At 36.7% G+C, this 103,090-nt stretch overlaps 2 protein-coding genes and 1 long non-coding RNA gene across 4 annotated transcripts; 2 read left to right on the plus strand and 1 right to left on the minus strand.

The window, feature by feature from the left end:
• The first annotated feature begins 1,217 nt into the window (after positions 1 to 1,217).
• Positions 1,218 to 60,463, plus strand: grk6 (G protein-coupled receptor kinase 6). Its single transcript, XM_014971588.2, has 16 exons — positions 1,218 to 1,407; positions 13,902 to 13,997; positions 26,884 to 26,996; positions 30,835 to 30,912; positions 33,128 to 33,228; positions 36,667 to 36,759; positions 42,130 to 42,193; positions 42,932 to 43,072; positions 44,833 to 45,023; positions 45,116 to 45,153; positions 45,995 to 46,084; positions 48,106 to 48,314; positions 48,496 to 48,633; positions 52,130 to 52,267; positions 53,761 to 53,895; positions 58,666 to 60,463. The coding sequence occupies exons 1-16, from the start codon at positions 1,356 to 1,358 to the stop codon at positions 58,714 to 58,716; spliced, it is 1,728 nt and encodes a 575-aa protein (XP_014827074.1). The 5' UTR covers positions 1,218 to 1,355; the 3' UTR covers positions 58,717 to 60,463.
• A 4,890-nt stretch (positions 60,464 to 65,353) lies between these two features.
• LOC106913315 (uncharacterized) lies at positions 65,354 to 66,968 on the minus strand. 2 transcript variants are annotated; one of them, XR_015765283.1, is made up of 4 exons: positions 66,708 to 66,968; positions 66,207 to 66,407; positions 65,945 to 66,084; positions 65,354 to 65,836 (listed from the first exon to the last, which is right to left on the minus strand). It is a non-coding gene; the product is annotated as an uncharacterized LOC106913315 (long non-coding RNA). The 2 variants fall into 2 exon arrangements; XR_001417200.2 differs by having other exon boundaries at positions 66,267 to 66,407; positions 66,708 to 66,966.
• A 6,397-nt stretch (positions 66,969 to 73,365) lies between these two features.
• Positions 73,366 to 102,088, plus strand: prr7 (proline rich 7 (synaptic)). Its single transcript, XM_088012346.1, has 3 exons — positions 73,366 to 73,817; positions 81,425 to 82,965; positions 100,335 to 102,088. The coding sequence occupies exons 2-3, from the start codon at positions 82,632 to 82,634 to the stop codon at positions 100,892 to 100,894; spliced, it is 894 nt and encodes a 297-aa protein (XP_087868472.1). The 5' UTR covers positions 73,366 to 73,817; positions 81,425 to 82,631; the 3' UTR covers positions 100,895 to 102,088.
• The last annotated feature ends 1,002 nt before the right edge of the window (positions 102,089 to 103,090 follow it).

Genomic DNA, 103,090 nt, shown 5'->3' on the forward strand with positions numbered 1-103,090 from the left:
TATTATTTTTTGCTTAGTTCAACCCCTTTAATGAGCAAGGAGGGATAATTATAGAAGCCAATCAATAATTTTCAACTCTCTGACCTATCTGTACTATTATCAAAATGAATCACAAAACCATGAATGGCATTCCTAATGCACCTTTAATACACTGTGATCCTGACTTTATTGACTGGGGCAGGAAAATCCACTTCCTGTAGGATGAGTGATGAACCTCAAAGAGATTCAGCTTCACAAACAAACCTTTTTGATGATTTAATATACCTGATTATTCAATGAAATTCATGATGGTGATAGTTTTCTAGTTAAAGGATATATTGTTATAGAATAATAAGAGAACCTAGCAGTGGGAACAGTTTGGAAACTGATTATTCCTTTACAACACTGTATTTTTGCTTTTACTTGAGTAATATATTTATAAAGTATCACTGCTCTTACTTGAGTAAAATGTCTGGATGCTAACTTTCTTTCTTTCTTTCTTTCTTCATACAGAAAAAAACATATTGTTTTAGAGTTGAACAATATGTCTGTTTCCCCTTTTCCTTTCATAAATAAAAAATATATATTTTCAAAACATTTGAATATAAGAGCAGCCCCAGACGAGAGGAGTGATGGTTTCCTCAGAGTTATGGCAGAATTAACACGTGAAATATAGATATTAGAATATCTATATTTACTATTAACAGGATAATATATGCAAAATCTTTAGACACTTCTCAAATCTTATTACTTATGAAGTATTTTTTCGGTAAAAATCAATATTTTTCCAACAAATATCACTAAAAATATTATCCCTGAAAAATGTAGAAGCTAATATTGCTAATATTGTCTCTTACTATTAGTTATTATTAATTTTTGGGTATCTACCCATCTCTGGTCTAAAGGAGTCGCCGTGTTGAAACTAACTAAGACGCTGTTACGTTGGGTGTTACGTCAAACCCCGAGTTCCCATTTCCCAGGTAACTGGAACGGAGCGTTAGGCAACTTTTAAATTGGGTTTTGAAGATAATAATTTTGAGACAGAAAATGAAAATTGGTCAGAGTAAGAGGTCTGTCGTGACATCTATGTTTTAGTCCAGCGGTAAAAATAGAGAACAGAGTGAGAGCTCTGTGTTTTTGCTCCTCTATGACATCAGCAGCAGGGCGTAGAGGAGGAGGAGAAACGGGAGGAGGAAAAGGAGAGGAGGGGCGCTTCACGGGGGTTGTGGGAAAGCAAAGACAGGTTTTGGGTTTTCCTCGTTGACTGGGCGGTAGGCGGAGGTGGCGGACGGTGTACAGGAACTACAACCTACCCGGAGGGGGGTGGATCACCAGGAGCTGCTGCTGCTGCTGCTGGAAGCCGGCTCAGCATCGACATGGAGCTGGAGAATATTGTCGCCAACACCGTGTTGCTCAAAGCACGGGAAGGTAAGGATGTTAGTGGCAACTCTCTCCGGGTGTCGTTTCGAGACAGCCCCGGTCCTACAGCCGGGTTGATGCCCCAGACTTGGGGGTTAGAGGAGGAGTTGGTGCACTTCCTCATCGCCTTGCTGTCAAAGCTGCTCTAAATATGAAGAGGATATGACTTGTTTTTACTGCCAGATAAACTGAGGGGGTTGTGCTTCAGGAAACTGTCAATAACCGAGTACTAAACACAAAGTAGTTGCAGTAATAATGCTGTGGATAAGTCCGGAAGAAGCTGCAGCTGTGGATTGAATTTGCAGCGGCGCATATTTTCTTTTTCTTTTTTCTCCCTCACGTTGCAGCATCGTCTCTGTAGTTTGCGAAACAGGATGTTGAGGCAGAGAGTGTGGAGCTGCGCCTTTTCGCTTTGTGCGCACATTTGGTTTAATCGCAAGGCGACCCCTTTTTACAGGTGGATTTGAAAGCCATGTAAAAAGTTCAGTGATTCAGTTCAAAAATTTAAACTCGCATATTTGATAGATCCTGGTGGACTTCTTTAACGTAGAAACAGACAAATTATTTTCATCTTAAAAAAATTATAAAAGATTTTGAGATTTAAAAAAATTAATCTCAAACTACTATTGTATTGTGGATGGTAGTACTGTGGGCAGAATGGATTTCCAGTAGTAGTCAGTCTTGCAACGAATCTGTAGAGGCCTCTGACTGAAGACTGTTACTGATGACAGTGTTATGACTGTATTGACATGCTAACAGCTCTATTCCTGTGCAGCAGAGACACAATTTCATAGTAACATGTCCTGAATGACACTATCAGCTGATCCATCTGATCTGCTTTTGCTGCTTCTCAGTTCAAGTATTTGAGCTTTTGAAACGCTAGTTAGCTTCTCCCAGTTGTGAAAACGACTCCATTGTTGACGTGTTTACACATTATTTCAACTGTCCAAAAGTAAAAAGGAGCAAATATACTTATAGGGGTACATCATCCAAAACCAGAGGAAATCAGAGCTAATGTAACAGAACTCCTCCAACATCCTGTCACCACGAGCGGTGCAATTTATTGTATTTGTGTTTTAGATCAGGGTTGGACTGAAGTATTTGTGAACTCTGTAGCTGGTCATAGTCTGGCCAGCTTATCGACAATAGAGAATTTGAATTTTCAGAAGAAATGTATTTTCCTTAAAGACATTATTCAGTTTTGGGGAAAAAGGAAAAGTTCAGTGAGAACTTACAGAAGAAGAGTAACCCTCAGAAGCTTATTGTTCTATTAAATATATTAATAAAAAGTTGAGTGGAAGGTAAAAGGTTTTCATGCAAACTTAATAAGATTTTACAAGGTTTGGACTGTGGCTACAGTCAATGCTTAGAAAACTACCACACACAGACAAATCCATTACATGGGACACAGTTATTGCATCCCATGTATTAAACAAATCCTGAACAGAACACATCAGAGATTACTTATCTGGGCTAAGAAGAAAATGACTTTGTTGTTGTTCAGGCATTCAAAGCCCCTGGACTATTAAATAGTAAATAAACTGAAGATAGATAATGCTTTTCCAGTCATACATCTCTGAAATTTTCCTTCCACTTAACTTTCAATATGCTTATAAACAGCAGTGTGAACAGTGGGTTTCTTCAGAAATTATGTTGCTGACCTTCTATGGGTGGGTTGTCAATGTTTGCTGTCTGGACAAATGCTTATTAATCTATTTTTTACTGGCTTTATGTAATATTCTCATTTTTCTGAGAAGCTTAATTTCAGGTTTTCATTAGCAGTGCTTCACAATTAATAGAAATAAACTCAAAACATTATCATGTGTCTGAAGAATCTATATTCGTTAAATCAACTTTTTAGTGATTTTCTAATTTATTGCAGTCTCTAGGTTGGATAGGGGAAAATGAGCAACATAGTCCTTGTCTGTTTAATCCTTTAAACAGACAGAATATTGGTCCCTGTGACCTCTGACCTTCTTTAAGCATCCCTGAGTTTCACCAGACCTCTTGAGTGTGAGTGCAGTTTTTGATGTGAAGGCAAGTTGTTCAGCTTGTAGAATCTACTCCCATATATTAGCATGCTTTAGTCTATTAAAGGGTGAATCGTCTGGTTTTAAAGCTCAATGAAGTCGTTGTTGTCATGAAGAATTCAGCTTCAGATACCAGAATAGTTTCAGATACCAGAACAGCTGATCTCTAAAGTGGAATCAGACAGTTCTGTGAGATAAGCGCTTCGGCTGCATTGTTCTTCATTGTCACTGTTTTGGTCAGAACCTGAATAAGTTCTCCAAACTAATAGGATTTCAGCTCTAGCAGGGTGATTTCCATGGATCTATCAGATGAAAACCTGGGATTCAGAACATGATCCATTGTTCAGGTCTTTGTTTGATTCCTTTTCCTTTAAGACATTATTCAGTTGCAGTTCAGGTTGATCCTAGTGTATTTCCACTGGACCAACAACTGCTCAGCAATTTCAAATCTGGTCTTTCTAACTCTGGAGTATTTTTGTTGTTTGGACGTTTCTGTTATCTTTGACTGCTCATAGAGTGATTTATTTTCTAGCTACTTGAGTTAAGAAAATTTAATTATAATGTGGCCAACATTATGAAGAAAACATTGTTTGTGACCTTTAAATACTTTCCTGTAATTCTGTTAGCATGTAATTTCCTCTTGATGCATTCCTTTTTCTCTCCATTTTTCCCGGTAATGGATGCTGAGGACTCGAGTGTTGAGTTGAAACGTTTTCTGATTTAGATGTTTTCAGAGTGTCTCCATGAAAAAAAAAAAAAAAAAAAAAAAATATATATATAATATATATATATATATATATATATATATATATATATATATATATATATATATATATATATATATATATATAAATTCCCTTCTCACCCTCCACGGGTGGTCTCTCTTTCATCCTCTGAGCTCGGGTCCTCTACCAGAGGCCTGGGAGCTTGAGGGTTCCTCCAGTATCTTGGCTGTGCCTAGAACTGCACATTTCTGGACTGAGATGTCTGATGTTGTTCCTGGGATCTGTTTGAGCCACTGCTCCAGTTTGGGGGTGACTGCCCCGAGGGCCCCGATGACCACAGGCACCACTGTGGTCTTCACCTTCCAGGCCTTCTCCAGTTCCTCTCTGAGGCCCTGGTATTTCTCCAGTTTCTCGTGCTCCTTTTTCCTTATGTTGTGGTCACTTGGTATTGCTACATCCACCACAACAGCTTTGCTCTGTTCTTTATCCACCACCACAATGTCTGGTTGGTTCGCCATTACCATCTTGTCTGTCTGGATCTGGAAGTCCCACAGGATCTTAGCTCGGTCATTCTCCACCACCTTTGGGGGTGTTCCCCACTTTGAGCTCGGGGTTTCCAGTCCATATTCTGCACAGATGTTCCTGTACACTATGCCCACCACTTGGTTATGTCGTTCCATGTACGCTTTCCCTGCCAGCATCTTGCACCCTGCTGTTATGTGCTGGACTGTCTCAGAGGCCTCCTTGCACAACCTACACCTTGGGTCTTGTCTGGTGTGGTAGATCTGAGCCTCTATTGCTCTGCTATATATATATGTATATATATATATATATATATATATATATATATATATATATATATATATATATATATATATATATATAGTTATATAAACTAACTAAGTGTTAGTTTAATTTTTAAGCTGTTTTCCCATTTGAACATCTTACATTTGAAGAAAGATATAAAATCATTGAAGATAATAAATTAACAAAACTGTGGAAAATCAACTAGGATGGACAGATAAATAGAACTGGTCCAGAGCACTTTCTATAAAGAAAGAGGGAAAAACCCTAATGGCTTCATCAACGACTCCCTTTAGAAAGGAGATGCAACAAACACACAAACCCTGAGCGATGGATAATTTTTACAACTTCTTTCAAGAACGAGTTGCTAAAAAGAGAAGCACGGGGCTAGGGGTATTTTCTATGACAACAAACAAAGATTAACTAATTTAATAACAGTAATATCTCCATCCATGTTTTTTTTTAAAAAGAAAGAGACAATTAAAGAGAATCGCTGAACTATGGGTACCTTCTATGACAAAAGCAAAAAGAATATACAAAAATTGTACCAGCAATAGCTTCAGAGCTATTTAAAAAAAGAGAAGTAAAGGTACGCACTGGCCAGTGGTACTTTCTATTTGAAAGAAAAAGAGAATATACTAATTTAGCACTTAAAGGCTCCATCATTTTTTTTAAACTTCTAAAGAGAAGCACTGTGGCAGAGATGCTTTCTATCACCAAAACTAAACGAGAATATACTAATTTAGTACCAGCAAAAGATATATAAATGTTTTTATAATAAACAAAACTAAGAAGGACTGGGCCAAGGTTACTTTCAATGACAAACAACAACAACAACAAAAGAATATTAAATTAGTACCAGCAATGTCTCTATAAACGTTTTTAAAAGAAACAAAGCTAAGTAAAAGCTCTGGCCCAGGGGTATTTTCTGCAAGAAAGAAAACACAGAGATGACAGGAGCAGTTTTTGCTTGTAATTCATCCTGAAGGGTCAAGAAAAAAATGACAGATCTGAGTTTTACTTAGTTTTTCTGAAAAAAATAAAAAAAATACTGTTTTATTAAAATTAAATAAATACATTTTTGTTTCAAATCCTGTATTTCAGTCATAAACACAGTCAGTGCTCACTAAAATGTATGACAAAAAACTCAGTGGATTGGTCTCATAAAATGGACTACACTCTCATATAGTCCACCACTATATGACCGACTTATAAAAACACCTTATAAATATGGTGTTTTTATAAGGTGTTAAATATTATAGACTTCACAACAAGGAACCAAACAAATACTAAATGCAAATAAAATGCAAATGCTTCTTTTTAGGGTTATGTGCTGCCATCGTCGAGGGCAAAAGCCAATAACTGTTCCTTAATCTAATTTCAAAATGACTCCATCCATCCTTATTAAACACTACTCGTTTAATCAGCTGTTTGTTTTGTAGTTTTTTTTGTCTCTAAAGAGGCACCGTTGACCTTTGATAATGCAGAAACCACACAGGAAGTAAGAAAACTGTTGCAAAGATTTGGCTCTTTACAGCAGCAGATTGCAAATGTGGGAATGTTTCTTATGTGACATGGAAAAAGGGAAATGCGCTCAGCGGTCTGATGAAGCACGCGAACACAAAGGGCAAAATGGGAGGCAAAAACAGAGCTTCTGTCCTTTTTAATGAGGCTGAAAGTCAGAGTTTGTCTGGCCTGAAAACTACCCAGTGTCTTTTGTTTCCTCTCTCCCAGACATGGTTCTCATCTTTGTGCCACTTTGTTAAGATCTTCACCTTGTGCTCAATTATGCAAAAAATATAGCAATTTTTATCAAATTGTTGGAAGAAATTGACTGGATTGTTGGAAGAAATTGACTCTGGAGGATGATTCAATCTAAATCTTTATTCATAGCAGTGTTTTTGGGCAGGAAGCTAAGGCAGCTTCACACCTGAGTCGTCATGGTAGCGTCCATCTATTCTCTGGACATAGTCAGAAGGAGGATTCATCAGAGACAATAACTTTTCACCTATCTTCTGAGCTCCATTTTTTTGAATCCTGAAGATGTTGTCTGTGTTTGACACTTTTCTTGTCCAAATGTTGTTGTCTCAGTTTGTTTACAGATGCACCACTGATGTTTGCAGTGGTGGCAACCTGATTTGGCAGAAGATGGTTCTACCATTTGCTGGATACTCTTGTACATCCTGAAGCCTTCTTCACCTTGAAGCTCTTGATGATCCAGTTAAGCTGTTTTTTCAGCTATAGGTTTAGGTTGCATTCACACCAACCCTGTTTAGTTGATTTTAATCAAACTCCAGTTTGTTTGCCTAGAAAGTCCAGTTCATTTGGAGAGGTGTGAATGCACAAAGTTTGACACAGACCAAAAAAGTTAATTCTGGCCCGAATAAAAAACATAGGTCTGAGTTTGGTTGAAGTGAACTTTGTTGCAGTTTGACTGCATATGTGGATGCCAAGCAGACCGGAGGCCGCTGCAAAAGCAGGAAGTTTACTACATTCTGGGTAACTACAAACAAAACAAATGCATGAGTCTAGAAATGGCTAGTAGTCTTTCAACAAAGTCAAAAGAGACATCCTACAACCGCTAAAATCTAATAGCGTTTTCTTTTGAATATTTTAGATGTCCTCTTCTAAAAAAAATAAAAAAATAGACACATTTTCTGCAAATAATTTGCATTTACTTTGTACAGAAAAATCCATAAATACATGGTATCCACTGTATTTATCCACTGACTGATCTCTATTTTATAATGACCAGTCAGCAATTCAGACATGACTGATTTCTGCTGGACTGATGATGTCACTTCACTGACAAAAAATAGCAGAGCCATTTGGATAAACAGTGAAAATGTTTTTTTTGTCATAAAGTAAAATTTTCATGTTTATAAAACTCTTTCTAATGAATTAGACTGCCATCTGGTCAGTCTGCACAGCTGCAAGCACAAAAAAGTTAGCTTCAAAGTTTGTAAAAACATCATTTGTCACTATAGAACTGTAAATATTGACTGTTCAGATGCCACTGAAAGAACCATTTTTTCACTTGCCTAAAAGTTGCTGATCATTATGTTTGTTCAGAGTTTTTCATCTCCACAGACACAAAGACGCCTGACTTTTTTGGTATTCAACCAAGTAAGTTGAATAGATATTTGTCTCAGGATGTTTCCTACCGGCATCAATTTGTACCCAAATGGAGGACTATGGAAAGCCTGGTCAACTCAAAACTTGTCTTTGCATGTCTTCAATGTGTTGCTCACATAGACCCTTTGTACCAGATGTTGGTCATTTCACTACTTTGCCAAAACAACAATGGCATGAAATGACAGTTCTGCATCTAACTTTGCTGGTATGAAATGTAGCATTCTGCCACCGGAAGTTTCGAACTGACTATGCATCAATTCATACCAACCACAGAGTCTATGGAAAGCAAGGAGGACCAAAAACCTTAGACTTTTCATGTGTCTTAGACACATTGTTTGCATGCCTTTTTATTCATTTTGATAAGAATGCATATACTTCACCTGAACAACAGCTCAAAGATGCATCAAACGTTGTTTTTATATACCATACAGAACATTTTAGGACGTTTGATTGCAATTTCACCATTTTGTACCTGATAAATTGTAATTTAAGTGACATTCTACTTTCTACTTATAGAAAGTAGAAAATTTGATTAAATAAATAAAACTTAGCAAGAAGAGGCCACTTAGAGCTATTTTGGTTGTATCTGGGGAGAAAATAATAGGTTACAGGGCGTAAACTATAGGTGAGGAATAGTCTATTTATTTCCAAAATGTACCAATAACATTATGAATTTACTTGGGTACAAAATGGAAGGAAGAAGGCACAAAATGGTAATGCGTGGGTACGAAATGGGGCTATGAGTAACTTGATTTGACCCAGAATGACCACAAACGTTCACAACGTTTTGAGTTTTCTAAAATGCATGCGAGTTATACCTCCTGTTTCTTACTATTTCCAAACGAGCCACCTTCTCTTTATTCTCTTTATTCATTGTAAAATCGTACAAGGGAGTTATGATTATTGCATTTTTGCCATCTCTGCATAAAATAATATTCATTTCCTGGAGGCTTTTGCCCAAACAAACAGTTGGAGGAAGTGTTTACAGAGAAAGTTACGGGGTTCCCATTTCAGCCAAAAGAAAGTTATTATTAGACACCAAAAACACATTTGTATTTGTTGGACTCGAAAAGTTATGGACTGGAGAGGTCTTGACAGTGTTGTACTTTCTACTGTCTTACCATGCTGCTGACCACATCCTCTTAAATGAGATTGACTTAAAAAAAAAAAGCTCCCTACTGCTGGCAATTCTTTAGATAATGTATCACGTTGAACTGAGACCACAGACACAAAGGAAACCTCTGTTGCGACGGCTCACAGGAAGGCACACATGAAGCCACAACTGAAAACATCAACGCCTTCAGGGTTCGTATCACGCTTCATGATTTCTGGTTACTCACATTTCTGCTCTCTGGCTGTGAAAGCTTTCAATATCAGGGCAAGAAAACACTTAAAAGCATTAGATAACGGCTGCAGATGTTTGACAGTTAAGCACAATCTTCAAGTATTTTAGTTTTGGTAAGAAGAAAAAAAAGGGGCCATTTTTGTATAAAATGAAAGTATAGTCACATGTTAGAAATGGGAATATGTAATAAAGATCTCTTATCCTGATGGGGTAAGTCCAGGGTGAAACTGTTTTACCTTATAGGGTGCAACTATAATTGAACAAACAATGTAAAGAAAAATGTAGATAAGGCCTAAGGTTGTTTACAAAATCAACCATAGGACTCAAAAATATGCAAACATTTTCCTCAAAGAACAGGGGTCAACACCTTTCAATCCAAAAACCAAGTTTGGTCATTAGTACAGCTAAATAAAATTGACCAAATAACCATATAATAATAATAATTTTGGAAATATGTTCCCATTTTTCAGACTTGAGGAACACAATTTGTAAAAACTCTATTTTACATACAAAATAAAAACTACATCACTCAGATAAAGTGTGATGTACCTTGTAACATACAGTGGACCCCCGCCTATTTGTGAGAGTCTCAGGTAATTGTATATTCGTAGATGAGCTACTAATCAGCTAAATCATCCACCTAAACATTTACCAACTCAACATTAGCTGCTAGGATGCTATTGGCAGCTCTTGTAGTTTTTCTCAAAACAAAACATCTTCAAAGAACTCCCTTTGTGTGGATTTAGGGTCTAAACTAAAGCTATTTGCAACACTTTGATAGCTATCAAACACTTGTTGCTGTTTGATAGTTTTCTGCTTTTTGTTTTTGATGGACAATCAGAAAAATCGTTTTTTTTTTTGATAGGGGGATCACTGTGTATACTCTTACATGGTTAACTAACTAAATGCTGTACCAAGGCAACCTATTAAAACTACCATTTCATTACATCTGCAAGATGTTACTTTTTTCAAGCAAAGAGAAAAAGAGAAAAACAAAACATGTTAGGAGAAGATTAGAGCCAAAATGTCATTATATTCTATTCCTTTATGATCCTTTTGTGATCATAGATGGCCATCCTGATAGCTAGTACAATCTTTTTGGTTATCATTAACACTGTGGGACAAGAAGACAAAAAATAGAGGCGCACAATCTATCAGCATCAACATCTGTATCAGTCATTTCCTAACTTATCAGTATTGGTCTGATGAGTAAAACTGGGTTGATATTAATAATCGATGTTTATTTCAATCCTGTTGCCGTTTGTGTTGAGAAATATATTGGTAAGACATATTGGTAAATATTTGACATAATGGCAATATATTCCCATTATACCAGCTCAAAATTTTGTATCTGTGCGTGGTGTCCCTGGCAAAAATAGCAATTATTTGAAACTTCTGATTTCCTTTTTGTGTTTTAACATCTGTGGTCATCAGCTGGAAAGTTGGAAGGCCAATTTATATGACTAAGGTATGCAATTTCTACAAATAATATATTTTAGATCAAACCAATATGACTATATGATGTTAAACAAGTGTTCTGCTACCAAGTGGTAGTAAAAAAGGACAAATCTGTCAAATTAGACTCATGTCAGTTTATTTATACAGTGCCATTTCACAGCAAATGTCATATTAAATAACATTGACCTTAATAAATCAAATTAAAATTGAAGGAATCTATTATAATTATTTAGAAAAGTTTGAAATGAAGTGTGTCTTTATGTTTTCAATGCCTTCTCAGCATGAAAACGAGAAGTCTGTTGGTCACCTACTTATTAAAGTGTGGCAGCAGGGGAACATCACAAAGGCACAAAAGGCAGTGAGTGCATGAGTTAACTTAAACCTGCAGAGAGTTGGGGTTTTGCAAACCATTCGTTTTGTAATTGTTTAGCCATATCGTCCCTGTACTTAATAATATTGATATAATATTGACCAAGCAGACAGCTATACCTCTAATTATTATTTTTGAAACTTTTGTGAAACTTTGTGTTTGTGGCTGATCTCAGTCTTCATGCCAGGCTGACTTTGCCCTCCGTTTGTCTTCATTTACATTGTCACTTGAGCACACAGCAGGCATTATTCATCAATCAGCTTATCTGTGACTGATATTATCTTCTGTTTCCTGGACACATGCACCAAACATCTTGCTTGCAGTGTATCTATGACAATAATTGATTTTCGTAAGCACAGCAGCTGCTTTGTAGTATTTGAATACCCAAATCATGGAGCGTTGCGTTGATTTCTCTCCACATCAGAGAAGTGCTGAAATAAACATGCCTTGAAGTTGCTGCAAAAAAATAAAAAATAAATAAAATTAGTTGAAAATAAGACAGAGAGAATAAAACTAGAAGAGCCTTAAAATGTAAAATCTTGGCTGCTTCCTTTTAATCTCACCGAAACAAAATGAGCCTGCAGAGACTTGAAACCCTCTCAAAACTGAAGTAGCACAGCAAGCGTCATGTCAGCTCATGTCCCGCTTCTTGCTTTGTGGTGAGTGAACTTGCACCAGAAACGCTGTAAAACGAGTCACAGTCAGAACATCAACACAGAAAAGGACAGGAACTTCCTCTGTCTTCTCTGGTTCCCACCGTGTTTCAGGCCATTCATCGCCTGGAGGGCTACCACAGTTTAAACCTCGTCACAAGCTAAGACGCACCGGAAGCCTGAAAGTAACAATTGATCTTGTGACCTAAAAGCTATTAACCAAAAGATAAAAAACACCTCTTTCTGTAAAACTAACATTTATTAAAGATTGAGATTTTAAAAAAAAAAAAAAACGCTACAAATTCATATCTTTATTGTGTTGTGCTTTGGAAATTAATTGTTCAAAACTTCCTTGCCTCCTTAAGGACAAACAGCATTAAGAGGGAGTTATCGTCAACATTTTTGTTCTAAATTATATTAGATTAGATATCACACAAAATATAAAATGCAACTTTTTAAAATGTAATAGTTCAGACACAAGAAACAAAATAAAGGACATTAGAATAAAAATAAAACACTAATTAGAAAATATCAAAACATTTTAAAAATGTACTTTTTAGAATAAAAATTGTAATTTTATTCTCAAATATCAAAAAACAGAATTTTTATTGTGGAATACCAATTCAGTAAATAGCTGAAATCCTCAAATACTTGAGATCTGTCTAAAATGCATGTTGCTGCTTGTTTTAATAGTTCAAGGACCAAATATTCCTTAGTATGCATTGATACAGTGGAAACCTTTTCCACTGTACCTCTGAAGCTATCATCTTCTTTATTGCCGTTAGAGGTTCAGCCATTCAGCACTAAAGAAAATAATTGCCACTCCCAGATTGGCTGCTTTGCAAACTACAGGCAATAGTGTGTCAGGTAGCATTGTAGCTAGGTATTTTAGCTTCTCAAGCTGCATTTTCTTTCAAATATTTTAGATATTCCCCACAAAATTATCTAAAATAATTTGAACTGGTGTTCCACAGAAAAATCTACGAATATTGAAACATGAATATGCGAGAGTTCACTGCACTGTCTTTTTTGTATTTGTTGTTGAAAGTACCCCTGGCCCAGTGCTTCTATTTTTAGCTTTGTCTCTTTCTTGAAAGAAGTAATTGTCAGAGTTATTGTAAATATTAATTTATCTGATGTATTTGTTTTTTTCCTTTTATTGAAAGTATCCCTGGCCGTGTTCTGTTGCTGTGGCGTCTGTTTCTTTACTGCATTTCTTTCCACACTGTGAAAAAAATCATCAAATATTTAGGTTTTCTGAGAACAATTTGGAGTTATGTTAGACAGAAAAAAAAACATGAAATTCACTGTATTTCTGTTCAGTGTATGTTTGGGGTTTTCCAATGCTTTGTGGTGAGTAAAAACGTTTTTATTTACATTGTCACAAAAATGACAGATCATCAAAAATACTTTATACCTTTCTCAACAATCAAAGAGTTCTTCTAATGGCTTACCAGTTCTTTGTATGTTTCTAGCTTCAAGTCTTTAAGATTCAATGACCTCTTTGTCATCACCATACACTTTATCAAATATGTTGATAAAATACAAAATGTGTTTTAAATCTAAGTCTGTATCTACAAAGAGTATGAAAAATGTTGAGTTCAAATGTATGTATATTCATGACAGTTACTCATATTTAATGCCATTATAGCAGATCGGTGTCAGACATGTTTATGTCATTAATCTGTATTGTCATGATGATTTCAGTTTAAAGATTTAGAGGAAATATATAAAAATGAATTAAATTATTTTTCTGACTAATGCAAAGCATATAAATTGAGAAATGAAGTATAATCACTTTTAAGCTACTATTTCTTCAGATTTAATGCCTGAGCTACAAGGATGCTTTTCTTTAACCTAAATACTAGTGCTTGGTGGGAAGCTTAGAAGTGAAAGTGTACTTTTTGTCTCCATTTTCATCATTTTTATTGTGTTCAGTTAAAAAATAACCATTTTTATGTTTTGTTTGTTTTTTCTTCTTAGGAGGTGGGGGCAACAGAAAAGGAAAAAGCAAGAAATGGAAGCAGATGCTGCAGTTCCCCCACATAAGTTTGTGCGAGGAGTTGCGACAGACCACAGGTAAAGCTGGCCTGGTCTTCCCTGTCTGCATCTTACCCTGCAGGGCTCTTCATCTCTGTCCTCCTTATGTGCCAGTTGAGTCGAATGCCTCTGAAACCTGAAAATGACCTTTTATCAGATCCATAACAGGCCTACTGCACCAAAACATCCAACAGTCAATCAAAACAGTCAGTGAAGTCTCAGTAGACAGAATTGCTTGCCGACACATTAGAAAGCACTACCAGGTTGTGGTGTTCCACATTGTTGTTGTTGACTATTGGTTGGTTTGGTTACTGCCTGATAACTCAATTTCTTCACACATAATTCCACAACATGGGACCCCTTGTAGTGGTTCTAGATTCTCCAAATTCTCTGTAATTAAGCAACCAAATGTGATCAATCAGATATGCAACCTATATCTGACTTTTTCATGGCAGTCTGAACAGATATTCAGATATTTTCATCCCCACAAAAATCAGATTTATGACTCGTCCATATGTGGTGTTAAATAGAACAACTCAAAAATATACATTATTGTCCTGCCGCTTTACAGTCATTAACTTCCCTATATTGGTCAATCACACAAAATCTCAGTAAATTAGGTTAAAGTTTGTGGTTGCATTGTGACAAAATGGAAACAACATTCTAGAGGTGTTACTACTTTACAGGCAGCTCTGCTTTATGAATCTGTCAGGCATAAACTCAAATCAAACTTGAAAGCAGTGCAGTCTTAGAGGAACTGAGTCAAACTTTGACAGACAGAAATTAGGATTTTAGCTTTGACAGAGGTTTCAGCTAAAAACTGGTCCTCAACAACCTGCTTCTACGCCAACTTTTGGCCCATTCAGTGATAATCTGCACACCGACACTGAATTCATACTCTAAGACAAGAAAAACGTCTTTAAAAGATACCACAGAGGAAACTGTGGGCACAGCAGAAAGAGGAAGCAGACTGCTGCCTTTGCAAAGTTGCTTTCTTTATAACATACAAAAAAAGCCGGTTACTGCATGTAACCAGCTAACCATCTTAGGCAGGATAGCTGCTTTTTACAGTCCAGCTAATGGCTTTTAAACTAACTGCTACCCAGGGTCCAACTAACGACTCCTAAAACTAGAGGCTTCACTGAAGCTAACAGCTCAGATTCAAGTTATCAGCTCCTGAAGCTAACAGCTAATCTGTCTCAAGCTAATAACTCCTCAAGTTAACAAGAGTTTTTTCCTTACTCACCATCTCGATCACACACTATGAGTTGGCATCAAGCAAGAATGAAGCAGCAGGGTAGCAGAAGAAAGAAATAGCTCAAAACAATTTAGGCATCTGTTGATTTTGAGTGAATTTCTGAAATGTGGAAAACTGGAGGAATAGTCTTTTCCACTCAAACCCATGTCCAGTTGATATTTCAGCTTCTCAAGCTGCATTTTCTTTAACATATTTTAGTTGTGATCTACAAAAACATCCTGAAATATCTTGGCTTTCCGTAAATAATTTGGAGTAACATTCCACAGAATAATTCACTAGAAGGTAAATCTGTGAATGGGCGTGTGTCCTCTGTTAGTTTGGAGTAAACTTTACACTAAACACTGAAATTCTGCCACGTGCTGACAGAAGATTGTATTGACATGCAGGATAAGGTATATCTTAGAGCGTTGTAGTTAGTCTAATCTTCAGACAAGAACACATTTTGTCATAGTAGTTTGTGATGTTAGCAAATATTGATCAAAATATTTACTTCTTAAAATAAACATGTTTTAGCCACAGACGACTTTTCAAAATAATGTATTCTTATATTCCAGTGCAGAAACATGTATGGGACCATTTCTTTTTTTCTTTTTTGGTAATTTGAAGGAACTGCATATAGTCATATATTCCTACAACAAACACTCATTCCAAATAACAATCGTTCCTCTGAGCCTCTGAATGTGGTAGCAGTAATCTATTACATGTAGTAGTAACTAGCGCAGCAGTGAAAAGTCCAGAAAGAGTTTTTTGCTAAGTGGTGAAACATAAAACCAAATAACATTGATCCAAAATAATTTTAATAAGCTTTATCCAGTACAAAGCCCCATAAAAACTGGGAGTGAGGAAAATAAAAAAAAGAAAGCAGAATAAATATTCTGTGTTTTCTGCTGAAAAGCCTCACTTGGTTTGTGTTTGAATTTATGTCATATATGGTAAGTCACTGGCATCAGAAGCTGTTGTTACCCCTGTTCTCTGGAATTCGGTCTTTATGTTCAGGAGGTTTGTTGTTGGTAAAACAAAGAGAGGATTGAGTTTCTTCTGAGGAAGCTGTTGGTTTGAGCTCCTTGGGCTGTTTTTTGAAGAAATAAACATCATCAGGGTCACTTGTTTCTCTATTTCTGTCTCCGGTTCACATTTATTTAAACAGTTCCAGTGATAAACTTGTATACCACATACTGATGGCCTTGTTCCTCTGTTTTTATTTTTAAGCTTGTTCTGAAGAGATTTATTCCTTTAAGTATGCTTGAACTGCAGGATGCTGTAGCTGTAGAAATGAGGTGTAAACAGAGTCTTTGCAATCATTTTCATTTAGCATTTAGTGAGTGTTCACAAAATTATTAACCAGCATTTTTAGATTTACCTCTGCCTTCTGAGATTATGCTGCTGTTCATTGAGGTTTATCTCTAACATGTTAATCCAAACAGTACGTATGGGAATATTTGCCCCATGGTGTGTTGTTACCTCTCCTAAAGAACATATGATGTTAGGATGGTGTGAACTGTGACGCCCATCACAGGAGAGTTCCTCTTCATTTGTTTTCCTAGCTTTGGGGTTTCATTTGGTTTGCCGTATATAACCATACATAACACCTAAAGCAACAGAGCAAACACACAGGACTTATTGTTGGGAGGAAGAAGAAGCAGGAAGGCGAGGCAGATTATGACCTGTGATAAAACTGGTTTGCCTCGAGAATTACTGTGGCGACAGATAGACAATAGTTCAATTAAATCTGGGAGAAAATATTATTTTCTGTACTGTACTTGTTCATCTTCTACACAAACAAGATCTAAAGTCTTTTTTACAAGGCTTACTGAAGGAATTAAAGAACTTCAATAAAGGTCTTAAGGTTTGTAACCAGAAAGCAGGAGCTTTTGTTACATATTAGATACCGCTACATACAGTAAAGCGGGTCTTAGCTTCATTCTGACATGAGCGTAGTCAAAATAACTGAGAAACTGTCAAGTTTTCTAATTATTTTTCTATTTAGTTGAGGAAAAAAACAAAACAAATAAGGCAGACAAGATCCCTTTGCAGCTTTTCCTCCAGAAGGTTTCTATTAATATGCTGCAAGCTCTAATTTGAATGAGTTAACTTGAACTCGTTCTCACAGAGGCAGGAAGTTGTAGCTGTGAAAGAAAAAAAAAAAAACGAAACAAAAACGTGTTTTCGAATGACTAGTCTCGGAGGTAGAAACCAGTCTTTCACATGAAAAGGTTGTGCACAAGTAAATTACCAGAAGTTGTCAATATTTTAAATGCAACAAGAATCAGGTAGATTTGCAGAAAAATGACTTCTTTGTTAATCAGAAACAACTTGTTCTTTTCTGCCATCATCTTGCAATCACAGATTAAAACATATCGGCCTAAAAGCAATAGCCTACTTCTATTTGTTGCACAATGATGTCTTGTTCCTGCTGTGCCAGAGCTTTTCTTCCTTTGTTAAGAAACATCCTGTGGCTCAGATTTTAAACTAGGTTTAAACTAGGAACTTCAGCCACATTTCTAAAAAATTTTTTTAAAAAAACAGGACTGTAACTTTATGAAAACAGATCTTTAGTTTCTTCAGAATGTAATTTGATTATCTTGTGTCAAAACATGGAGTTGATTTTGTTTATAGAGACAGAAAATGAGAGAAAGCCAGATTTTGCTCTGAGATTCAAAACCCGTGCAGGAAATTCACTGCACGTGTGAAACTGCCAAGGAGGAAATAATAAGATCTAGTTTCTTCTGATTTACTAAGTTAGACATGCATGAAGACAATAAAACAAACAATAATTCTACTACTGAAACTAAGAGAGAGTGTTATGAAAAATGTTAAAGGTTTAAGTTTGATCAAAGATCTGCTGGTCTCACTCCTTCCTGAGGGCCTTCCTGAGTTATAGCTAACTGTAACCTGAGGAGAAAAGTTATTGGCCAAAAAACAAAGAAAAACTATTTTGACTTAAAATAAGCAAAGGGTAAAGTAACACAAACAACCATAGGAACTAAAACAGTGGTGTCCAAAGTTGGTCCTCGAGGCCCGGCATCCTGCATGTTTTAGGTCTCTCCCTGGTTTAATGCACCTGGATCAAATGATGGCTCATTAAAGGCCTGAGAGGAACATTGACAAGCTGAAAACGTTGTTACTACCACCAGGGAGAGAACTAAAACATGCAGGATGCCGGCCCTACAGGACCAACTTTGGACACCACTGAGCTGAAATCTTACAAGTTGATCAGGCCTGGTTTTAATCTGTGTCTCATTTGAACTATGATTCTTCACCCCCAAAGCTCCAGGACTGCCACAAATCACCAGTATGATTGATAACATGGACTATTGATATCCTACATTTTTATTAGATGTGTTTTATTTTTCTGAAATTGTTGACCAAATTTTGAGGAAAGCATGCAAACATTAGCATCAGCCTGCTTGGTCAGCAAGCAAACCTCTGTGAACTAAAGTGACACAATTTTAAAATAGTGATTTGGTGATTTTAACAAGACTAAAAGAAACAGAAAATGGAAAAATAATCAGTTTTTTCGTCATGAATATTAACTCCAAAATCCAAACATTAGGTTCAGCTTCCTTGGACGGCTAGTTTGACCAACCTAGTACATATGCTCTGCATTTTTAATGAAGAGAATGGCAAAATGTTAATGTAGTACTTGTCTATTTTACTGCTCTGCTTCACTGCAAAATTTAAGAAGGCTCAAAGTCCATCTGTGGACAGTAGTCTTAGCATACCAACAAAAACATTAGCTTCTGAACAGAGCCGTTGTACGCTACTTCCATTTTAACCAACTTCCCAATGACAGATTTTACTGTTTAATTGGAACCATTTCTAGTGAACTATACAGCATGGGCGTAGGTTTGGGTAGGGACGGTAGGGACATGTCCCGACCAATATTCACGGGATATGAAAAAGTCCCGACCAATTTTTGCCATATTGGCTCAAAGAACGTGGATCTACGATCTTTGATTAGCAGCAACAGGCGGTGCGCGGAACGGAAGCTTCTTAGTTTGACATTTATTATGAGCCTCCGAGACCGTGTCGGAACGGTGCTGTCGGGGGGGAGGGGGGGTCAGTTGAATCGTCGGACGTTCTTTGATTAGCTGCAAAAGGCGGCGGCTAGCTGGGCACACGCGTCTCCTTCTGAGTCTCGAGACCATGTCGCCACCAAAAAAAGAAAAGGACAGACATTAGAAGTTATTTCGCTACGTCGGCTGTAAGTACAGTGAGTGGACCCATAAGTTAGATATCTATCACGCAACGCATTTGTTGTAAAGTCCGGTGTTTAGTAAGGTCAGCACTGAATGTGAGGTAGAATAGGTCTGTTAATTATGTAATATTTTTTCTTTTTTCTTTTATTATTGATTTCTTCTTATCTGCAATTGTGTTTGCTGTATCCAGAGGATATTTCTTTTGATCTTACTTGTAACGTTTGCTGAATTTTGTAAAGGAAAAAGTAAAGTGTTCTTGAACTGATCTGCTGATGACTGTATCTGGTTGTATACACAAGATGTATGATATGGTTATGGTTGGGGGGAGGGGGTTATTAAGCCAATGTGGTTTCCCCCCCTTCTCAAAAATGTTCGGTGCTCTTGGGCATTTCACTGTGCTGCGGGGGGGGGGGGGGGGGTGTCAAGGTCCCCACCAAAACTTAGACCGAACCTACGCCCTTGCTATACAGTATAGTGCAGGGGTGCCCAAACTTTTTGAGATCAAGATCTACTTTTTCTCTCACCAGCCACCTGAGATCTACCTCATGACATAAAGACATAAAAATTACAAATTAAACTCTATTGACTTATTTTGTATGCGAATATACATCAGTTATAGCAGAAATAATAAAGTGACAGAAAACCTAACGCAGTTTCTTCCTCAGTAAGATTCTGACACTGGGAGCAGGTTACTGGTTTCTCAGTCAGAAGCTGGTTGCAAACCTGAGGCCAGCAGGTGTCAGTCAGTCATGGTAGATCTGAAATTTGGTTTGATGACCTCAATATGAGAAACTAACCTAAGAGCCCAGAAAAGCTAAAGGCAAATCTTCTGAAGTCGGGATATAATTAATTTAATTTCACGTAATTATTGCGGTAGAATTTGTTAAAACTTAATGAAATATATTTGTCCTATTTGATGTTTGTTGTGATGTATGCTCACAAACGAACGAGGTAATTAGTCCAAGTTTGTCGTTTATTGAACGTTCAGAAACTACAGCAGGTGTGATGAGCCACAGCAACGTTAGACAAAGGTAAAACAACCTGAAATGACGATCAAATCAAAACCACTCCTACCTTTTTACTTTCTGTCTCTTTGTAGTTTAAGCACACCTGTTGCCGTGGCAACCACCTGCGCCCGCAAGCCGAGCAGAGATTATGCTAAAAACACAACATTCAGGTTTCCAGGCTTGATATTTATTTCTCGATTATGAATAAGCCTCTCATGAACACAGCGGTGGTTGAATAGCTAATTTAAACTCCTGCTCTGCTCGTCAGTCGGTCTTTGAGTCGCCTTTTCTCCCCTTTTTTTTCTGTTAATGGGACCGAAACGCAGTGAATTGCGCAACACCTTGTTCAAACAGTAATTACTGAGATTATTAATTTTAACACGTTTCGTTGATTTTTTTAAAAATAATTATTCTTTTTTAATGAAGCTACAAACATTTAGGATCTTGGTGAATATTTTTGATAAGCCCGTCAGAAGAGGAAGTGCTGCTCTCAGCGTCCTGGTGGCGTTCAGATTGTCATCTGCCGGGATCAACTCAAAACCTTCCGCGTTTGACCGGTCGATCGCGATCGACATATTGGGCACCCCTGGTATAGTGGATTAAAACAAAGTACAGTTCAGTTCTCAAACACCACTACAAAAACCCTGACCTGCTATGTATTTTATTAGGTTCTCTTCTTAAACAACATTTAAACATGTTGGATTGTCTTGGGCGATGGACCAATGAGAACGCAGGCTGTCGAATGTGATGTGTAGCCATCCGGAGACATGGAGGGGAATCCAAAATACAGAAGACAAAACAACTGCCATAGCGCACCAGAAAGTCTGATGGACGTCAGAGATTTTTTGCTGAATATTCATCACGAACCATCACTGTTGCTTCTTTTGTTTAGTTGGAACTTACTTTTGGTCTCTAGAGGTTTTGAGACATTTCCTGTGTGACAGTTGAACGTTTGTGAGTGAAACTGGATTGTGTGTGGTGTGTTGTAATTGCCATGTGACTTGACACCACACAGGACCAAACCTGTTGTAGCAAAGATTTTTTATCACCTCTCACATTTTTTAAAATTGGCTGACTGGTATGAACTAGGCATTAGTTAATTAAGTAAATTTCCCTTAAATTCAAAATGTTGTGCCTTATTTTTAATTTTTAATGAGAAAACTCAAACATGAACATTGTGTCGGCGTTTGCAGGTCATTTGATCGTTGAGGTAAATAAAATAAAATCCACTTCACCCCTAAGAGCTTTTAGCTTCAGTCCTTTGGTCCATTTGAGCTGCAGAAAGCTTTTATGTGCCCAGCAGATTCTCTAAATTGATTTACATAAGAGAGGAACTGCAAAAGCCTTGATCTGATTTCAAACAACTGGCATCATATCATTCACTGTGGAGACCATGAGGCCCTCAGAGCCAACAGGTGCTGGACAGCAGCCTCTTTGTTTGAACTCTGTATTGGTTCTTCCAATTCTGGAGCTTCTTTTTGTGAACATCACACCTCCACTGATCTTTTGAGAAACCACAAACGGCTATCTATTTGTGGTTCTGGAATCCATATTCCAGAACCAATGAATGTCATATTTCATGCATGAGGAGTTAATGTGGGACCGACTGAGCATCTTTATGATGTATACCAAAACTAATTATGAGGAAAAACAACATAGTTTATGGAATTATATAGAGCGAAGTCGACTGTTAACTAAAAATGTTAGAGTTGCACAGATTTTCTGGTTAACCATCCATGTATTCAGCAGTTTTTGGCTTTCTGTTTAATTTCCCGGGTTCTTCTCAGACTGTCATTGTTTCTCTAGCCTTTGCTTCCTTTCTGGTTGACCTTTCAGCTCACTTTGCAACAGGATGAAGGTGGAAGGAATGAGTGATAATTAGAGAAAGGAGAGGAGAACAAAGAGGATGAAGACAACTAGAGCAGAAAACAGTTAGCAGAGAGAGAGAAAACAAGACTTTATTTGGATAAACACAAGTTATAAGATCATTGAGGGAAAATGACTCAGAAGATGCATCAGGAAAGAAATGAAAGTGATTCTCCAGCTGAGTTTTATTTAATGACTGCATCAGGGAGAGAGGGAGAAATGATGTTGCAGATTCCTAACATTTACCCACCGTCAAGCCTTTTCAGTGGCATCTAAGGTTATTTTTATATCATCGACAAGAAAGTTAATTCAATAAAAAACAAGAATTACAAATTCTGAACTGCTTCCATAATGTTTCACATGATAAAAAATTCAAACAACAGTTTCAAAGTCATTTCTCAGCAAGTATGTCTTTAAAGGTTTAATGAACTTTAATTATTGAAGTTTTGGAATGAGCATGTTTGAAGACTTGGGATGGATTATTTATAAGAAAGAAGACCTAGGAAACATGCTGAGTCGCTGGTTGCTATAGCGATTTTCAGGGATAGGCAACATTTCACATTATCAAACTTAACTAATAGACTAAATTTTTTTTTTTTTTTTAAAAGGACGCATAAGCAGGCATTGAACATACTTTACATTCAGACTGTTTTAATTAGTACAATTTTATGTAATATTCTATTTTCAGTTTTTCATTAGCTGTAAGCAGAAGATCATAAGTAACAGAAATAGAGGCTTAACATCAGTCTGTGTGTATTTAATCACATAATGTTTCACTTAGTGTGTGAATATATTTAATAAAACTGACATTCTTAATAAATTCGTAACTTAATTCACTATAAGTTGCAGAAATTTTAGAAGAACTAAAATCTCTGGCAATAAATCTTGGGATAGGATGACGTAAAATGTTTATTAGAGTTTAACTCTAGATTAACTCTAGTGATGTGTGGCATTACAAGATGTACATGTAAAATATAAAAATTGCAAAAACTGAACATTTCAATTGTGTGAAAAACTCGTAAATGTATCAAAATGCCAATTCAGAAGTCCAGCCTTCTGGGGCCTGTTTAAACACTCATCTGAGCTCAGATGAGCAGCAGTGATGACTCTTGTTTCTGTATTTGTTTTACAAATTAAAAAGAAGAAACAAAAACTAAAATGGTGGGAAAGGTTTAGCCAAATATTTGTGATCAGATAAGAATTATGCTAAACATCTTTGCATTCCTTAATTATTTTATGTTAGAACCCTTAATAAAACAGCTGAGTTCCTAGATGCAACTATTCAGGATTTATATGAGTGGTTATCAAGAAGGATTTGAATTTGACTAGATTCATCAAAACCTATTCACAAAATGGAGTCTATGACCAAAGAAGAACAAAAGGTTCTAAATGACTAGAATGAAACAGGTGTGATGATTAACTCATTATGTTCAGACGCGAGAAATCAAATCCAACAAAAACAAGTCATGAAACAGATGTGATACAAGAGAACTGCATAAAATAAAACCAACACAACAAATAATACCAAGACGAACTGAAGAAATCTCAGCTCTGGTCCAGAAATGCAAAGTTATGAAAAACGGAACACCAAAGAACTCATGTACTCAGCATGACTAATTACGTAATTTTTTTCCTTTATAATGTTCATAATGGGGCTTCATTTTAAGATTGCTTTTGAGATTATTGATTCCCCATTGATTTGTAAATTATAGATGGATTTTAAAGACCCTGTATTCAGGTGCGTGTATTTTGTTTAAAAGATAAAATAAACCTGACAGAATTGAGTGTTTTCTTTACTTTATTGTATGGAAAAAGTATTGAAGTAGAGTTTTCTCCCTATTGTTGGATTTTCGTTAGAGCTGTGAGATATGGATTGCAGAGATATATTTAAGCTGCTTTGTGGGAAGGGATGGTCCTCACTGAAACATTTATTTGTGAGTAAAATATGTTTTGCTGCTTTGCATCTGTCTGCATCTCAAATGCAAATCTTTTTCTCCTTGATGTTTAGTCCAACACGCATGAACCAAACAACCTGACTTTCAACAACAAAAATAAAGTTCCTATGAAACAATGTGTGAGATTACAGGTGAATAATTGTGTCTGCTTCAGAGACTAGTTGCAGTTCTTCCTTTATTTTCAAAGGTTTTGCTCCTTGCTTGTCCTCTAAATTTCAAGACTTGACAAGACTTACCAGATTCTATCCAGTTTCCCTTTAAAGGCGATTTAGAGGAGGTTTTGTGCTCCAACCCACAAGACAGGATGTTGGATAATGTTCCTAACAGACTAGTTATAATTCCTATAGACTAGTTGACTAGTTCGTCTATTGAAAACTGAGTATCCTCTGCATAGCAAGGAAGGAAAATCTACAATGTTATGAGATTCAAAGAATTTAGATATTTTGTGAAGATGTGGCAAAGTTCAAAACCTAGTGGAACCCCATAACAAGCTCCAAAGACCTGAAACAAAACTTCTAGTCTAGATTTGTGATATGGAGTTGTGATATAGCTAAGCAATTTAGTATTCCAGATTATCTGTTTACTTTATAAGTGTTGTTGAGTATCATATGTGCATTAAGAAAAAAAACAAAGATCTTATAGCTGAACGTCCACACATCCAGTGCATCATTATTATGATTTCCAGAGGCATGAACGATAACTCTATGTTTAGAACAGTGGTACCAGTTTTGGTTCATCTAAAAGACCCAGGACACTGGCCCTAAAGGACGGGAATCAGAAACCAGGGGTTTAGAAAAATAAGGAGAAATCTATGAGACAAATAGATTCCAGGTACTCCAGTGACTAAAAGACAGTCAAGATTTGTTGTACTTTATCTGATGATTAGCTTTGTTAATTTTATGGATTAGCTTAGATGAGTATCATCTACATAGTAGGTAAATAATTATATGCATTCCACATATATAAATAATAAGAGCAGAACATGCTGGTCCAAACACAAAACCCTGAGGAATTTCATTCATTTGAAATCTAGAAAGACTTAAAAAATCTGGAATTTATTAGACAAATACAACTTAAACTCAATAAAGGATAGTATTTTAGTTCTCCTGTAGATGTATCATTCATCTACAGGAGTTACTGTTATCAATAAGATTTGCAGTGTGCTTAGCTGTCGACATCCAGTTTGTGTTTAAGTTGCAAGACAGTCAACCTTTCTGGGTTGAAACAGGAAATAATAACTAGTTCACCTGTGCAGTGCATCAACCAATATGCTGTTTTGAGGGTGTTGGAGCACAATAAAATGTTTTTCCATATTAAAAAAAATAGCAAAACAAATGGAAAAATTGATCATTATTTGTTTCGTAAACTAAAATGCTATCTTTTTTTGAGTTTAAGTTGTGTTTTTCTAATAAATTCCAGATTTTTTTAATTGATTGGTTTTACAAAATCGACATCTGGTATTTTGGAAGCATTAAGTTCCTTAACAGAGGTTGTTATCTGACACCCAAATGGGTAAAAGAAAATGAGCATAATCCAAACCACCAAACTTGCAATATGTAAAGTCATCAGCATTGTGGTGAAACGGGACTCAGATAGGATCTGCTGTATAACAGATGTGATATATTTGCATAGATCTGTGATAATGTTTGCATACACCTTCGGTCTCACATGCAGGAACATTGAATGCTTGTTAAGTTTAATAAATGGTGGCTTATCGGATGATTTTGAAAAAAAAAAAACATAAGAGGAAAAAGGAAGTCTCGAATGAATGTCATGGAAACTTTTTACATTTTTTTTGTCTTTAGGCTTCAGTGTGGATTTGTGTAGAGAAGGAAATGAGAAAACATGTCAGATACGAAAAAAAAAGGAATGGACAAATGGGCGAACATATGGGACAAACTAACCTATGGTATTTACATCTCTGTTTGGACTACATTTGAAACTTAGAGTCTAAAAATAGCCCTAACTCAAAATAATTTCCTGTGCTAACCAATATCTGGTATTTTTAGATTAGAGAAACACAACATCCTACATGCTTAGGCCGAAAACATTTATTTCTTATGTCACACAGCAGTCTAGTTTCTCCAAAAATCCTAGAAAAACATGTCTGAAATCTACTAGAACTGGACAGAAGACTTAAAATCAGTCAAGGTCTACAAGAAAATAAAATCTAAAGAAACTTCAGAAAGCCAAGAGAACTGTTGATCAACACCACCTTGAGAGATAGTCCAGTTGAGAAAACATGGTTTGAATAGAAACCTTTACAGAGTCACACACAAACTGAGCCACAAGCACCATTTTGCTGACTAAATATGTTTATGTTTTAAAATCACAATGCAATGATTGTTGGGGTTTGAGTCAGTGAACTAATATCACTCGTTGTGACAGGCTCACCAACAACTGGTTTATACCATCTGCAACTACTATCAGCCATAAAGAAATTTCTAGAAAAATCATGAAATGTGAAGTTTCTCTTTGAGTGTCAACAATGCTTTCCATTTATATTTGTATTGATTATGTTGGATTTTTGCTACAGTAAGAAATCCTAGCCATCTAACATTTTCAACAAGATATTGGTGAAAGTGTGCATGATGTGTTCTGAGTTGTTTGTAACCTTCATCCCTTTTTGTGTTTGTGCAGAGAAAGACTACAGCAGCTTGTGTGAGCGGCAGCCCATCGGACGGTTACTGTTCAGACAGTTCTGTGATACCCGACCAGAGCTGAGACGCTGCGTCAAGTTCCTGGACGCTGTGGTGAGACATTTGTATGATTTGTTTGTGTTTGTCCTGTTCGTTAGAAGATTCACACTTTAAGGTTTAACTAGTATTTCAGCTGAGGTCAAGTCGGCTTTACTTCTAGAACAGATCTAAAAACAACTACGGTTAACCAAAGCCCATTACATGATAAAAGATCAACACACTAGCTAAATACAAACACAGATGTCTTACTCACCTGGAAGCTAAATAAAATGTATTTGATTTTAGCAAGTATTTTAATTAGTCTACTGTTTGGTTAGCTCTGATTTCCAGAGGCAGGATGTTCCAAAGCTAGAAGCCACCACAGAAAAGACTCAGTCACCTTCTAAGGTGACTGAGTCACCTTTTTTGCCTGATTTTAGGTCATTGATGTGAGACATTGCATCATAATTCTGCACCAGAAGAAGTCAGACACTGTAAATCCAGATGTAAACAATGGATGGAAATGATGATTATGAGTCCTTGAAATGCCACTCCTGGCTCTCACTAGACATCCTGACAGATTTCTCTACAGAAGTTGAAGTCAGTGCTTCACAAGATGCAGTTACTTAATCTTGTTATAATTTTGAGACAATCCTTGACAATCCCATTATCAGCTGAAAGAGACAAATACTGTTATCTGCAAAACAAAGAATGATTTTTTTAGGGTATTAGGATTTTACGTTAAGGTAATACCCTATGTAAAGGTATTACGGAGTTTGGTGTTTCTTTGGAGAAATCCTCTGTTCATGTTACTGAATTTAAAAAGAGGAGGAAATGAGTGTCCTGGTATTCCTAGCTTGTGTTCCTTTGGTCCAAATTAATAAAATAATCTTTTCCTGAGGCGTTCAGACAAAAAGCTAAAGTTTTCCCCTGGGGCACAGAAAATGTTTAGATCTTTTTGGGGTTGCTTTTATTGCCTGATTTGCATTTCATTCCTTGTATTCTGTTGATTTAAGACTTCTTGTGGCTTTTTATCTATTTGGACATAATTATGTATTTTATTTAATTGGCCTGTTATCACAGTTTATGGTATTTTTATATTGGGTTGACTATTTATAGCTTTTTTGTACAGGGTTACTGAACTAAACATATTTTTCTGTACAAGATGTCAGATTTCTCTATTTATTTCTGCATTTTAATTTGTTTTATGAACAAATAAAACAAAACTACAATTCTCACCTGGATGAATTGTAGTCGAGTCACAGTACGAACAAGTTCTACAATTTTATATCAAATTAAATTTTTATTAATTTTTATTATATTAAAAATGGCTTCTCAGTTTTGGGACTTGGTTACATTCAGCAGCTTTATTTACACTAAATAAGATCCTAAATAGGTTTCAAATTAAGGCAGTTGTTGCACTTGATGTTTTTTAGGGGTATTTGAGTGAAGGGGGACTGAGTAGAATGGCAAACCTTGCGGATTTTCATTTGTAATGGCATAAAGAAAGGTTTTAAAATTATCGATGTGTAAAAGTTTTGTATACCAGGGTGAAGTCTTGCTCACTAAATATCCCAATGAGTGGCATAGACAGGTATCACTGCATGAATAGATGACACATATGTCATTGTAATCCATAGACAAGTAGAACCCAGCATCAGAAGTGTGACTCTGAGAAAATGTGCTTGTTTTATACTTTGTTGAAACATGTAACAGTACGCAGCTGAAAATAAAACCTGGTTCTCATGTTTGCCTCAATGCAAGAAGCTTTAATTATCCTGAAATGCCTGAATGAAGCACTCAAAGCTTGCTGAGAGCCTCAGGAAGTGGAGTTTAATGTGTGTTTAATGAAATACAGGAACCCTTCACTTCTTGGAGCAAACAGGGTCTGTGAGTCAGCGTTCCATACCTCCCATGTTGCAGAAACAAACTATGCATTTAGTTTTCCCTCTAATTCCCAACTCTAACTCAGACGGACTTTGACGTCTTTGCTTTGATGGTTTTTGTTCTTGTTCTCATGGAAAAGTATTGTTTTTACAGCTACTTTGGGGTTTAGTTGATGTCACAGAAAAATGAGAGGAAGCTAGGCTTTTTTCAGAACCATGTCCAATCTGACAACATGCAACGGCTAATGAAGACCTTATCGGTCCCCCTTTCAGCCAGCTCCATTCTGACTCACTGACTCGTCCAAATGGCTTTGCAGCTTTCCAGGGGGCAATTATTTCTACCCATCCAACCGCTTCCAGGCTCTTCTCTAGGAGAACGGCGAGATGGAGAGACAAAGTCGGATCTGAACAGGCTCTGCTGTCACTTAGCATGCATTTACCAGCACTCCCAGTGAGAGGAAGCACTTTGGATGTTTCTATTCAGGCTCATCTTACTGCAGGTCGACAGAGGAGATACGATCCTTTCATGTGTGGAGGAGGAAAATCAAAAGTTTGTGGCAATGACATTCACAGCACAGTAGGAATTGTATCCTAAATATTTGGAAACCGATCAAGATGAACAAAATTGTTGGACGATACTTGGCAGTATGGTTGCGTCAATCCAGGAATGATGCAAATTTGGCCGGTCCAACACAGGTGCTTCATGCACATGGAGACTTTTTGTTTGTAATTGGGGTAAAATTACTAGCATAATTTTCTCACAATGGAGCATGTTAGATACAACACAAAGTATGAAGCTTTTTATAACCAAGCTTTTATAATAAGTGGAACCTTGGGCTGGACAATAAATCCATAATAATGTATATTGCAATAGACATGTAATTAATATCAATAGATATGACTAATAGAATATTCAACAATTTCTCTGAGCTCCGATTCAGAACTGCACTGCATTCTGAGGGACGTAGCAGCTCAACCTTTCACAGCTAAACAAGGCTGGTGTTCTGAACTAACTCACCCACTCTTTGATTACCTAGGAACAACTTGTTGAGTAAGGTGCACAGGAGCGGTTTCAGGTTAACTGTGTCTCATAACTGCATAACTACTTAAAAATAAAAAACAACAGTGTGGAGAGAAAACTGTGGCTAAAACAGGAGAGGTGATGTCATCAGCTTGTCATTATTTCAGATATTTTAAACTAAAACTAATTCATACTTAAAAATATCAACTAACATGAAAAGCTTATATCTGGATCAGTTTTTCAGAAATAACATCTGGAACCAGAAGAAACCCTTTTATCCCATAAAGACCAAATCAGTGTTTAATCCAATAAATGTGGCTACAATATGACGAAATCCTGTAAGTACATTTGTTCTATCGAGCTTAAAAGAATTTAAAAACTTGATGTCTTTCTTTCAATACATCAAACGTACAAAATCTGTTTTAAGTTTTAAACCTACAATGAATAGCATCCTCTTCCTTCTCCATAAATATGACGAGTTGATTTCTTGGAGACATTTTCATAAAAGTAAGAAGTTCTTTAGGTGGATCAAAATATTACTGTCGTCATTCCAGAAATGTAAATTGTGCAAAGTGAAATTATAAAAAAATTTAAGATTTAAAGATGTGAAGTGCTGCCTGAAAATGCATCACCCAACAACTTCCACTGGGCTGGGATTTTAACGGGTTAATTTTTATTAATTAATTATGTAGATTTTACGCATACATTTTTCATAACCTTTGTATTTGCGTGTTTCCAAATGTAACCATATGCGAAAGTTGCATTTAAGGAGGACTGGGCTAATTTTCAGTTTGTTTGTGACTGAACCACAATTACACAAACCACATGAACGTAATAGGACAGCCTGAGCTCTGCAGACCCCATTTAGTGCTGTAATTCTGTGTTTTTGTGCAAATGTTTCCTTAAAAACTAATTTAATCCTGTGAAACTGTCAATCCTTGAAGATCCAGTCCTCATCTTTTATTCCAACATCACTAAATGTCAAACTCATTGCAAATGTTTACAGGCGGAGTACGAGGTGACTCCAGATGAGAAGAGGAAGGAGTGCGGACAGGAACTCATCGACAGATACTTCAACCCAAAGGTATGCCCTTCAGCTTTTGATTCTTTAAATCAAAATGTGACATTTGTAACAGTATAAAAAATCTGTTAATACAAAACAAACCAAGACTCAGTATTTGATTTAGGGCTGTTGTAAACGAATATTTTAGTAATCGAGTAATCTATCGATTATTCTTACGATTAATCGAGTAATCGGATAAAAAAAAATTATAAAATGAAATATTGGTAAATCTGGCATAATACCGGTGTTACTATCAGATATCAATATCAGTCCAATTTTTCATATTTGGCATCCCTAACAGTTGCTTTTTTGTAGTTTAGAAAACTAACCTGTAACAATAATAGCTCACTTTCTAAGTTAACCAGAAGAAAAGTTATAGAAAAATCTCAAATTATATTGAATTTAATAACAAAGAGGCAGGCTCACAAATATGCTTATAAAAAATGTCTACAATCCAGCTTTTAGTTTATGTATTCATCTTCAGTGAGTTTAATAGATTAATTAAACTCACCTTGCCACCTAACCCGTCACGCTTTGGGTTTGAAAATACGGGAAATGCCGCCTGGAGTGGGAGGAGAGGGCGAATGAACGAACGTAAGATGGGGTGGAGGGGAGGAAATAGACCAGCGGACTGACGAACCGTTAGACCGGGGGACGAACACGGGGGGAAGCAATACGGGATATTTACGACACCTTCATTGGTCACACTCAGAAACTCATCTACCAGCCATGTACGATGCGCTCCGCCACCCGTTTCTTCAGACCGGGATATGAAATTTATTGTGCGGTTCGTCGGTAAAGCTACATTTACACGGTAAGCATCAGCTACTCAGCCACCCGCCCTGTTCAGTCTAGCCGCTCACCTCAGCGCTCTTCCCGCCGTTCGCTTTCAACCAGCAGCCCCGGAGGAGAAATGCTGCCGTACTCCAGGCATTCCCCAGTCATTTTAAGGATGCTTATTGGTTCCCCAAAAACGATAAAAAGTCGGGCATTATCATCAATCAATAAAATCCCCACGGGCCAATCTTGAAGATTGGACTTTATGCCGCTGAGACTTAGCTTTTGTCAACAACTCAGAGGCGGAAGTGAGAGCTCCGCGCAACGCAAATGAAGTCCCGGCCGGAACACGGTGCGCTAACTAATAAAACATAAATTAACGAAGCTTCGAGGCAGGTAAATTTTCCTCCAGGAATTTTAGTATTCGAGGTACTCGAATCGTTCGAGGAATCGTTTCAGCCCTAATTTGATTTTAGATGCATCTAAAAATTCATCTCAGATGCATTGCATCTGAGATGAATTACAGTTTTGTAATTAATCTCAGATGCATGTATTTTGCTGTTAATTTGCATGACATTCAGTGATTTTTTTTGGGGGGGGGGAGATTTTTTGGATGTTAAATTAATGATTTTTTTTTAAACAGATTTTTGAACAGATTGTTGGAAAATAATTTTGACTGATTTTCACTAGTTTAAAGTGTCATTTATAATTGGCTTTGAACTTATTTTAACCAAAACTAAATGAATAATTTTTAATATCTGCCTAATTTATCAACTAAATAAATTTTAATATTCAGAAATAGTTTTTATTGACAAATGCTAACTTTTAACATGTGTAATAGTTATTAATTATATTGTCTTATTTAGGCTGACCAAATAACAGTCAGTCTGTTCTTTAATCATTTTAATTGTATTAATTAATATTCAAATTGATTAATTCGAGAAAGTTTAAAAATATAGATTAAAAAGTATATTATTAGCTCAAAATAATTATTAAATAAGATTAATTTAGAAGCGGTAAGCTTAAGTGAAAAGGTAATATGATTTATAAATAGTATTACTAATTATTGGTGTTTAGTTCTTATAATTAAACACCATTCTTCTGACAGGGCTACAGATTAAATGTTTGTCCCGATTTTTTTTAATTGCCTAAAAGCAGAAACAAAATCTGAAATGTGTTGAAGTAAAAATAACTAAACAATCACATCCTCTTTTTTGCTGCCACCACAAACAGCTCTAGTCTGAATTATGGTTGTGAATAAAAAAAGTCATCTAAATAACACATCTGTTGTCATAAACAGAACAACATTTCTCTGCTAACTATGATTTCTTCCTGTTTTTTTTTTATCTTCAGACGAGTCTGAACTTGCAGATGTTTTCAATGTCAATGAGAATCTCCAGCTGGTTCACAGCAATTGTTTTGTTCTAAGTAAATCTAACTTGTTTGTATTTTTCTGCAGTCAGGGAACTATGTTTCTGAGGTGGAGGCAGCCATGATGACTCAGTGTACAGAGAGGCTGCAGCAGGAAGCCTGCAAAGAGCTTTTCAAGGACTGCACCAAGTAAGGTCACAGTGAATGTTGAAGCAACTGGGAATTATTTACTTATTTGAAAAAAAAAATTAACAATTCTTTCATAGAAAAATAATCATGTCTGAAAATATTTTCAGCATCCACTTTCATTACAAAACAAAATCAGGTAACCATTTGGTTTGTGAAATATTAGAAATATTTAAAATTAATCTGGAAAATGTATCTGAGAAACCCTAAAACTATTACTGACATCTGCTCAGACTGATTTTTAGTTTGTTAAACAGAATACTACATATGGCCTGCTCCAGTGTTTAATGAGCAAAATGTACAAATATCTTCTAAATACTTTTGAAAACATTTGTTTGAGAGGTTCAACTCCAACAGTATTTGCTCATGAGTGACGTCAGAGGAAATGATTTGCTTATGCAAAGGCTGATGTCAGCTATGTCAATACAGACTCAAAGAACTTTTTGAAAATAATTTTCTAAATATTTTTGAAACTTTTTTCTGTATCTAAAACCTGAAAACATGAACAATAGTATTAGAGACTTGAATATTAACTTTGTGTTGCAGCATATCACTTATTTTCTGATTGTTTATTGAAATAATGACAAAACTAATTTGACTTGAAAATCAGTGTGTAGCAAGCAGTTTGACCTTTAAGGACAAAAACATTTGAATAAAGATAAATGCACATAAATTTTCAACAGTCTTTAACAAGACATTAATCTATGACCTTTGAATACTTCTGAAATCCTTCATATGGCAGAAGTATTCACAGATTAAATGATACACCAATGTTCAAATGAAAACCTGTTATCAAATTTTGGAAATTGATCCTAAATCATTAAAGAATTCAACAGAGAAAAATAATATTCAGGTTAACTTCAAACACAGCTGTCACAATAACAAGTTTTCTGGATAATAAATTGTCTCCAAAATTATTACCATAAATAATAATATTGTTTTGAGATGTTTTTCATGTAATATTTTGATAACAGCATAATAATGCAAATTGACTCTCTCAAAAATGAATAAACTTTAATTTACTCATCTATCTCACACTGGAAGTGGAAGATATTTTAAATATCCATAATAAAACACGCCAACCAAAAACAACAAAAAAAATTAAATAAAAACCACACATGACCTAAACCATAAAAAACATATGCATTATAAAATAAAATTGCCCTTAAAAATATTTGTTAGAATGGAAATGATCAAACTCATTTTATCTCATTATGTGATTAAATGATTGTTTATTGCAACAGGCTAAACTTCAAACTTATCTTCTTATTTCTTTTATATCAACACACGGCCTTGTAGAAATCAATTTAGAGCATTTATATCAGCAACCAGATAAACAGCCTCCATCCACAAAGACCAAAATAAAAAAACTTCCTGTTTGTAAAGATTCACCCAAACTCCTTCCACTGTGTGTGTGGTCTATAAATTTCATTACATCTGGGAATCCCATGACTCCACATGCCAAGTGAATCACATTTTTTCATTACGACTCAGACCATCAATTACTCATGTTGAATGAAGCTGTCTCACATGAAATGTATTTACAATGTTCATAATTTGATCTCAGTTCCTGGAATTACATCTTATTTAGATGGTTATAATGTCTTTCTACTGTAAAAAAGTTAGATGTTGAACCAGGATCAGCTGGAATGCAGAGGACCGGGAAAAGTTAAAGTTAAGGGATAAGCAGAGAATGAAAAATGGTTGGTCCTGATCGGAGGAAGGTACGGTCATTTACTGAAACCAGTAGAGACACAAAAGTACAAAAAAAATAATAATTGCAACCGGGTTTTGTAAACGATAAATAAATAAATAAATAACTTTGAGAATTTTACAAAAGGCACAAAGTGTATAAAATGATTTTCAATAAAGGAAACCATAAACATTTTACTCAAAATATCTCAATGCAGATTAAATTACATTTATAAGAATAAAAGCTACAATAATTTATGTCTGCTTGCTTGCAGTGTTTTTTTGTTAAGAAAATCACAATTTTTTTGGTTGTTCCATGAACATGGTAAAAAACTGAAGAGGCCCAGGCCCTTCAGTCAGTAGCCTCAAGGCTGTGGAACAGCTTACCTTTGCAGCTCCGTTTTGCTGACTCTGTGGAGGTTTTTAAAAAGCAACTAAAGACATTTTTATTTTCCCAGGCTACTATCTCTTGATTTTATTGTGTTTCTTATGTTGGTTTTATGTTTTGTTTGATTTTAAGCTTGATTTCTATTGTACAGTACTTTGTGATTTTATGTCTGTGAAAAGCACTTTATAAATAAATGTTACTTACTATGTGAAAATGGTTTGGTACAAAATTTTGAACGCTTTAAAAAAATCCCAAAGTCTCCACTGTAAAAAATCTGAAGTTGCTATGGTGATTCCCTCCTTTTCTGCAGGGGAGGAACAACAGAACCCACAGCTATATTTTCTAATCAGATGGCCAAACATGTTTAGAGATTAGACGTCTAGAGATTAAATGTCTTACAGTTTTCATCAAATAGATTCTTGACTCATGAATAGCAGGACTGTCTGGCCTCACATGTAACTTTTATTTTGTCTGTCGTGTTTTATGTATAGGAGACATGATGGGTTAAATAGGCCATTCAATTTCAACTGAAAAAGAAAAGACGAGCTGAAATATTGAGGGTGTGATCTCAGTGCAGTTCTAATAAATTTTATATACAAGCAAATGTCTGATGGCAGTTAGAGACACACTGGGGAAAAGTAGACAGAAATCTCTACAATATAAACTGTACAACAAAGGTATTTAAAATTAAAAAGTTTTCGAATATTTAAAAATTTTAGTGTGTGACAACATCCCTATCTGAACTGAACATTTCATGGAGAAAATATGTAAAATCTAAAACGGTGATGTGTAAAAACTGGTTACCTAATTTAGTCAGGTAAAGATGAACTTCCTGTGACTCACCTAAGTGGCGTTTCTGCTCTAAAGTATTGCTGAATTATGGAGCTCCAAAAAGGCTGGGTTGTTTCACGTCTTCATTAATTGCATAAACAACATTTGACGTTTCACCTCCAATTATCAGATTAATGTAACCAGTCCAGTCAAAATTTGGTGAAATTTTGTTTGAGTTTTTCTAACACTACAGGGAGCAGTAAACCACAAATTGTAAGACAAACTCAAAATTGAGAAGAAATGCGCCAAATATTAAGTAGTGTGAATGAGTGAATTTATATTATCTGACGTTGTATTTAAAGGAACCTAAAAGTAAGAACAGAAAATCAACAAAAGGTAAAATTATCCCAAAGTGTCGCTCATTTCTCGGATGACAATTAACTCTTAATCCAACAGGTTTCATTTCACCTTAATCCATTGTAATCATTTTTACCCTTCAGGAACTTCCTGATTTCAGGCAATTAAATCTAAAACCAGCAACCTAAAGAAACCCCTTATTTTATTTATTTTTTTTATTATTTTTCTTTCAGATTGATACATGACTACCTGAGCGTGGCGCCTTTCGCTGACTACCTTGACAGCATGTACTTCAACAGGTTCCTGCAGTGGAAGTGGCTGGAGAGGTAAGGCTTTCTAACTGTTTTTTTCTTTCCCAAACAGAGTACAAGTAGCAACACGCTCAGAGAAAGTTGCCTCACAGCTTCCTGTTCTCCTCCGGGTTACAACAACACCACCATGACACATTTCAAAAGACAAGTTGGAAATTGCCTAATGGAAAGCATTTACTTTTCTGTTAAACTTTGGCAGTAAGAGTTCCTCCTATTGTTGCAGCAGTCTGAAGGTAATAGAACAACAACTGATGGTTTTCCTTTACTTTTACCAATAATAAAGGGATCCAGCAGGTTGGGTTACTATTCAATTTTATGAATAGTACAACTATTTTAGGTGTCTATGCAAGACACCTAAAGTAGTCCTACTCAATCTGATTTGTAATTGAAAACATTTAAAAAGCAAGTTTAAAACCACAAGCTGCAATTAACTTTAAGGAAAATGGAGAAAAAATATTCCTGAATTTATTTTCCAGTATTTTCCACATATTTCAGTACTAACAATACTGTTAGGTTCAAAGGTCTCCGAAAACATTTTTACAAATAATTTCTGGGCTGAGAGTGCCTTGGGATGGATGGATGGTCCTAGGTTCAGTAGAGTTTTTTTTTTTATTTAATTTGGATAAAATAATGAAATCAGTTGGTGGAATCCCATACTGTAACTTTAAGGAGGTAAAAAAAATAAATAAATAAAAATAAACAAGAAAATGGTAAAATGAGTATTTCTTTCCAGTCAGGGAGTTTTTCTTGGATCCAAATAGATGATTTCATGGTCAACGTTCAGGTCTAAACCTTTTTATCAATTGTGACTGAAGAACACATACAGTGTGAACTGAAAGGAGGAACCTGCAACAGCAAGTATACCAATATATTTTGGATAAACTGGCTGGCCAAGAGCACACATGCAACCACAGCCCACGTTCCTGGCCAAATTCACGCCCACATAGTGAGGAACACACTGCAAACGCAGACACGCCCAACTGGGCTAGAACCGAACCAGACATTATAACTGGCGAGAGCAAGACTTGAGAATGGAGGAGGGGCTTTAAATTTCCTTTCATCTCCACTCAGAGGCTGATTTGCATGATGTCTATGTTGAATCTAGATGCCAAAGTATTGCTGCCACCTGATTGGCTGATTTGGAGGCTATGTTAACAGGTGTACCCAATAAAGTGGTTAGTGAATGTACATTTCCTCCAGTAAGTCCTAGTTCTCTCTGAGGTTCTGCTTCTAGTTGGATGAACCTGGAAAATCTCTAAATATGCTTTGCATCCCCCAATTCACAGCCTAAAAGTGATTCTGAGTCAAGATTCTACTCTAATCTCCTCACCATTTTCTACAAAGGAAGCTTGTTTCAGTGACTTATGTCTCAGGTCGTCTGTTGGTCACAATCCAACAGGGCACCTTATTATTCTGCAGTCTGTTGGTCTGAAGTTAAATACAACACAAATACCTTCTTTCCTTGTGTTATTCCTTTGGAGTTTCCAACTGTGCAGCAATTACTAATGACTCTCGTGGGTTGAAGTACAAACAAATAATTTTTTGTAGAGTTTCAGTTGTTGAGAACAAGAGTTGTAAGAAATCCCAAAAAACTATGACATTGCTGATGTGAAAACAGGTGACTCCAGATACCAAGTGTCTCCTGGAAGCTAACACTCTGGACGGAGGCTATGGGATTTACTGTAATGACAACAATCCAGGAATACTGGATTAGAGTTGTGCCTGACCTCATTGTTGTGTTGGTTTTACCAAGCGTCTCCAGCAAGACCAAACGTGTTTCTGGACTATAACTAAAAGCTGATTCTGGTTGGCAACAGAAAGCTTTAATGCTACAGTTTAAACCTGAAGAGCTTCACAAGTATCAGGATAGAAAACAAAACAAACAGAAAAAACACTTGCTAACAAGCAGCAGTTTCCCAATCCCAGGCTTGACTCATGGTGTTAATGAGTGTAAACTCCAGAGTCCTGTTCATTCACCTTGAATGATCAAACTGGTCCAGAGGGGGATGAAGTGGGAGGCATGATCCCAGGAGAAACCAGATTGGTGGCTGAAGTTGATTAAGATAATTATTTGTCTTCATGAATCCAATCAAGATTCAAACCAAACGTGAGATCTAAATTTTAAAACATACGGACCAAGAGAGTTGTTGGTGCTTTCATATGTTCAGCAATTGGTTTTGATCAACAGCTACCCTTAAGTTTTTATTTGCTCAAGTTTTAGACCAGTGCCTGAACATGTTCAGAGGAATGTCTCATCTTTTACCAAAGATCTCAACCAAAGACAACTTACCCAAAAAAAAAACAAATTAAAATTTGCTCTTTTGGCTCCCTGTTTCCAGCGGCCTCTAAAAAAGACAAGTTTTGTTTCTTTACATCAGAAGCTTTCAATCATCTTATAACAAGTACCACAGAGATGTGAAGATTTCCACTGTAATGGACAACCTGCTTCAGATGACTATGAAATAAGTCTTTTCATCTTCTGCGTTTTTGAAGTTGAATCGTATACTTATTATGTCCAAAAAGTAAACATCACAATTGCTACACAAAGGGTCACGGTTGAGCTCCTTCTGATTGATCCAAAGTTGTTTCCTTTAGAGGGTTACGTGGTTCCTCCACAGTTCTGAGCATTGCAGCATCTCATGAGGAGTAGGACCAACTGTGCCAGTAATAAAATGTCTTAAACATTCCTCTTACTCCAACATTAATTCCTCAGTATTTGGAAGCATGGCCAACACAGAATGGCTATATTTACTTACTCCACTGTCAGTGTTAAAACTACAATGGTAGTGGAGAAGCTTAACAATATTTACAACTTCTTCTATGCTAGTTGGCCTCGATGAGATCCATCCTGAGGAATCGAGTGGAATTGCATAGAAAGGCAATGGCCAGGCTACAGGTAGCAGACATCCGTCTTCTCATCAACACACCCCAGCTTCTCATAAGGGATATATATGATATATATGGCTTTAGAGAGATCTGGAAAACCTTCAAAGGGAGTTCACCTGGCTGCATCCCTGATCTCCAGTACTGATTGCTTCTGATGAGCCAAGCCATCCTACAGAGGAACTTCTTTTTAGCTGCTTGTATCAAGGGTCTTGTTTTTTAGTCATGATTCATATCCCATGACCATAGGTGAAGGTTGGACATAAACAGAACAATAAATCAAGAATTTCACCTTTCAGTTCTTCTAATTCTTTACCACAGAGTAAGGATCGCTCTACTCGAGCCAAACCCCAATTACTTTATCATCTGCTTGTCTCTTGAACAAGATGCCTCCATGAAAAACTGATCCTTGAAGTGGAGAGAAAATCTGACTCTTTCCCTACTGAGATCTATATGATCAGAGTTAGAGGAGTTAAATATCCCACAGAGGACAGAGTTTTTAACACTTTCTCATTATAACTATAACAAAGTGATTCCCAAAGAGCATCTCTCCAATACTGTATCTGGGTTTTTGACATTTGCATTTACAGTAATAAACATTTACAAGTTTAGGTATTGCAGAGAGGTAGGGCTCTGCAGCACCTCATCCACAAAGAAATTCTGATTATAGAGCAAGGCCAGACACAAGAGGATAGCTACCTTGACTTTCATACTGAAGCATGGTCCAAATTCTTTACAGTTTGTCCAATACAGTGCAGTCTGCCTCAACAGTCTGTTCTAAGGCTGGACATTAACATGGACTGCCTGTTTTCTGACTGTTTTTTTCTTTTAGTTTGATTCTGCCTCGTAGCTGAAATAAAACAATATGAATTTAAAGGAGGAAGAGATAGGCTAGAGCCTAGGTTAAACTTAGCTTCAACTGAAAAATAAGAGTTAGAAGGCTAGCCTGTTAGAAACAACAAACACTGTTACAAAGGTAGCCATTGCTTATATTAGAGCAAAAATTTGAATAATTAAATAAAATGATTAAATAAAAATAATTAAATAAAACATCAGTTAAAATTAGTGATGATATACAGTGCCTCATTTGCATATCAAAGTAACAATTAGCAGGTTGACAGCTCTCTATAGCCCACCTTTGTCACAAATGCAACCAGCTCAATATATGTATTCTTAAAGACCTCCTTAGCTGCCCAATAAAGGGTCATAGGTAAAACACCAGTGGTTTACATCAGCATTAAATAAAAACAAATGATGGTACTAAGGATTAGGAGTTTTGTGAAAATTAGGACATCTAAAAAAAAGTTTCTGGTAATTAAAAGAAAAAAAATCAAAGCTAGTAAAAATAAATTACATGACAAAATCAAAGAAAAAAATCAGAAAAAAACTTTTTTAAATTGCAACATTAAATTGCCTGTTCTGCTTTATTAGAAGACACTAATAATTAAAGTTTTTGCTGACGGATGCAGTTCATAAAACCTTAAATAGAATCGCATGTTGTAGCTCAAAAGCTGAATGTTTGATGTGCACACACTGTAGCTGCCTGTGTCCACAAACAATTACCCACAATTACGCTGACTCATGTATCAGCATGTTTTCAGAAATACTTCATCATCACTGAAGGGAAACCACAGCTAAGCAGAGGAGAGACGTTTACCTGTGAGGATTTCTGCCAGAAATAAAAGAATAAAAAACCAAACTCTTAACTGGTTGTAGAGCAACTAAAATCTTCTAAGGCTGATAAAACAGTATGAAAGTCTAAACCTCATCATTTAAGTTTCCAGTTCTGACTTCAGATTTGGTCATGACGGTGATCTTTGCTCTGGATAATTACCGTCCAGGGAAAAGTATCTGAACCCCCCACAGATTTCTCCTGTTTTTGCTAATTTGGTCACACCTAAATGTTTCAGATCACAGAAGGAATTTTATTAGCACACCAACGTAACATACATAAGTACAAGCAACAGTTTTTGTCAACCCTTGGCAGCAACAACCCTAAAGTTTGTTTGACGATCTCAAGCAAAGTGAAAACACTACACAGTGGTACCACAATTCATGGTATTTTCTGTGGTGTGTGACTTCAAGTAATTTCTGGAAAACTTGCCTAGTTGCAGCTTTCTTTTCATAGAGTAAATCTAAAGTATTCACAAGAAAATGAAGCTTGGTGAGCTTGGTGAGTACAATGCTACTCGACATGCTACTGGGTGGCATTTGCAAACCAGCCAATTATTATTATAGTGCCATTTATTTTTCTTGATATTGATTGATTGGCTAAACACCCAGGTAAAATGTGGATGTTGGCTTCTGCTGTAGTGCCATTTTAATGCATTTTACGGTATATTTATTGTTTTAACTATTAAAATAGGCTGTTCTAAACATTTCATAGGGGGTTTCAAGTACCTATTTCTACGTATCGGTGGTCTCTTAACTCCACAAATACCTGGGATCCACTGCTGCGTACTACTTGTGTAATATAAGTAATTGTCTGTCTTTGTCCAACAGGCAGCCGGTGACTAAAAACACGTTCAGACAGTACAGAGTTTTAGGAAAAGGAGGTTTCGGGGAGGTGAGTACTGACTGTTTTCTACTACATTTGGATCAACCATAAAGTGTTTAGCACCACGTTTCCTCCCTGCATGTTGAATTATACAGAAAAGGGAAATGCTGCTTTTTAAGTCCCTAATTTATATATTTATATTCAGTATGACTATGTTATATATTTTAAAAGCAAAGCAGCTAAGATTTTGTCTCTTGCTGGTCCCAAAATGTTTCAAAATGTGCAAGGAGGTGCAGCACTTCTAAACAAATTTTCTCATTGGCATCTGAAAAGAGGAACTCCACCACTGACGTCTGAATCCCATTAGACTCTGATGAATGGCATCTCTGTACAGCATATTTGTGTAATAAGCAGAGGTCTTTTTGATTCCATGCTGGTCCCAGGGTGATAGCAGATTAAATGTAAGAGCATTGGGTCATGAGATAATGAGGGACATGAAAAGACACAGGGGTCAGGGTTATGCTTCTGTGTTGGCTTCTGTGCTACAAATGGTAGCAAATAAATATTTGCTGCCAGGATTTTTGGTGAATCATTCTCCAGTTTCATTACTCAGTTTGGGTCAAGCTAAAGCTGTTAGATGACAACAGTAGCTTCTTTTTGTTCATTGCTGTTGTTTTTCCTGCATGGCATTGTTGTGGTAACACAAATACCTGTAAGCCCCAAAACAACTAATCAAACCTCTGCTTTTAATGCTTTTGATTCTGCTTAGTCTAATAGATTTCTTGCTTTTCTCTCCATTGCTCACAGGTGTGTGCGTGTCAGGTACGGGCCACTGGGAAAATGTATGCCTGCAAAAAGCTGGAAAAGAAGAGGATAAAGAAGAGGAAAGGAGAGTCGATGGCGCTCAACGAGAAGCAGATTCTGGAGAAAGTCAACAGCAGATTTGTTGTAAGTGTCTCTGAACAACCCTGTTTATTTATGCAGTGAAATACTGCCACACTGAGGCAAAATTAAGTTAACACAGAAACAATTATGTTCAAAGACAAAGGGCTGTGAACTGAAAAAATAAACAAAGCATGGCCTAAAAAACGTTTTCTTACTACCTTTTTCTTTCTCTATCCTTTCCATATTATAGATTGAAATACTGTTGTTTTAATTAACAAAAACAACTATAAAAACTTGCTGAGTTGAGTTTTGTTTAAATGTGCAAAAGCTACAAAATCTGAAAGTACACTTATCGCTAAGAGTTGTCTCAATCATCTTTGCTTGCTATTTACTATTTATGAATTCATATTTCAGCTTGTCTACTTAAGCTATATATATATATATATATATATATATATATATATATATATATATATATATATATATATATATATATATATATATATATATATATATATATACACACACACTTCTCTACACTTCTCATTTAACATCCACAGGCTCAGCTTTGAATTAGCAGTCAGTTAGCCATCTATGACATTAGCAGTATGATTAGCAATTTCTAAAGACTTTCACAGTGCGATTAAGTCTCAATTTGTAATTAATCTAATTTTCTTTTCAGTTCCTCTTTAAGTTTTCTGTTACTCCTTCCCTTTTACATTACCCATTTTCAGCTGCAGTCTTTGTAACTTTAGCTTTCCTTTAGATATCTGCACCATTAGTAGCACAATTATAATTTATTGGTATTTTTAGCTTTAGTATTTTGATTATGTGCTTGACTTCTTCTGAAGCTTTGTATTCTGTCTATGTGTTATGTTATTTTTACTTTGTGAGAGATGTTTAGCAAATGCCTTAGCCTCACTGTAATTTTAGGAACGCAGTTAGATGCATTTTAAATGTAGCCTTCAGAGTGCTGCCTACAACTTTTGCTATTTGAGAAGGTATTTATTTAATGATGTAAGAAATGTCATTTTCATTTGTTGGGAAATTTTGTTTTCTGTTTACTTTCTTTTAGCTCTTGTTTCGGCATTAGCCATTCACTACTTTTGCTGTATTGTTAGCTGTCAGTTTGCGTTGAGTTAGCTACCTTTTTTAAAAATTACTTGGGTAATGTCATCAGCAAGTCTGAATGCTTGACTACTTCTTCAGCTACATAGTTTATGTGTTACTTTTGTACTTCTATTTATTACTTTGTGCTGTGCTTTAGCTTTGTTATTACCCAGTGTGACATTAGTATGTAGTTAGCAGTCTTTATAGCTTTAGCTTTCAGTTAACCTACAACCTACCACCTTAGCAGTTTGATTAGAGATATATTAAATGATTTGTCTCCAGGTTAACACTATACCTGTATTGTTTTTAGAGATTGTCGTGTTTTTTGATTGTTGACTGGTATGCTTTAGCTTCGTCTCTAGCCATACCTAACTTTAGCCATACTAACTTTAGCAGAGTCATTTCTTTAGTATATTTAACTTCTTATGACTGTATTGGCTGTATGATGATTTTATATATATATATATATAATATCATTAGTATTATCACTAGATGCTTTGCTAGCATTTAAGCCGTTTAGTTTTTGTTTTTTCATTTTGTGTACTTTATAACTTCAATTTTCAATTTTCTCTGTTTTTTTGTCAACCATGGTCGGAAGATATGATTTTTAAAAATTAAATTCATTGTTAAATTTCGGTTGTCCTCTATGGCCCACTAAACTATGAGAGTCTCCACGTGACATAATCTGTAATACAGAGTTGGTTTCTTTCTAGGTGAGTTTAGCGTATGCCTACGAAACGAAAGATGCGCTGTGTCTCGTGCTGACCTTGATGAACGGCGGAGACCTCAAGTTTCACATCTACCACATGGGAGAGGCAGGCTTTGATGAGAGGAGAGCTGTGTTTTATGCTGCAGAGATCTGCTGTGGTCTGGAGGACCTGCACCGAGAGCGGATCGTCTACAGGTGAGCTCCTTTAAAAACTAAAACCAACTTCATCTTATTCATTCAGTCTCTCTCTGACTCTGTGGATGCATTTTTTTCATTCTGTCACTCAGGGATCTGAAGCCAGAAAACATCCTGCTAGATGACCACGGTGAGTTCTATACTGTGATAGACTAACGGAGAGCAACACACCATGTAAATTGATATGTAATCCACTGATAAAGATGCTAAACTTTATTTTTATACTTCTTAAAATGGAGACTTCACCATTTTCAGATAACTTTAATGGGTTTTAATGGGCAGAAATAAGTCCTAAAAAGTAATAGTTTTGAGGTTATAACAGCAAATATAAACTTTTTTTGCAATAGTTATCTACATTAAAAAAATATTTAAAAATTTGTAAGAGTGTTAATATATTCATTCTTAAACAAATTTCTTATTTGAACAAAAATGGTTCAAATTAATTTAAGACAAAATGTCTATAATTTTTTGCATTTGCCGTTTTTGAATATAAACAAGCCTATTTCACTTTTAATGAACTACTCTAAAGCAAGTTTCTTACATGGTAGCTTTTCCTGGAATACTTATCTTACACATTATTTTTGATGCTTGATGACTTTGAAATACATTTTCTGCTGTCGAACACCAGAGGGCAATGTGATTCTATCAGCACTGATGTGAAATCTAATATTGAAAATGAAATTTAGAGAAGTGTCTGTTTTGACAAACATAAAAACAAGAAATATCTTTCCCTCTGGGTCAGACATTAAGTTTATGTGATTAAAATAAGTGGTGCTTTCATTTAAATATTAAATTATGTGAATTATACCACAGACATAGGAACAAATTACTCCAGATACAGCACAGAGTTATAGTTCAGATAATAAACCCAGACTTAAAAAGGAAAAAAAGTATTACTGCAATTATTATTTTGAGAACACTTGCCTAAGTCAGTGTCTATGTCCTGTATGTCTCCTTGTTTTTGTCTTCAGGTCATATCAGAATATCAGACCTGGGTCTGGCTATCCGTGTGCCAGACGGAGAAACCATCAAGGGCCGGGTGGGGACAGTTGGATACATGGGTGAGTATGTTTACTCGTTTACTTTCTGCTTCATTTTATTTGTTGAGTACGCAACACATTTTGAATTATGTCACTTTGCGAAAACCTATCGATTTTTTCCAAATTTTCATATTCAGAAAGCAAAATTACTTATTTATTTATTGACATTTATCCAAGATACAGCAACCTCAACACTTCCAAGCATCATTTCGAAAAGAATATCTTCAGTTGTTGTACCAACATCAAAAAATTTTGAAAAGTCCAACTTTTATTTTGAATACAGGTACACCTGTCACAATAAGCAGTAAATTAATTAATCGCATGATAAATTAAAATAAGCTCAATAATTTCCATTTGCATCATTGTCTATATCTGTCAGACTCTTCTCAAGCTTTTTCTTTTTTTTTTAATTTGTTTATCAGGAGATCATACATACAATGATATTACATACATTTTGCAAAACTTACATGACTTCTCCGATTTTTTTTCCCCCCGTAGCAAACATAAATCACCGTACTGACATAACAAAAACGAGACAAAATAAGTATAAATACATAAAAAAGAATACATTAACAAAAAATAAAATAAAAAAATAAAAAAAGGGGGAGAAGGGGTTTTATGGTATTGAGAAGCTAAAAGGCAACAATATTCTACCCATTTATTCTGTAAATTTTAGTCACATGACATGATGAGTCAGTCACATCAATCTATGCATTATAAAGGCAGAGATTTTATGTATGTCACAAAAGGTGCCCACTTGCGAGTGAATTTTGCTGAACTACCTTTCACTGTTAATAAAATTTTTTCTATCTTTAAGCATGAGCTTACAGTATTAAGCCATTGTGAAGTAGATGGAGGTGTAGGAGATTTTCAGCAGAGTAAAATGCAGCGCCTGGCAAGGAGAGAACAGAAAGCCAAGACCTCCCCCTGTAGGGGTGACAGGTTAAGTGAGGTCCCTGGAACTCCAAAAATGACAATTAGTGCATCGCTTTGGATCTGGATTCCAAAAACCCTTGAGAGTATGGAAAAGACATAGTTCCAAAATTTTTGTAAGCTCGGGCAAAAGAAAAACATATGACTTAAGTTGCAGTCTGGCATCTGTCACACTGGTCCAAAATCGAAGGAAAAATTTTAGATAGACGGGATTTTGAGAAGTGGACTCTGTTTATCACTTTAAACTGTACAAGCTGTAACCTGGCACATGGTGTGCTTTGGCATATGCTGAGAATAACTTTATCACACCATGAATCAGACAGTTCAACACCCAATTCACGTTCCCAAAGAGTTCTGGTTTTACCCGATGAATCGGGCTCAATTGCCATAAGCTTTCCATATATATTAGAAAGGGGTGATTTCAGATTGGGTTTCAAAACTAGAAGGTCGACCCATGGTGGGTCAATAGGAAGAGTTGGAAAATTTGGGAACAACGAAGAAACACAATGTCTAATTTGGAAATAGAGAAACAGATGAGAAGTAGGTATGTTAAATTTTGAGGACAACTCTGAAAAACTAAGAAATAGACCTTCTTTGTAGAGATCTCTCATTGGACAAATGCCTCTCTCATGCCAAATTCTGTAGCCAACATTAGTGGTTGCAGGAGAAAATATATGATTTTTTAATAACGGCATTTTATTAGAGAGAGACATAAATTTAAAATGGGACCTAAATTGTGACAAGATCTTAAGTGTAGAGAGCACTATAGGATTTGTAGTAACAGAGGATAGTTTAATTGGTAGTAATGAATAGATATATGAGGCAGGTGAAAAAGATGTAGAAATCGATTGAATTTCAAGTTTACACCAGATCAGATTAGGTGAATTTACCCAATAAATCAATTTATGAATATGTGAAGACCAGTAATACATTGCAAAATTGGGTAAGGAAAGACCATCACTTGTGGTGAACTGTTGCAATAGAGAAAGCCTCAGTCTGGGGGCCTTTCTGCTCCACAAAAAGGAAGAAACCATCTGATCCAGGGACTTAATTCTCAAGCTTTTTCGCGTTACTGCAGCTTTAGCAGTTTTCCTCCTCATGTCATTCAGCCCCGGAGGTGGTCATGAACGAGCGGTACACCTTTAGCCCCGATTGGTGGGCGCTGGGCTGCCTGCTGTATGAGATGATCGAGGGCCAGTCGCCTTTTCAGCAGAGGAAGAAGAAGATCAAAAGGGAGGAAGTGGAGCGGCTGGTCAAGGAGGTGCAAGAGGAATACTCCAATAAGTTCTCTGAAGAGGCCAGGTCCATCTGTAAAATGGTAAGATTTTCATTTTCCCTTCATTTCACTTCATTACTTCTATTCGGGACTCTACTAATGATCCTCTTAATTGTAGTGTTTGTAAAGCTAAGATTTCAGGCTTTTATTTTGAAAAGTGTTTTTTTATGTTTAGTACACATGCGCAGACTTTTTGAAATGTTTGATTGTGTAAACTCCTCAGCTGCTGGCCAAAGATCCCACAAAGAGGCTGGGCTCCCTTGGGGGCGGAGCCTCTGAGGTCAAAGGTCACCCAATCTTCCGCCCCATCAACTTCAAACGGCTGGAGGCCGGCATGCTACAACCACCCTTCATCCCTGATGTAAGTCCATCAGAATTACTGAAAATATTTGCAGCAGGAAAATATAAAGTTGTTCTGAATGAAGGTTTTTGTTTTTTTTCTTTAACTTTGATCAATGGTTTCACTCAGTTTCAGGAGAGTATCTTTAATTAATATTACTAATTAACATATTGAACAAGTAATTGATGTCCTTGTATTCCGATATGAGACTTTCAGAACCATTGGGCTCAAAAGTGCCGAGTTGCTACTATTGGCAAGGTATCTGATTGGATCACCTTCTTTAGGACAAGTAGGATTTACCTGTCCCAACAAGCATTTGGAATATGAAAAACATAATGTTTAACAATCATAAGTAAACTTCATATCAGTCTGAATCTTTGAATAGTGTGGGGTAAAATAAAACCTTTGATTGTATATAATTATCTTCTGACATCTATTTCTTTTCACAGAGCTGTACTGTGTTTTGAGTCTATTTTACTTTTTCTTAATTTCACTTTGCAGCATTTTCTCCAGGATTTCTGTAATATTTTGAAGATTTTTTTTTTAGAAGTAAAGATAATTTTTCTCAGACATTTAATAGCATTGAAACTTAAAACTTCAAAGTACGCTGATTCTAAAGTGACACTTTCCAGCTCTTCTTGAGGAATATAAGGTCATGTTCACAAGGCAGATAAATCCGCTTTTGTTTTGCTCATATCAGATCCATACGTGACTTTTCCACAGCAGTTTGAACAGCCCAGTGGTGGGCTGTACTTAAGTACAATTTTCATGTATCTGTACTTTACTTAAGTAGATTTAATGATGGATACTTTCTACTTTTACTCCACTACATTTTACAGTAAGTATCTGTACTTTCTACTTCACTACATTTCTACAAAACCGTCGCGTTACTCGTTACATCCAAGTTGCACTGCTCTCTTTTTGTCTGTTAAAATGTGAAGTTCAGGATCTTAAGGTGGCGCAGTAAAATCCAAGCAATAACGTGACTTAGTGTCTGTTGTCACCCATCGCCTCCACCTTTACTCAGACGCGGAGTTCCAGACATGCGCAGTTGTTTCCTCTAAGCGGGAGAAGATGTCTAACTAATCGATAATAAATCATACGATATGGCGACATGTAAAACCAGCAGCGCTTCGCTTTCACAGACGGTGGGGACTTTGTCCAACTTTTAGCGTCACTTGGAAGGAAAGCTTAAAGAAAGGTAAGCTATGTGGACGTGATGCTAGCAAAGCTAGCTGTACAGAGACACATGTTGCATCTGCGATGAAAAAAAGTTGTCACTCATGCGCTGAATTATTGTGTGGAGGTGTTGACTGAGGTGTCGCCTGTATGGGAAAACGCTGTGACCAAAGTGCAAAATAGTGATATGACATTCAGGAACGATCCGATTCTTCTGGACGGATCTTTACTAAGGTTGATGGGACTGAAGCCTCACTGAGAGCCGTTCTTTGTTCTTGTGTACACAGCATATATATATATATATATATATACATATATATATATATATATATATACATATATATATATATATATATATATATATATATATATATATATATATATATATATATATATATATATATATATACACACACACACACATTTATTTAATTGCCGAATAAGTAAAAGTCGAACGTATGAACTCATTGATTGATTTCGTCTCCTGTCATGGTGGCAAACATGCAGTGGGAGGGAGGATGAGAACAGTCACGGTGCTCCTTCTGCTTGTTGCGCCGTTTGACAGTGTTCATAGTGTTGTTTACCGTTAATTGCTATGTTTAATGGTGCAGACAGTTGTGGTTTCTGACATGGGCAATATGGGAAACTGCCCAGGGCGTTATTTTTATAGGGATGGCAGGAGACCTCTGCTGATTGTAGCACAGCGATGACAGCAAAACAGAATGAAATGAGTTTTAATTGATACTGGTTAAATATATTTCAGCTCTAAGTATTTAATATCTAGGTGTTTTTATGGAAATGTGGATCTTTCAGATCAATCTGAGAACCAATTTTGTTAGGTGCACTTCATTTTATTGTGTCATGTAGTGCAGGGCGCTGGTCTTGGTCTCAGGTTCGGTGGTCTTGACTACAACTCTGCTACGTGGCTCCTTGGTTGCATGTCTTCCGTCCCACACCTTCGTTCCATCCCCTTTCAGTTGGATTTCTTTCTAAATAAATGTCACTAATGAAGTTCATGCTATGTTAGGACAGGAAACAAGATGTTTCCATCCCTGAAATTATGATGCATAGAATCACATATCTAAGTCTAAACTTTTACAGAGAATAAACACAATAAGAACATGTTTAATCTGTGACATTGTTTATTAAAATGGCACATTTATGATGTATTCAAATTAAATACTATCGGCACACTTAATGATATTAGCGATTAGGGTATGTATTCAGCAAGTACTTTTACTTTTGATACTTAAGTATTTTTAAAAGCAGTACTTTTTTACTTTTACTTAAGTAAAATGTTAATGTGGTACTTTGACTTTTACTTGAGTACATTTTTGCCTGTGTATTTGTACTTTTACTTAAGTACATTTTTTGAGTACTTTCTCCACCACTGGAACAGCCTAATTTCAATCTTCAACCCCAATATACCACCAGATAAGCACTAAATCAGATACATATCCAAGAGTTTTAAAAGTGTCTGCAGTCTGAACAGTCATTTTGTCTGACTTTTATGTCATTGTGCTGCATCAGAAGAAGCCAGACACGGTTAATCTGAATGTAAATAATTGCTTTAGTTGTGCTTTCTTTTTCTTAGCTTCCTATGTTTTGTTATGATTTTGTGACAAACTGTAAACTACTAAACTGTAGACATTATTACTAGTCAGTGTGCTGCTCTGTGACAAATGTGCAAATGTGGGTGGTTTGGGGTCATAAACCACTCGCACAAAAGTTGGGTTTAATTACAAATATGAACAGCCATGCAAAAAAATAAGAAGTAAATAAATCTTAATTGAGCATCAAGACCTTCTTTGTGAACGTAGTTTTCAATATGAAACAAGAACTATCCTCAGATTTTTTAGAGAGAAACTGTACAACATGTTGAGTTATGTTGATTGGTTTGCTTCAGTGTTTGTTTTCATTTCAAAATTTAAAATTGCACAAATAGCTTTTGCAAACTATGTTGAATTTATTTTGTTCATGTTTCTGGTTTAACAAAGTAATTATTTTACTGAAATACTCGTCTCATTCATCATCACTGTCAGTGATTTTAGATGAGATCAGGCTAATAATATAAGAGAAGGAGAAACTTCCAATGAGAAACTCTTTAAATAGACACAGGAAGTGGAGTTAATTAATCTGTTTGAATCAGAATGTCACAGAGGCTCAGGAGAGATTGAAATGTAAAATGAAAGTTATTTTGAGACCTAATATCGTTAAAGCAAATTTTCAGTTCTGCAAAGGGATTTCTTTTGTTATTCACATCTTCAAACTGTTTGTGTCTAAATTCTGCTTTCATATGAGTTAATGCTGCCGTTTCTGTCCATATTTATGCTTTCAGCCTCAGGCTATTTACGCTAAAGATGTGCTGGACATCGAGCAGTTCTCTACGGTAAAGGGCGTGGAGCTGGACCCGAAAGACGAGTCGTTCTATAGCAAAGTGTCAACAGGAAGCGTCTCCATCCCCTGGCAGAATGAGGTCAAAATAACACTCACCACAATGATGAGGAAACTGTTGAAAGATTGATTTTTCACCAGCATAGTTCAGTAGAAAGTTGTTTTGTTGTTGTTTTTGGACTACATTCAGATTTGAATAACCTTCAAAGGTTGGAGAACCTAAGCCACAGCTGGTGTCTTGTTAACATGTTTACATCAAATCAGTATTTTCATAAGATATTTTTACTTTAATTCTGGAACAAAATTGGCTCAGTCCAGATCAGAAATACAAAAAATGGTCATGTGCACACTCTGCCAATAGTTGGCAATATTGTTATATTTTGTATATAGTTCAGAACTATATACAGAGGCTTTTTGATTTGGTATTAAAGCAGAAAACCACTCTATCCTATTTAAATATTCTCATGTGGTTTTCTGGAGATATAGGAGAAATATCCCATTTATGTCACCAGTTGTTGAGGTCAATTTAAACAAAAACTGTTGGAAAAAAAGTCAAGATTGTCATCCCATCAAGACAAAAATATAAATAAATAAAAGCAATTCAAATAAACTAATCTAGAGCAACATTTTTATATGTTTGAATAAAGCTAGAGAAGAAGGAAAAAATATATTTTACTCATCTTATGAGCCAGATGTAAAAGAACCCCTTCTCCCTGCTGCATATGAGAAATGACACTGCAGAATGAAACAACCAGCACAGTGTGACATGAGGAGAGGGTGAGATTTTTCTTATTAACATCTTCCAAAACTCTTATTTTTTTGGGGGGAAAAAAGAAGAGTTTTGCTTGTTTTTTTGGACATAAATAAACCACAAAATACTACAGGAAGTGAATTTATCTCCAAAGCATCTACAAAATGTTACAAACTACAAACAACATGTACCCATCTGGGTTGCCAGAAGACAGCTGCTCAGTCAGCTGAATCTTTGTGTGGCTCCACTAACGACCACTAACACTATTAAGAATAAAACATTAAAAACAGTGTGTTAGAAAACACTAGCACCGTATTTGTAAAATCTAAAGTATTAAAATTCATTGACATAGTAAAATTACAGACATTTCCGATTCTTTACAAAGCTAAAAAGAAAGAAATTGCACAAACACTCAAAAACTGTTAAAAACCTACATTAATGCTTTTTTTGTGAAATTTAAAGAAACAGTAATTAAAATTAAGTAGATACTATAGTGTTGGGTTAACTATTAAATCCTAAGTAAATATAGATATTAAATAAAATGGAAGATTATGTAGGTTTATAAGGAGTGGGGATATTGATAGAGTTATACTTCCACCCACTCCCCTCAATATGTAAAGCAAAAGTTTTGACATTAAGCTTCATGCTTTAAGTATTCTTTGTACATATTAAAAAATAAAAACAAATAAACATAATTTTAACCAATGACAGCAGGTGGATCTAATGAAAGGATCGCTTCAGTTTCATAAGCTTGTTTGCTACAGTTGGCAAAACATTAATCTGAAATCATATTTTCTGACGTTTTTGTGCTTTGTCTTGTGTAGATGATCGAGACAGAGTGTTTCTCTGAGCTCAATGTGTTTTATGAGGACGGCGCCGTTCCTCCAGACCTGGACTGGAGAGGACAGCCGACCCCAACACCCAAACAGGGACTGCTGCAGCGGCTCTTTGGCCGGCAGGTGAGAAGTCTTAAAAGTTTGGAAAAGTAAATAAGGAGATTGCTTCTATCAATATTAAGGCTTGGATAAGTATGAAAAAGTGAAAAAGGACAGTGTGTTATACTGATTTTGATCAAATTGACATGCTTAATCTAATATTTGCCACAGTATACATTGATTTGAACATTTTACCCATCAGTTTTTTGGTTTTCACTTCCTGAATGACAGCACATTTATTCAAAAATTTAAAATTTTTGAGCGCTTACACCTTCTTCTAGTCTAGTCTGCAAAACCTAAATGGCCGGTCTTGCTGCTTGAAGTTTCTTTATGTTAAAAGGGAGTGGTTCCTTTCCACTGTTACTACTTGCTTGCTTTCAACTCCATGCAGTGAGCTGGGTTTTCTTATGTCTACTTCACATGGCAGATTTTTATTCCAGTTTTGGGGACCGCTTTGATCTAATATCTTGGATATTCAACATGTAGGATTGTTTTGACTCGATATCACAGTGTGTGAGGTGGTTGTCCAAGAACAAATAAGAATGCAGAATGTGACAGGTAGCCAATCAGAAACTTGGGTGACAGAAATACACCAGGATGTCTTACTATTGTTTTTCTCGGTTAAAATATAGTCAACGAACTACAATCATTGTTTCCTTCCTGTTGGCCATGTTTGTTTACTCTGAACTCACGTTTGGTTTAATTTTTATTTATTTCCCATTTGACATCTGAATGTTGTTGAGTGAAAATGGTTCATGTGTGCCTCGATACCACACGCCATCAAAAATGCTAAAGCTAAGATATTATATAATTATGTTTGGACTATCTCAGATTAAAAAAAAAGAAATGTCTGACAATTTTAAAATGTGAACCAGACATTAGATGGAAAAGATTTCCCAAATGAATATGTACAGTGAACTCCTGCCTATTGATGATTCAGTTATTTATGAATTTTGGTAACACTTTATTTGAAGGGGTGTGCATAAGACTGACATGACACTGTCATAAACATGGCATAACACCTGTCATGAACATGAAGGATTCTTTATGAATGTTTATGACAGTTGTCATGAAGTGTCATTCGGTAAATAATGACACTTTTAATGCAAAGTTGCTCTAAAAGTTGCACTAAAAGTCCATTAAAAGTGCCAACTTTGCATGATTTTGTAAATTATGATAATTTAATGCAAAGTTGGCATTTTTAATGGGCTTTCAATGCAACTTTTAGAGCAACTTTGCATTAAAAGTGTCATTATTTACTGAATGTTCATGACAGGTGTTATGTCATGTTTATGACAGTGTCATGTCAATCTTATGCACGCCCCTTCAAATAAAGTGTTACCTGAATTTTTCAGTGGAACACGACTCCAAGTAATTCTCAGAAAATCCACTTATTCAAGGATTTTTTTTGTAGAGTTTATCTAAAGTGAAAATCCAGCTTGTGACGCTGAAATGTTTAGGTACGATCCTACTTGATACGCTTGTGGCTGGCACTTGCAAAGCAGCCAATTCAGGAGAGGTATTCATTCTCCATGAAAGAAATGAATCGTTGACTTAACATAATTTTTTATGTCAACAGGTTCCACATAATTGTATTATGTTTAGTTGAAAGCAAAACAGATATATTAATCTAACATTATGACTTTAAGTTTAACAAAGATAAAATTAATTAATTAACCCAACTAATTCAAATCACTTCAGATTGACAAAATAGAAGTTAGTTGAACTAACTTAACTTTTCTGTGTTAGTCTGACAAAGCAAATACTCTTTCAGTGAACTTATGTCTTATTTGTTCACTGAACATAAACAAATTATGTTACTTTAACAACTAAAATTAGCTTTCCATCAACCAATATGTTTTTTAAGTTAACTAATTATTTTCTAGTTAACTAAATTCAAGTTTGTCGACAGGTTCCGCACAAATGAAGGCTTAACTTAATTTTGTTATGTTCTTTATTTAACACCAGAGATCTTACACATTACATTATTTCAACTAGGTTAACAGTGACAAGAACATAAACCGACAAACAATATCAAACTTTCAACTTCAAATACACTCCTGATCAAAATCTTAAGACCAGTCAAAAAATTCCAAGAATTAGCATTTTGCACTATTGGATTTTAAGAAGGTTCTAAGCCGAGCTTCACAATGTTAAAGGAAAAAATCAGTGCAAGAGACAAGAACTTTTGAGCAGGGAATTTTCTGAAAACTGCATTTACACTCAAACATGATTTTTTTCAGCTGATCAAAAGTTTAAGACCATAGTCTTTAAAAGCCCAAAGCTGTGCAAAAATCTGGATTCCATGTCATTTTCTGTCAAGTCGTTACACTGTCAAGACCTCCTGACGGCAAAAGCAAAAAAGCTCACCGACTTTGAATGTGATAGGATTGTTGAGCTGCATAAGCAAGGCCTCTCACAACGTGCCATCGCTGCTGAGGTTGGACGCAGTAAGACAGTCATTTTGCATTTTTTAAATGATTCTGAGGGTTATGAAACAAAAAAGTCAAGTGGTAGACCCAAAAAAATTTCACCAGCTCTGAGCCGCAGGATCCGATTGGCTGTCCGTCAAGACACAGGACGATCCTCTACCCAAATTAAGGCCATTACTGGTGCTGACTGCAGCCCAATAACCATCAGACGGCATCTGCAAGAGAAGGGCTTCCGAAACAAAAAACGTCTTCAAAGGCCACGTCTTCTTCAACGCCACAAAATTGCCCGTTTGGACTTTGCAAGGGTACACCAAACATGGGACATTGAAAGGTGGAAGAAAGTTGTCTTCTCTGATGAGAAAAAATTTAACCTTGATGGTCCTGATGGCTTCCAACGTTACTGCCATGACAAGGAGATCCCACCTGAGATGTTTTCTACACGGCACAGTGGTGGAGGCACCATCATGATTTGGGGTGCGTTTTCCTTCAATGGAACAATGGAGCTTCAGGTTGTGCAGGGGTGTCAAACAGCAGCTGGCTATGTGGAGATGTTGCAGCGGGCATCCCTCATGACTGAGGGCCCTCGTCTGTGTGGTAATGATTGGGTTTTTCAACAGGCAATGCTGCAGTTCACAATGCCCACCTGACAAAGGAGTTCTTCCAAGAGAATAACATCACTCTTTTGGATCATCCTGCATGTTCCCTGGATCTAAACCCAATTGAGAACATTTGGGGATGGATGGCAAGGTAAGTTTATAAAAATGTACTTCAGTTCCAGACAGTGGATGCCCTTCGTGAAGCCATCTTCAACACTTGGAGCAACGTTCCCACTAGCCTCCTGGAAACACTGGCATCAAGCATGCCTAAACGATTGTTTGAAGTCATCAACAAGAATGGTGGAGCTACTCATTACTGAGTCCTTTTTTTTGACACATTGATTTCTGTTTTGGGGGGTTTTGGGTTTTTTTTGAGCTATGGTCTTAAACTTTTGATCAGCTGAGAAAATCATGTTTGAGTGTAAATGCAGTTTTCAATTAATTCTCCACTCAAAAGTTTTTGTCTCTTACGCTAATTTCTTCTTTTAACATTGTGAAGCTCTACTTAGAACCTTCTTAAGATCCAATAGTGCAAAATGCAAATTCTTGCAATTTTTTGACTGGTCTTAAGATTTTGATCAGGAGTGTGTCGTATTTGACATCAGGTCAAAGAAATAGAATCTCAAAGGACAATTCACAGTATAAACTTCAGTAAAGACTAATGGCGTAATAACACTCTGAGGATTCACACACAACTTGGCAATGACTGGCTTAATCTCTCTAAATTATCATCTGTGAATTAGGAACTTAAAAGTGCATTCAAAATAACATTTTCTTTCATTAAATCATTCTGAAAATAATCTCAACAATGTTTTTGATAATCTTGTTGGTTGTTTCGACGCTACATGACTTGGAACTTAACCTTCATAGAGGAATGATATAAATTCCGGTACAGGCAAACCTTCTCCTAAAAGTAACGTCCAGATAGACCATTTTAAATTAAAGGTTCTTCAGGTGATCCACGCCAAGAAAAATAAATAAAAAAAGGAGGGGGTGTGTGATGCTTTGAGAAAACTGGGATTGACAACGTAAATTCACGACGAAAGGGACTTCAAACTCGGAAAGTGGCAGGCTCCCGACTGTTCTTTTCAGATGAACATCCAGACTAATCCGGTTTAAACTGGTTTTTCTTTTCGTGCAGTTTTATTGTTGCATTACTTCCCCCTTATGGCCAAGAGAGGTATCGGTGTGCTAATTCACTTAACTAAATTTTGTTGTGTTCACACAAAATAAAATTATTTCTTTAGGTTAACATGTCACAAAATCATGTTATCTTTACTAGAATTAATTGATTAAACACAACAAACAAATTTTTTGTGTGTTAACTTCAAATAAAATATTAACATAATGTGAACAACTGCCATGTTTCACTTTTTTGAGGGTGCCTCTCATTGGCTGAATCCTGAAAAAGCAGAGATTCAGCCTCTGTTGCAGTGCTAAGATAGTTCCCACTGAGTGTATTAATGCATATTGAGGTATATATGATGTTTGAATATAAATATTTGTGGACTTCAGCCATTTGCTGTGTCTGTGGTTCCCAGCAGGCTTTACTGTAGTTGAATTTGAATATTTCACTGAACTGATTTCCATATTAATGGAAATCAGTTCCATTAATATGGAATGGAAGGGTTCTTCAGGGTTAGGGAAATTAAATCTTTTTCATATTAAGTGAACTAATTATACATTAACTGAATTAAATGAGAAGAGCATTCCTCTTAAATTGGAAGGGTTCTAAATTTCTGTACTCTTTCTGCCTTCCCCTGCAGGACTGCTGTGGTAACTGCAGTGACAGCGATGACGAGCCCACCAGGCTGTGAACACACCCCCACCCATATGAAATATGTTTTGTTTACAACTTTTGCACAACATTTCCCAGAATGTATATTTTCAACATAGTCATAATGTTTGAATTTATTTAAAAGTGTGAAAACTCTGCTGTGGATGCTTTTCCTACTGGGAACACAGACGGACAGAAAACCTTTATGGTTTTGACCTTTATTGTTAGGAGATGTTTGCTTTTGTCCACTGCTGCCGAGCAGCTCCTGCTGTAGAAGTGCCTTGCTTTAGGACACAGTGGCAGTGATTACTCAGGGAGGACTGGACGTTCCTCTCTCGTTCCCACATTGAGGGGGAAGCCAGTGACCTTAAGCCCATGAACTGTGACCACTCTTGCCTTCCACATCCCTGCTCTGTTGTTTTTTTACTGGTTTTGTCAGCTTCAACATTTTACCCTCATGTACAAATCTGCTTCTGCATATTTTATTTTTTCTTCCTTGTTGAGACAATCGGCTCCTGGTTTCGGAGCAGCTTCAGATAAACTCATCATTTTACAGAGGTGCATTCAGACTTGTGCCTTTTCTTGTAAATCAAAGTGGTTTTATAAGAAACAACCACAGTAACAGTTTAATCTTTGCAGCTTGTTAGTAGACTTGAATTAATCTTAAAACACCAGAAGGAGAGAGATCCTTTCCAAGACATTCAATGAAATTTCAATTAAAAATAAAAACAAACATGATACAGTTCTTTGCAAAAAAAAAAATCACACCTTTTGAGCTTCCTCACAATTTCATATGTTACAGCTACAAACTGAGAGTATTTTATTGGAATTTTGTGATAAACTAACAGAGTAATGCAAACTTTGATTGGAGGGAGGAAATGACACATGGTTCTCTTCACTTTGAGAAGAACAAATTTTTCTCTTTTTGCAAAATATATTCTGTTCTTAATGATTGTCGCCTGATTAAGTTGCACGCAGGTGAACTTTTTACTAATTTGGTGTTTCTTAAATGAGTTGGTTGTGTTGGATTTTATGAGTTAAGGAGGCAGTATACATATGAACTGTATATATGTATCCTTTTCATTCCTCTTCAGCCTTACTTTGTGTTGTTCTATGATATAAAATACACTGAGATATGAATTATTTAAGTCTGATCTCAAGTTCAGAAAACAACATATTCCATGCTGTCATTATTTATTAAGCAAAAACCCATAATAAGTTACAGAAATGCTGATCTTAACCAAATGAGTTGGCTTTACCAGGATTAAATTCAAACCTTTAATTTGCTGCCTATTTCTACCCTGTAGATATGGTTTTATATTATAGCAGTCTAAGTTGAATAAATGTGCATTTTTTTAGTCACTTTCTGACTGGAAAACTTAGGAGATGTTTGAATCAAATGTGCCTTCACTGATCCATTAGTCATGAATCTTTTTCTTTTCTTTAATCTATTGTTTATTTCCACTGTAACCACTATAAACCAGTCTGTATCTGGAATTTCTTCTAACAATTTCAGATGGATTTGCTGTTATTTTCCTCTGTCTTAAACAAATAGCACCAATATTATTCGACAGACATTTAACCTCCTGTTGTGCCTCCGTAAAAAGACTCCTCCACATCATCCCCATCCATTCACAAGTCTTTCTGTAGCTGGAATAATGACTGAGACATCCTGGTTTAATTCTCAGACTGTGGTGGCTCTGAACGGACATCGATATTCTTCTGCTAGAAAATCCTCAAAGAATATGGTGTCTGTAAGCTATTAAAATGAGATACCTCTGACTGTCCATGTGGTTGACTTTTTTCCTCTTTCTGTAGCAGGGAGACAGAAACTGAATTTCTGTGGCAAGTGTGCCATGAAACTGATCTGAGTGCATCTGTCTTTATAAGCAAACAATAATTTGTGGTCGAATTTAGCGAAGGACATTTACATAAATTCCCATCTGGCTTTGATGCTCCTTACATATGGAACGCCAAGAAGGCCAAAAAGATGTGAAATTTCATGCGTCTTTCATCGCAAAGTATGTTGTTAACATGCAAGCACCCAGCAGAAAACGAACCACACAGTCAGCAAATGATAAACTGTTTTAAACCAATCAGCGTATTCCTTGGATGAAGAAGAATTGGTCGCACCAGATCTTGATCTATAGATCAAGATCTGGAGCAGTTCACTGGAGCAGTTTGAGTGTGAAGCGGCCGGGATGAAGATTAGATTTTCCCCCAGTGTATCATAAGCCTGGAAGGCCACCAGGCTTTACTTGCATTCCCACCAGGCTAAACATCGTTTGTTGATTTATTATATATATATATATATATATATATATATATATATATTTTTTTTTTTTTTTTTTACAGATTAAACAGATTGGAGTTTCTTTCGTCAAACGTTTGAAAGAACAATGGCATCATAGTATGGTCAATATGTGAACACTTAGGAAGACTGACATCAGTTGTGTTTTTATTCACTGTAACTCCATAACTACTGCCTGGTTCCCCCCCCCCCCCCCCGACTCCCACATGCTAACAATTTCTGCGAATAAAGTGACATGTCAAGGATACAGGACCAAAGAGTTTTGGCCACTTTAATTAGGATGGCTGCAAAACTTTATATTTAATTTAATTGCATGTTTCTATGTTTTCCTTTCTAAAAAACTTTATACTTGGTGTTAGGCATTGTTAATAATGTATTCCAATAACACATAATTACCTAGTGATATCTTCAAATTTCCTGTTGATTTTAAAAACATTTTTTACTTCAAAAAATATTTAAAATTGACAGGACAGCTGGGTGAGTGAAGACATTAATAAATATATCTCTGATATGCTTTCTTTCTCATTTAGCTAACAATTTTTGGGATTCTAGTTGAAAACGAGAAACATTTGGTTGATTTCACTTCAGACATTAATGAAAGAAGGTGTATACATTATATATAATGTTATACAGATGTGTAAACGTAACAAAAATACATCAGAAAACACGTCTAGTGTAGATGATTTGGAGAAAATGAGTAAGCTAACAATTTAGAATACATTTTAAGCCAGTTATTGTTAGACTGGAGCAAATTTTTTCCAATTGTTCAATTCAACACAAAAGGAAGATAAAAGTAGACACCCACTGATGGTCTCTCCTACACAAACACCTTAAGTTCATGATAAAGCCGCCATTCATCACCGTTTACTGTATTTGTCTTTATCTCTCTGCTGTTGTGTTATACTCAAAGTCTGAATCATCATCATGAATCATGATGGCAACAATGGAGATGATTGCAGGTTGTTTTTCCTGATGACGGACTCTTCCATCATGAAGAAGATCGAAATGAAGCGAGGCAGCGGAGGTAAAGAGGAAGCGAACCCCTTCACCTGTCGGGATGGGGGCTTTGAGAAGGATGTGGGAATCCAAACAGCAGGGAGGAGACTTCTCACTGTCACTAACATAAACCATCTAAAGTATCCCGTCAGTTTTGTGGAGAGAATATGCAATTTTCCAACCAAGTCAAATATTTTTTGTCCATTTAAAGTTGGAAAGAAAAGCCAAGTTTTAAAATATATTTACAGACTGAAACTACTGAACTACATACAGAGACCAAATATGAGGTTGGTGAAACCTCTGAATCCCAGAATGCAAATCATCGTTAAAAAAAAGGCTTTTCCCACAGTAAAATTCAGCACTTTTCAAGCATTTTAAAAGGTAAGTTTTCAAACTTTCCAGTACCACACTTTCAATATAAAAACAAAGATAAAAATACAACTAAAAAGACAGTTTCAATTAACTATTATGATATCATTCATTGCTGTTATTAATAATGTCTTCTGGTGGTATTCTACAGCAGGGTCAAGGTAAACCACAATGTAGCAAAATGTAATGTTTTCATTGTCCTCATACACCTCAGTGCTCTGAGAATAAAAAAAATAAAAAAAACAATTTCAATAACGTTTAACATAACAAATATAAGCCAACCTCTATTTCAAATACACAGGTCAATGTTGTTGAGCCATTAGGAAATATAAACGGTTACAAAAAAATCTCTAAAATATGTTCTTGCTACACTTTCTAGCATTTAACAAGTAGAAATATTTTTATAACTTTCCTAAAGCTAGAAAAGTTTTGCCTTACTTAACTTCTGATCTAGAGAAAAAAATGTCTGTTTTTTTATTAAGTGTATGAAAATATCTGGTTTCAACTGTGAATAACAATTTTCACATTTAAGCTTTTAATCAAACATTTCATTGCATTTTATTACAAAACTGTGCAGTTTGAATATCAAGCACTTCCAAGGACTTTATACAGAAATCAGTCACTTTTCAAACCTTGAAACCAACAAATTAAAATTCAAGGATTTCAAGCTCCTGTATGAACACTGCATGTACTCAGGTTTCTTTTGTCAAATCTTATCATTTCTTTAATGATATGAAACATTTAGTTGTGAGGAGAAATGAAAAAGACATGAACTGTAAGGGTATTTTTCATAATAAACATAAACATTTACTGAAACTTTAATATCAGGTTGTGCAAATGAGAAGAATCTAGTAACTTGATGCTTCATATGAATCAGCTCGTTTACAGACTGAATCAAGGCTGAACTTTGTGCATGAGACACATTTTATCGAACATCCAGCACAAAGACCCCCACTGTGTGTCGCTGTGTCATTTTTGGATCGGACGTCATGCTCTCACACTTCCACCCACACACACATTTCTCAGCATTGAGTAGTCTGCTGCTGTCAGTTTAAAGTCACTTGGTCCCGTAACTTCAGAGCAGCTACGTCACCTTGACCCCTCTGGCCGCTACTTGCTCCTTTTCTCCTTCATTGTTCTTTCTGACATTTTGTCCAGCATGCTGGGTCAGAACTCACGCTACTCTGCGGTGCTGCTCACTGATCAAGTTTTTCTGAGTCAGAATAACCTTGACAGGATGAACCGATCTTCTTGGATACTGACAAATGCAAGCAGAAATGTTTCATATGCTGAACAAATAAACAAAAAAAAACAGATGGAAGGTAGAGACTTTACAATCAGCAGCATTTATGGACTTTTAAAACCATTTATTTTTGGAGATGTAATAAAATAACTGTCAACAATAACCTCCAACATCTTTGCAGATGTTGGAGGTTTAACTAATTCATTATTATCATTATTATCACAATACATTTACAGTTTGCAATTCATTATTATTTTAGTAATCGATTGCTTATTCTGATGAGTAATCAGGATAAGTAAGGTCAGGGTAAGGTAATTTCATTTATATAGCACATTTTCAGCAACAAGGCAATTTAAAGTGCTTATCAGATAATCAGATAAAAATAAATTGGCACATTCTGCTACTTAAAACTTTTTAAACATTAGATGATCCAGATGAGCAATTCAGTGGCTTTTTAAAATGAGAAATAAACATTTTATTGCCTAAAATGCAATAACTTAATGTTGCTTGATCATTTGTAGCAAATGATGATCTGCAGCTAAAACAAAATGACCTCTACCATCAGTATATAAAAACCTCAGCCATTTTTCCTTGATTGTTCCCAGCTTTTTGACCTTTCCTGTGTTATGCACAGTTTTCACTCTATGATGATGATTTATGAGGCTCAGTGGCAAATTTCCCTGATTACCCTCTGTGTATTTAATCCCACCTGTGTTTCTTGTTCCTTGTCTGATCCTTGTCTTGTCAGTTGTCAAGTCTATCATCAGTGTATTTTCTGCACCAGTTGCTACCTATTGCTATTAGCCTTCTGCTCATTCTGTGCTGATTGGACTTGGTATTTATGACATCATCATTCCCTACAACCTGGGTTCGCTGTGTCTTCCTCACCACCTCTCACTGCAAATCATGACACCACAGTGTCAAAGTGTTCAAATTACAGCAACTAATACTGCTAATGGGTGCCAAAGTTAAAGTCACAGCTCAGTATCATTAAACACAGAGCAGAGGGCCATGACAATGTCTCTAGATATAAAATAAAATGTACAAAATAAATGGTAGAAGCTTTTTGGCCATAATAAGCAGTGACAACAGTTATAAGAGGAAAATAGTTTAAAGACTGTTGGAATTAACGCTATGCCCTTGTGTTATTGTTTTATTGGGAATATTTGTATATTTAAATCAGCAGCAGTCCTGATTACAAGTCTCTTCCACTGTTTCTATTTAAAAAACACAAACACATTGAGGAAACCCTGGTAAAAAAAAAAAAGTATACTTTAGTATACTAAATTTTAGCATACTTTAGCATACTTTGATTGATGTACTTAAACTGTACTATGTTGGAACAACTTTTTTGTGCTTAGTATATTTTAATAGTATTTAAATTAGTATTAAATTACAATTTTAGTATACTTGGTATACTTTAACGTACTTTTTTGGAACAACTTCAAGTTGTACTTAGCATACTTTAAGTGTACTTTTTTAATGTACTATTTATATATTTTGAGTGTACTAATTCTGTCATAGAATTATATTAAAAATATACTTTTAATATACTGCTAATATATTAGTAATGTATTTAAATTACACTTAATTTTTAGTTTTGATTTACTGCTATTGCTAATAACGTACAATTTTAATTACTCATAAAAGTCTTCTTTATTCCTACTTTCTTATTTTATACATTACATGCATAACTACACTACAGTACTTACATTGTTTTAGGCTACAATTACATAGAAAGATTAATTACACAAGATGTTCACAGTAATTCAAATATTTTGTTTTATTACCGACATTTTAAAATTGTCCAATTTTATTCACAACTTTATTAGCAGTTTACACATCAAAAGTGAACACAATGAACATGAAAATTTAAGTGTGACAAAAAAACATGAAAGTTATTACTTTTAAGAAGAAAAATTCTAATTGCATTGTGCTTTCAATATATTACCATTTTTCTAACACTTTATTTGATGGGGTGTGCATAAGACTGACATGACACTGTCATAAATATAAAATAAAACCTTTCATCCAACTTTTAAAGCAAATTCTCATTAAAATTTAATAAAATTTACTGAATGACACTTCATGACACTGCTGGTATGTTTCTAACATGAGTGAGGATCAATGACAGAACATTCCCATTCACTGCACCACTGCACCTTACAGAAACCTACAAAAAAAATGATGATGGGGACCGGGTGCCTGGGGTGGAAAAACATTTCTGGGTGTCTTCTTTGCCTGTTTATGTTAGAAGTAGAAAAAAATAGTCAGCAATGTCATAGAATCAGTTGATGTTGGCATTAACTATGAAGCTGTTTTAAGTGTGGACTTAAGGAGACAAACTACCTTAAAATCTTTCCATCCATGATCTGAACACACTGATCCTTGCAAGGTAGCGAGGGGGGCTGGTGGTGCCCATCTCCACCAGTCATCAGATGAGAGGCGGAGGTTCACCCTGGACAGGTCACCAGTCCCATCACAGGGCCCTGAAAGCCAACAACAAATAAAATGTATGAAAGAGAAATGTTAGATAAATGAGGGGAAAAATTCTGTCCAGTTATCTTTAAATCAAATCATGTTTATAAAGCACTTGGTGTTGGTAACGCACCAGTTTTTGTTGTTGAAAATGTAGCTAGCTCCTCATTAAAAAAAAAAAAAAAAAACATACATTATGGAGACGATGTGGAGGTTCATCCTCAGAGCTGGTTGGTGATCTGGTGGAGCCAGAGCCTCTTGTGAGACAGAAAAGTCTTTAGGTTTCCTAACACTTGATTTCTCTGGCTTCCTCTTTCATCTTCATTTGCTTAGACTGCAAACATATGTTGAAGATAAAAACATTGATGAACAAGTTGTAACAACAACCTCACAATATCAAAGTATCTTTGACATATGGAGCTTAATTAAAACCAGGTTAAGTTTATGAATAAAAGTATAAGTCGCAACAAACAGCCTCCATGCATTTATAACATGAAGCTGAATGATTGCTATAGTAATAATCATACAAGTCACAATAAAATTGATAAAATAATTATTTATAAAACCAACGTAAGTTATATATCTTTACGGCACTGTTTATAATTAAACGGAGATAATTAATAAGCAAACTTACCACTAGCTAGCAAGACGCCTTCGTCCCTCCGGGCTCCTTTTGTGAAACACATTTCATTTCCATCGGTTGTTGTCCAGTTATGTTGTCGTCTAACTCGGACTTAGTCACCAGCTTGAATTTACCAAAATTAGTAACTATTGTCAAGGCCCTCTCTACTTTTAAGGCAATATTATGCGAGTAAAAATGGCGAATTTGGACAGCGTCTGTTATCTTCCCTGCGTTCAAGTTTTTTCTTCTCTTTGTGGCGTTTATTAAATAAATGAAAGTGTGCAATACCGCCACCATCTGGTCTGGAGTATGAACTGGAGCTAATGCCTGATGTATGATATTACATCATACATCTGAAAATGGATTGGGTACTTTAACAACATTACATCAGGATTATAATTTTTTTTATTTCTTGCAATTTAGTAAAAGATTATTAATAACCATACTTTATGGTATTCTAACCATACTTTTTAGGTGCTTAAAAAGTATCCCTAAAAAGCACCTAAAAAGTACTTTTTAGGTGCCTAAAAGACATACTTCTGCATATGTATTATTTTGTAACCAGGTTGCTGCATGTTGCAGACTTCTGCCCAGGTCCCTCTTGAAAATGAGATCTGGATCTCAATGGGGTTCACCCGGTTAAATAAAGAAAACAAATAAAAAGGCATACTTTATTAGCCTAAAAAAATTTTCACTGAGATGTAATTTAAAACATAGTGAAATTAATAATTTAAAGTAGTGTTAAGTGAATTTTAAAAAATTCTATTTTGAGCATATATTTTAAAATATACACAAAATATATTTTAAATATATTTTAAATATACTTGAGCAAGTGTATATTTACACTTGGGCAAATATATATTTTGTTCACTTAAAGTATACTTTTATTTAATATATTAAAAGTGTATTTTGGTACAATTATGTTTAAGTGTGTTTAAAGTTATAATTTCAAAATTGGTACAAGCATACTTTTAGTATACTTCAGATATATTTATAGGTAGTACACTTAATCAGTGTTGTGTTCAAGACCACCTAACCCGAGACCAAGACAAGACCAAGACCAGAGTGTATCGAGACCGAGACAAGTGTTAGGATCTGTGTTTTCTGTGTAGTTTCTGTCTGTCTAGTCCTGTTTTCCCCTGAGTCTGTCTTGATTGATCCCAGCTGTGTGTCGTTCCTGTGATTACCCTCCCAGTGTATTTAGTCCCACCTGTTGTCAGTGTTCTTTGTCGGATCGTCGTCGTGTCTCACCCTCGTTTCACGTCTGTGTCTGTTCCTGTGCTGCCTGAGATTTTCTGTTGTTCCTCCTGGTTTTTTCATTAAATTATCTTTTCATCATGACTACCTGGGTTCCCCGGCGTCTCTCTCACCACCACCAACAACCACAAATCATGACAACAAGACCAAGACTTTTAGGGTCCGAGACCAAGTCAAGACCAAGACTGAGGAAAGTCGAGACCGAGTCAAGACCAAGACCAGCGGCCCGCGCTACATGACACAATAAAATGTAAAATATGATAAAAATTGCTTTTCAAAATAATCGGAAAGATCCATATTCCCATAAAAACACCTAGATATTAAATACTTAATACATTTTACCAATATTAAATATTCCATTTCTGTGCTACAATGTGTGATGGTCTCATGCCATCCCTAAAAACATAACACCCTGGACATTTGCCCATATTGCTCATGTAAGAAACCACCACTGTCTGCACCATTAAACATAGCAATTGAGGCAATGCCCTGGCGGTAAATAACGCTCAACTATGAACACTGACCAAGGAGCAACAAGCAAGAATTAACCAAACAGAAGGCGCTCATCGTGACTGTTTTCACTCTCTATCCCAGTACATGAAGCCAGGTAGTCTGACACCATGGCAGACATTAAAGCTGCCACTTTGAACAAAAACAATCAAAGAGTGCATGCTCTGCGTGCTCTTTCATTCTTGTGTTTTAGTTATTTGTTAATTTAAATATCAATGTACATAATTAAATTAAATAATGATGCAGTGTACACAGAGCATTACAAGAACAAAGAACGGGTGTTCTGTCAGGTCAGATCACGGTGTTCCGTCAGATCAGCATACGTTGTCAGATAGTCGTACGCTTAGCTCAGACATGCATACGCTGTCATTACCATATGATTTTATTTAATCAGCAACATAGAATCATGACGTAGATCATTATTAACAGTTATTAACAGCTATATGGCATCCAGCTGCAGCCAGACCTGCTTTAAATACACTTTGAAACCATGACAACGCATGTATATCTATCTAGTTATATTATGTTCATAATATAAACAATTTAATGACTTATTTTCGTCATAACTTGTTGCGTATGGTGAACTGACAACTACTCTGACGGTCGGACTTCTTAATGCGCATGCGCAGGCATGGTACTCACTGCATGTATGCTAGCAATACAGAATCATGAGTAGATCGTCGTACACTTTGTTAACAGTTGTATGGCATCCTGACTTAGCGGTTAAATGAGTTTTACACGGGCGTGTGTGGCGTGTGTTGTAGCTGACTCCAGCTGCAGCCAGACCCTGCTTTAAATACACTTTGAAACCATGACAACACATGTATATCTATATAGTTATCATTGAAAACAATTTAATGACTTATTTTCGTCATAACTTGCTGTGTATGGTGAACTGACTACTCTGACGGTCGGACTTCTTAATGCGCATGCGCAGGCATGGTACTCACTGCATGTTTGCTATTCTGACAGCGTATGGCGTATCTGATAGAGCAACTGCTCTCAGTGAGTGACACTCCAGTCCTATCTAAGTAAAGAGCCGTGGAGAAGAATCGACTGTTTCTGAATGTCACATCACTATATTGCAGACTTTTGGACACAGCGTTGTCCCACATATGCGACAAGTCAGTCTACACCTCTGCACAATAATTCAGCGCAGTGAGTGACAACTTTTTTTCATCACAAATAACGTGTCTATACAGCTAGCTTTGCTAACATAACAGATCTTACCTTCTTTGAGCTACTTTTCTAAGTGACGAAAAAAGTTAGACGTTGTTCCCACCGTCTGTGAAAGCGAAGCGATGTTGAGTTAGCTGTGGCCATCGGATTTCTTACTATTCTTGCAGCGCTATTATATTACTGACGATTAGACAAACATTTTCTGCAGCTGAGAGAAAACAACTGCGCATGTCCTGGAGCGTGGCGCGTGAGTGAAAGGTGGGGAGGGGAGGAGGAGAGGGGAGTAACAGAAACATGTAGTTGCTTGGATTTTAATCGGTGCGTTTTTGCATCCACTGAAAACAAAGATGTTAACAAATAAACTGGACAATATGCTGTATGTTTAGTGATATTTTCACAGTTGCGGTCTCGACTGGTCTTGAAATAAAATGCCCAGTCCTCAGCGCCTGAGACCGAGACAAGACCGAGACCAAATGCTGTCGAGTCCGAGACGAGACCGGGACTATCAAAAAATGGTCTTAAGATCGGTCTCGAGACCAAGACCAATTTCGAGTACCACAACACTGCACTTAATACTTAGTATACTTAAAGTGTACTTTCACAAATATAAGTATGTTTGAAATATACTTAAGTATACTTTTTTTTCACCTGGGAATTCTCCCTTAAAATGTCCTTGCTCTTTGTGAAAACTTGAGCTTTGCCTAGCTTTTGGATCTGAGTAGCTGCTAGCTTCAGAAGCTACTGTTAGGTTCACTTCTGTAGCTTTTAGAAACCATTAGAAGGGTTTGATTACTCTACTGTCACTTAAAACGTTACCATTACTAATGCTGGATGATAGGGCTGAAAAAGTTATCATTAAGCGTTTCATAACAGTCGATATCAATAATTGTTGATAGATAATTATTACTTTTTGACCTTTCCTGTGTTATGCACAGTTTTCACTCTATGATGATGATTTATGAGGCTCAGTGGCAAAACCTAAAACTGCTGCTGTGCAAGTTACTCAGTTATCCTATGTAACCAAAAAAATGTAGTAGAAATGTAGGAGTTTCCAGGAAACCAAAGAGTGAGTAAGTTAGTTATGCCACCAAGATTGTTTATCTGGCTGTGAGAGAGGTCGAGCAGCTAAAGCCTTTTGATATTGATCATGTGTCTATTGCGATATATAGTTATTGATTTATTGGCCAACCCTACCCATGATGGAGAAGACATTAATTTTGACATGCAAATTTCAAGTCAAATGTAAGAATAATCAGCTAAATTAAAATTTGCCAAATCTAGTACCGGTACTCCTTTTCATTATATGTATAATTGCACAATTTGAGATTTAGAAAGTACATTTGCTTAATGGAAACACAGCCATAAAAAAAATTTGGTTTATTTCTCAAACTTGCGCTGGAAACACTTTATTTGCATTACATGAGTAACATGATCAACAGCTGATCATGTTAGCTCTGATGTTTCCACTAGAGAAATTCACAAAGGAGAAGATAAAATAGTTTGAGGGTATTTTGGGAACAAACTTATGTGTGTGTGATTTTAATTGTGCTTCTTATTCAATGGAAACACCACAATTGCAAAATTGTTTTTTTTTCTTTCTTTCTTTTTTTTTTTACATTAGCAGAATATCAACAAAGCTTTGAACACATTTGTAATGGAAATGCATCTAATGTTGCAAGCTCTGACAGATTTCACTTCTATCTCCTATGCAGAATTGTGTTCTGGGTTAGATTAATAGCTTTCATCTCTCTGGTGAGAAATTGTTAGATTAAAACCTTAATAACTGTCAGTTTGTGACCTCAGTGATAGTTCCTCCCTCACATCTCTGACTGCTTTCTACTAAAGGTAACATACTGACTAGCCCTACCTACTTCACACAATTGTCGCAAAAGAAAAAAAAGAAAACATTACCCTATAAATACATCAAAAAGCAACATTTATTCAACATGCTTTACCAAGACAACTGATTGGCCCCTGCAGATATGACCCAATTTATCACAATTTGAATCCTGCCTACTGGAGATGTTTGAAAGGCAAATTAGCTGCAGGTGAACTGAGATCGGGTGATGAAACCAACTTCAGTCACTTACACTGGACCAGTTTGCACATTAACTGCTGGACTGACCAGAGCCTCACATGTATCATCACACATCATCACTAAGAAGCTAGAAGTTATTTATAATCCTTTACTTTAAAGAACCCATGAAGGTTGTAGGTTGTAAATGATTAAGTATTTTACAAAAAGCATAGATAAGAGTTTAAGAGAGGTATAACATTATGTATCTTACAGTAAAGAGTCTCACTTTGAAATTCTTCATAAAATAAAAACATTATTGCAATGAGTGACTTGATTACATATCAAGTCATAGAAAACATTTATGGAAACACTCAAGAGTTAGAAAAATAAATATGGAGTGATGAACTAAAAACATCACAGTTAGTAATTTACTTATCCTCTACTGGCTTATCGGGAAGCTGAAGTTATTTTAGGAATGTAATTTACCAATGAAAAATATTCCTCATTCAGCATGATCCTAGTTTCATTAAATAGCAGCTAACAGGTCAGATTTGCAGGACAGACCTGCATCCTGCAAATTATGCATGTATTTTAGTTTTGTGTTGTTGTGTATTTTCTATTTTGAAGAAATTATTTTGAGTTCTGGGTTCTAATGCCAACCATGATCTACTTGGATGGTCCAGCATGTTGCTTGACAATGGAAACAATCATCTTACTATTGACATCTATCTGATTCTGACTGTAGCTGACATATTGGTTTCTTAATGTTGATTGAAATGCCAAAAATGTGTTGATTTACCTTGTTTGCCTTTTTACGATTTAGTGCCTCCATAAGTTATTTTCTTTCTACTAAAAACAATGACTCCATAACTCCATCAAAAACCCAGATTGATTGGTTTTAAATAAAACAGCCTTGTTATTTATTAATTTATTTATATAGAAACTACTATTAATAAAAATTACTTTACTTTGTTTTTGATAAATAACAAACAACAATAATAAATAATACTTCCAATTTTTTAAATCTTTTACAATAGATTTTTCCCTAAAAATAAAATTCTAAAATTTCATCACAAGACTGTTTAGTTGTTAAAACTATTTAATCATTTATTAGATTATTGCTTTCCCCCTTATTTTTAACTTCTTCTTTTAGCTTTTATTTATATTTTTTTATTTCTTGCTTTTTTATTTTTTCCTTATAATTATCATTGATAATAATTGATTATTTATTTTTTTATTTCTTATTTTATCCATATTATTATTAATATTATAATAAAACCGTTGTATCATTTGACTAGATCACAATATGGACTCACCCTATTTTAGAAATAAAAAATAAACTATTTTTCATAAATCAGTAATTATTTTTGTAATTATTTGGCTTTATTGATATTATTAACATGCATAATATTTATTTCGAATTTATTAATATTTAAATTAGTTTTCATAATTGTATTTTCTAAAAAAAAGATGATTCCATAACTTTATCAAGACAAAGCAGCTTCAGTTCTTATATATATATATATATATATATATATATATATATATATATATATATATATATATATATATATATATATATATATATATATATATATATATATATATTATGAGTCGCTACCATGTTGTTAAATTATTTTTAATTAATAGTAAAAGCTTTTCTCAGGAGTGATGGGAGACACGTACCAAGAGACCAATCAGCTGATTGTGAACCTAAACCAGTCTTAGCCTCTGGTGCTGCTCAGTCAATTCGTGCGTCCTTGGAAAACCCCCTACTGGCGGTTTGATTTGTATTCCCTCCCGGCAGGCAGGCAGAAAGTCAGAGTCACGAAACACTGATGAGAGAGGAGCGGACAGACTGGCTGAAGCAGAGGCAGGGGAGGAGTCCTGCTGCCAAGGTGAACCCTTAAGGCTTCGTGTTTATACGAACGTGCCGAGCAGAAGCGGATCGCGCGCCTGTCTCCGGCATGACGGTCAGAGGCGCTGGAATAACCTCACAGACACGGAGCCGTCTTCGCTGGGAGGACGCATTATTTTATTTTATTTTATTTTATTTTTTATTTTTTCCCCTGCGTGTTTGTGGAAATTTTGGGGCATAAAGTTCGCCGCCATGGAATGAGTTGAGTGGTTTACTCCGTCGAGCAGCGAAGGGATTCAAGGTGAGTTTCTCCTCGGTAACAGGAGGTTTATCGCCTGAGCTGCCTCATTATTAGACCGTCTCATCATCATGTTTGCTCTCAGTGTCAGGATGACAGGTGAAGAAGAGACGCTGAAAGGCGTCTCAAAGAGTTACATAATGTAAAAAACTCAACCAGGCTGACTGAAGGATGATTTTATGCCACCTTAAATATGATTTATGGGCAGGGCTGATCTGAGGTATGGAGCCTTAAGCAGAATCTGATTTGGGGCCCACTTCCTGTTCTTAACCACAGACTGTGTTTTTATTTTAATACAATTTAATTAGCTGAGCTTAAAGGCAATTATTAATAAATTGTTATTGTTTACTAAGGTGGATTTTAAACAATTAAAAAAGTATTTTAATTAATTAATTGAGTTTTTTTTTTCTTTAAACAGCATTATTACTCTCAAGAGGGTTCCTACATTTCCCCACATTAAAATTCAAACACCCTTCAAGTATTTCCAAAGTTAGTTTTTAAGCTTTTACAGCACCACACTTTGTCTTCTTTAGTTTATTTGTATTATTGTAGTTGCCAGTTTCAATTCATTTATATGTCATAATTTGTTACTGTTAATGTCTTGTGGTAGTATTCTACATAACAGGGATAAAGTAAGCTAAAATATAACAAAAATTTATGTTTTGAAAATTCTCTCTCTCACAGAGTGAGAATTTGTTTTGTCTGAGAACAAAACAAACTTTACAAAACAATCCCAATTTCAATCATTTTAATGTATAAAAACATAAGACCACCTTTTTCATTTACACATATCAATAACTCACTGAGTATAATAAATGTTCATTACATTGAACAAATCAGTTTGTGTTCAGGTAAATTATCTTCCTGCTCAAACTCAATCCTTAGATGCAATATTAATAATCACTTGACTTTCTGTAAGGAGTCTTTTCTCCTAAAAAAGTATTACAACTTTATTAGAAAACTGCAGATAGAATATCAAACACTTTCAAGGATGACTAATCATGATTAGTCTATTCTTGACATAATCGTCAACTAATTTAGTAACCGATTAATTGTTAACTAGAGCATACAGACTCTAAGAAAGGAAATTTGCCTGAAGAGCATACTCAGAACAGTAATTAGGCAAGGCTGTGCAAAAATATATACATTTAGCATCTTAGGTAAAAAGAAACAACAATAACAACAGAAAAACTACAAATAATTAAGCATAAACTAAAGGAATACCATGCTACTGTACTTTAGGCAACAAAGTGTTTATTTTGTTAAAAGGAATTAAACGGTTTATTTGCATTTTCTTAATGTAGTTGTAATATTGTATAAAAAATCTTAAAAGGTCAAATTAAATATCTGCAGATTGTGACAATTTTTTCTTATTAATCTTCAAAACAATCGATAGAATAATCGATTACTAAAATAACTGCTAGTTGCACCTCTACTTTATACAGAAATCAAACCTTGAAAACATTTTATTCCAATTCAAGCATTTTCAGGGATTCCACACACTTTATTTATAAACAAAAATATTTTAGATCTATGGTTTGTGTTAAAATTCAATCATTTATGGAACATCCCTGATGGTTTGGACTTAGTTTCCTCATACCTTGGGTCAGCTTCATACAAGTTACATCAAATTTCTGGTAGTTTAGCTTATTTATATACTAACATTAAGCTTAAGATTTCAGTTTTTAATGCGCCCAAGCAAATGTCAGAAGTAATCATCCTAAATGTTAATTCTGGAATATCATTTTAGTCTATAAACACCATTCAGGCACAACATAATGACCACTGGTCTTAAAATATTTTGCTAGAACATTCCCAACCTGTCCAAGCAGAAACTTTCCTGTATATTTTTCTAAAACATTGTCTCCTAGGAATTCCACCTAAGTCTGTAAATAAACTCAGAAAATAAAACGTAATCTAACTTTATTGTATTTGTTTAGGAGGTCCAGAAAACATTCAGGGTTTTAAAACCTTCAGGAAAATCAAAGATAAAAAAAAGAGTCCAGGAAATGACACTTAGAGAACTGCCATAAAATATTGGTATATTTCCTCACTGCCTGCATCCCTACAACTCTACATGAGGAAGATAAGGCAAAAAGAATCAGACCAACAAATCCATCAACTTGAGAACAACATGGATCTTGGAATTATAATCCCAAACTTTAAGTGAAATCTGACGACAGATCTGCCGTGACGCCCTGTGGCCTTGAGCCCTCAGGTAAGGACACAGATCCACCTTAAAACAAAGAGACTCCTGGTTTTGAATCCTGGCTGACATGTGAAGCTCTGTTTGTCGAAGGAAGACTTGTTGATGCACTGATTTCACTCGTGGTTTTCAAATTTGTATTACATCCCAAGCAATCAATGTGATGTTAAAGCTCATCCTGTCAATATCCTTCTAAAACAGATGTAGAATTGTTTTTTAACTGGTAGTTTAATGAACAACGTGAGATAAAAGAAAACATCCAGAAATAGCCATCTCTGACCAGCAGGAGGCAGTAATGCTAATATTAGCAATGCAACAAAGTAGGGACCTTTCTGAGGGATTATCTGAAGAAATTTGCCTGTCTTTTTAAACATTTGTTTTTAAAAAAGAGAGAGGGGATCAGGTCAAATAAGTTTCTCAGAAGACACAAAAATATCTCAGATGGGCTGCATCTAACGATTATTTTAGTAATGATTATTCTATTGATTATTCTAACCATTAATCTAAACGATCAATGGATAAAAACATGGTGAAATGTAGCAGATTTTTCATTTGACCACTTCAGCAAATGTTATACAATATTAGAAATACATTAAAAATGCAAATAAACAAATAATTTGTAGTACATGTAATACTCAAAATTCTACGTCTTAAAAACAAACGTTTTAAATAGCTTTAAAACGTTTTAAATGTTTTAAAGCTATTTAAGTTTGAAATTAAATGGTTTTCGACTAACTCCATAGCCAGTGGATGCAGCTGTTGATCTGCAGTCGCTATCTCTTTGTTGCCATTGTATTTTTATTTTTTTTTTCGTTTTACTAGGTGGATTTATTTCAAATTCAATGGATACAGAGACAGAAGAGGAAGGGAAAAAAGACTTAAAAGGGAAAGAAGATAAGAATAGAGGATAAAAGAAAACACCATAGAAGTCTCACAGAATATAAAAAAAGTTTAGTTTTTCAGATGTTGTCAATTGATTCTCACTGGATGTTTTGTCAAGATAATGATCCAAAACTGATGGTCACATCAAAGTTTTTCCCCACTGATTTAATATCCTCCACATAAAAAAGATGGATTATTCTAAATTGTTCGGCTATAAATGCCTATAGTTTTATGGCATTTTACTCATCTTTGCCCGAGGTGCCAATAAGTACAGAGTGCTGTAGCTTCTCTGATCTGTTGAAAGGATTTTACACACCATATAAAATGGTCCTGTCGTTGCAAGCAGATATACCAAGGAACCACCAAAAGACTCACATCACACCCTTTAACTCTTCCTGTCGCTCTGAAAAATTAAGTCTCTATCAGTTCACTTGAGATACATCAGGTAAAGGGGGGACACAAGGCTGGTATAAATAGCCTCAGCATGTAGCTTAGCTGCGGTTTTGCTGCACATATGGGTTTACGAGTGTAGGACGCTGTGGGTTATAGAGGAAATAAACAGAAGCTCTGTTCCACATCAGCACCTACAGATTGAAATACCAGCGGCGGTTAGACCTCACAGGATGAGTCACAATTTTTGTAAAGTACAAAGGGCACCGCCATGCAAGTCCCTAGGGATGCTGCAGGGATGGTCCATGACACCAACACTTCCACTCCTGCTATAAATGTATCTGTAATACAGTGGAAGATTCCAGTCCAGAGAGAAATTCACTTCCGTTAGATGAATGCGCTTCAGATTGATGAAATGTCACATTTTCAGCTTAACTTGCATTCATGATGTGGAATAATCTCAACAGAACACTATTTGTCTCTTCAGCTCCTTACAACCCCGCTGTGTCTTTTTAATTCTCCAAAAATAGTCAAACAGGTACATTTAAGAAGCTATCTTCTGAGATCAGTCAAAATGTGGTGACAAAACCAGGAACAAGTCACCACATTAGAAACTGAGAAAAAAAAAAGATAAAATCTTCCAATTTCTGAGAAAATAGTGGTTTCAATTTTTTTTTCAAAATATACACTATTTGAAGTTAAAAAAAAACAATCCATGCTTTAATTACCAGGTCCTCATGAGTTTTTTACTCTGTGCACTGTCGCACTGTGTGGTTTTACGAGTTTCTGTTGTGCGTTTGGTTTCAGAAAGACTGTCAGGCGTTTGGTTTATCTTGCCCCACAGACCTGACTCGCTGTCTCACCGTGATATCTGCCGCACTCCTCTTGAGAATAAGTAAGACAGCAGGAGTGTTAAGAAACATGGTCCATTGGACTCAGCGAGCTTTACCTTCTTCACGTCCTGGTGAGGGTCACACCAACCTCGCATGCGCTTTTCACCCCTTGCTTCCCCGCTGTCTGACTGTGATGTCATGCTCTTCCTGAGCGTTGCACCAACAGGTTAAACCTGAACCAGGTCCAGATAATTGATGTTTTTGTACCTGCCTTTTGAAAAGCTCTTCCCTTACGCTCTCAGCCACACTGCTTCCCACTTTCTCTGTTTTGATGTCGGCCGGTTAAGTCATCAACAAGCATTACCACGGTTCGCTGATAGACTGCAGATCTCTATCTTATGCCAAATTTCTACAGTTTCTATCACATACCGTATATCACATGCTTTTGTTTGGCTTTTAGGCAATAAGTTACAAGTTAGAGTAAGCACATGGCTCATTAATATCAGCAACACATTACTGAATAATGAGCTGCTGGGGAAAAAAGCTGTAGGAGACGACAGCATCCACTAAATACCTGTGAAAAAAACAAAACAATGCCAGGCCTAATTATTTGATCAGAGGCACTTATGTCTGCAGAAATACTTTTTAGATTCTAACAAAATGAGTTTGGGAACTTTTATTGTTTTAAGAACATAATTAGAATACATAGCATGCTACTGGCACACAGATCTGAGCCTTTTCTGCTGCAGCAGTAAGGAGTACAACATGACAGTGACAAGGCTGTGAGCATTGGTGCACACTGCTCTGACTAACTGCATCTAGTACCTGTAACACCTAAAATACAATTATTTACATCAGGCTTTCTTCGGGCTGAAAGAAAATATTATCAAACATGTACATGTTTATTGTTTTCTTTTGTATTTTGGCATGGTTTAATTCCACTTCAGGGCAAGGTTTACAGAAAAATATCTTGTGACAAAGGCTCACAAGATGCAAATTTGCAGAACAGATAGATCCTGATTTAAAAAAAAAAAAAAAAAATATATATATATATATATATATATATATATATATATTCATTTCTTTAAAGGTTTTGTTGGCTCTAGTGGCCTTTATTTGAAAGTAGTTTGACAGGAAAGAGGGGGAACACAAGCAGCAAGCGTCACCAGGCCGGGAATCAAGCCTGTGACCACTGCCACAAGGACTAGGCCTCCATACATGGTTTGTGCTTTGCCCCTGCACCACCACAGAACCCCATACATATACATTTCTAACTAGTTCTAAACAATATAGTTCTGGACAATACAGCAGAAAAAACATTTAGCTTATTAAGAACATGATTCGACTGATGAGCACAGTGGTGTCCAAAGTTGGTCCTCGAGGCCCGGCATCCTGCATGTTTTAGGTCTCTCCCTGGTTTAATGCACCTGGATCAAATGATGGCTCATTAAAGGCCTGAGAGGAACATTGACAAGCTGAAAAGGTTGTTAGTACCACCAGGGAGAGAACTAAAACATGCAGGATGCCTGCCCTCGAGGAGCAACCTTGAACACCAGTGGATAAGCATTTCATATTAGGTGTGTGAGATTTGAGTTTTCTGAGTGTTTATTTTTGGTTCTGTTCCTTTTAATTCTATGTGGTGTCCTGTCTCTTCCCCCTTGATTATTTCCCAGGTGTGTCTCTTTCCTTGATTACTCTCCCTGTGTATTTAAACCCACCTGTGTCCTTTGTTCCTTGTCAGGTCCTAGTCTATTGCCGTCTTATGTCGTGCGTCAGTTGCTGTTAGTTTCCCTGTGCTGCCTGAGTTGGTTGGTTGGTTGGTTTTCTTCATTAAATATCTCATCTCATCATGTCAACCTGGGCTCGTGGCATTCCTTCTCCCCATCACCAACCACACATCATGACAAGTCGATATCAATAATAATTGATAGTTTTTTTTGTTGACTGTGAAACTGTTTTATCCAGTTTCCTCTTGAGGTGGTGTTCTCATTTTCTCCTTTCACTTCGTTTTATTTTTAAGCAGTTAATAGAGACACAGTGGCAAAACTGCTACTGCACAAGTTACTCAATAGGTTGTTGCTAGAGTGACTAACCTATGTTGAATCTTTCCCAGAAACCAGACGGACCCACAAAGAGTTTGGTGTAAAAAATATCTGAAACAAATGTTAACACCACCATCTCCACAGAAAGTCATATCTGGACAGATGGAGGTCTTCGGCCTAATTACCGTCTGTCTGTTTGGGGTTGTTGACATGGAGTCCTGCAGGAACTTCTGTGCTCCAGAATTAATCCTTAAACTGAACGGCAGACTCTGTGAATCACTGTGGAGAAACAGGACCAAAATCTTAGGATTTGCTGTTGTCCATTAGATTTGGTTTTGTGCTTTTATGACTTAAACGTTTATCCATTTGTCAATATCTGCTTTTCCTTGCATGGTTGCTGGTTCCCATCTCCTGCTGGAGGCAGGGTACATGCCAAACAGATTGGCGCGTGCCCATCCATGGCAACACAGAAACACACAAGACAAGCAACACTCATTCCTATGGGTTAGTCCATTATTCAAAGAGTCTGGAACCCGTTCCAAAGCAGGAAATGGACTACAACGCAGGGCATTCTGAAATGAAAAAATAAATAAATAAAACGAAAATAAAGACAAGAGTCTAGCGCTACCGGGAGAAATGGCTCATGGTCTTTTGGCAAATGCAAAAGAGAAATCCTACAGCCACTAAAGTCTGACGCCACTCCATTTTTGTTCATATTTTTTGCGCTCAGTGTCTTCAGAGGATTTCATGTTGTTTCCTTCAGTGGTTCTTGGTTCAGGTGAAGGTAGGGGACAGGTTTTTCAAATAGTTTGGTCTGTTTGACAGTGTGAAAGCGAACCGCAGCAAATGTTGCAATTTTGATCTCCATCCCCCTTAAAGGGGCAGTATTGTGTAAAATTGACTTTTATGAGCTTTACATCATGTTATAATATTATGACCAGTTTAATACGCAACACAGAAACATGCAAGACAAGCAAAAGTTAATCAGTCACCAGCTGTGTTTTTGAACTCTGGGAGGAAGTTGAGGTACCCAGAGAGAACCAAGATCCTCTCAGGTGCTGGAGCTGTTTGTTGGAAATTTGTTTTTAACCTAAAAGTAATACCTGAACCTCATAAGTTTGAGACATAAGCTTCCAATTACCTCCTTCACTTTGGATATTTTATCTCAAAGGTCCTCTGTGGGCATGAATCTGATCCCAGCAGCTAAACGGTCTGCCTCTATTCCTCGCTATGTCAGAAATGTCTTTCTGTTTGCAGAGCGGCGGGAGAATGAAGAGTCCCGCCAAGATCTAAGGGGGAGGAATTCGGCTTCCCGACGGTGCGGGGGGGACCCCCGACTCCCTGAAGGGACCAGCTGTTGGGCTGCGTGCCGATGAAGGCATCACTTCTGTGGGTTTTGGCGCCTCTGATTGGATGTTGCCTCCGTTCAACCCTCCAAAGATCACAACCTGAAAGAAGACCATTTGTTTTTACTCTGACAGCAAAATGTTTTCAGTCGTGTGGATCCTGCGGAGCGCTGTGGGGGCTTTAAGTGGATGTTTGCTGCAGAAACGAGGAGGAAAAGACAGATTTTGTCTTTGATTCTTTAGAAATAGTCCAACTGAAACGATTAATCGTTTTAATCATGATTAACTGAGCAACTCATTTAGTAATTGATTAATCATTAACTGGAGTATACAGTACAGAAAAAGGCTATTTGCTAAAATAGCATTTTCAGTAATTAAGCCAAAACTGTACAAAATAAATACATTTACATTTAGAACAAAAACACCTTTGTAAATATGTTCTACCCAGAACTCCTCCAGTGGCTCAGTTGAGGCTTCATCTGGTTCAAATTTTGTACAGAACAAAATCTCCTGAGCTCCTTTGCTATTCAATTAATAATCAGTTAATGCAAAAGAAAAAAAAAAGTCAAATTGCACATCATCAAGCTGTTTTAGGCAATATTTATTTTCTTATTTAAGAAGGAAGTGAATTTGTTGATTTGCATCTTTTAATGCATTTCTAGTATTGCATAAAAAAGACTTAAACATCCTTAAAGATCTTAAAAATATGCCAATTTTTTATCCGATTAATCGTCCGAATAATCAATGACTAACATAATCATTAGTTGTAACCCTATAAAAGAGCAGAATGTTGAGGAGAGCAACATAAACCTCTACTGCTTTTAAGAATTTGATTAGCTGTTAACACATTTAAAAGTAAAACAGATTGTTTTTAGCTGTTATGTTAATGTTCATCACAGACATTCATCCTTATTTTTAATTTGATACTTTGACTTATATCAGTCTTCAAACATGTGACGTTTGGTGTATTTTTCAATCTGTCCCAAGCTTTATGAACTTGGATGGTCTGTTCTCCTTTTTATTGTTGTGAAGAAAAGTTTTGAAGAACATTTTTTTATCTCCTAAAAACATTTTTTATCTCCTTGGGCGGAGAAGTCACTACTCTTCTTGTCACCGCCATGGTGATGTCCCAGGGAACCTACACCTTCCTGGCCTGTTTCACTGGCTTCTGGTTGGTCTGGGCCCTCATCGTCATGCTGTGCTGCTTCTGCAGCTTTTTACAGCGCCGGCTGAAGCGGCACAGAGAGGACAGACTCAGAGAACAATGTTTGCGGGCTGTGGAGATGGAGCCGCTTTCTGCTCATCGATACCCATCGGCGCCGCCACCGCCGCAGCCTCCACAGGTGCAAAGGGAGCCGCCACCGCAGATCAGCCCTCCCCAGACGCTGGCGGCACCCGTCGCTCTGCTGGTTCCTCATCCGATGCCACAAGCCAACTGGGTCAGCATGCCAGGTAATGTTTCAAGGAGTGACATGAGTGAGAACTTAAAAGCAATGTTTTATGTCCAGAAATTTGTTTCAGCACAGCTCTCTTAGGCTAGATTCACAACGTGTTTAGTCCACATTACTTGAACTCTAGCTCATTTGTCTGGAAAGTCTGGTTTGTTTGAGGAGGTGTAAATGCCAAAAAAGTGAACTCTGGTTCGCCAAAAAGCTCGGGTCTTGGTTTGGTGGAAGTGAACTCTGGTGCAGTTTGAATGCATATGTGAATGGCAACCAAAACGGAGACCGCTACAAGTCTAGAGCTAGTGGGAGAAATGGCCTGTGTGTCTTTTACCAATGACTAGAGAAATCCTACGCCTGCGAAAATCGGAAACTACTCCGTTTTTTTTTTACACTTAGAGATAAAGAAAATTGTGTGCAGTGTCTTCTCTAGAGATTTTCATGTTGTTTCCCGCAGTACTTCTTGATGCAGTGCCCTCACAGGCGAAGAAAAGCTATTGGTTCATTTGACATAGTGCAGTGTGAAAGCAGAGCACAGCAGCTGAAAATGTAACAGTTGTTGCAATTTTGGTCCCCAACCACTTTAAGAGTAAAATCAGATCTTTTGAACTTTACATCATATCATAATTTTATTTCCTCATCAAATGTACATATAGAGTGTTGCTTTGATTCTTTCATGCATGTTTTTTTTAAATATTTATTTATGATTTTCAAGAATAAACAGACAAATTAGAAGACGAAACATCAAGGATAAAAAAAAAACTAACCAAATTCATCAAAACAAAAATCCACAAGACAGAACAATCAAAACACTGTCAGCTAACAAAGGGTCTCATAAGAGGATAAAATAAGTGCACATCAGATTGTAGAGTGTTACCAAGCATGAGGCAGAGTCCAAGCGAGTAACAGACATTTCTGAAGGCATTGAATCAAACAGCTCACCATAGAATATAGAATAACAAGAAAATATGAAAACAAGTTATAATCACAATAAAAATGACGAAACGGTAAATGAGTAAAATAAATTATTAGAAAATACAGGTCCAGATGTAAACGACGGTTATTTTAGCCTATTATTTTATATGTATCTATTGAAAGGACCCCACACATCCAGGAACTTCTGATGATTGTCAGACAAAGAGTATCGAATTTCCTCAAGATAGATACAGGACACCATGTCATTAAGCCATTTCTTAAAACAAGGCGGGGTAGAGGATTTCCATTCCCGTAGAATAACCTGCTTTGCTACTACTAAACCAAACATTAGAGGCTGTTGTAGGGACATGGGAAGAGCAAGAGAGGATTTAGAGCAACCCAAAATGATCAAATGCCTATCCGGACATAGAGGCTTGCCATAAGCGTTGCTATAAAATTCAAAAATCCTGCACCAGAAGTCCATTAGTTTAGGACAAGAGCAAAACATGTGACCCAGGGTCCCATCATCTAATTTACATTTGTCGCATTTTAGTGAGACGCAGGGGAATAGCCTATTGAGTTTAGTTTTAGAAAAGTGCAGCCGATGGATAACTTTGAATTGAATAAGTTGCAGTCTAGAGTTAATGGAACAGGTCTTGATTCTCGAAAGAGACAAATCCCATTGCTCATCCGAAATCTCACCAGGCAGATCAGAAGCCCAGGCCTCTTTTATATGCCTAGTAGATGGGGATGAACTGAAAAGATTAACAAACTGAGAAATTAGGTTTTTAGAGGTAGGGGGCTTTTTTTATAAGCTCGTAGAAACTATGCTGTGCCGGTAAGGTTTCATAGTGGGGGAGGTGCTGTTTACAAAGTTCCGAGCTTGCAAGTACCTGAAAAAATGGCTAGAAGGAAGACCGAATTTTGATTGTAGTTGTGTGAAGGAAGTAAAGTGATTATTAATGTATAAATCCTTAACAGCAACTATCCCCTTATTTAACCAGTGCTTAAAAACTACATCCATATTACCTGGCTTAAATGCTGAATTCTGACAAAACGGAGCATAGATGGACAAGCCAGGGAGATTCAATACATTCTTTAACTGCTTCAGAATCCTGAGTGCATTTCTTAGTATAAAATTATCCTTCAGCAAGTGAAAGGACAAAGAAGGATTGGAAAACAATACTGCAGCTGAGGAAGAAGAGGTAAGCTCTAATAATGCAAGGTTTTCGTTCAACGGCCATTTGGGTAGTAGTGAGTCAACCACCTCACCCCTCGGACAGAACTGAGTCCAGAAAACCCAGGATCTGGCATTACACGCCCAGTAATAGTATTGAAAAACAGGAAGGCCTAAACCCCCCTCCGCAGTAGGTTTCTGTAGGTGAGACTTTGATATTCGAGGGTGCTTACCAGCCCAGACAAAAGGGATTATAATAGAGTCTATCATCTTAAAAAAGGAAGCAGTGAGGTAAATGGGTATATTTTGAAAAAGATAGGTAAATTTCGGAAGGAGCACCAATGAATCAATCAATGAAAGAGGAAGGTGCCTCCACATGTCGGCCATGGATTTAATTTTGTTGATTAAATCCAGAAAATTATGTTTAAAAAGGAGTTTAGGGTCTCTTGTGATATTTATCCCCAGATACTCGAAATGACTAGTAGAAACTTTGAATGGCAGATTGCTAAGAAAAGCAGTGTCCAGACCATCTGAAAGAGGCATAAAAAGACTTTTATCCCAATTAATAGTAAAACCGGAAAGCTTGCCAAATTTATTTATAAGAGTAAGAAGTGGAGAAAGAGAGACTGTAACGTCCCATTGGCCACATACAGGCCAATGGGACTATCTATAGCATAGTCTGAAATGCCAGTGATCAATGGATGGTTCCTGATGGAAATAGCAAGGGGTTCCATGGCCAGTGCAAATAGCAATGGAGAAAGACAACGCCCCTGTCTGGTTCCGCGATGCAATAAAAAAGAAGCAGACCTGTCGTGATTAGTCAGAACTGAGGATCTGGGCTGAGCGTAAAGCATTTTTAGTAAAGTCATAAATTTATCGCCAAAGCCAAATTTTTGGAGAACCAAAAACAAATAGTCCCATTCAATTTGGTCGAATTCCTGCTGAGCATCTAATGAAATGACTGCGGAGGCAGGAAGGTTGGTCTGGTACATAACACTTAAGAGTCGACGAGTGTTTGAAAAGGAATACCTGTTGGGGATAAAGCCAGTCTGGTCGGGATGGATCAGATGAGCTATGTGTTTATTTAAACAAGTAGCTAGTACTTTGGCTACTATTTTTCGGTCACCATTTAGTAAGCTTAAAGGACGGTATGAGGCAACATTAGAGCAATCCCTGCCCTTCTTCAGGAGAAGACAGATATGAGCATCATACAAACTCTGGGGAAACACTCCCTCTACCACAGAAGAGTTTACCATACGCAGAAGAAGAGGGGCAACCAGATCCAAATAACATTTATAGAAATCTATTCCAAACCCATCCGCACCACAAGCCCTACCAGAAGATAAAGAACGTATCGCGGATTTAATTTCTTCAATAGTAAAACTAGAGTCCAGGTGTGCCCTGGCGTATTCATCCAGGACAGGTACATTTAAATTGTTTAGAAAGACTTTAATATCCGCGCTGGTAGCACTACTCTTGGAGGTGTATAAATCACTGTAATAATTGAAAAAGGCATCATTAATGAGTTTAGGATCAGTTAACAGTTGGCCAGAAGGAGAAGTAACTTTATGAATAGCTCTCTCTGCCAGTGTGCCTTTTATTTGTCTGGAAAGCAATCTATCAGGTTTGTCTGCCAGTTCAAAATGCTTTTGTTTAAGTTTGCGAATGCAATTACCAACTTGTTCCCCAAGCATGTGGTTATATTCAGATTTTATCTTCAGAATGGCATTAAGTATATTTTCATCATTTGAATTCTGGTACCTGTCCTCCAAAGCAGCCAATTCAGCCTGAATATCTGCAAAACGTGGTGATCTGGCCCTTTTGACCGAAGACTGATAAGAAATAATGTTGCCCCTCAGAACCACCTTAAATGACTCCCACAAAACTGAATCAGACACATCACCTTTGTCATTAAAAAGAAGGAAATCTGAGATTTTAGCTGAAATGAAGTCCTTAAATGCTTGATCAGAATTAATGGGGGGGATAAATTTCCAGTTAAACGATGGAGCATGAAGATTAAAGTGGATCTGAAGTAAGAGAGGGGCGTGATCTGAAATTAAGATCCCGTGATAGAGTGAACTGATTGTACGTGAAATTAATTTAGAATCAATTAAGAAGTGGTCGATTCTAGTAAACCTACCATGGGAGGGGGAAAAAATGAGTATTTGCGATCGGAAGGATGCTGAAGCCTCCAGATATCCACTAAGTTTAGTGACTTAATGAGATTATTTATAACAGACACTGATTTCAAAGAAGAAGCAACCTTATTGGAGGACCTATCCAACACTGGATCGAGATAACAGTTGAAGTCACCTCCTATAATCATGTCCTTATTATTAAATTGTGCAATAATGTCAAATATCTTGCAGAAAAAGTCAGGGCAGTCACAATTTGGGGCATAAATATTCAAAAGGGCAACAGAGATGGAATTAATTTCGCCAGTGACAAGCACATATCTGCCCCCCGGATCTGCAGACATGGAGTTAAAAATAAATGGAATAGACTTGCAGATAAGGATTGCAACCCCTCTAGCCTTGGAAGAGAAATTAGCCTGGTAAACCTGAGACACCCAAGAAGATCTCAACTGTCTCTGCTCAGTTGGATGAATATGAGTCTCCTGCAGAAAGACAATATCAGATGAAAGTGATTTTAGATGTGAAAACACCTTCGCTCTTTTAAGTGCCTTCCCAAGGCCTCTACAGTTCCAGGAAACAAAACTAATAGGACTTAAAAGTACTATTATCCTGCATTTATCACAACGTAAAAAAAAGCAGCTGACAGAATAAACAAAACAAAACACAGAAAATTTAACAGCAACAACGCAGAAACGAAAACCCCAAAACTCACCCTTGCCGCAACATGAACTAAGCGGCATATCCCAAAATCTAGAGTGGAGGCTGCCGGGTAACAGAGCAAAAAAAAAAAAAAATCCCAAGTAGGTAATCTAAACCCAATACGCCGTGTTTACCTCCAGAAACTGTATAAATGATAATGTACACAAAAGCTTAATCGAACTAGCAGACTAACTTTAGCGTATAATGATTAACAAAGTTAACTGGCAAACCGCTCTGCATCAGTCGGTGAAGTGAGGTATTTTCAAGCTAGCCGGCTTTGACTCCAGCCGGCCCAGCACATGATATACAAGTGCGCGGTGGCTCAAGACATTATGGTACACCCATTTACGTGCTGCTTTCACAATAAAAGCGCACATCCGGTCCATGTTTAAGCTACTCAAATCCAGCCGCAGCATTTGCAAACAGAAAATAATATATGCTGAGAAACTAATACAAAATAAAAACTAATCTCTCTCTCTCTTTATATATATATATATATATATATATATATATATATATATATATATATAGTCATTTTTATCTTTTTCCCCTAAGTTGCCGTGCACATTGCTGAGAAACTCTCTGTTTCCAAAGACTGCTACCACTTCTGGATGACAGAGGGACACCTCTAGAACAGAACCAGAAAGTGGCAACCAGATCTGATGTGTAATTTCAAAATAAAAGCCTATCAAAAAAGTCATTTGTTATGTTTTTCCCACTAATTTGCCGTGCACATTGCTGAAAAACTTTCTGTTTCCAGTGACTTCTCTCACTTCTGGATGACAGAGGGACACCTCTAGAAGACAACCAGAAAATATCAAACACATATGATCTATAATTTCAAAATTAAATCCGTTTAAAATAATACGTTTTTACTTTTATATACAAAAATAAGTAGAAAATGTAAAGAGCTGCCTCACTCAATCATCTTATTTATATACAGATTTTTCTATAATCTCCTATACATGTACTACTTGTATACAAACCAGATTTCAAAACAGTTGTGACACTAAACAATTTGTGAATAAAAACTGAATGCAATGATGTGGAGGTGGCAACATATAATAGTAATATAAATAATATAATTTTACAGGAAGTATATGTTGAGTCAAAATTTCACAATGTCTATAAATCCCAAAAAAGTTGGAACACGGCCATTTTTACCACTCTGTGACATCTCCCTTCTTCTTACAACACTCAGACGTCTGGGGACAGAGGAGACCAGTTTCTCAAGTTTAGAAATAGGAATGCTCTCCATTCATGTCTAATACAGGCCTCTAACTGTTCAATCGTCTTGGGCCTTCTTTGTTGCATCTTCCTCTTTATGATGCACCAAATGTTCTCTATAGGTGAAAGATCTGGACTGCAGGCTGGACATTTCAGTACCCAGATCCTTCTCCTACCATGATGTTATGATTGCTGCAGAATGTGGTCTGGCATTATGTTGTTGAAAAATGCAGGGTCTTCCCTGAAAGAGATGAAGTCTAGATGGGAGCATATGTTGTTCTAGAACCTGAACATAGTTCTCTGCATTAACGGTGCCTTTCCAGACATGCAAGCTGCCCAGGCCACAAGCACTCATGCAACCCCATACCATCAATGATGCAGCTTCTGAACGGAGCGTTGATAACAACTTGGGTTATCCTTGTCCTCTCTGGTCCGGATGACATGGCGTCCCAGTGTTCCATAAAGAACTTCAAATTGTGACTCATCTGACCACAGAACAGTCATCCATTTTGCCTCACTCCATTTTAAATGACTCCTGGCACAGTGCAAACGGCTGAGCTTCTGGAGCTGCTTAGAAATGGCTTCCTCTTTGCACTGTAGAGTTTCAGCTGGCAGCGGCGGATGGCACGGTGGATTGTATTCACTGGCGATGCTTTCTGGAAGTATTCCTGAGCCCATACAGTTGTTTCCTTGACAGTGGCATTCCTGTTTGAGGTGCAGTGACGTCTCCTCTGTCCCCAACGTCCGAGTGTTTTAAGAAGAAGGGGAGATGCCACAGAGTGGTAAAAATGGCCGTGTCCCAACTTTTTTGGGATTTATAGACATTGTGAAATTTTGACTCAACATATATCTCCTGTAAAATGTTACATTTACTCAGATTAAACTTTTGATCTGCCATCTATGTTCTATTGCGAAAAAAATATTATATGTTGCTACCTCCACATAATTGCATTCAGTTTTTATTCACAAATTGTTTAGTGTCACACCTGTTTTGAAATCTGGTTTGTATATAAGTAGTACATGTATAGGAGATTATAGAAAAATCTGTATATAAATAAGATGATTGAGTGAGGCAGCTCTTTACATTTTCTACTTATTTTTGTATATAAAAGTAAAAACGTATTATTTTAAAAGGATTTAATTTTGAAATTATAGATCATATGTGTTTGATATTTTCTGGTTGTCGTCTAGAGGTGTCCCTCTGTCATCCAGAAGTGAGAGAAGTCACTGGAAACAGAAAGTTTTTCAGCAATGTGCACGGCAACTTAGGGGGAAAAGATAAAAAAATGACTTTTATGATAGGCTTTTATTTTGAAATTACACATCAGATCTGGTTGCCACTTTCTGGTTCTGTTCTAGAGGTGTCCCTTTGTCATCCAGAAGTGGTAGCAGTCTTTGGAAACAGAGTTTCTCAGCAATGTGCACGGCAACTTAGGGGAAAAAGATAAAAATGACTGTTTTGATAGGCTTTTATTTTGAAATTATACATCAGATCTAGTCGCCACTTTCTGATATATATATATATATATATATATATATATATATATATATTATTAGTTTCTCAGCATATATTATTTTCTGTTTGCAAATGCTGCGGCTGGATTTGAGTAGCTCAAACATGGACCGGATGTGCGCTTTTATTGTGAAAACAGCACGTAAATGGGTGTACCATAATGTCTTGAGCGACCGCGCACTTGTATATTGTGTGCTGGGCCGGCTGGAGTCAGAGCCGGCTAGCTTTACCGCGGTAGGATTTCACAGTGTCACTTAAAGACACTTGCAGCTTGGCAGGAAAACGCAGGGAGCACCTGTCTCCGGCCTCCACCAGCCTCTTCCTCACGGTGTTAAAAGCCTGGCGCTGCGCTGAAACCTCTACTGTGTAGTCTGGGAATATGAAAACTTTCTGGCCGTGGTACATCAGCGGGGCTTGCTGTCGACTCAACCGCAGAATATTCATCACGTCGCGGTCATTGTGGACCCTGGCGATGATAATCCGAGGACGTTCATTAGGAAGTGGCTTTGGTCTCAGAGCACCAGGCACGTGCAGAGGGGGGAGCTGGGGGTGCTTGAGCACCTGCCCTTTTTGCTCCTTGCCCCAAAGTGCCCTTTTGGTCAATTTTTTTTTCTTTTTTTGCATTATTATTTTCAAAGCCCTCTTCTGACACATAATAACATGTACTAAAATTATTTTATTTTATTTTTTTTGTACAACATAATAAGCCTTCCGGTCACCTTGTTACCTTTGACCTTTTGCCCGTGACGCATGACGCAGTTGCCTCTCGCGCAGTGACATAAGGCGGCTAACTGGAGCTCAGCATAGCGAACGTTCCAGACTACAGATCAGTTTTTGGTGAATTATATATATTAAAAAAACCGTTTTTGGTAAATAAAGTGGAGTAGACTTGCTACTTGTCAGATGACGGAAAACGTTGAAGTATCGTTTCTGCTTCAGCACGGAGTCGCGGTTTAAGCAGAGAGGTAATGAAATACAACAGACACTGACAGGCCTCTGTGTCTGGCTTACTCTGAAGAACTACTGAGGGAGGAGACAGCCAGGTGAGGAAAAACTGGTCTTATCTATCGATTCAGTATTTTTATCATACAGACTGTTGTTGTGCTATTAGCTAGCTGCTAGCTACGACTTTGCTAGCAAAGCTATATAACTGAAAAGCTTCTTCCCTGTGTACGAGGCACATCGCCCGTCCAAAACGTATCATCTCCATAATGAATATATGTCCGATCTTCTAATTTCCTTTGCTGCATAATGTACATTGCATTTATTCTGGCGTTAGATAAACATAGCACTTAAATATTCAACAAGGATATTCATTTAGAATTAAAAATAACTCACCCTGAATTACCATGATAGATATAATGTATGTCATTAATGAAGGGGAAAAAACTCAACCCAGACTTTAAGTTTAGGGTTCGCAGACTATGTAGTTAAATTTTTTCCCCAATTATTCAATGGGAAAAAATAAACTAACCTCAGTTAAGTAAAATAAAATTGTAATCAAAACTTTTGGAATTGTAATGATTTCTTTTTTAAAAAACAAATTATTTTGTTTAAAAAAACTTTTTTAAAATTAAATAACTAATTTTTGTCTTGTGAACTTAAAAAGTTATTTTCCAAACATAAACTTTTATTTGCACACATCAGAAATCTTTTGTTGTGATTTTGGCTCCTGCCCATGACCTCTTGTGAGGATCACAAGCAAAACTTTGAGTCAAACAAAAACTTAGAATATCAAGAAAAGATTTCTGACATGCACAAATAAGTTTGTTTTGCAAAAGAAATTCACTTCATGACACAAATGTGTGATTTAAATGTTTAAAAAAGTTTTAAGCAAAACTCAGTAGGCTTTTCCCATAGTGACATGCATTAACAATTCAATTTTTGCTTTTGTTTTTTTCTTTTTTTCTGCAGTTCCACCTTAAAGTTTGATGCAGCTCTGCTTTCCTGAATGGACCATCTTCATCTCCACTGCAGCAAACAGGCAGCTCTTTTTTATATAGATTACAGTACACTAAAAGGTTGCATTGTGCCCTTGTTTATATTTTTAATAGTGTAATTCTGTAAAGACAAAATATGTAAATCGGAGCTAAACCACCAGCTCTGATTTACATATCTTGCTGAATTGCGGGTTTGAATATTGCAATACTTTCCTATAACAAAATAGACCTGCAGAAAGAAATTACTAATAAAATATCTTATATATGCATAGTTGTATGCTCTGTATAGAGATTTACCTTAGCTTTGATTGTATATTTCACAATTTTGTAATTTATCATTGTTTATTAAACTCTGAAAGCTGAGAGGCTTTGTTAATATTCTGTCCTAGAATGTGGGGAGATGTGCCCTTTTTTCTTTTTTGAGCACCTGCCCTTCTAGGGGTCTCTGCACGGCCCTGCAGAGCACGATGCGCCCTATCAATTTTTACGGGCTTGGGAAAGTTGTCCTGTCCCAGCAGCTCAGAGATAAATTTTGAGACAAATTCTGCAGGGCGAACCCCTCTACACCTTCCTTGAGGCCAACAATCCGAATATTTTGTCTGCGCGAGCGTCCCTCCAAGTTGTCCACCTTTTTTTTAAGAAGGCTGTTAGCCGCCGCTAGCTCGCTACATGATGACTCCAGGGCCGAAACACGGGCATCGGTAGAGGTTAGAGCCGAGTCCATGTCATCCAAAAGGTGCCGGATCTCACTGTGCTCTGTCTGCAGGGTTGTTAAGCGAGCTTCAATGGAGTCCAGACGTCCTTGCAGTGATTTCTTGAGAGTATCCACGAGTGTGTAGACTTGAGAGAGATCATCCTTGTGGCTATTGACGGCGGCTAGTATAGTCTCGTTGCTAACAGCGGAGCCCGCCTGAGCAGTCGACTTCTGGGCTTCGTCTTTCCTAGGCATAATGTGAAATGCCAAAACTAATATAAACTGAAGAAACGGGTGCCAGCTACTCACTCGGTGAAAAAAATTAGTATCTTTGGTGCAGCAAATAAATTTTAAATGAAGGCAGTGACACGGAGCTCTGCAAAACACGTCCACTCCATTACTGCACACTAGCGGCCTCCCCCAGGCTCCCTTTCATGCATGTTTGAGAAATTCTGTGTGGCGACTTACAACCAGTCAGAGGGGCCTTAATGCTTGTGGCGCCTACTTAGCCAAAGCTCCACTTTGGAGCTGCAGTCCTCCGCCATCTTCTGCCTTACAGATCATCCCTCTCCTCAACTCTCCCAATCAGCTCCTCTAGATTAGTGGCAGGAATTAGAAAACAGCTGGTGGAACGGCACATCTGCTGAGCTCATCATAGAAACTAATTCTCAGTAAAACACTGGTAAAAAAAATTGTTAAAGGGTTAATAGCGGAATGTTGTCCTGAAAGCGAGGCGTCAGAAAGACCAGGAGCTTCTTAAAGAGACAGAGGCCCCATTTAAGTCAATAAATTACAAATTTATTTTAAGTTATGTTTGATCTATAAAGCATTTTTATATCAACTGTTTACTTGATCATGCTGTAAAATGGCCCTATGTCCCTGGAATATACATAATAGTGCCCCTTTAAAGGAGGGGCACTATTAATGCAAATGGAGGCTATGTTTCTAAATTTTTTTGTGGAAATGTTTTAAAACCATCACATTGAAAGTTGTGTTTGTAATGAGACAAAATGTCCTAAAGTTGAGCGGTTTGAAAACTTTTGCTAGGTGTATTTATCTGAGGACAAGATCAGAATTTCACCCACAAACCTTACATGTCCAGTTTACCGTCACTTCATGTTAGCCTCTTTAAGATTAAACTTTAAACATGTAATAAAGCTGCATCACGCACAATCAGATTCTGGTTTCTGTGAGCGTTTCAGGTCCCCCCCCCGTAGGGCGTCATAATGGCAGCTGCAACCGAGGCGTGTGCGTCAGCTGTGAATGCTAACTGGTGACAGAGTGAGCGACAACATGGTCAGAACCCCAATTTGATGCAGGAAGTAGAGTCAGCTGAGCAGATTTGCATCGATGCCACCACTGAAACCTCTCAAGCATTTTATTACTTTCTCAATGAAAACCTGCTTGGCTGCTGAAATTTGAACCAGTTGACAACAAATGTCATTTTAAGGTACTCAATCAGTGCAATTCATAAGAATATTTTTCCCTCCTTCACATACCAAAATCATGAGCAGAAAATTAAAATCCTCAGACGTTCCTTTTCCCTGCCAGCCTAAAGCAGAAATGTGCAGCTTTTTAATTTAAATTTATTCATGAGATTTAGGCGCTGCTTTACCTTCCCCTTCCTCACAAAGGTACAAACTCTGTTTCTCAGAAGGAATTCAGGCTTAAAAAACACAATCCCAAGCAGTCTGGCGTGCAAAGAATCCAGAAAACAAAAATGCAGAGATGTAGCAAAATAATTGAACAGCTGGTGTGTAGCATAAAATATGAAGCAACTTGTACATTTATCATTAATCATTCAGCATTCTTCACGACCAGACAAAATATATGTTAAATATTGATGAATTCATGGTTATCTACAGAGTAAAACAGAAATAAACAGACTGATAAAGGAAGACTTTCTAATCCTTTCAGAACTCTGGATGATACTAACAAAACAAGAAGAGAAAAAGGATATGAGACACTTAAAGAAACTCCTGTCAGAGGCGTGTAATGAGCAGAGAATCACAAAGAGGATAAAACAAAAGCCTGGAGTCTTGCTCACAAGGCAGACTGATGAAGAGCTCCAGTAACCAGGCAGCAGCAGGGAGAAAGCTGCACAATTCAGTCGTAGATAACTCGAATGAAAGAGAGCTGTGGAGATGCTCTGATCTCAAATGTTTAAGGGGGAAGAGGGAAATCTGCACCTCGGAGGAAATTAGGCTTCTTGTTCCTCTGTAAATCATTTCAGCACTGGTATTCGAGGCTCCAGTGAGCTGGTTTAAATCAGCAAAGAAATATATTAATGCCCTCACAACTTAATATCTAACACTTCATAGTTAATCGGCCAGCAGGGGAAGGAAGAAGAGAAGGAAGTTGCGATTTTCCTCACAGAGATTAAGACAACAGGTTATTGGACTGTAAAGTCCTTAAAAAAGCAAAGGGAATGGAAATGAGGAAAAAACATTAAGAAAAAAAGAAAAAGATGAAAAAATCTAAATTTAAAAGGGTGCAGCTGCTGCCTGAAAACAGTGAGCAAACCAACTTCCTTCTGCCTTGTTGTGGAAGTTGATTCATGATGGAAGAATATAAGAAAGAAGAAGCTTCTTAGTAATGGAAGAGTGTGGCTAAAACATTGGTTGCTATGGTAATTTCAGCCTTTTCAAATCAAATTAGAAAAACACCTATTAATCCCAAAGGGGATTTAAGTGCAACTCAAACTGTCCAAGGTTCTTCTTCATAGATGCTCATGGTTGTGGGCAGGAAGGCTCTCCTGTAGCAGTCTGTATTACAGCGGATCTGAAAAAGCCTCTAACTGAATAACCGTTGTAAATGACACTAGAATGGTCAGGGTCGTTTGTAATTTTCTTGATTTTATAACGAATCCTTTGTGTCCACTGAGTATTTCTGCAGATGAAAGCAATCTGTTTTACTTGAAGTCTGAGGAGTACAGAGTGAAAAGAAATGAGGCAAGAACAGCACCCTGTGGGGCTCCTGACCACCTGGTTAACCCCCAATGCTTTGGTCTGTTGATCCGGGTTGATCCAACATAAATCAGGATGAATTATGTTAAATGTTCTGGAGAAATCAAAGGGCTTGATCCTCAGTGCTGGCTGCTTTGTCCAGATGACAGTGGGTTTGTTGAATTGGTATATGATGTCATCTTCAATGCCATTATCAATTAATTGTTTACTGTAGTATACACTCACCAAGGTCATTTGATGAAAGAACAGTAAGAGCAGTAATTCAACCAAAACTGTTAAAAAATATATTGATACATGTGATTTTATGGTAAATATATAAATAATCTGTAAATATGTTCTAAAAAAGAACTCAAGTGGCAGTTTTAGCTTCACTAGGCTCAAAATATATTTAAAAAATCTATTAAGCACCTTTTGTTATCCAATTCTTAGTTTGCTAATCCCAAAAATAATCAGCAGGTCAGCCCACCTGTTAAATCAAGTAGAGCTGAGCTTTTCACATAATGGAATTATATTTTTATCCGGAGATGCATCTTTTGCTACAAATGATTAAGTATACACTACAGGAATGCTACATTATAGGATTTCAGGCAATAAAATATTTTCTTATGTGAAAAACAATTATTTAATGTATTTCTTACAGTGTATAAAAAAGGCTTAATTGGCTAAATGAAAAATCTGCAGAATGTGCTAATTTTTTTGTCTGTTTAATTAATTAGCCATGAGAATAATCAATTACTAAAACAATCATTAGTTGCAGCTCTACTTCACAGAGCCACAAACAATAAGGCGAAGTTGAGTTATTAACAGTAGCTCCTAGAGATTTCCATCATCTGTCCATCAGAGTAAATCTGTGATTGTTCCTGTGGACACAAACGTCCACCTTGACGTCGGTGCTGCTGATGTCTTCATGCTAATGTTTATTTCAAGCCTCCGTGGCAGCTGCTCGTATTGTTCGCCACGGCACGTTCGACATGAGAAACAATGAGGCTGGGTTCCTGTAGGTGTCTGTCAGCCCTGACGGGGGAGGTGATGGACTGCAGCCAGGTACACAAACACACACAAAACACATTTGCATCCATAAATACACTCAGCTCCATGGCAACTGTTCCGCAAACAGCTGTTAGTTTCCAACAGTAATGCCTGGGTGTACAGGTCCTGAGAGAAATCATGTGAATTGAAGTTGCTGCAATTTATCCTCGTGTTTGATTTCCAAAAATTTCACAAAAATTAGACTCATTCAAAAGAATATCTCCCTTTAAAATATTGTCTTTGTTCCATATGTTGTTTTCTGATTGCAGATAAAGTTGAAAATTCAGACTGACGTGGCCTATTGAGACTAAATTGTTGATTGCCTCAAAACCCCACTCGGCTTATTTAGACTAGCCAGCAGCAATTAGCAAACACATGCTAACTGTGTTAGCTAATTAGTATGTGTTTATAGCTACTTCTTTCATGAGAAGTAGCTCTTTATAGGAGAGCCCAAATTCAAGGTGTTAAATTATTAACTCAACTCAAATTTCTTTTAAGTCAAAATTAACATAGACATCATTTTTATAAGCTAACAGTTACTTTATTGTGCTGTAAAATGGCACCATGTGCCTGGAGAAATATGTAATACCGCCCCTTTAAATGGGTTTGTTGAAGTCAACCATTATAACATCCAGATGGATGATGAGTTGCAGCATAATTTTAGTCTCCAATCTTAACTGACATATGGCTAATTAAAATAAAGGAAAAATAATATTGCATGGGTTTCAGACCTTCATTTAAATTTTAGGCAGTGTTAGTGCACAGTTGAAGCCGCCTTTGCAAATGACATCATTGAAGCTTCAACCACAGCTCAGGCACAATAATCAATCTTCTTCTATGTCCGTCTCAGTCCACACAATAAGATCCTGCAGAAAGCCCTTGAGCTGAGCTGAAAAGAATAGCACATAAGAAAGGACCAGGACTCTACAGTTAGAAACATTGTGAGAAGTGAACTAGCCAAGGATTCCTCTCTTATGCTCTCACCATGTGAAATGATCCAGGACCAGACTAAGTGCTGTCCTACTGGGCCTGTACAAAGACTTACCAGCAGGTGTGCCGATGAGTGTGGCACAGCAGAATTTGTTAAACACCTGACAGTTTATAAATTCCATGTTGTACATCGTCACTCCTTGCCAGGATTTACATGTGGAAGCAGGAAGAAAAGATCCAACTTGGCTCAAGCAAACAAAAATAAATTAAGACCAGTTTACAACGAGTCATGTCCCAATGGCATGGACAGTATAAAAAAATCTGTGAAAACAATGACACAAAAACTCAGAGCTCTGCAAGAAATAAAAAGAAACAGTAAAAACTGTTTTCTTGATCTTGTCAGAGCACCGGAAAAAAAAAAACCCACATGTGAAATCACAGCCTCCGTCACTCATTCACTACACTCCATTGTATATAATAAACAGTATTAGTCACTCATGAGCAGTAAGTGGAGATCTCAGCCATCAACAACACCGAGCCGGGCACTGGGGGTATGGGTTTGTTTGGCATTTTGCTCCCGCCGTGGGAATATCTGAGTGTGCACCGTAGAAAATACTGGACGACAAACTGCTAAAAAAACAGTTAGACCAAAGGAATATGGAGAGCTGTAGAGTGATGAGACAAATGGAAACAAATGAGCAGTTTGTTGTCGATGTGCTGCAGGTTCTCTGAGGAGAACAAATCTGGAGGCTTAGGAAAGACGCAGAAAGCTTGAGATCAGAGCAACAATTGTTTGTGTTCCTGCAGATGAACATGTTGTCATGTGTAACCCAGCAGGCAACAGGTTTATGATCGCTGTCCCAAAAATGCAGCATGTTTGCACACAGATGTCGCTGCAGCCTCATGTTCTCTCTGCTCGCAATCTTCATTTTCTACCACTTCAGGCAAACTCTTTTCACTTTGCAATCATGAAGTGTCGTTTGGAAAATTTAAAGCAGAAAAAAATATATTAAAAATGTCTTGCAATATGGCAAATGGATCTCCAAATAGCAATCTTGGGGCACCATTTGCAGTCCTCTGAATTTGGTCCAGCAGAACTTTTTTTTTTTTTACGTTTGGTACAACACAAAGTATTCATCATTTATAAACAAACATAATTAGGTTCTGTGCTTTCCTCTCAACCATTCAGCAATTCTTATTCAAAAGCAACAATTCATTAAACCTGACCAAATATCACAAACACTTCAGAAGAGTGATCCACGTGCTCTTCAGTTTCCTCTAGGGACTTGGCCTTGGAGGGGAAGATGGAGGAGGTTTTTAGGGGTGTCCACATTGATCAGCCCCATTTCTTTAATTTTGGGTCATTGATGATTGGTCAATACTTGCATGTGAACCCAAACTTATCCACCAATGTTTTCTTCAATCTCAAGGGTTTGAGAGAGGGCTACGTTTCACAATACTCAGCCTACTGTTGCCAACTTGGCAACTTTTCTGCTATATTTAAAACAGAAACAAATCGGTGCTTTTTAAATATTGATGATAGGCCAGATAATTGCAACTGCATATTTATTTTCACATATTTATCTACTTCAGTAGATAATTTTTACTGACTTATCCAAATAATTCAGTAAAATAATAATTCAGTAAAAAAAAAAACTGAATTATCAGGGGATTTTTTTTACTGATAATTTGGTAAAAATATATATCTCTTATCTCTTAAGCACTTTTTGCTACCCAATTGTTAAAGAAATCACCAGATCAGCTCTACACTGTTGATGTTGAATCAAGCAGAAAGAGCTGCGCTTTTCACACATTAATGTTAGAGGTATTTTTTATTTGTAGATGGATCCTTTGCTGCAAATTATAAAGCGTTCAATAAAATTTTTTTATTGCTTTTCAGTCAGATCTGAATTAACTTAGTTTTATCTTTTAATGTTTTTCTAGAAAAACATTAAAAGATACAACTAAGATAATTTAAGTTAACCACTTAAAAAAAATAAGTTTAAGTGGTTAAATGATAAAATTCCAGAATGTGCCAAATTTTTATATTTGACTAATCTTCAGTGTAATCGATTACTAAAATAATTCAGTAGCAACCATACTGAGGAATTTTATGCCTGATCCGTCTCTAAGCTAGACTTTTCTCTCTTCCAGACACAGATGTATTTGGGAAGCCGCCTTGCTATGAGGAAGCGGTCCTGATGGAGGACCCCCCTCCACCCTACAGCGAGGTCTTGGCTGACCCTCGAGGGGGGACGTACCTGAAGCCCGGCCCACTCCGGAGAGCGCCGTTGCCTTCCAGGGAAAACCCCAACCTGCCTCCAGTCATCACATCTGAGACCAGCAAGCTCCCTGTGGCCACCGTGTTCCCTGACAGGGGTTACTCCTCGCTGATCCGCCTGCCTTCATCCCAGCGCTGGGACTCGTTGGGTCATCTCCTGTCCAACATGACCCTGAACCACAACAGCCTGACCCCACCGGGGGCGCGCTCGTTGCAGGCAGCCACCGCCGCCGCCATGGCGACCATGCCGCGCAGGGAGCCTAGGACTCATTATGAGAGTATGCAAAGTGAAATACAGGGACTTCAGGGAAGAATGAGGGGATTTCAGGGAGGGTTTCAAGATATTCAGGGGGTTCATAGACTGAGAAGTCTGGAGCCTAGCTGCAGTATGCCAACCGCCTTCCCTTTGCTGGGTCGCAGCACTGCGGTCTGAGCCTGGATCCCTACTGGGAGCATCATATTAGCCAGTAAGAGGAACTGCAAATGAACTCAGGAGTGCACTTACTTAGTTTGCAGAGGTAATGTATCAGTGCAGGAGGACACAAACAAGTTTGTACCAGTAGCTGTGCTTCCATTGATCATATATTTCTGAAATTTGACATTTGGAAAATAAATTTGCTTTAGGGAAATACAGCAATTTTGAAAAAAAAAAAAAAATTAATAAAAAGTTTTGCCGTTAGGATTAAGTGGTTTTTTGGCCATATTGAAATTGTTTTATGTCACCAAACTGTAGTGGAAAACTTTTTTGGCATCGCATAAGTCACAATCAACCACTGGATGTTGCTACACTAGTGCTAACCACGAAGAACAACAGGAAGTAATTGGAGGATCATGGAGCAACATGTTTTTAATAACTTATCGAGTGAACAAACTTACTCACTTGTGATTTCAATTGTGCTTCTTATTTAATGGAAACAACACAACTGCAAAATTGTGTTTTTTCAACATTAGCAGAATATTGACAGTTTTGCACATTTGTAATTGAAACACAGCTACTGTTGTAGAGCTACAGTGGTGCTCTGCCATCACTTTTGAGTTGAAGAACTTTGGAGGTGCAGAGGAGGAGAGAAGAAGAAGCCATAACGAGGTAAAGATGTGCAACAAACAAGCTGCAAATCCAACTTGCCCTGGTCTTTATTTCCATCTCCACCTCCTCTCTCATTCATCCCTGATCTCTGCTTCTGTCTCAGAGCCACCCATTGTACCGGCCTGCTGTTGCCATGGCTCCGGAGAACTGCCTGTTTCCTTTATCTGCTCTGATTTTCTTTGTATCACTTGGCTCACAGCTTGCATCCTCTCAAGTACTGTGAGAATTAAGGGTAGAAGAGCACATGGTGACCTTTGGTGGGACCCAGACATCGTGTGACACCAAACAGAAGACCGAGCTTCTTCTAAGAACAGAGAAACAACTGCTCAAAATCAAGTGAACTTAGATTGTTGTTTTGTAACAGCTTTGTCATTTTCAGTGCTGTCTTAACCATTAGGAGAGATTTGTTTTTTTAAATTACATGACGTCAGCTGGATCTCTGATATGAAAAGGACCTTTTTCATGTACAGCCATGAAAAAATCTTTGAAACATTGTCAGAATGCCTTTTTTCTTGTGTAATAAAACAATCTCATCAGCAATGTTTCTTCCCTTTGTTTAGGGAGCAACAAAGGGGAAAGTGACTATATACACTTCCTTTAATAGAACGAAATGCAAAAAAGCATAAATCAATCAGCTCGCTATCCAAATCGACAAGGTTTTCCTTGATTGACTCTAATCAATGACTGGCTACCCAAATATGGAAACATAGTATATATTTTTTCATATCCAATACATGCAAACTCATAAAATCTCCCAATATTTGGTTAATAAACGCATCAACCAATGCAACATTTTGAAAATTTTGTAGTTATGGAGTACATGAATAATAATGGATGAAGGATGAAACTAAACTGGACCTCACCAAGCTCTGCAGACACCTTGGTAACAAGACTTTCATTTGATTCAGGTGAGTTTGAACAGGAACAAAACATGGGATTTGTTTTTTATGTGAGGAACAAAAACACAGCTTTACTTCCACATTCATCCACCCAACCTTTTAACTTTGGGTAAAAGTAAAAGTTGTGCATGAAAGAAAATCCACCCTAAAAAGCATCGCCTGAGGTGAAGCAACTTTTAACGTTTCTGGCACAAATAAAAGAGGCATTCAGATGAACTTTTCTAACCTACAACAGAAGAATCCCCTGTTGGTTTGCCCTTTAAACGGATCATCAGCAATGATGGGCAAATTCTAGACTACAAAGCTATATTTAACTTCACAGTCTCAGCCTGTAAGCAACAAACAGAGCAATTTGTTTAAATATCACATGCTCTCAACCCCTCATCGTGTCCCGCTGCCACAAAATGATGCTTTTTATCAGTGTGAAGAGGCTCGATCATAAAAATATCAGAGACAGTTATTATGACAAAGTAACAGGGAGCAGAATGTGGAGATGGAAGCATGTTGTTGATTAAAGTGACATTTTGTCATTCAACACACAGACATTTTCTGGAAGTAGTACACAAATTAATAATTTGTTAAATGCACATATAAATCACCTAAATTATGATTTTTTTCATTAAATAATCAGAGTTCCAAAGTT

The sequence above is a fragment of the Poecilia mexicana genome, unplaced genomic scaffold (assembly GCF_051168715.1).
Source record: "Poecilia mexicana isolate PSO_F unplaced genomic scaffold, ASM5116871v1 scaffold_14, whole genome shotgun sequence".
NCBI classification, from domain to species: domain Eukaryota; kingdom Metazoa; phylum Chordata; class Actinopteri; order Cyprinodontiformes; family Poeciliidae; genus Poecilia; species Poecilia mexicana.

Bases quoted from the DNA above. Each gene is read 5' to 3' on its own strand.
- grk6 (XM_014971588.2), top strand. From the start codon at position 1,356: ATGGAGCTGGAGAATATTGTCGCCAACACCGTGTTGCTCAAAGCACGG. The intron at 45,024-45,115 runs GTGAGCTCCTTT...TCTGTCACTCAG, and splicing joins CGAGAGCGGATCGTCTACAG to GGATCTGAAGCCAGAAAACA. The intron at 52,268-53,760 runs GTCAAAATAACA...TGTCTTGTGTAG, and splicing joins CCATCCCCTGGCAGAATGAG to ATGATCGAGACAGAGTGTTT.
- prr7 (XM_088012346.1), top strand. From the start codon at position 82,632: ATGGTGATGTCCCAGGGAACCTACACCTTCCTGGCCTGTTTCACTGGC. The intron at 82,966-100,334 runs GTAATGTTTCAA...TCTCTCTTCCAG, and splicing joins CAACTGGGTCAGCATGCCAG to ACACAGATGTATTTGGGAAG.